This window comes from Manis pentadactyla, chromosome 16, assembly GCF_030020395.1.
Source record: "Manis pentadactyla isolate mManPen7 chromosome 16, mManPen7.hap1, whole genome shotgun sequence".
Taxonomy (NCBI): Eukaryota; Metazoa; Chordata; class Mammalia; order Pholidota; family Manidae; genus Manis; species Manis pentadactyla.
In genome coordinates, this window is record NC_080034.1 from 40,558,701 (window position 1) to 40,677,590 (window position 118,890).

General features: G+C 46.1%; 10 protein-coding genes across 20 annotated transcripts; 7 read left to right on the forward strand and 3 right to left on the reverse strand.

Annotated features, from left to right (window-relative positions):
- The first annotated feature begins 43,800 nt into the window (after positions 1-43,800).
- Positions 43,801-45,483, forward strand: SMIM40 (small integral membrane protein 40). The gene is made up of 2 exons (XM_036927645.2): positions 43,801-44,082; positions 45,311-45,483. Exon 1 carries the CDS (start codon positions 43,801-43,803, stop codon positions 44,041-44,043), a length of 243 nt encoding a protein of 80 aa, XP_036783540.1. The 3' UTR covers positions 44,044-44,082; positions 45,311-45,483.
- Positions 45,484-46,007: 524 nt separating this feature from the next.
- Positions 46,008-50,603, forward strand: DAXX (death domain associated protein). Of its 4 annotated transcripts, none has more exons than XM_036927644.2 (8): positions 46,008-46,156; positions 47,264-47,519; positions 47,652-48,483; positions 48,602-48,816; positions 48,971-49,169; positions 49,325-49,802; positions 49,953-50,175; positions 50,369-50,603. In XM_036927644.2, the coding sequence occupies exons 2-8, from the start codon at positions 47,313-47,315 to the stop codon at positions 50,426-50,428; spliced, it is 2,214 nt and encodes a 737-aa protein (XP_036783539.1). In that variant the 5' UTR covers positions 46,008-46,156; positions 47,264-47,312; the 3' UTR covers positions 50,429-50,603. The 4 variants fall into 4 exon arrangements, with proteins under 4 accessions (XP_036783539.1, XP_036783537.1, XP_036783535.1 ...); XM_036927642.2 differs by having other exon boundaries at positions 46,018-46,156; positions 47,261-47,519; XM_036927640.2 differs by lacking the exon at positions 46,008-46,156 and adding an exon at positions 46,237-46,374 and having other exon boundaries at positions 47,261-47,519.
- A 619-nt stretch (positions 50,604-51,222) lies between these two features.
- ZBTB22 (zinc finger and BTB domain containing 22) lies at positions 51,223-54,577 on the forward strand. Its single transcript, XM_036927680.2, has 2 exons — positions 51,223-51,342; positions 52,025-54,577. Exon 2 carries the CDS (start codon positions 52,091-52,093, stop codon positions 53,984-53,986), a length of 1,896 nt encoding a protein of 631 aa, XP_036783575.1. The 5' UTR covers positions 51,223-51,342; positions 52,025-52,090; the 3' UTR covers positions 53,987-54,577.
- A 256-nt stretch (positions 54,578-54,833) lies between these two features.
- TAPBP (TAP binding protein) lies at positions 54,834-64,085 on the forward strand. Its single transcript, XM_036927681.2, has 8 exons — positions 54,834-54,980; positions 55,119-55,289; positions 55,519-55,779; positions 60,881-61,276; positions 61,646-61,987; positions 62,070-62,159; positions 62,290-62,327; positions 63,024-64,085. The coding sequence occupies exons 1-8, from the start codon at positions 54,944-54,946 to the stop codon at positions 63,033-63,035; spliced, it is 1,347 nt and encodes a 448-aa protein (XP_036783576.1). The 5' UTR covers positions 54,834-54,943; the 3' UTR covers positions 63,036-64,085.
- Positions 64,086-64,798: 713 nt separating this feature from the next.
- RGL2 (ral guanine nucleotide dissociation stimulator like 2) lies at positions 64,799-71,923 on the forward strand. Of its 5 annotated transcripts, none has more exons than XM_036927677.2 (18): positions 64,799-64,936; positions 65,146-65,342; positions 66,615-66,698; positions 66,961-67,139; positions 67,266-67,316; positions 67,402-67,699; positions 67,971-68,222; positions 68,303-68,406; positions 68,499-68,583; positions 68,663-68,731; positions 68,913-68,987; positions 69,535-69,567; positions 69,675-69,796; positions 69,892-69,987; positions 70,070-70,181; positions 70,290-70,580; positions 71,002-71,116; positions 71,241-71,923. In XM_036927677.2, exons 2-18 carry the CDS (start codon positions 65,187-65,189, stop codon positions 71,450-71,452), a joined length of 2,334 nt encoding a protein of 777 aa, XP_036783572.2. In that variant the 5' UTR covers positions 64,799-64,936; positions 65,146-65,186; the 3' UTR covers positions 71,453-71,923. The 5 variants fall into 5 exon arrangements, with proteins under 5 accessions (XP_036783572.2, XP_036783573.2, XP_036783574.2 ...); XM_036927678.2 differs by having other exon boundaries at positions 69,696-69,796; XM_036927679.2 differs by lacking the exon at positions 64,799-64,936 and having other exon boundaries at positions 65,143-65,277.
- Positions 71,924-78,741: 6,818 nt separating this feature from the next.
- Positions 78,742-80,016, reverse strand: PFDN6 (prefoldin subunit 6). Its single transcript, XM_036927692.2, has 4 exons — positions 79,693-80,016; positions 79,387-79,457; positions 79,183-79,307; positions 78,742-78,945 (listed from the first exon to the last, which is right to left on the reverse strand). The coding sequence occupies exons 1-4, from the start codon at positions 79,754-79,756 to the stop codon at positions 78,816-78,818; spliced, it is 390 nt and encodes a 129-aa protein (XP_036783587.1). The 5' UTR covers positions 79,757-80,016; the 3' UTR covers positions 78,742-78,815.
- A 320-nt stretch (positions 80,017-80,336) lies between these two features.
- Positions 80,337-88,325, forward strand: WDR46 (WD repeat domain 46). The gene is made up of 15 exons (XM_036927687.2): positions 80,337-80,495; positions 80,610-80,822; positions 80,902-80,982; positions 81,118-81,230; positions 81,346-81,433; positions 81,574-81,635; positions 81,891-81,995; positions 82,079-82,229; positions 82,346-82,481; positions 82,668-82,767; positions 86,908-87,221; positions 87,365-87,459; positions 87,621-87,716; positions 87,868-87,981; positions 88,086-88,325. The coding sequence occupies exons 1-15, from the start codon at positions 80,406-80,408 to the stop codon at positions 88,179-88,181; spliced, it is 1,854 nt and encodes a 617-aa protein (XP_036783582.2). The 5' UTR covers positions 80,337-80,405; the 3' UTR covers positions 88,182-88,325.
- Positions 88,326-88,602: 277 nt separating this feature from the next.
- Positions 88,603-90,773, reverse strand: B3GALT4 (beta-1,3-galactosyltransferase 4). Its single transcript, XM_057494213.1, has 2 exons — positions 90,163-90,773; positions 88,603-90,053 (listed from the first exon to the last, which is right to left on the reverse strand). Exons 1-2 carry the CDS (start codon positions 90,222-90,224, stop codon positions 88,886-88,888), a joined length of 1,230 nt encoding a protein of 409 aa, XP_057350196.1. The 5' UTR covers positions 90,225-90,773; the 3' UTR covers positions 88,603-88,885.
- A 140-nt stretch (positions 90,774-90,913) lies between these two features.
- Positions 90,914-95,870, reverse strand: RPS18 (ribosomal protein S18). The gene is made up of 6 exons (XM_036927690.2): positions 95,769-95,870; positions 95,198-95,296; positions 91,540-91,626; positions 91,362-91,463; positions 91,157-91,248; positions 90,914-91,028 (listed from the first exon to the last, which is right to left on the reverse strand). Exons 1-6 carry the CDS (start codon positions 95,769-95,771, stop codon positions 90,953-90,955), a joined length of 459 nt encoding a protein of 152 aa, XP_036783585.1. The 5' UTR covers positions 95,772-95,870; the 3' UTR covers positions 90,914-90,952.
- Positions 95,871-95,956: 86 nt separating this feature from the next.
- VPS52 (VPS52 subunit of GARP complex) lies at positions 95,957-110,596 on the forward strand. 4 transcript variants are annotated; one of them, XM_036927684.2, is made up of 21 exons: positions 95,957-96,302; positions 97,116-97,200; positions 97,350-97,402; positions 97,600-97,675; positions 97,864-97,931; positions 98,242-98,417; positions 98,779-98,929; positions 99,222-99,322; positions 99,434-99,566; positions 99,710-99,767; positions 100,089-100,222; positions 100,678-100,833; positions 101,265-101,383; positions 101,655-101,778; positions 102,056-102,151; positions 102,258-102,365; positions 102,590-102,655; positions 108,830-108,916; positions 109,260-109,371; positions 109,567-109,685; positions 109,893-110,596. In XM_036927684.2, the coding sequence occupies exons 1-21, from the start codon at positions 96,213-96,215 to the stop codon at positions 110,037-110,039; spliced, it is 2,259 nt and encodes a 752-aa protein (XP_036783579.1). In that variant the 5' UTR covers positions 95,957-96,212; the 3' UTR covers positions 110,040-110,596. The 4 variants fall into 4 exon arrangements, with proteins under 4 accessions (XP_036783579.1, XP_057350195.1, XP_036783580.1 ...); XM_057494212.1 differs by lacking the exon at positions 109,893-110,596 and having other exon boundaries at positions 109,260-109,410; XM_036927685.2 differs by lacking the exon at positions 108,830-108,916 and having other exon boundaries at positions 95,958-96,302.
- Positions 110,597-118,890: the final 8,294 nt, after the last annotated feature.

Sequence of the window (118,890 nt, forward strand, 5' to 3'; positions counted from 1 at the left end):
GATCTGGACGGCTTGTCGGGGGAACTTAAGGCGGGCGGACTCGAGAACTGTCAGCAACTTCCTCTTTCCTAAATGGGTGGCTTGGTGCAGGTTGGAAAGAAGGAACAGTCCTAGTTTTGCCAGCAGTATTAGTTTTCCCTCTGGGTCTCGATGCCACCCATGTTGATCAGGCTCTGAGCAGTGGTGTTTTGGATCCACTGGAGATCTTCTGGGGTGTAATTAGGTCACGGGGGCAGGTGCAGAAGCGAGTGCCAAAGCTGGTGAAGCTATTGCCACCTTTTTGGCAGCCTCATCTGCTCACCGGTTTCCTTAAGCTTCCGAGGTTTGGGCAGACTGGTGTCCAGGGATGTGAACCACTGCAACTGCCCGGGGCTTTTGCACGGCCACCAGCAACCTCTGTACCTCTGGAAGATTGCGTAGTTCTTTTTATTCTGCTATAACAAAGCCCCTCTCCTGGTAGATGGCGCCATGCACATGGACAGTGCCGAAAGCATAGCGGCTATCGGTGTAGACAGTCACCAATTTCTCTTCAGCTGTTCTAGCGCCTCCACCAGCACTATTAGTTTGGCCTTTTGGGCTGAGGTTCCCAGGGGAAGCGAGGCACTCCAAATGACATTCCCGTCTTGGTCTACCACCACTGCACCTGCCCTTCGCATCCCATCCATGATGAAGCTGCTTCCGTCAGTGAACCATACCAACTCACTGTTGGGGAGGGCGGCGTCTTGGAGGTCGGGGCGCACCTGGATGATTTCTGCCAGGATTTCTTGGTCATGCAGGGGGGCCTCTAGATCTGGGGTTGGCAGAAGGGTGACTGGATTTAGAGCAGCAGGTTCAGCAAAGATGATCCGGGGTGCATCTAACAGGAGTCCTTGGTAATGGGTCAGGCGGGTTTTGGTCATCCACTTACCAGGGGGGTGTTTCAGGACTCCCTTGATAGCATGAGGAGTTACCACCTTTAGATGCTGCCCGAAAGTGAGTTTGTCTGCGTCTTTTACCATTAGGGCTACTGTCGCGATGATCCTTAGACATGGGGGCCATCCTGCTGCAACTGAGTCGAGTCTTTTGGATAAATAGGCAACCAGATGCTTCCATGGCCCCAGACGCTGCATTAGCACTCCTTTTGCTATACCCTTCCTCTCATCGACAAAGAGGGTGAAGGATTTTAGGGGGTCTGGAAATGCCAGGGCTGGCGCCTTTAAGAGGGTGGTCTTGAGTTCGTCAAAGGCCTTTTGTTGTTTTGGCCCCCAGGCCCAGGGGACCTTATCCTTGATTGCTTCATACAGGGGCCTCGCTATCTCAGCATACCCCAAAATACATAGTCGGCAGTAGCCTGCCATCCCTAGAAACTCGCGGACCTCTCAGGCTGAGGTCGGGACTGGAAGCCTAAGAATAGTCTCTTTTATGGCCTTTGTTAGCCATCTGGTTCCTTTGTTTAATTCATATCCTAGGTAAGTGACTGTTTGCCTGCATATTTGAGCCTTCTTTGCACTGGCTCAATAGCCCAATTGCCCTAGTTCCTGGAGGAGGTCTCCAGTGGCCTGTCGGCATTTAGCCTTGGTGAGGGCTGCCAGAAGCAAGTCATCTACGTATTGCAGGAGTGTAACTGAATCATGGCTCTGGCGAAACGAGTCCAGGTCCTGATTTAAGGCTTCATTAAACAGGGTTGGAGAGTTTTTGAAGCCTTGTGGTAGTCTAGCCCAGGTCAACTGTCTGGGGGTTCCCATGTTGTCATCATGCCATTCAAAGGCAACAATGTTTTGGCTGCTGGGTGCCAGGGTTATGCTAAAAAAAGCATCCTTTATGTCTAGGGTGGTGTACCAAACATGTGAAGGGGGCAAGTGACTTAGTAAGGTGTAAGGGTTGGGGACCGTGGGGTGGATGTCTTCGGTCCTCTTATTTACTTCCCTCAAGTCCTGGACTGGCCTGTAATCTTTTTCCCCTGGTTTCTTAATGGGAAGAAGCGGGGTGTTCCAGGCGGAGGGGCAGGATTTCAGTATCCCACCTTCTAAGAGGCGGTTAATGTGTGAAGAAATCCCTTTTTGCACCTCAGTGGACATGGGGTACTGGCAGACCCGGATAGGCTGGGCCGAGGCTTTGACTTTGACCACTACTGGTGTTTAGTGGGCTGCCAGACCCACACCCGCTATTTCTGCCCATGCCTGAGGGTACATTCTAAGCCAGTAATCCATCTCATGGGGCCACTCTGTAGGGGGAGAGGTGCTTTTCAGGGCAAACAGGCGATGCTAATCCACGAGGGACAGGGTCAGGACATGAAGGGGCTGTCCTTGACTGTCCATCACTTTGATGCTGTCCGGCTCAAAGTGGATACAGGCCTGGACCTTGGTTAGGAGATCACGCCCCAATAAGGGGGCCAGGCATTCAGGGATAACCAGGAAGGAGTGGGTCACTTGATTGTGGCCCAAGTCCACCTGGTCCTTACTGGTCCATCGATAAGTCTTGGACCCAGTTGCCCCCTGCACCAGGCTGGTTTTCTGAGACAGGGGCTCTGTAGGCTTGTTTAAAACTGAGTACTGGGCTCCTGTGTCTACCATGAATCCCATTGGTTTCCCCTGTACATACACAGTTACCCAAGACTCGGGGAGGGGACCCGAGTCCTGTCTCCCCTAGTCACTGTCCATTCTTGCCAGCAAAACCTGAGCATCCTGTCCAGTCTGGCCCTGGCGCTTGGAGCATTCCCTCTTCCAATGTCCATATTCTTTGCAGATCATGCATTGGCCCCTATCTAGCCTGGGCCGTGGTTTCTGAGGTCGGGCCAGGCTGGTTGGACCTGGTCCTGCCCGGGATGTGCCTTGCACCCCTGCCAGCAGGATTTTGGCCATCTCCTTCTGCTGCCTTCTGTTTTCTCCACTCAGATGCTCTCTGTCTTCTTTCCTAATTCTTTTCTGTAACTCCTGATTTTCTTTTCTGATCCGATCCTCTCTTTCTTCTGGGGTCTCTCGAGTGTTGAAAACCCTCTCTGCCACTTTCATCAGATCCCGAATGGTCATTTTCCCCAATCCTTCCTGCTTATATAATTTTTTCCTAATATCTGGGGCAGCTTGGTTTATAAAGGACATAATTACAGCTGACTGATTCTCTCCTGCCAGGGGGTCTACAGGGGTGTACTGTCTATAAGCCTCAGAGGCATTCTAAAAACAAGACCGGGCTTTCACTTTCCCCTTGCATTACAGCTTTTACCTTAGCCAAATTGGTGGGGCAGCATGCCACCGCTCGGAGACTTGCCATAAGAGTTTGGCGGTAGACTCGGAGACGCTCCCTACCTTCCGCATTCCCAAAGTCCCAATTCTGGTCTATTCAGGGGGAAGCGCTCGTTGATCAGGTTCGGCAAGGTTGTCGGTCATCCGTTGTTGCTGGGGACATTCTTTCTGGCCTCAGTGAGGATTCACTCGCGCTCTTCAGTAGTGAACAAGGTCTTAAGGAGCTGCTGACAATCGTCCCAGGTGGGGTTATGTGTATGCATGACAGACTCAAGTAGGTCAGTTAGATCCCTTGGGTCTTCAGAAAAAGGGGGGTTCTGAGCCTTCCAGTTATACAGATCACTACTTGAAAAGGGCCAATACTGGTAAGATCGCTCCCCATCTGGGCCAGTACCTCCCAGGGCCCATACGGGGAGAACGGACACCCTGGCTGAGGTGAAGGAGGATGGTTCCTCTTCTGGGGTCTCTTCCCAGTGCCTGCAGGGCCTTAGTCCCCTCGCTGGTCCCTGGGTTGGGGCTGGGGGCGCTGATGGGGAGGTGGACGAGTGAGGGGGCTTGGGAGGGGTGGCCGCCTCAGGTTGGAGCAGTGCCACAGGTGCGTATGGAGGGGGGGTTTCTTCAAGATCTAGGTCTATCAGGGAGGGGTACAGGTCCGACCCTTCCTGTAAGACAGGTTTCTTGGACGGGTCCCCTGGGAGTTCCGAGCGGGCCATAAGAGTGGGCGCAGTCAGGTGGGGGGGGACGAGAGATGGCCAGTATCCAGGGGAGGTCCTCTGGCTTCTTGGGAACAAATGGTTTTAGCCAGGAGGGAGGACTTTTCACCAAAGCCTGCCACATCAAAATATAGGGATATTGGTCCAGGTGGCCCTGTAATCCGGGCCGGTTGATCACATCTCGGACTTTCTTAATAATGTCCAGGGAAAAGGTCCCCTGGGGTGGCCACCCCACCTTAAAAGTAGGCCATTCTGCAGAGCAGAGGGTATCAGAGCCTTGGCACGGATCTCAGGGAAGTGGTTCAGGAGCAGGGTCTTAGGCGTTACTTGAGCCTGTCCCATTATTATTACAAAAAGAAGCCAGAAAAAGACAAGGGACACAAAGACAGCAAACATACAAATTCAAACCGAGTTTTCTAATACCCACTGGCCGGTCAGCCACACCACATCCACAGGCAACGTCTCAATCACACAACACTCAGGATCCTTACCTAGCTGTCCAAACGGCATCCACTGCGGACATCGTTCTGGCACCCTTTCATCGGGGACATCTCCCACGACTTTCAATAATGGAGCCTCCAGGGTCATAACCTGCTCCTTCCTTTTCACGAGAATTCTCAATTGGGACCGGGCAGAGACCTGTTTCAGTCTCTCCGGTCGAGGACCTGTTTCAGTCCTCCCCTCCTGGAGGTGGCCAAACCTCCTTCCGCAGCTTCTGAGCAAACCTTGGTATCGGGGGGTTGTCTGTCTCCCTGAGGAGGGGTCTTCAGATCCTGGATGAGCCCCCAAAATGTTAGGGTCCAGAGTTGACCACCTCTCAAAAAGACAGAAGACACTCACAATAATGCAAGTCACACAGGGAGGTTTATTTCCAGCTAGCTGGGGTCCAAGTGTCTGCCCGACGCAGTGGGTTTCAACAAGGACCCAGAGCACTCAAAGCTAAGGGTTTATATAGCATTTTCAAAGCACTTAACTCACAGTAATTTTCCACAGTTACATATTATTTTTGCAAGTCACACATCCTGGGGGTTAAGCAAGAGCAAGATAAGACCACTCCTCAGTTAGACAGAGTGGTTTTGCAAGATAAGCTGACCAGGGTCACAACTGCCCACAACCCAGTGTCCATGATTAACTTGTTCTTCAAAACCTGTTTATCAAGCCTAACCCAGTTCCTCCTCCCCCAAGTCACGCACTCAGAAAATGGCTTCTCGGCCCTTAAGATGGCCATTCTCATGCTAATCCATTCTTACATAAGCAGTGAGCGAAGGACTCAAGCAGGGGAGTCTGGGTGAGGAGTCCTTTCAGCTTAAGAGAAGATAAGTTAGAAGACATGGCCAGCACATATTCCCTTAAAAATCTATCTTTTGTTTCCATAGTGGGCAAGTCTGTTGCCCTTCCCAGATATGGTAGCTTAGCAATGGTGTAAATGCTAATACACTCATAAATCTTTAGCAAAGCATCACATATCACCTGAGGACCAGAATGGCTCCCTCTATGTAACATGTTCATCAGCTCTCTCATAATAGGCTGGCCAATCATTTCTCTCCCATCTGGTAAAGTCCACCTCCCTTTCTCATCTCAAGATGCTCTCACCTCCTGTAGCTTCTTAATCTCCTTCTCAGAAAACTTTGGGATCAATGAGATTTTTGTGATATTTGGAGTGAGGTTCAAAAATCTAATTTCATCTTCAGATTTCATCTTTAGCAGCTATATCAGCAATCCTGTTACCCATTGCTTCATAAGAACTTCCTTTCTGGTGACCATTCACATGCATTATAGAAATCTCAGCTGGAAGTACAAGATTTTCCAGAACCTCCTTAATTAATTCCCCATGAATTAATTCCTTTCCTTTACTGTGTATGAGGCCTCTTTCTGTCCAAATTTTTCCAAAGGTATGGACTACCCCAAGTCTGTTATTCTATGAGGCCTATGTAACTATGGCTCAATTCTGATTGGCCTTCAGCTTCCCCTGCACATAAGCAGCTAGTCGGATTGAGACAGGTGTCTGTGGTTAAGATCAGGTCATCTTTTTCAAGTAGAATCTATTAGCCAGCACCCAGCCCACTGATTAAGTATGACCTGAACATGGTGAGGAGTACTGACCGTGAGGGTTCCTCCAAGTTAATTTCCTGCTCTCTTCCACCAGTAAGGTCGTGGCTGCGATGGCCTGAATGCATGCAGTCCATCCTCAAGAGACAGGGTCCAATAATTTAGACATAAAGGCCACTGGTTGTTTCTTTCCTCCCCAGGCTTGGGTCAAATTCCCTACAGGGAACCTTGTTCAACAGTAACAAACTAGTGAAACGGCTTCTATAATGATGGGAGTGCCAGGACTGGGGTGGTGACTAAGGATTGCTTTCAATTCCTCTAGAATTTACAGTTCCCCTGGGGTCCATTGGAGAGGGTCTGGCTCTCCCTCTAACAATTTGAAATACAAGCTTCTAGCCTCTCTTCTAACAAACACTTTTTGAGCTTCTCTCAGTAATTCCTCTATAGGTTTCTCATTCCAACAATCTAAATTCTGTAATTTCTTAGCAATATCTGGTCAACTTTTGGTCACAAAATTGACTTTTAAAAGATCCTGTCCTACCTGAGCTTCTGGGTCAAGTCCTGAATACTTTCTCATCTGGTCCCTGAGTCTCTGTGAAAATGCAGTAGGGGATTCTTCCTTTTCCCATTAGAATTCAAACACCTTAGAAACATTTTGAGATCTTGGGGCCGATTCCCTAATTCCCTTTATAATTAGCCCTCAGAGACCTGCATTTTAATTCTATCTCCTATATTATTATTATCCCATCTAGGATCTACATTTGGGGACTTTTGTTCCGCTGACTGGACACCCTGGCCTGGTGGGTGTTTTTGTTCCCAAACGGACACAGCAGCTCTCCTGATCACTCCCCTCACCACCAGGGAATAGGATATTCATGATGGACACCAGTTCAACCTAAGTATATATATTAGGTCCCAGGAATTGATCTAGTGGGTCCACTTGGCCAAGGGGATCTTCTAACAATGCTTAAAACTTCTCACTTCAGTACCCGTGAGGGGAGCATTAACAAATTTCCCCTTGTCCTAGTGGGACCTCTCTCAATGGAAAATGTAAGATAAATTCCAATAAATTTCGACCGAAGTAAGCAGGTGAAGAGAGGCAACAAAGGGCCAGGTAGTTTATTTGAATGCCACCCCCGGGTGATGTTCCATGGTCTGAAACACAGGCCAGGGAAGTCACACCCAGCAGGGCAGGCATCAAGTTTTTAAAGAAGGCAGGGGCAGGGAGAGCAAAGGTGTACAGTGGCACGAGGATTGGCTCCTCTAGGGTACGTGGGGGTCTCTCATTGGCCTTTAGCCAGGTACTGGAAAGTTACCACTAATCCTTTAGCTTGGGGGAAGGACTCTGGTTGGGAGGGTTATCCAATCAGGCTCTGGAATGTTGTCAGACCGGAACCTGTTGGTCTCTTTGCCTCCTTTGGTGAGGCCTGAGCTTGTACATCAGGCTCACCCCTTCCCCTGATGCCTGCAGCCTAACAGAAACATCTTGGGATTCCTGGTGGACTGCCCAGAAGGCAAGGGGAAACTCTAAGTCCTTCTTACATTAAGTCCAGGGAGAGGAAATCCTGGGGCAAAATACCTCTAAAAACTGAAATCAGTCAAAGGGAGAAATAAAGTTTAAAATCTATTCATTGCTCACAAGCTTCAGTCTGGGGCCATTTCTCTCTTTCAGGCTCTAGCATCAGCCAAAATCTGCCCCTCCCCCTCACCTCTCAGGTACAGATAAGCCCTCCATTGCCCAGGTAATCACCCATTGATATGGAGATAAACTTCTCTCCACCCCTGAGGAATGATGCAAATGCACTAAAGCCATACTTCTTTCCACCACTGAACACCCGTTGATATGCAGATGTACCAAAGCCAGGTGAGATATTCTGGAAATGTTCCAATTTTACCCACACTGAGGGAGACAAGAAAGTGGGTCTCAATGTTAAATAGATATGAGTAGGGTGGAAAGAGAAAAAGGCCAGGAAAGTCCACTAAAAAGACCCAGAGTTATTTAATTAAAGCTCAAAAAGACAGGAGCAACTTGGCTTGGAATGTTTGAATATTCCTCAGATAAAGGAGGTTACCTCAGCATAGCCTGTCTTTATTATGTTAATCATACAGGCCCAGCTTCTTTTCTTCTTTAACTTTACCTATATGCTATTTTTCTTTTGTCTCTGACCCTAATCAAGTAGTCTGCAACCCAGGCAATCAATTCAGCATGCAGGCGCAGCCGTAAACAACATAGCAAAAGACAGGAAGGATTTCATCCCAAAGATTGCATTTTAATACCCAGGTCAAGAAGCAAGATTCTCAACTTACTCATTAGCAAACAGACAATAACTCTGCTCCCCTTGGAAGAAGGGCAGCCAGTCCTGATATGCACCTAAATCAGGACGCTGCTATCCTGGGAGGGGACTAAAGCAGTCAATTTCTTGTGTTAAGCTAATTTTGCAGAATTACCGAGATGATTGATAAGAAATATAATGTCTCATCAAAGAACTTGAGACCACCTAACAAGTCTACACCTCCAGGTGCCGGGCACACTCTTAAAGAATCCTTAAAAAGGGAACCCCCAACCTCTGGGGTGCACCTCTCTCCGAGGCCGCTGGCACCCTCAAAGTGCACAACCTTTTAACTTCAAACTTTCTCTTTCCAACCTCCCAGGGTGGCCCTCCCTGCCGAGGCCGCCTGCACTTCCTCTGTCCAGGAGTAACTCCAAACAAAACTCTCACTCCACCTCACCGCCGTGTCCCCGCCCCTCAACTCTCTGCTGCACCTTCAGTGAGGAAAGGGACCGAGGAAAGAGGAAAACACACCACGCTCTCCCAACACCAGGGCTTGTCCTGGGAGGTCTCCTGTATTTCCTCCTCCCTAGCTTTCCCTTCCCTGGTGTTGAGGGGAAATAGGGGAAGCGCCCTTGGTAACCAACAGATTCCTCAGATGAACTGGAGGCTTTATTACTATCAAAAAAAAATAATTTAAACCTGGCAAAGCCAGTTTTCATCTGATCTAACTTTAATCTAGACAAAACAGCAAAATTTGATTATCTTCTGTTTGTCCTTAACCCGGTACAGGAGGTGTCCCCTCAGTACCGTAACCTTCACCCCAGCAGGCTATCTGGGGGGAATTCCAAGGGAGATCATCTGGTTCCCTTTCTCTGCTTCTCTAGGCCTAGAATTTGTATTTCCCATCCTTTAAGAGGTCCCTGCATCTGAGTTCCCCGTGTACTCAACCCCCCATAATGGACGTTTCTTGCACACACCCCAAGATGACACGTCTCAGCCACACACACTCGACCTCTGAAAAATGCCCAACCACCAAGGCAGTACTTATAGCCCAATTTTCCCACCTTGGCTCGTGCACGAGGTTGCCTGTTGCCGTGGTGCCTGTGTTTTCTTCCCTGTGTCGGTCACACTGTCTCTGCACAACAGTCTCAGGTCTCCCCTCGGCTTCCGTGCAAAGGTTTGACGCCCAGACACAGCGGGCCGCCCAAAGCTGGGCAGGATGTGTCTTCCCACTCCGCTTGGGCCCCCACCTCACACAGGTAAGAGGATCCCAGACAAGCCCCCAAATTGTGAGAAACACACTCACTGGTCCAAATTCAATAAGTGGACACGGAGACAAAGAGAACAGTGGAGCGAGGCTTTAATGACGGTCTTGCAAGATCAGGTGTCTGGTGGGCAGGCACACCTGGGGAGTTTGGCGCCAATAATTGATCTCCTAGTACGTGAGTCCCTCCCCTGGTTTCTCATTGGCTGAGTACTACAGGGTTCACATTGTTTCCCGGACGTTGCCTAAGCCAGTTATATTTCCTTTACATTTGTCTTAATTTTATTGGTAGGTTTAAAAACTGAAACAGGTATAGCCAGGCCCTTATCAATTCTCCCACCCCCACTCTCAGCCCGAGCAGCTTCCACCACGTGGCTCTTTGTTACTACTTTACTGTTAAAATGTTTAAACATCCTAGGGGGAATAAATCACATTTAGGTTTTATTTTATACTTGTCCTAACATGTCCAAAGTGATTTGTCACCACAAATCTTTTTACATGTCCAAAAGTCAACTCACTGCAAACTTTAGATAAGAAGTTTCTTCAGATTTCATGTGCCAAGGAACCTCTGAAATTTCAGCTGCAATTTTTTATATATATATTTTTTCTATTTTGGTATCACTAATCTACAATTACAGAAAGAACATTATGTTTAATAGGTTCCCCCCTTCACCAAGTCCCCCCCACATACCCCTTCACAGTCACTGTCCATCAGTGTAGTAAGATGCTGTAAAATCACTATTTGTCTTCTCTGTGTTGTGCAGCCCTCCCGTGCCGCCCACACACTATACATGCTAATCATAAGGCCCCCTTTCTTTTTTCCCACCCTTATCCCTCCCTTCCAACCCGTCCTCCCCAGTCCCTATCCCTTTGGTAACTGTTAGTCCATTCTTGGGTTCTGTGCTTCTGCTGCTGTTTTGTTCCTTCAGTTTTCTTTTGTTCTTATACTCCATATATGAGTGAAATCATTTGGTACTTGTCATTCTACACCTGGCTTATTTCACTGAGCATAATACCCTCTAGCTCCATGCATGTTGTTGTAAATGGTAGGATCTGTTTTTTTCTTATAGCTGAGTAATATTCCATTGTGTATATGTACTTCTTTATCAATTCATCTAATGAAGGACATTTAGGTTGCTTCCATATCTTGGCTATTGTAAATAGTGCAGCGATACACATAGGGGTGCATCTGTCTTTTTCAAACTGGAGTGCTGCATTCTTGGGGTAAATTCCTAGAAGTGGAATTCCTGGGTCAAATGGTATTTCTATTTTTAGTTTTTTGAGGAACCTCCATACTGCTTTCCACAATGGTTGAACTAATTTACATTCCCACCAGCAGTGTAGGAGGGTTCCCCTTTCTCCACAACCTCGCCAACATTTGTTGTTGTTTGTCTTTTGGATGGTAGCCATCCTTACTGGTGTGAGGTGATATCTCATTGTGGTTTTAATTTGCATTTCTCTAATGATTAGCAATATGGAGCATCTTTTCAAGTGTCTGTTGGCCATCTGAATTTCTTCTTTGGAGAACTGTCTGTTCAGTTCCTCTGCCCATTTTTTAATTGGATTATTTGCTTTTTGTTTGTTGAGGTGTGTGAGCTCTTTATATATTTTGGATGTCAACCCTTTATCGGATCTGTCATTTATGAATATATTCTTCCATACTGTAGGATACCTTTTTGTTCTATTGACGGTGTCCTTTGCTGTACAGAAGCTTTTCAGCTTGATATAGTCCCATTTGTTCATTTTTGCTTTTGTTTCCCTTGCCTGGGGAGATATGTTCAAGAAGAGGTCACTCATGTTTATGTCTAAGAGATTTTTGCCTATGTTTTTTTCTAAGAGTTTTATGGTTTCATGACTTACATTCAAGTCTTTGATCCATTTCAAATTTACTTTTCTGTATGAGGTAGGACAGTGATCCAGTTTCATTCTCTTACATGTAGCTGTCCAGTTTTGCCAGCACCATCTGTTGAAGAGATTGTCATTTCCCCATTGTATGTCCATGGCCCCTTTATAGAATATTAGTTGACCATATATGTTTGGGTTAATGTTTGGAGTCTCTATTCTGTTCCATTGGTCTGTGGCTCTGTTCTTGTGCCAGTACCAAATTGTCTTGATTACTATGGCTTTGTAGTAGAACTTGAAGTAGGGGAGTGAAATCACCCCCACTTTATTCTTCCTTCTCAGGATTGCTTTAGGTATTCAGGGTCTTTGGTGTTCCCATATGAATTTTTGAACTATTTGTTCCAGTTCATTGAAGAATGTTGTTGGTAGTTTGATAGGGATTGAATCGAATCTGTATATTGCTTTGGGCAGGATGGCCATTTTGACAATATAAATTCTTCTTAGCCAGGAGCATGGAATGAGTTTCCATTTGTTAGTGACTGCTTTAATTTCTCTTAAGAGTATCTTATAGTTTTCAGGGCATAGGTCTTTCACTTCCTTGGTTAGGTTTATTCCTAGGTATTTTATTTTTTTTGATGCTATTGTGAATGGAATTGTCTTCCTGATTTCTCTTTCTATTAGTTCATTGTTAGTGTATAGGAAAGCCACAGATCTCTGTGTGTTAATTTTGTATCCTGCAACTTCGCTGAATTCCGATATTAGCTCTAGTAGTTTTGGAGTGGAGTCTTTAGGGTTTTTTATGTACAATATCATGTCATCTGCAAATAGTGACAGTTTGACTTCTTTACCAATCTGAATTCCTTGTATTTCTTTGTTTTGTCTAATTGCTGTGGGTAGGACCTCCAGTACTATGTTGAATAACAGTGGGGAGAGTGGGCATCCCTGTCTTGTTCCCGATCTCAGAGGAAAAGCTTTCAGCTTCTCGCTGTTCAGTATGATGTTGGCTGCGGGTTTATCATATATGGCCTTTATTATGTTGAGGTACTTGCCTTCTATACCCATTTTGTTGAGAGTTTTATCATGAATGGATGTTGAATTTTGTCAAATGCTTTTTCAGCATCTATGGAGATGATGATGTGGTTTTTGTCTTTCTTTTTGTTGATGTGGTGGATGATGTTGATGGATTTTCGAATGTTGTACCATCCTTGCATCCCTGGGATGAATCCCACTTGGTCATGGTGTATGGTCCTTTTGATGTATTTTTGAATTTGGTTTGCTAATATTTTGTTGAGTATTTTTGCATCTACATTCATCAGGGATATTGGTCTGTAGTTTTCTGTTTTGGTGGGGTCTTTGCCTGGTTTTGGTATTAGGGTAATGCTGGCTTCATAGAATGAGTTTGGGAGTATTCCCTCCTCTTCTATTTTTTGGAAAACTTTAAGGAGAATGGGTATTATGTCTTCTCTGTATGTCTGATGAAATTCCGAGGTAAATCCATCTGGCCCGGGGGTTTTGTTCTTGGGTAGTTTTTTGATTACTGCTTCAATTTCGTTGCTGGTAATTGGTCTGTTCAGATTTTCTGTTTCTTTGTGGGTCAGTCTTGGAAGGTTGTATTTTTCTAGGAAGTTGTCCATTTCTCCTAGGTTTTCCAGCTTGTTAGCATATAGGTTTTCATAGTATTCTCTAATAATTCTTTGTATTTCTGTGGGGTCCGTTATGATTTTTCCTTTCTTGTTTCTGATTCTGTTGATGTGTGTTGACTCTCTTTTCCTCTTAATAAGTCTGGCTAGAGGCTTATCTGTTTTGTTTATTTTCTCGAAGAACCAGCTCTTGGTTTCATTGATTTTTGATATTGTTTTATTCTTCTCAATTTTATTTAGTTCTTCTCTGATCTTTATTATGTCCCTCCTTCTGCTGACCTTAGGCCTCATTTGTTCTTCTTTTTCCAAGTTCTATAATTGTGACATTAGACCATTCGTTTGGGATTGTTCTTCCTTCTTTAAATATGCCTGCATTGCTTTATACTTTCCTCTTAAGACTGCTTTGGCTGCATCCCACAGAAGTTGGGGCTTTGTGTTGTTGTTGTCGTTTGTTTCCATATATTGCTGGATCTCCATTTTAATTTGGTCATTGATCTATTGATTATTTAGGAGCATGTTGTTAAGCCTCCATGTGTTTGTGAGCCTTTTTGCTTTCTTTGTACAATTTATTTCTAGTTTTATGCCTTTGTGGTCTGAAAAGTTGGTTGGTAGATTTTCAATCTTTTGGAATTTACTGAGGCTCTTTTTGTGGCCTAGTATGTGGTCTATTCTGGAGAATGTTCCATGTGCACTTGAGAAGAATGTGTATCCTGTTGCTTTTGGATGTAGAGTTCTGTAGATGTGTATTAGGTCCATCTGTTCTAGTGTGTTGTTCAGTGCCTCTGTGCCCTTACTTATTTTCTGTCTGGTGGATCTGTCCTTTGGAGTGAGTGGTGTGTTGATGTCTCCCACAATGAATGCATTGCATTCTATTTCCTCCTTTAATTCTGTTAGTATTTGTTTCACATGTGTTGGTGCTCCTGTATTGGGTGCATATATATTTATAATGGTTATATCCTCTTGTTGGACTGAGCCCTTTATCATTATGTAATGTCCTTCTTTATCTTTTGTTACTTTCTTTATTTTGAAGTCCATTTTGTCTGATACTAGTATTGCAACACCTGCTTTTTTCTCTCTGTTGTTTGCAAGAAATATCTTTTTCCATCCCTTGACTTTAAGTCTGTGCATGTCTTTGGGTTTGAGGTGAGTCTCTTGTAAGCAACATGTGGATGGGTCTTGCTTTTTTATCCATTCTATTACTCTGTGTCTTTTGATTGGTGCATTCAATTCATTTACATTTAGGGTGATTATTGAAAGGTGTGTACTTATTGCCATTGCAGGCTTTAAGTTTGTGGTTACCAAAGGTTCAAGGTTAGCTTCTTTACTATCTTACTGTCTAACTTAACCTGCTTATTGAGCTATTATAAACATAGTCTGATGATTCTTTATTTCTCTCCCTTCTTATTCCTCCTCCTCCCTTCTTCATATGTTGGGTGTTTTGTTCTGTGCTCTTTTTAGGAGTGCTCCCATCTAGAGCCATCCCTGTGAGGTGCCCTGTAGAGGTGGTTTGTGGGAGGCAAATTCCCTCAACTTTTGCTTGTCTGGGAATTGTTTAATCCCTCCCTCTTATTTAAATGATAATTGTGCTGGATACAGTATTCTTGGTTCGAGGCCCTTCTGTTTCGTTGCATTAAGTATATCATGCCATTCTCTTCTGGCCTGTAGGGTTTCTGTTGAGAAGTCTGATGATAGCCTGATGGGTTTTCCTTTGTAGGTGACCTTTTTTTTCTCTCTGGCTACCTTTAATACTTTGTCCTTGTCTTTGATCTTTGCCATTTTAATTATTATGTGTCTTGGTGTTGCCCTCGTTGGATCCCTTGTCATGGGAGTTCTGTGTATCTCTGTGGTCTGAGAGGCCATTTCCTCCCCCAGTTTGGGGAAGTTTTCAGCAATTATTTCTTCAAAGACACTTTCTATCTCTTTTTCTCTCTCTTCTTCTTCTCGTACCCCTATAATGCGGATATTGTTCCTTTTGGATTGGTCACACAGTTCTCTTAAAATTCTTTCATTCCTGGAGATCCTTTTATCTCTCTCTGCATCAGCTTCTCTGTGTTCCTGTTCTCTGTTTTCTAGTCCATTAATGGTCTCTTGCATCTCGTCTATTCTGTTTTGAAGTCCTTCCAGAGATTGTTTTATTTCTGTATTCTCCCTCCTTAGTTCTTGCATATTTCTCTGCACGTCCATCAGCATGGTTATGACTTTTGTTTTGAATTCTTTTTCAGGAAGATTGGTTAAATCTATCTCTCCAGGTTCCTTCTCAGGGGAAGATGTAGAAGATGTCAAAGCTGTCTGGGTTAGTCTTGTCTGGATCAGATTTTTTTGCCTTTTCATGTTGATAGGTGCAGTGGGGTGCTATTGACTGTCAGCTGGGAGAGTCAAGACTCCTTCTACTTGGCTCCTGGCCTTTCTTTACTGGGACAACTGCGACCCCTAGTGGCTTGTGTTGGGCAATTGCGTGTAGATTGGGTCTCTGTATATTGCCTGGCTGGTATAGAGGAAGCTCCCTTGCTGTGGGTGTGACCAGCCTCAGGCTGCCGCTCTGCTATGGCGGGGCCCCAAAGGGGTAATGGATGGAGGGCTGTTTGGCTGTTTACCTCTGTGAGGGGTCTCAGAGGTGTTGCCCAGGGGGATTGTGTGCCCGGAGTTCCCTGGAATTTCCAGCTGCTGGACTGTGACCCGGGATGCTTCTGTCCAGCTGTGGCATCCCTGTCCCTTTAAGACTTTCAAAAAGCACTCGCTTTTCTTTGTCACAGGGGCGCCGGCTTTGGGACCCACTCACAGGTCTTACTGTCCTGCTTCCCTAGTTTCCAGCACCCCACACATGCACTGTGTGTCAGCACTCTGGTGTGGATGGCTAGGGCTGGGTGTTTAGCAGTCCTGGGCTCCCTCTCCCTCCCCGCTCTGACTCCTCTCCTCCCACTGGGAGCAGGGGTGAGGGGCCTCGGGTCCCGCCGGGTTGAAGCTTGTATCTTACCCCTTTCACCAGGCGCTGAGTTCTCGCAGGTGTGGATGTGGTCCGGTTGTTGTCCTGTGTCTTCTGGTCTCTCTTTTAGGGACAGTTGTATTTGTTGTATTTTCTAAAATATATGTTTTTGGGAGGAGATTCCAACTGTCCTACTCATGCCACCATCTTGGCTCCGCCCTCATTCAGCTGCAATTTTTTAAACAAACTGTGCAATGTTTCAGGGTGACGGACTAAGAAAGCATCATTTCCCTAAGAGGTAAAAACAAGATAAAGTCTCAGCCCTCATTGCTGTTAAGTGTTTTTCATCTACCAGACAGATGCAAATGTGTGCCAGTAGATCTCTTCCCACCTGAACTTCCTAAGTTCTGAAGGCAGTAAAAAGTGACAAATGCCTGTTCCTCACTGCAGAGCTGACAACACCTAAATGACAATTTTACATAATAAAAGATGTTTACTGAGGCTTACAGATTACATGGTCTCCTACTTCAAAGGCAGCTGGCAAATAATGGATCCAAAGATAAGCAAATTAAGGCCAATAAACAATTTCCCTAAGGAGAATACTAGCACTCCTGGGACTCTGGTACTTCCTGAGACACCCAGAAAATAGCAACTGAAAAAAGACAATGGCAGCTGAACAAGAAAACAGACTGTGTCAACCTGGATTCACTCTACCCCCACTGAAACAGCTTCCATGGGCCCTGCCTAGAGAAACGAGGGTGCATTCTGGCAGTAATCACTCACTGTCCAGCCCAAGGGGGGTCGGCACTCCCCAGTTAAAGGAATTGACCTTATGAAAAACAGAAACTACAAAATCTCATCTGTAAGGGCCTTAAACCCTATGACATTACAGACAATTTTAACTCTACAAGCTCTCTTAGGGAGTTAAACACCCAAAAGTGAGTGAGAAGCAGTCTTCAATCAGTAGAACCAGCTCCTCTCCCTCTTTCTGCCTCTGCCTCTGAATGAATCAAATGTGACCTTGAGAAAGTTCTCTCATCTCATTATTTATCCCCTTTTCCCCACCAGGAACAAGATTAGGTCAAACCCACCAATTCTTTTTTTCTTTTTCTTTTGGAAAAGAAAATGAGTTTCTTAGGTTGGTTATGTCTACATTGTCATGCAAATATCTCCTGGCCACTGCCCAGCTATAGCGAACCCTTTAATATGGTGACCATATTCAAACAGGAAACTATGCACTTTTACTCTGCACAGTAAACATTCTTCCTGGAGAGGTCAGCAAACCCAGGTGCTTCCTGAACCAGGCTCCTTTAGAAGTCCCCAATTTCAAATTTGGAAATACTTAGAAAATTAACATGTCATGCAAGTTACAAGAATATACACTTTTTTTTCATTAAGGGAAATCAAACAACCTATTTGGCGCACTGATGTTGAGGGAGTGTTGTGTATTTTCCTCAGTTCTTGTCCCTGGTGCAACAAAGAAATGAACAGCAGAGAAACAGTAGTGAAGCAGAGTATAAGTTTTATTTCAAGTTACTTAAAGAGAGAAAAAGTGCAGCAGGCAACCTCAGCAAGGAGAGGTGCCTTGAAAGGTTGGAGAAAGTTTAAGATTAAAAGGTTACACAGGATTAAAGATAGAGGCATGAGAGGAGAGACAGAGGCTTCCTCCTAAAACTGGATACAATTAGAAAATATAGTTGGCGCAACTAATCCTGAGAGAGCAACAGGAAAGAGGATGGCGTCAGACTGCACACACCTGGAGAAAAGGGCAGACCTCACCAAATGGGGTAACGTACCAGAGCTGTGGCTCCATGGGACCCGAGCCCCTCCCCCACCCCAGCTCACCGGTGGGAGGAAGAGAAACAGAGCAGGGAGGGAGTGGAAGGCTTGGGACTGCTGAATACCTAGCTCCAGAGATCTGCTCTGGGAGCACAAACCTACATTTCATGGTGCTTTCATGAGACTCGCATGACTATCGGGTTGGAAAGTTAATACAGGCAGACTTCCTGGGGAGACTGGGATGCCAGCCGCTTGTGGAAAGCAGGGATCCATACCCAGCTGCTCTGGGGCAAAAACTTATATCTGTGTGCTTGGCCCACTGGCTCAGGAAGTGGAGACAGGCACAGCACCCGGGAGGCGGGGAACAACTCTTTCCTCCCCCCAGGCACCAGTACGGCTCCCCTGCAACCCCTGACATTGTTTCAGGGGCTGAGCAGCTCCAGAGACTACAGCTTCTGGACACTAGAGGGCGCCATATACAACCATGAAACACCAAAGGAACCTTGTCCAGAGTAAAATTATTAATACAACTCCCAAGAAAGATTTAAATGATATGGACCTCGTGATTCTTCCTGAAAGGGAGTTCAAAATAAAAATCATCAACATTCTAATGGAGGTACGGAAAGACATCCAAGAACTCAGGAATGAATTCAGCATGATGGAGGGTATTAAAAGCAGGTTGGATACGGTGGAGTAGACAATAAATGAAATAGAAACTAGAGAAGAGGAATACAAAGAAGCTGAGGCACAGAGAGAAAAAAGGATCTCTAAGAATGAAAGAATATTGAGAGAACTGTGTGACCAATCCAAGCAGAACAATATTTGCATTATAGGGATAGCAGAAGAAGACAGAGAGAAAAGGATAGAAAGTGTCTTTGAGGAGGTAGTTGCTGAAAACTTCCCCAGTCTGGGGAAGGAGATAGTCTCTCAGGCCATGGAGATCCACAGATCTCTCAACACAAGGGACCCAAAGAAGACAACACCAAGACACATAGTAATTAAAATGGGAAAGATCAAGGATAAGGACAGACTGCTAAAAGCAGCCAGAGAGAAATAAGATCACATACAAAGGAAAGCCCATCAGGCTAACATCAGACTTCTCAGCAGAAACCTTACAGGCCAGAAGGGAGTGGCATGATGTATTTAATGCCATGAAGCAGAAGGACCTGGAACCAAGATTACTTTATCTGGCAAGATTATCATTTAAATTTGAAGGAGGGATTAAACAATTTCCAGATAAGCAAAAGCTGAGAGAATTTACCTACCACAAACCATCTCTACAGTCTATTCTGGAGGGACTACTATAGATGGAAGTGTTCCTAAGGTTGAATAGCTGTCACCAGAGGTAATAAAACCACAGTAAAGAAAGTAGAACAGCTAATTATGAAGCAAATACAAAATTAAATTAACTATCCTCAAAGTCAATCAAGGGATAGACAAAAAGTACAGAATTTGATACCTAATTATAAAGAATGAAGGAAGAAGAAAAAGGAGGAGAAGCAGAAAAGAACCTTTAGATTGTGTTTGTAACAGCATACTAAGTGAGTTAAGGTAGACTCTTAGATAGTAAGGAAAGTAACCTGGAACCTTTGGTAACCACGAATCTAAAGCCTGAAATGGCAATAAGTACATACCTATCAATAATCACCCTAAATGTAAATGGACTGAATGCACCAATCAAAAGACATAGAGTCACTGAATGGATAAAAAAACAAGACCCATCTATATGCTGCTTACAAGAGACACACCTCAAACCCAAAGACATGCACAGACTAAAAGTCAAGGGATGGAAAAAGATATTTCATGCAAACACCAGGGAGAAAAAAGCAGGTGTTGCAGTACTAGTATCAGACAAAATAGACTTCAAAACAAAGAAAGTAACAAGAGATAAAGGACATTACATAATGATAAAGGGCTCAGTCCAACAAGAGGATATAACCATTATAAATATATATGCACCCAACACAGGAGCACCAGCATATGTGAAACAAATACTAACAGAACTAAAGGAGGAAATAGAATACAATGCGTTAATTTTAGGAGACTTCAACACACCATTCACTCCAAAGGACAGATCCACCAGACAGAAAATAATTAAGGGCACAGAGGCACTGAACAACACAATAGAACACATGGACCTAATAAACATCTATAGAACTCTACACCCAAAAGGAACAGGATACACAGTCTTCTCAAGTGCACATGGAACATTCTCCAGAATAGACCAAATACTAGGCCACAAAAAGAGCCTCAGTAAATTAAAAAAGATTGAAATTCTACCAACCAACTTTTCAGACCACAAAGGTATAAAACTAGAAATCAATTGTACTAAGAAAGCAAAAAGGCTCACAAACACATGGAAGCTTAACAACACACTCCTAAATAGTCAGGGGTTCAATGACCAAATTAAAATGGAGATCCAGCAATATATGGAAATAAATGACAACAACAACACAAAGCCCCAACGTCTGTGGGATGTAGCGAAAGCAGTCTTAAGAGGAAAGTATAAAGCAATGCAGGCATATTTAAAGAAGGAAGAACAATCCCAAATAAATAGTCTAATATCGCAGTTATCGAAATTGGAAAAAGAAGAACAAATGAGGCCTAAGGTCAGCAGAAGGAGAGGCATAATAAAGATCAGAGAAGAAATAAATAAACTTGAGAAGAATAAAACAGTAGAAAAAATCAATGAAACCAAGAGCTGGTTCTTTGAGAAAATAAACAAAATAGATAAGCCTCTACCCACACTTATTAAGTGAAGAAGAGAATCAACACACATCAACAGACTCAGAAACAAGAAAGGAAACATCACAATGGACCCCACAGAAATACAAAGAATTATTAGAGACTACTATGAAAACGTATATGCTAAGAAGCTGGAAAACCTACAAGAAATGGACAACTTCCTAGAAAAATACAACCTTCCAAGACTGACCAAGGAAGAAACACAAAATTTAAACAAACCAATTACCAGCAAAGAAATTGAAGCAGTAATCAAAAAACTACCCAAAAACAAAACCCCTGGGTCAGATGAATTTACCTCAGAATTTTATCAGACATACAGAGAAGACATAATACCCATTCTCCTTAAAGTTTTCCAAAAAATAGAAGAGGAGGGAATACTCCCAAACTCTTTCTATGAAGTCAACATCACCCTAATGCCAAAACCAGGTAAAGACCCCACCAAAAAAGAAAATTAAAGACGAATATCCCTGATGAATGTAGATGCAAAAATACTCAACAAAATATTAGCAAATCGAATTCAAAAATACACCAAAAGAATCATACACCATGACCAAGTGGGATTCATCCCAGGGATGCAAGGATGGTACAACATTCGAAAATCCATCAACATCATCCACCACATAAACAAAAAGAAGGACAAAACCACATCATCATCTCCATAGATGCTGAAAAAGCATTCGAAAAAATTCAACATCCATTCATGATAAAAACTCTCAACAAAATGGGTATAGAGGGCAAGAAACTCAACATAATAAAGGCCATATATGATAAACCCACAGCCAACATCATACTGAACAGTGAGAAGCTGAAAGCTTTTCCTCTGAGATCAGGAACAAGACAGGGATGCCCACTCTCCCCACTGTTATTCAACATAGTACTGGAGGTCCTACCCACAGCAATTAGACAAAACAAAGAAATATAAGGAATCCAGATTGGTAAAGAAAAAGTCAAACTGTCACTATTTGCAGATGACATGATATTGTACATAAAAAACCCTAAAGACTCCACCCCAAAACTACTACAACTGATATCAGAATATAGCAAAGTTGCAGGATACAAAATTAACACACAGAAATCTGTGCCTTTCCTATACACTAACAATGAACTAATAGAAAGATAAATCAGGAAAACAATTCCATTCACAATTACATCAAAAAGAATAAAATACTTAGGAATAAACCTTACCAAGGAAGTGAAAGACCTATACCCTGAAAACTATAAGACACTCTTAAGAGAAATTAAAGAGGACACTAACAAATGGAAAGTCATCCCATGCTCTTGGCTAGGAAGAATTAATATAGTCAAAATGGCCATCCTGCCCAAAGCAATATACAGATTCGATGCAATCCCTATCAAATTACCAACAACATTCTTCAATGAACTGGAACAAATAGTTCAAAAATTCATATGGAAACACCAAAGACCCCAAATAGCCAAAGCAATCCTGAGAAGGAAGAATTAAGTTGGGGGGATCTCGCTCCCCAACTTCAAGCTCTAGTACAAAGCCACAGTAATCAGGACAGTTTGGTACTGGCAGAAGAACAGAGCCACAGACCAGTGGAACAGAATAGAGAGTCCAGATATTAACCCAAATATTTATGGTCAATTAATATACGATAAAGGAGCCATGAACATATAGTGGGGAAATGACAGTCTCTTCAACAGAAGGTGCTGGCAAAACTGGACAGCTACATGTAAGAGAATGAAACTGGATCACGGTCTAACTCCATACACAAAAGTAAATTCGAAATGGATCAAAGACCTGAATGTAAGTCATGAAACCATAAAACTCTTAGAAAAAACATAGGCAAAACTCTGCTGGACATAAACATGAGCGACTTCTTCATGAACATATCTCCCTGGGCAAGGGAAACAAAATAAAAAATGAACAAGTGGGACTATATCAAGCTGAAAAGCTTCTGTACAGCAAAGGACACCATCAATAGAACAAGAAGGTACCCTACAGTATGGGAGAATGTATTCATAAATGACAGATCCGATAAAGGGTTGACATCCAAAATATATAAAGAGCTCACGCATCTCAACAAACAAAAACCAAATAATCCAATTAAAAAATGGGCAGAGGAGCTGAATAGACAGTTCTCCAAAGAAGAAATTCAGATGGCCAACAGACACATGAAAAGATGCTCCACATCGCTTGTCATCAGAGAAATGAAAATTAAAACCACAATGAGATATCACCTCACACCAGTAAGGATGGCCACCATCCAAAAGACAAACACAACAAATGTTGGCGAGGTTGCGGAGAAAGGAGAACCCTCCTACACTGCTGGTGGGAATGTAAACTAGTTCAACCATTGTGGAAAGCATTATGGAGGTTCCTCAAGAAGCTCAAAATAGAAATACCATTTGACCCAGGAATTCCACTTCTAGGAATTTACCCTAAGAATGCAGCACTCCAGTTTGAAAAGGACAGGTGCACCTCTATGTTTATCGCAGCACTATTTACAATAGCCAAGAAATGGAAGCAACCTAAATGTCCATCAGTAGATGAATGGATAAAGAAGAAGTGGTACATATACACAATGGAATATTACTCAGCTATAAGAAAAAAACAGATCCTACCATTTGCAACAACATGCATGGAGCTAGAGGGTATTATGCTCAGTGAAATAAGCCAGGCAGAGAAAGACAAGTACCAAATGATTTCACTCATATGTGGAGTATAAGAACAAAGGAAAACTGAAGGAACAAAACAGCAGCAGAAGCACAGAACCCAAGAATGGACTAATGGTTACCAATGGGAAAGGGACTGGGCAGGAGGGGTGGGAAGGGAGGGATAAGGGCAGAGAAAAAGAAAGGGGGCCTTATGATTAGCATGTATAATGTGGGTGGGGGCATAGAGAGGGCTGTACAACACAGAGAAGACAAGTAGTGAGTCTACAGCATCTTACTACGCTGATGGACAGTGACTGTAATGGGGTTTGTGGGCGGTGACTTGGTGAAGGGGGGAGTCTAGTAACCATAATGTTCTTCATGTAATTGTAGATTAATGATAATAAAATGAATAAAAATAAAATAAAATAAAATATTTAAAATGAAATTTTAAAAAGTTTACACACTTACAACCCAGGCAAGGGAAACAAAAGCAAAAATGAACAAGTCGGACTATACCAAGCTGAAAAGCTTCTGTACAGCAAAGGACACCATCAATAGAACAAAAAGGCATCCTGCAGTATGGGAGAATATATTCATAAACGACAGATCAGATAAAGGGTTGGCATCCAAAATATATAAAGAGCTCACGCACCTCCACAAACAAAAAGCAAATAATCCATTTAAAAAATGGGCAGAGGAGCTGAACAGACAGTTCTCCCAGGAAGAAATTCAGATGACCAACAAACACATGAAAAGATGCTTCACATCACTAATCAGAGAAATGCAAATTAAAACCACAATGAAATATCACCTCACACCAGTAAGGATCACCACCATCCAAAAGACAAACAACAACAAATGTTGGCGAGGTTATGGAGAAAGGGGAACCCTCCTACACTGCTGGTGGGAATGCAAATTAGTTAACCATTGTGGAAAGCAGTATGGAGGTTCCCCAAAAAGCTCCAAATAGAAATACCATTTGACCCAGGAATTCCACTTCTAGGAATTTACCCTAAAAATACAGCAGCCCAGTTTGAAAAAGACAGATACACCCCTAAATTTATCACAGCACTATTTACAGTAGCCAAGAAATGGAAACAACCTAAGTGTCCATCAGTAGATGAATGGATAAAGAAGATGTGGTACATATACACAATGGAATATTATTCTGCCATAAGAAGAAAACAAATCCTACCATTTGCAACAACATGGATGGAGCTAGAGGGTATTATGCTCAGTGAAATAAGCCAGGCAAAGAAAGAAAAATACCAAATGATTTCACTCATTTGTGGAGTATAGGAACAAAGAAAAAACTGAAGGAACAAAACAGCAGCTGACTCATAGAACCCAAGAATGGACTAACAGTTACCAAAGGGAAATGGATTGGGGAGGATGGGTGGGAAGGGAGGGATAAGAGGGGGAAAAAAGAAAGGGGGCATTAGAATTAGCATGTGTAATTTAGGGGGAGGCACCGGGAGGGCTGTGCAACACAGAGAAGACAAGTAGTGATTCTACAGCATCTTCCTATGCTGATGGACAGTGACTGTAATGGGAGTTGTGGGGGGGACTTGGTGAAGTGGGGAGCCTAGGAAACATAATGTTGCTCATGTAATTGTACATTAATGATACCCCAAAAACAAAAAATCGGAGGGCTTGGAAATTAACTCCTGACCCACAACCAAGCAGACAACACTAACTTTCAAAGCCAGTTGAAGGATGAGAGCTTCACTTTTGTTACATTTTATGGCCCAAGCCCTTGTGAACAGGCAAATGTGGAAGCTGGTTTTTTTCAGTTTTACTTGTAGGTCCACTGTTACATCTCTGATGAACAATTGCACAAAGCTACATCAATAGGCTCCTAGAAAAGGAAGGCTTTATAACTGCTTTTTGAGATACAGGAAAACAGCACAACTAAAACCTCAGTCCTCTTCATGAACTGATGACAAACCCATCATAACTAACGAAGTTATTTTAATGGGTCCAATATAATGCTGTTTATCTCCTATTATGCTCTCATGTTGATTAAAAGTCTTCTATGAGTAGAAAGGTTAAAAAAAAAGGTTACACACTTAGAAAGTGTGGGTGACCTCAGAGAGAGGGGTGCCCTGAAAGGTTGGGGGTTCCCCCTTTTAAGAATTTTTCAGGAATGTGATCATGGGCTGAGGGTGCAGACTTGTTAAGGGGTCCCTGAATATTTAAAATTAACTTAATACAAGAAATTTACTGCTCTGATTTCTCCCTGAGATAACTGGCGTCTTGGTCTGAGAGCCTATCAAACAAGACCACCTGCCCAGCCCCCAAAGTGGGCTGAGTTATTGTCTGCTAAAGAGTAAATCAAGAATCTTACTCCTTAACTTCCTGCCTTTTACTACGTTGTTTATTGCTGGTTCTGCATGCTAAATTCCTCCTATCTCCTACCATCTAACATCACCAGGCACAGTGTGGCTGAACAGTAAGTTTATCTGTGTGTGTGTGTGTGTGTGTGTGTGTGAGAGAGAGAGAGAGAGAGAGAGAGAGAGAGACACACACACACACACACACACACACACACACACACAATTGTTAAATGAATGAGATGAATACATTTCCAAAGTCTAATGAGCCATGCACCACCCCCAAAACTTCCGGATCAAAAAGCCAGTGTTGGGGCGGCTACTCACTAAAGGCTGCTGCTGCTGTGAGGAGGCGAGGTCTGCGTGGGAACAGGCAGCCGGGTCCCTGGCAAGGGTGGCCCCCTGCTGGCGGTGGGCGGAGTCTGCGGCAGGAGACGGTGGGCGTCTGGCTGCGCAGGGCCTCGGCGGCGTCAGCCTGTGGAGGTGCTGGCCCCGGCGGCAGGGGGCAGGCGTGAGCTGGGTGTTCGCGGGGGGCGGCGGCGCGGCGGCGGCTGGAGGCGGCCACAGCGCAGGGCCGGGGGCTGATGGCATCAGCTGGGGACAAGGAGGCGCCGGTTGCAGGCCGACACCGCTTTCTTCCGACGCTGCGCTCCCACCCGCCGCTTCACCCCCCCACCAACACGGCCCCTGCCTGCCGCCTCCCGCCCCGGGGCCTCCGTCCCCCACTGCCCAAGCCGCCTGCCGCCTCTGCCCGCCCGCGCCGCCTCTCCGCTCCAGCGGAGCAAAGCCCAGGCCCACGGACGCCGTCGGTGCGGAGCCGCCCCCCGCGGACGCCGGCCCGCAGGCTCGCCCAGACGCGCCTGCGGCTACCTACCCGGAGCTGCTGCTGCGCGGACTGGCCGTCGTGGGAAAGAGGGCGCCAGTTCCCGGTGAGGGGCTCCCTGGAGGCCGCAGACGGCTGATGAAGGAGGGCGGTGCTGGTGAGCGCCGGCGGCGGCGGTTCGAAGGGGTGGGCAGCGTCGGTGGGACACCTCAAAGCCGTATCTGCTGCTTAGCAACACTGCCTATGGCTCTGACAGCTGCACCGTCCAGACGCCGTCACCTTCCCTGGTCTCACTCCTGCAGGCCTCCCACGTGCCGTCGAAACTGCTCTCACTACTCTCCCTGTATTTTCCTCTATGGCAAATCAAAGGACTGATTCTCAACTGATGTAATGTAGTAGTAGGTGGGGGCAGGAGGCATGATTCTAATTTATCTGAAACCAAGGTAAGATGATTATCACAGATGTAATGAGTTGGCTTATCAATGTGGCAAATTACATTAATCAAACTTCTCAACTTAAGACAGTCTTGCATTCCTGGGTGTCTGTGTGTGTTGATAATATATGAGAAATATATAATATATGTATATGTATTTAACTGATTGCTGGATTTTGTTAGCTAATATTTAATTTTGCAACTAATTTCATGACTGAGAACCATCAGTAATATTCATTTCCTGTACTTTATCTAATATCGACTTTACTAGTCTCATAAAGTGATTTGAGGAACGTGTCCTCCTTTTCTGTGTAAGATTGAAATGTTCTGTCCTTAAATAAAATGTTTGGTAGAATGAGAGATGCCCTCTCAAAAAAAAAAAATGTTTGGTAGAATTTGTCTATAAAGCATCTAGGTCTATGATTGATATTTTTTAACTATAGAGTTTATTCCTTTACTGATAGAACAATTTAGATTTTCTGCTCCTTTTTGAGTTATGCTTGATAATTTCTTCTTGGCACTTACCCATTTCATCTAAATTTTCTAGTTTATTAACATGCAACTATTGTTGTATTTAAAATCTCTGCTGCATTTATAGTCAGGGATCTGCTTTATTACTAATATATTTATGCTTTCTTCCTTTTCTCCTTATTAACATTGCCAGTTTGATTTATTTTATTAGTATCCGAAAGAACAAGTTCTTTTCTATTATATGATTGTTATATGATCTGTAAATTTCTTCCATCACCTTTATTATTTTCTTGTTGAGTTTTATTCTGTTTTTTTAACTTCTTAATTTGGATGGCTAGCTCATTGAGCTTTTCTTTTCTTTTGTAAGCATTTAATACTGTAAATTTCCTCCAAAATAAAGTTTGTGCCATTACACAAGTTTTTATATGTGTTATATTTGTTATTAAATAATTATCTCAATAGATGCAGAAAAATTATTTAATATTAACACCCAGTCGTGATTTTCTTTTTAAATGTTGGCAAATTAGGAGTAAAAGGGATCTTTCTTAGCTTGATTTGTTATTTTTTGAAAGTACCTAAAACACAGCAAACTGGAGTTAAAATGTGAAACGCTGGAATGCTCTTAAGACTAGGAACAAGGTGAGGATGCAATTAACGTCTTTGACAGGATAGTAAAAATTGGGGGATTGAGGGATTGGAAAGGGAAAAACAAAAATGTCATTATTTGGGCATGATATGATTGTCTATATAGACATATAAAAAATGAATCAATGGGTACATTATTATTATTTTTAATTAAAGCATCATTGATATACAATCTTATGAAAGTTTCACATGAACAAAATTGTGGCTTCAAACATTCACCATATTATCAAGTTCTCACCTCCCATTGCAGTCAGTCTGTCAGCACAGTAAGATGCCACAGTCATTACTTGTCTTCTCCGTGCTGTACTGCCTTCTCCGTGACCTACCTATATTGTGAGTGCTAATTATAGTGCCCCTTAATCCCCTTCTCCCTCCCTCCCCACCTAACCTCCTAACCCCTTTTCCTTTGGTAACTGCTAGTCCCTTCTTGGAGTCTGTGAGTGTGCTTGTTCTTTTGTTCCTTCAGCTTTGCTTCATTGTTATACTCCACAGATGAGGGAAATCATTTGGTACTTGTCTTTCTCCACCTGGCTTATTTCAGGGAGCATAATACCCTCTAGCTCCATCCATGTTGTTGCAATGGTAGGATTTGTTTTCTTTTTATGGCTGAATAATATTCCATTGTGTATATACCACATCTTCTTTATCCATTCATCTACTGATGGACACTTAGGTTGCTTCCATATCTTGGCTGTTGTAAATAGTGCTGTGATAAACATATGTCTTTTTGAATCAGGGTTCTTGTTTTCTTAGGGTAAATTCCTAAGGGTGGAATTACTGGGTCAAATGGTATTCCTATTTTTAGTTTTTTGGGGAACCTCCAATTGCTTTCTACAGTGACTAAACTAATTTACATTCCCATCTGCAGTGTAGGAGGGTTCCCTTTTCTCCACATCCTCTCAGCATTTGTTGTTTCTTGTCTGTTGGATGTTGGCCATCCTAACTGGTGTGAGGTGATATCTCATTAACAGGTACACCATTAAAATCAATAGTAAATTTTAAACTATGTGCTAAATGCAATATTTCTCCTCAACTCAATCTATATTTTAATATGATTCCAAAAAAAATTCCAAAAATCACAGCTGTGTTCTTTCTTGCTGCTGCTGGTTCTTTACCTTCTTCCCCACCCCCATCCCAGCGTCCTCCTCTGTCTCCCATCCTTTGCCTCCCGCTCCTTCTCCTCTGCCTTCCTGTTCAATGAAACCTGACAATCTTACTCTAAAGTTTATAAGGATAAGCAAAGGGTCAGAAATAGCCATAACTCTCTTTAAGAACAAGGTAGGGAGACCTACCTGCTAAATATAATAATTAAGCTATAATTTTCAAAGCTCTAATAGCAAACAGTAGTATTGGCGCAGAATACATCATTTAAAAAGATGTTTTTAAAGAACATAATTTTAAGTAAAAAGCCCAAATAAAAGTCAAATGTGAGCCTTGCTAAGATGAAGAGAATTGCCCACAGAAGCCCAGCTCATACTGCTGACCCACAGAATTGCAAGCTAATTGAATGTTGTTGTTTTAAGATGCTAAATTTTGGGGTAGTTTGATACCCAGCAATAAGGTTACTGATGCAGTCTGTTAAGAAGTTATCAGTGCTGGATGGATTCTGCTTCATAATTTGCATTGCTTAACTTCAACCATCTCTTTGCTTTAGATTTTTTTTGTGTGTCCTTATGATTATTTTAAAAAATCCAAATAACAGGACAAGTATTTTTTTGTTTTCTAAGCTATCTTTTTCTTGGCATAGTCTCTTTGACCCCAACCTTGTGAGGCAGAGATTATTCTTACCTATTTTACAGATAGTTAATTGAGTCGAAGAAATTTAAAATATTTGTTCAAAGGCATTCAGCTAACAAGAGTCAGAGCTGGAATGTGAACCCAGGCAGTCTGGCGCCAGAGCTGATGCTATTAAACACCATCTACTCTGTTCCTGCCACACTGACAAGTATTCCCTGGGATATGTGTAAACCAGTATGAGAAGCATGAGTTTAAAATAATGCATCTGTATATTGTTACCTCCAGCCATTAATTTCTGAAAATTATTTCTAAAATATAGGCAGTGCTCCCTAATATATAAAAAGCTCTTTCAAATTAATAAGACTGACAACCAACAGAAAATGGGCAAGACATGAACTATTTACAGGAAAGAAAAGTCAAATGGTTTTTCAATCATCTGATTGAAATTGAAACATGCTCAACTTTACTCATAACTGATGAAATGCAAATTAAAATATCAATGACTATTTTTCACTCATCAGAAAAAGATTAAAAAGTTTGATAATGTACTCAGTTAAGGGGAAAGAAATTTGGACCATTACACAAAGGTACAACCTGTACAGACAACCATTTTACAATATCTATCAAAATGAAACATTTACATGTTACATATTCTCTGACTTAGGAATTCTACTTCAAAGAACATACATATATACTGGACATTTTTGAGAATCAAAGGAAGCATTATTGCAAATAAGGACTAACCCAGACATCTGCACATGAAGTTCACCCTAGCCATGAATAATACATGAACATATTGAGAATGTATTATTGCAGCATCATGTGTATTGGTAAAATATTGGAAATAACTCAATTATTCATCAATAGATGATTAGTTAAATTAAAGTACTATTTATTTCTACAACAGAATGCAAAATAGTGCCTAAAAAGAAGGAGGCAACTCTCTAAGTACTGATTTCAAGATGTTAAGTACAAAGAAGCAGGGCAGAGAACAGTGAGTAATACAGAGGATACTACTACTTACATATTTTTAAATACATGCTTGTTTATGAAGACACTATCTCTGGAAGCATAGCAAATTCAGGTTTGAGGGGGCTCTGAAACTGTACAATTCTGGTGCCTATTTTATGAAAAAAAGGAAAGAAAGTATAAATACAAAATTAGGTAGCTGGGTAAGCAAGGGATTCTGATGCAGAAGCATCACTGGTTTCACAGTAAATTACTTCTATCTGGAAAAATGCAGGAGGAATCAGTAAGAGAGCTTGGCTCCTGAGAGGTGAACAGGGTGACTAAAGGACAGGGAAAACAGGAGATGTATTTTCATCCCTGTGGGATTTTGTACATATACGCTATTCTTTTATAAGTTATTTGCAGTGTCAAATCAATGCGATACTAAACAGCTAGGACAAACCGGACTGTAATTTCTCAAGAGAAAGATACAGTCCTTTTGTAAGGACTCTCATCAGTTCCAAGAGAAAAGAGGAAAAGTACCTTTTGTTTGATGTTTGAGCCAAGTATAACGAGGACAACCGTTGCTTTTTAAATGCGAGTAGCTTCTTCCTGACCTAAAAAAATCAAAAAATGGATCTTAAAATTGGCCCAAAGTTTTTATTTCTCAGACACTGGTGTTCTTATAGCTCTTCCTTGTTGATATTTTTATAGCATCCTGTTCTTCTTTCATAAGTACTCTATCTTCTCTTATCTGTGAAGAAATTTATTATAGCATGTGTGAAGTTTTCCTCTTCTCTTTGTCTCTGTTTCCTCCATGTTCATTTTCACTTTTGATTTTTACTTTCCATTCTTGGTCAAAGTATTTTTCAAATATCTGGTAATCCTTAACTGAACAGTCATATTTAAGGGAGAGTCACCAACAAGCTGGTAGGCCATTCTGGTACCCTGGTGGGAACTAGAACTCCCACTAAAGGATAATTGAGAGAGAAGCCAGATTTTTAAAAAATTTGAGTAACACTCAAATATCAATATCTGTAAGTATTTTTTGTGTGTGAGGGGGTCAGTTTCCTTGGAGATTCAGATTTCTAGGGGGGTTAATGTGGATGGCCAGCCCTCTAGGAATAAGCTGGGAAAGGGAGGCTGAAGGTTCACTGCCTGGAATGTAGATCTTCGCTAAAGGCCCCTTTGTTCAGTAAGGAGCCTCATCTCTGCTCTTAGTTAGGCCTGGTATCCCCCAGACTAGAATCCATCTGGTGTGGCCTTTCCCAGTCTTCTCCCAACGTGATGAGTTGGCCTTGGGGGATGGGTGCCTGGTTATCAACTATATGGGGAACTAACTGCAGGTATCTTAGCTTCTTCAAAAGCTTTCACTTCATCCTCATATTGTACCTCTGCTTTCAAAGGGAGCCGAGTCCTCAATCTCTGCCTCAGGAGCCAGCTCGTTTCTTGTTGCCCACAGCTGGCCCTCTCTCCTGGAGGTTTTACTTGCTCAGGCCTGGGGGGGTCAGTTATCACTCTTCTTTGAGCTCTGTCAGCTTTCTAATTTCCAAGACACAGACATCTCCTGTCTGATCTCGTCTCTTCTCTTGTTCTCTGTTCCGGTAGGCCTGTGCCTTCTCTATTCTTTTACTGCCATTTTAGGGAGGTTTGGGGCATTAGGAGAGATAAGCTCGAATGACTGATTCTCAGGATTTAACCAGAAAAGCTTAAAATGGGCTATTTTCAAAGAAATGAATTTACATTTCAAATCTACAAAGCTAGACTTTGTCTTGGATCAAGATATCCCTTTTTATGGGAAGGACTACTTTTGTAAACCTTTTATTGAGCATTAGTTCTTTCCTTAATCCACTTAAAAAATATTTCCCAGGGTCCTGTGTATTGCACACACTGAACAAGGCTGTGTTGGTTCCACCCTCATAGAATTTAGATCCTGGTTTTGAGAAAGACACAGATAAAGAAGAAAAAGCCAACACGTAAATATTATAAACTGTAGTAAATACTATAATCAAAACAATAACAGAGATAAAGAATAGCTCTACTGCCTTCTTTTTCACACCCAAATAAGTGTTGTTAGTATTGGCGGCTCCCATCCCCCTCTCTTACTCATTTTTCACAGCCCTCTGCAGTTGGGTTTCTCTCTTACTGTCCCTAAATTCCCCAAAGACTTCCATATAACTAAATCCTATGGACTTTCCAGACCTCCTCTTACTTGGTTGCCCATCAGCAGGTGACAAATAGATTTCCATTTTCTGGGGATACTTTCCCTTGGCCTCCCATGACCCAACACTTTTCTCATATCTCCCCACCTTTCCAATCACTTTTGATCTCCACTGCCTTCTTTATCCCGGCATTAAATACTGGAGCTCCCCAAAACTTGGTTTTGGACCTTCTTCTCTTCTCCCTTTAGAATCTTAGGAGAGCTCAGCCTTAAGAACTGGAAATTTTAGCATTCACCTTTCTATCTGGCCTTCATCAACAACTTATGTTATTTTTTTAAATTTTGGTACCATTAATATACAGTTACATGAGCAACATTGTAGTTATTAGATTCCCCCCATTATCAAGTCCCCACCACAGACACCATTACAGTCACTGTCCATCAGCGTAGTGAGATTTTATAGAGTCATTACTTGTCTTCTCTGTGTTGTACAGCCCTCCCCGTGCCTCCCCCCCTACATTATGTGTGCTAATCATAATGTCCCTTTTTCCCCCTTATCCCTCCCTTCCCACTCATCCTCCCCAGTCCCTTTCCCTTTGGTAACTGTTAGTCATTCTTGGGTTCTGTGAGTCTGCTGCTGTTTTGTTCCTTCAGTTTTTGCTTTGTTCTTATACTCCACAGTTGAGTGAAATCATTTGGTACTTGTCTTTCTCTGCCTGGCTTATTTCACTGAGCATAATACCCTCTAGCTCCATCCATGTTACTGTAAATGGTAGGATTTGTTTTCTTCTTATGGCTGAATTACATTCCATTGTGTATATGTACCACATCTTCTTTATCCATTCATCTACTGATGGACACTTAGGTTGCTTCCATTTCTTGGCTATTGTAAATAGTGCTGTGATAAACATAGGGGTGCATCTGTCTTTTTCACACTGGGCTCCAGCATTCTCAGGGTAAATTCCTAGGAGTGGAATGGTATTTCTATTTTTAGGTTTTGGGGAACCTCCATACTGCTTTCCACAATGGTTGAACTAATTTACATTCCCACCAGCAGTGTAGAAGGGTTCCCCTTTCTCCACATCCTTGCCAACATTTGTTGTTGTTTGTCATTTGGATGTTGGCCATCCTAACTGGTGTGAGGTGATATCTCATTGTGGTTTTAATTTGCATTTCTCTGATGATTAGTGATGTGGAACACCTTTTCATGTGCCTGTTGGCCATCTGAATTTCTTCTTTTGAGAACTGTCTGTCCAGATCCTCTGCCCATTTTTTAATTGGATTATTTGCTTTTTGTTTGTTGAGGTGCGTGAGCTCTTTATATATTTTGGATGTCAACAGTTTATCGGATCTGTCACTTATGAATATATTTTCCCATACTGTAGGATGCCTTTTTGTTCTACTGATGGTGTCCTTTGCTGTACAGAAGCTTTTCAGCTTGATATAGTCACACTTGTTCATTTTTGCTTTTGTTTCCTTTGCCCGGGGAGATATGTTCATGAAGAAGTTGCTCATGTTTATGTCCAAGAGAGTTTTGCCTATGTTTTTTTCTAAGAGTTTTATGGTTTCATGACTTACATTCAGGTCCTGGATCCATTTTGAATTTACTTTTGTGTATGGGGTTAGACAATGATCCAGTTTCATTCTCTTACATGCAGCTGTCCAGTTTTGCCAACACCAGCTGTTGAAGAAGCTGTCATTTCCCCACTGTATGTCCATGGCTCCTTCATCCTTTATTAATTGACCATATATGCTTGGGTTAATATCTGGACTCTCTATTCTGTCCACTGGTCTGTGGCTCTGTTCTTGTGCCAGTACCAAATTGTCTTGATTACTGTGACTTTGTAGTAGAGCTTGAAGTTGGGAAGCGAGATCCCCCCTGCTTTATTCTCCCTTCTCAGGATTGCTGTGGCTATTCAGGGTCTTTACTGGTTCATATGGATTTCTGAACTATTTGTTCCAGTTTGTTGAAGAATGCTGTCAGTATTTTGATAGGGATTGCATTGAATCTATAGATTGCTTTAGGCAGGATGGCCATTTTGACAGTATTAATTCTTCCTAGCCAAAAGCATGGGATGAATTTACATTTATTAGTGTCCTCTTTAATTTCTCTTAAGAGTGTCTCATAGTTTTCAGGGTATAGGTCTTTCACTTCCTTGATTAGGTTTATTACTAGGTATATTATTCTTTTTGATGTAATTGCAGATGGAATTGTTTCCTGATTTCTCTTTCTGCTAGCTCATCATTAATGTATAGGAATGCAACAGATATTTGTGTATTAATTTTGTATCCTGTAACTTTGCTGAATTCAGATATTAGTTCTAGTAGTTTTGGAGTGGATTCTTTAGGGTTTTTATCTTATGCTGTTTTTGCATACAGCCTTGACTCCCTGGCTACTTTATCCATTCCCAGAACTCTTGCAAAGCTCTAACTACACCTGCTATGCCATTGCACTCTTGTGGCTGAACGTACCTAGAGGGGACTAAAACCACACAACCATGCTGGCAGCTCTCACTTTGAATTTATGGTAAGCCTCAAGTAGACCTTGGTGCTGGCTGACAACCATACTACACTTCACTAGTCCAGTGGTCTTCTCCCTGGAGGATGCAGACCCCAAAGAGTACACAAAGACCTTCCATGGCTAGTTAGGAAGGTACCCATTTTCTCATCCTTTATTTCTGTATGCCCTTTTTCCTAAAACTAATTTGCCTGAGAACTGTTCTGCAGATTACCATTTCTCTCCTCCTCTTTTACCATCGTTCATATGTCCTTCTCCCATGGTGGGGAAATATAAAAACATCTGGGCTGCCAAAAAAAAGTACAGTTTAAAGTATTTGAAGTATTGCTTTTCAAAGTAAATGACTCTAAGGATTGAGTAGTGAATTCTTTAGCAAGTCAGGTGGTTTCCTGCTCTATGCTTTCAACAAAATTAAAAGAATCTAACTGACTTTCAGCTTGAACATCATTAAAAACAATGCCAATTAATAAATAATTTTAATAATTGCTAATTATGTGATTTTTGACCTATAATTCAGAAGAGTCAAATTGAGTATCATTGCTATAATAAAGTATTTCCATTCTTCTTTACTTATTTATATGAACAAGGACTGTCACCTTTACTTTGAGGAAAAAGAAAAAATACAAAGAGAATTGATACTGAATGCTGTCTCATTCTAGCAACATGAATCAATGACATATGAACTAATTTAAAACCCATTAAAAGATGCATTTTGGACAAAAATTTATATTTAATAATTATCAAAATTTATAATATACTTATGTGATTTTGATCAATCTGTGCTACTGCTAATAGCTCAATCCAGAGGTAAAGTTTAAATATTTAGAGTATTACAGTTAAAAGAAATTGAAAAGAACCAATTTTTAAAGCATATTTTGTTGCAGAAAAATATAAAGATCAGTATGAGACTTCCATATATAAAATATATTAAATTAGGATAAAATTATGTACAAAAGTGAATGACATAAGAATTCAAGGAGATAAATAAATAATGTAAAATGTGCAGCTGTTAAAGAAGAGTTTATTTTTTTTTTTTTTGAGAGGGCATCTCTCATATTTATTGATCAAATGGCTGTTAACAACAATAAAATTCTGTATAGGGGACTCAATGCTCAATGCACAATCATTAATCCACCCCAAGTCTAATTCTCGTCAGTCTCCAATCTTCTGAAGCATAACGAACAAGTTCTTACATGGTGAACAAATTCTTACATAGTGAATAAGTTCTTACATGGTGAACAGTACAAGGGCAGTCATCACAGAAACTTTTGGTTTTGATCACGCATTATGAACTATAAACAATCAGGTCAAATATGAATATTCGTTTGATTTTTATACTTGATTTATATGTGAATCCCACATTTCTCCCTTATTATTATTATTATTATTATTTTTAATAAAATGCTGAAGTGGTAGGTAGATGCAAGATAAAGGTAGAAGACATAGTTTAGTGTTGTAAGAGAGCAAATGTAGATGATCAGGTGTGTGCCTGTAGACTATGTGTTAATCCAAGCTAGACAAGGGCAATAAAACATCCACGTATGCAGAAGATTTCTCTCAGAACAGGGGGTGGTGAGGTTCTAAGCCTCACCTCTGTTGATCCCCAATTTCTCACCTGATGGCCCCCCTGCAACTGTGCCTGTCTTAGGTTGTTCCTCCCTTGAGGAATCTTACCCGTCTCTGGCTAACCAGTCATCTTCCAGGGCCATACAGGGAAATGTAAAGTTGGTAAGTGAGAGAGAGGCAATATTGTTTGAAAAGGTTAGCTTTTTACTTCTTTGCAGATTTATGCCCTGTGGATTTATGCCCAGTATTTGTCTTGAGGTATCTTTACCACTTGGAAGAATTATGATACTCAGTAAATTCGATATGAGGCACGAATTCTATTTAAGGGTTGTAATTAGGAAGGAAGAAGAAAAGCTATAGGAGCAGCAGATGGAAGAAAACATGGGAAGATTGATTATTTCTTTGACATATCTTCTTGTAGAGTAACTTAAGCATGTGTAGGTTTTAAACTACTAATTAAATTGCACACACACTTTAACATAATAGGAATACAGTTACATAACCAAAGCAGACCTATAATTACCAGCCATCTCCAGTGAAACCAAGAAAACCAGTTAGGCACCCTAGGCATTTGTGAAAACTTATCTATGATATGGTATTTATGTTTTTAAAAAGGATGATGTTGAATATCAAGTAACTATGGCATTTGGATTATATTGGATATACTTAACATGTCAATATTTATAAAACATCAAAATTCTTACACTATTTTTCCTTATTTAAATCTAAAAGGAAAAAATTAGATAAAAGGAAAAAATATAGAAAAGGTCAGAGGTCACATTTTCCAGAATGTTTTTAGGAAACATGCAAGCAAAAAATTTTTTGAAGACTGATGGACTAGTCCTAGTACTGTTTTTATACACTGGCAAGAGTGGACTCTGCCTTGACCTCCATATTTTGGAGGGCCTCACATATTATAACACAAAAAGAGTACATTTGGAAAGGACATATGAGTATCTCTTTTATTAAGGATCTGACATTAAGTTCTGGCGCAGTGTATTAGTTATCTATTGTTGTATAAGAAATTAGCCCAAAACTTAGTGGCTCAAAGCAACACACATTATTGTCTCATGGTTTTTGTGGGTCAGAAATCTGGGAGAAGCTTAGCTGGATCCTCTGCTTCAGGGTCTCTCACAGTATCTGCAATCAAGTTGTTGCTAGTGATCTCATCTGAAGGCTTGACTAGAGAAGGATATGTTTCTAAGCTGACTCCCACAGATGTTGGCAGGATTCAGTTCCTTAAAGGTTGTTGGACTGAGGGTGTCAGTTTCTTGTTGGCTCTTGTCCAGATACCACTCTCAGTTTCTTGACATGTGGACCTCTCTTTCACATGAGAGCCTGTTTTATTAAAGAGTGCTGGCAATATGAAAGTAGTGTCTTTTATAACTTAATCTCAGAAGTGATAGCCCATTACTTTTGCCATATTCTATTCATTACAAACAGGTCACTAGGTCCAGTCCATCCTCAAAGGTTGGGGATCCCACAAGGGTATGAATATCAGGAGGTGGAGATCACTGAGAGCCATTGTAGAATGCTATCTACTATACACAGCATGACCATAAGTCTAAACATCTGCTATGATAATTAACACTATTCTAGTCCCAAGGAAATGTGTCTCCATACCTCTTATCTTCTATCGTTGGAATAAAAGGTGATGGTGAGCAAATGCTGTGCAGATTTATGGGTAATGCTGTTGTTGACTTTAGATATGGACCCGTGTTTTGGGATGCAGGGAGAATTTGTCAGTAGTAGTGATTAGGTAAGGGAAAAGATATATTAATTAATTTGTCAAATCTCTCTCAGTCAGTGTGAAAGCAGTGCTTTCTTACATAATGATGTTATCATTTCACAGTAGGGCCACAGTTGTACACGGTGACTGAGGAGCATTTTCCTGTACTAAACAATTCATATTACTCTTAAATGTGTGTGTGTGTATACACACACATATATATACACATATATATATAAAAGCATGACATAACAAGCATGACACATGAATTTACACTGGCAACTAAATGGACATCTAATGCTTTAGTCACATGTAGTTTTATTTTTATAAAACTATTTAATAGGATTTAATTAAAAGTTTAAAAAGTTTAATTTTAAATCTTTCTATAAATCATTTTAAGTACCCATTCAGTATAATTTGCATTTTATTTGAATTTTAATTGATGATTTAAGCATTCAGAAAATAACGTTTGAAAGCATGAGAATAATTTTAATTTCATGTTAACTTTGTTTTACATCTCTATGAAAGTATATTCAAATTATGTAAAATTTGAATACAGTTGCATTTAACTTTTACATTATTTAGCCCAATACCATCAATAGAATACAGACTATGTGAAAATCTTAGTAACAACATAATTAGTGACTTTGCTAAAATGAAGATAAGAAAAATAAATTTTCTGATATACATGTTATTAATTTTCAAATAACTCATGTCTTTATTACTCATCAAACCATACCTGATCTACCAAAAGAATATTCTAAATATATGTGATAATAATTAAACGTAGTCATTTTCATAGTCTCCCAATGATGTTTCTTTATACATTCTTCGATTTTATTGTTATGAAGATAGACATGTGAAGGCACAAATAAAGAACAAGCGTTAACAGTTTATTAGCTTGAAAAATTTTAGGCCTGTAATATATAAGCCCCAATTTTTACTCTTGCTTTGGGGCCCTACAAATGTCTACATCTTTTCTCTCCTCAATTCAATCCCTTCATGCCTCGTTGATGATGTTATGTCCTACTTTACTGAAAAACAGGAGCAACAGAAGTGAAATTCCTTCTCTACCTCTTACCACTCTGTCTTCCCACTTATCTACATTTCTGCCCTCAGTCTCTGTCTTCACTCAGGCACCACAAATATAAGTGTCTGTCTAAGGCCACCTCCTCTACTTGTGCACTCAATCACAGTTTCTCTTAATGACATTGTTCCTACAATTGCCACTTCACTCTCTTGTTCCATTTCCTCTTTACTTTGTTATTCCTGTAAGCACACAAAAATACCAGAATATATCCATTTAAAAATCCTTCCTTTTGATGTTCCATCTCCTACATTTTGTTGCATTTCTCTCCTTCCCTTTTTGGCAACAATCTGTGAAAGAGGTGGATGTACTCCTGTTCTCCTCTTCCTCACCTACCATTCTCCCTTGAGCTCTTTCCACTTCTTCCATCAAAAGGTAGGCTTATAAGGTCTATATTTCCTCCCTGTGAATTTGAACAGGTTTGTGACACTCTGGTAACCAATAGAATGTAGCGAAGTCATGATGTATGATTTCTGAGGCTAGGTCGGAAAAGGTGATATAGCTTCTGCCCAATATTTTTCACTGCAATATTTGCCTTTGGAGCCATGAGCATCTTGTAAGAATTCTAACTACGCCAAGGGTGCCACAGTGTGGAGAAGCCCAGGCTATATGGAGAGGACACGTGTAAGTGTTCTGGCTAACAGCCCCAAAAGAGATCCAGCTGACAGCCAGCATCAGTTGCCAGAAGACACCTCCAGATGATTCCAACTCCCAGTGGTTAAGTCACCCCAGCCTATAAGTCTTCTCATCTGAGGACCTAGACCCCAGTGGGCAAAGACAAGCTATTCTTAGTTTCTGAATTCCTGACACAGTATTCAATGAGCATGATAAAATGGCTGTTTTGCACCATTAAGTTTTGGGGTGGTATATTAGACAGCAATAGTAACTGGGACAGTGTGTATGTGTGTGTACATATATACATTCATATATTTCCTAGGTTGGTTTGCTGAGACAACCTAGAAACAGTGGCATCCCAGTAGCAATGAGAATATCTGGCACCCAGAACATGGTTTCCAAATACCATACTCTGTGAAGAGAAGTGAGAAGAAATAGTTGATTGTTGATTCCTGACCTGAGGAAGGAAAAGTCTAAATTGAGCCTGGATTACCTCTGGTACAAGATGTTAAAGAAGTGCTCAAATAATGTTTAGAACATTTCAAAAGCACACAGACCTAGCTTGAAGAGCTTTCTCATTTGCCAAATTTGGAATAATGTGTGCATCGAAATAATAATGATAGTAACTGATTATAATTCATTAAATAAAATAGAAACCCATGAGTCCAGACAATATAAGTAAATATAGTAGTAATGGATTATAGTTCATTGAGTAAAATAGGAATCCATGAGTCCATATGATATAAATAAATGAATAAATGGGAGGAGGGAATACTTTTTTTATAGTTGATTGTTATAGTATATATTTTATAGTAGACTAAAAGCTGAAGAAGAAATGGTGGAATTAAAGGTCACCAGTTAATAAACATCATCATGATGGTAATTCTGATGGGGGTGGGTCATCAATGGATGCTAAGGCAGATTGATGATGTACCGGATATTTAGGAATTACAAAGGAACTACTGATGACTTTATGGTGGAGAAACGTGCCATACTAGGTTGGCAGTACCAGGGGTAAGATGGGTTCACCTCCTGCACCTCCTGATATGAGGCACTGAGAAGGTACAACACCATTTTTCTCTTGAACACATGCATGTGAGGACATGCACTTAGTTTGAAGGACATCTTACAGAAATGAAAAGAGTACAGAAATCTGTACTCTTTAAAACTGATTCATAAAAGACAGGGAAAGACAGCAGAATTGTCCAGATTGAAAGAGAATGCAGGTATGTGACAACAAGTGCAATATGTGATCCTGGACCAAAAAGGACAGAAAAAGGTCAGCTGGTGAAATTTGAATGGCATCTATAAATTGAATAGTGGGGTGAAATTTGAATGGCATCTATAAATTGAATAGTGGTGCTGATTCCCTGTTTAGGATGATGTATTAGTATATGAGCTACAGCTGGTGTAACAAAGTACCACAAACTGGGTGGCTTAAACAATAGAAATTTATTTTCCTTCAAGTTCCGAAGGCTAGAAGTCCAAAGTCAAGGTGTCAGCAGGGCTGGTTCTTTCTGAGCATTGTGAGGGAATCTGTCCTTGCCTCTCCCCTAGCTTCTGGTGGTTTGCTGGCAGTCTTTGGTGTTCAATATGTTCAGTCATATTGGATTAGGAGTCTACCCCACTGCAGCATAACCTCATCTTACTTTAACGAATTGCATTTTCAGTGACCTTATTTCAAAATAAGGTAATATTCTGAGGTACTGGGGGTTAGGACTTCAGTATGTGAATTTTAGGGGAACATAATTCAACCCATAACAGATGGTTACATGGGAGTTGAGAGAGAGGGAGCAAATATAGCCAAATATTGACAAATGGGGAATCAGAGTGAGAATGATACCACAGAACTTGATACTGTTCTTAAATGTTTTCTGTAAGTTTGAAATTAATTCAAAATTAAAAAAAATTTCAATAAGGTGCTGGGTTTATGTACTACACAAGGTCTTGGTGCTGAACCTACCATAGGAGAGAAACTGTGAGGTGTGTAGCCTTATTGAAAACTAGCCTGAGACTTAAGTAAGGGCATCAGCAATTAATACATTATATTTACATAGTGTTTCATAATTTACAAAAAAAATACATTACTTCATTTGTCCCTCATAATAATTTTGTGAGGCAAGATGTTTCCTCAATTTTATAAAAAACTAAAGAAAGTTGAGGTGACTTGGCCATGGTCATACTCACACAGCTGTTAAAAAATCAGCTGAGGCATATCAAATTTTATAAGTTTATTTGAGCAAAAATGACTCCAGTGGGGCAGCACCAAACTGGAAGTGCTCAAGAGCACTCTGCAGACAGGAGTCGGGGGAAAGACTATATACATATATATATACATATATAAAGTACAGAAACAAAGAAAGGAAATTACTTGATTGGCTGTAGCTCAAAGCCTAGTTGGCCGTTTGTGATTGGTTGTTCTCAGCCTTTGGCTTTCCTAACCTTGAGGCACTTACAGGCTTAGATTTTGGTTTGTTTATGGAGGCCTCCACAGCAGTAGAGTCACCTTGGTCTAATGGCCCGCTTGTTTAGTTTAGCACACAAGAGATTAGTATGAACCCTGACCCAGGTTTTATTTCTAATGTGACTCTCTTGTGGAAACAGCAAATGATAATGAGTTGACTCTAAACAAAACTGTGACATTGTTTGTACCCCTCTGGGCACGACCTATCCCCCAGGGCATTCCTATTAAGGTCAAAATGAAGGTTAGGTAAGAGACCCTAAAGGCTCCAGGTATGAGTTCTCCTACCCCACTCTACTTCTTCCCATAGCCACCACCTCTCCCTGCCACTGCCTCACTTATCCCGGGGGTCCCAGGTCTCTACATGCCCTTCACTTTCCCTCATGGACCGTCAAACCTGGGGAACAGGGTCAAAAAAAGGCCTTCACCTCTTGGCCCAGTGACAACTTCCTGGATGACATTCCCAACTGGCAGCTCTCTAATCAGGACTCCTCAGTCTCCCAACAGTTAAGTGCCAGGAACACACTGTTACCCCGGTGACCAGTCACAGTCTTTCTCTTTTTAGAAACTTCAGCTTAAGCCCCTGCAGTCCAGTTATAATTATTCTCTGGCCCCACAGGGCCCAGAGATTAGGAAGAGAGCACTATAGGTTTCAGCTCCCAGATTGGCAGGCAGCCGGCAGATCTGGGAGAGAACAATGCCAACACGGACCCCAAAGGGCCTTTGTTGGTCCCCACCCACCTGGGTTGGTTGAGTCCCTCCTCTGCACTCGGACCACCCACTGTAAAGCCACAATGGGCTTTAGATCCTTAACTAACGGTGGCTCACAGTCCACTTTCTCACCCTTTATATGTAGGGGTCCAAGACCTTGAGCCTTGAGCCTAGAGACCCAGAATGACTCAAGCACTTCCAGCTTTCACATCTCCATGTTGGGCCTTCAGTTGCCAAATAACAGAATTACAGACTAGTGGAGGACAAACTTCAGGAATGCTTTCATTCAGACCAGTCACATTGCACTGGATGATTACATGATTGTTTCAAAGGTGCAGAAGCTCTTTTCTCCTCTCTCTCTCTTACGTGGGGGAATTAGGGTCAAGTCGGACAGGTGCAGATCTTGCCCCGTCCGCACTCCTTAATCCTGGCCTTGCTGAGTAAGGGCTTCCATCCCAGCCTCCCTGATCCAGTCAGCTGCCACACTGTGGGTTACTATGGCAGAGAAGGGGGCCGAAGTGGACCAGGAGGATGTATTTCTGGCATTTGCCCGGGGTCCCTCTCCTCCCAGGGGCCCGCTGCGTAGGGCTTTGGACAAGGCCTTCTTTGTCTTCCTGGCCCTTATCCTGACACTACTGATGCTGGAAGCTGTTTATAAGCTGCTGTGGCTGCTGCCATGGGCAAGGCTTGGGAACTGGCTTCTGAGAACACCTCAGAAAGAGGAGGAGCTGGAATTGTGACAACCTTTCCTATAAACATCCTCTTTCCCTGCCAAGGAGGTGAGTGGGGAGACAGGAGGGAAATGGGACTGGTGGGGACTGTGGAGCAGACACTCGGTTGGATAGCTTAGAGCAGCCATCTTAAAATTTTTGCAACTATACTCTGGGAAATAATTTTGAAAGAGTTTGTATTTCTCACATATTTTAGAGTAAGCATCTAAAAATTTTCATCATAAATTAAGATTTTTCCAAGGATGAATTTCTGGCTATCAAAAATATTCACATTTTAAAATAAAACAAATCAATCATACTTTTGAGTGTCCAGGGGAGTTAAAACTTCAGAGTGACTTGATACCAACCATTATCCCTTTAATATAAAAATAAATTCTTAAGGATTGAGAATCATTCTTTTTCTTCTTGAACTCCTATTAACATTCCACTTACCCACAATTTCATGCTTTTATATTTAAAAGTCGTGAATTGACCAATCTAGCATACTTTCCTGAATACATATATTGAGATGAAAAAAATATTTTTTTATTGTGACCCTAGGACTCCAGTTAAATTTCTTTTTTCTTCTGGGTTATCATTACAATTATTATGAGAATAGAACTGGTCAAATAGCATAATGATTGTACACGTTTATTTAATTGTCAAAAATTAAAGGACATTTTAAAATAAAATAGATGAGGTATTGTTTATGGTACCTGGATGAAAAATAGGCTACATGTCTCTTTTATTTAAGACAAAGTAAGATTATCCCCAGGAGATTTCATAGTTGGAAACTACACTTTTTTTTTTTTTTTAAGAGAAAGTGTTGTAAAAGGGAAAGGAAAGAAGTAGAACCTCTGCTTCCTCTACTCAGGAACTCCGATTTTGGGAAAGTTGGGATCTGAGTATCTGGAAATTAAATCCCTTATATTCCTAAATTCGAGTACCCTTTGGAAAGTGTTTATATTCCCCAATTTGAAGACTGTAGGCTTACACTACCGAGAGAAGTAGTGCGGAACGGTTCGAGATTCTGGGACTCTTGAGAGCTTGTGGATACAAGGACCTCTGTGGTCCTCGAAAGTGGCAAGATGCTCACCATTTTCGGAATGCGCAAGCATCCAGGAAGAGGGAACCTCAGCAATTGGAATCTTGTTAACCTTTCCGGCTTTCCCGGAAGCTCGGCTTTGGACCCATCCTTGACTCCACGAGTCCTTCCAACCTCCCTGAAACGGCGAGGTGAGGGTGCCGGCGAGGCGGGCGTCAAAGTCCGTTTCTTCTCTCTTCATTCTTTCCTCAGCGCTCCTAGAGGAAGAGGCGACAAGACCCGAGGTATTTTACTAGCCTCATTTGGTCTCACAGCGGTAATTTACACAGATTCTCCTCAAAGCTTCCGCCCCCAAACGCCAGACCTCAGCCCCTGGAGCTTCTAGACAAAGCACGGCCTTCTGGTCATCGCCTGCTCCTCGTCCAGAGGAGCACGGAGAACCGCCTAGGTCCCACCTGCTTGCTTGGTTAATAATTCTGTGCAAGAGCTTGAAAAGCAAATCAACAACAACAGCAATAATAATAACAATACATTTGTATAGTGTGTTGTGCTCATTTGTATGCAATTTTATTATTTCACTTTGGGGTGATGGAGGAGGACCCTGGATGCAGAAGCAGCTGCTGGACAGAGGCAAGGGAGCTCGCAGCCCGCAGATGGAAAGGGGCAGGCGCGTTCGATTAAGCTGTGGAAACCGGTACCTGGCAGGTAGAAAAGCAGCACCGGAAGGCTTGTCAATAGCCCAGCGGAAGGAAAGGTTTTACTTCCCTCGTAGGAGACAGCCGCCCTTCCGTGCACCCCCGCGCAGCCCTGGAGGGCCTAATTCCTTAGCTGACCTGTACCGTTCACCCCGACCCCCCTACTTGGGAGGGTGGCTCAGTCCTCCCTGCACGCGACTCGCCGGCAGTTGGGCCGGATGCAAGAAGTTTCTGATTGGCGGAGTCGCAGGAGCACCGGGTGAAAAGGGCTCCACGAGCTGCGCGCCCGACTCCGGGCGTAGGCAAGGCCGTACGGCAAAAATGGTGGCCCCTGGGTACCTGGGGACTCACTGAGGGGGCAGATCCGCCCCCTACAGGTCAGGGGCACCGAGCCTCAGACAAGGTGGGTGGCACTGGGGCCGCTCGGGGGGCGGGTCTACTATAACGGCCACAGGCTGACAGGGTGCCGTACGACAAGATGGCCGCGCTTGGTCGTCTGTAGGCGGAAACTGCGGCTTCCGGTCCGGAGTAGGGCCTGCGGTGGGAGGGGTAAGGAAGGCGGAGGGACCCATGCGATTCTGAGATCAGCGGCGAGGGTCTCCATGAGAGACCGTTTCTGAGGTGGGGGTCGGACAGTGCTGGGAGCTAAGGTGGGGGCGGGGATGTCGAGGGAGTGGTATTGGGGAGTCCCGGGCGCTGAGTCTGCGGGGCTAGCTGTGGTACCCTGAAGGGGAGTGGGGCGGCCGGGGGCTGAGCGGGGGAGGGGGACTTGGCGGGAAGCTCATCAAGGGGAAGGGGCCGGACTCAGGGTTGGGATCCGAGAGGAATCGGAGAGCCCAGTGCGGGGCTCACGATCGGTTACGGGTCACAGAAACAGAATGGGGAAAATTGGGGTGGGGTGGGGGTGAGACGGAGGAGACTTGGGGCGAAATATCAACAACCAAATGCCCGGGTTTGAGGAGACCCACCAGAGGGTGGAATATAGCGATAATCTAAGAAGAAAGGAGAATAGATTGTTGGGAGGGAACCTCCTTCGCCTCAGAGAGTCAAGGAGTTGGGGTGTTCCTTCAGGATGGTGGGAGGGTGTGGATTTGACGTGTTTGAGAGTGAGAGGGGGAAAACAGGTGAGGTGGTGCTGACGGGGGTATGGTATCTGTGTGAGGGGATGTCAAGGAAATATGGAGTGCAGTGTGGGAGGTGTTCCACTGGTTGGGAGGAAGAATCAACGTCCAACTGTAAGACATAGTGGAGAAAGGCAACTGAAAGACCGGATATTGAATTGAGGGGTGGAGCAGGGAGTGGGGACTTAAGGTTTTCAGGTGGTTTGGGGCTCCCGTAGTAAAGGGCCCAGAAAGCAAATGGTACTAACGGTTGCTGAAGGTAGGCAGCCAGGACACTGTTGGGCAGGGCTGGGTGTTAGCAAAACCCAAGAAGACTGGAAAATGTGTGAGGTGAAGGGATGGGCCTATGCTGGAGGGGCTCTTTCTGAGGCCCCATCCCCTTCCAGCAGGAATTCTGAAATCCCCAACACTTCCTCTCTCCGGGGGATTTGATCCCCCATGGCCACCGCTAACAGCATCATTGTGCTGGATGATGATGACGAAGATGAACCAGCTGCTCAGCCAGGGCCCTCCCACCCACCCCCCAGTCTGGCCTCACCCCGGGCAGAAGCCCCTGGGTCCTCCCAGCCCCATGGGGCTGGAGGAAGCAGTAGTTCGGGCGGCAAGAAATGCTACAAGTTGGAGAATGAGAAGCTGTTTGAAGAGGTGAGCTGTAGGGGAGAAGATTCTTGTACCCTAGGGAGGGGGATGGTTGACTGGCTCTCCTGTCCTTTCTTCCCCACTAACCCCTCCTCACCTTTCTCTCAACCCCCTCCCATCTTCCCTCGAACCTTCCAGTTCCTTGAACTGTGTAAGACGCAGACGGCAGACCACCCTGAGGTGGTCCCATTCCTCTCTAACCGGCAGCAGCGTGCCCACTCTCTGTTTCTGGCCTCGGCGGAGTTCTGCAACATCCTCTCTCGGGTCCTTTCTAGGGCCCAGAACCGGCCAGCTAAGCTCTATGTCTACATTAATGAGCTGTGCACTGTTCTCAAGGCCCATTCAGCCAAGAAGAAGCTGAAACTGGCCCCTGCTGCCGCCACCTCTAGTGAATCCTCTGGAAATAACTTTCCCATAGACCCCTCCTCAGACCCCACAAATGCTGAGACCACTGCTTCTGAGGCCCCACGGACCCGTGGTTCTCGGCGGCAGATCCAGCGCTTGGAGCAGCTGCTAGCACTCTATGTGGCAGAGATCCGGCGGCTGCAGGAAAAGGAGTTGGAGCTCTCAGAATTGGATGACCCAGACTCCACATACCTGCAGGAGGCAAGGTTGAAGCGTAAGCTGATCCACCTCTTTGGGCGGTTGTGTGAGTTGAAAGACTGCTCTTCACTGACAGGCCGTGTCATAGAGCAGCGCATCCCCTACCGTGGCACCCGCTACCCAGAGGTTAACAGGTGCATTGAGCGGCTCATCAACAAGCCAGGGCCTGACACCTTCCCTGACTATGGAGATGTGCTGCGGGCTGTAGAGAAAGCAGCTGCTCGGCACAGCCTTGGCCTCCCCCGACAGCAGCTCCAGCTCATGGCTCAGGATGCCTTCCGAGATGTGGGCATCAGGTTACAGGAGCGGCGCCACCTTGACCTCATCTACAACTTTGGCTGTCACCTCACAGACGACTATAGGCCAGGTAGGGATTAGTGAAATGCTATAACCCTTACATGTCTGGTGTGCTGTGGAGGGGGCATCTCTGTAGTCCCTTCTAATAGGGTTTGAAGAGTACTCTGACTTTATATCTTTCCACATAGGCATTGACCCTGCTCTATCAGATCCTGCCCTAGCCCGGCGCCTGAGGGAAAACCGGAACTTGGCTATGAGCCGGCTGGATGAGGTCATCTCCAAATACGCAATGATGCAGGACAAGAGTGAGGAAGGGGAGAGACAGAAGAGAAGAACCCGGCTCCCCCAAGCCACCTCTTCCCACTCTGTAGACCCCCACAAAGCCTCCTTGGAGTCTGGTGAGGTATGAAAGGGTACACCCTTCATAGAGAATTTGTCCTTCCCCTGCACTGGCCAGCAGGGAGTCCATGGTTATTGGTGGGGGAGTGTGCAGAAGGAACACAGGAACCAGACCTTCTGGGGCAAGAGATTCCTTAGAGAAACTCTTTGCCCCCCAGGGCCCTAGTGGAATGGCATCCCAGGAGTGCCCAACCACCTCCAAGGCTGAGACAGATGATGAAGAAGATGAGGAAAGTGAGGAGGAGGAGGAAGAGGAAGAAGAGGAAGGGGAGGAGGCCACAGATTCTGAAGAGGAGGAGGACCTGGAACAGATGCAGGAAGGTCAGGGGGACGATGAAGAGGAGGAGGAGGAAATAGGTATGTCAAGGAAACAGTCTCATGTGTCGGTTCCCTCTACTGTCAGACTTGAGCAACCTGTTTGAGACTCTTCCCTTCCTCCTCTTGTTCTTGGTGTCCTCTCAGCAGGATTCTTTCCTCTAGTGCTCATGCTACCCTTCCCCTCTCTTTTCCAGGTGAAGATGGAGACAATAGCCCCATGTCCCCACCACATATCTCCACTGAAAAGAACCTGGAACCTAGCAGAGGGATGAGCAGGTCTTTGGGGGAGCAGCAAAATAAAGGACTCAGAGTGTCACCATCTTCACTGTCAGAAGAGCCCTTGGCCCCCTCCAGCATAGATGCTGAAGGCAGTGGAGAACACCTCGGGGAGTTGCCCCTGGAGGAGGAGAGCCCTATGTCCCAGCTCTTTGAGCTAGAAATTGAAGCCTTGCCCATGGATACCACCCCTTCTCCCGAGGAGAGGGACATTTCCTCTTCCAGGAAGCAGTCAGAGGACCCTCTCACCACTGTCGTAGAGAACGGAGCAGCTGTGGTCACCTCCACTTCATTCAATGGAGGTGTTTCTCCTCACACCTGGGATGATTCTAGTCCTCCTTGCAAGAAATCTCGGAAGGAGAAGCAGCAAGCAAGAGCAGGGCCGTTAGGAAACAGGTAACAACAATGAGAAGGTGGGAAGCCCAGGAGAGATTCAGGGGGCTTTCTGAGGAGTACTGAGGAACTGAGTCTGCTGGGAGAGATTGGCACACCTCTCCAGCCTCAGGCTCGCCATACACCTCTACACATTTACATTTCTGTCCCTAGCTGTGTGGAAAGGCAAAGGTCAGTGCATGAGGAGAATGGGAAGAAGATACATACCCTGCCTAGACCACCTTCCCCCTTGGCTTCCATGGCCCCAGTTGCTGATTCTTCAACAAGGGTGGATTCTCCAAGCCATGGCCTTGTGACCAGCTCCCTCTGTAGCCCATCTCCAGCCCAGTTGTCCCAAATCCCCCAGTTACAACCCTCCCGGACTGGTACTTACAAGGTAAGAGGGGGAGGCAGTTTTTTCTGACGTCATTCTTTCACTGTTCACTTTCTGGCACTCTGTCTGGATCTTGCACCCACCACATCCTCTCTCTCTCTTTTGCTTCACCCCAATTTTTAATCTCTGATAAATCTTTCCCTCTGCTTCTCCTATATTCCAGATCTCTCTGACATTGTCTCTCATCCCCCTGCAGATGAGTGTGGCCACACAGTGCGATCCAGAGGAAATCATCGTGCTCTCGGACTCTGATTAACTGCCTCCCCCCGACTCCCTGCCTCCTGAATATTTTGGAATAGTGTTTGGAGGATGTTGGGAAGCAGATGACTGAGGAAGGGTTGGACTGATCTAATCCCCTTTTGGTGGTATTCCTTTTAAAAAAACAAAACTTAAGTTTTACACAAAAACATTAATAAAGTTTTCTTATTGTATCCCCGGCTTTTCCTTGTCTTTTCTGCTGTCAGTGGTTGGCACCAGCTGTCGTCTGGCTCAGGGTTAGCCCTGCCCTGGTTAGCCCTGGATCTGTCCTTTTTAGCCTGCCCTTAGCTAGGCTGTTTGAGAGTTTGCACGCCCTCAGGCCTTCCGCTTGCCCTATGCCCTGCACCAAAAAAATTGGTGCTTCAGACTCCTTCCTTACACGCGCTTTACTTGCTCACAGCGAGTTGGAGTGAAAAAGCCAATCAGGTGGGCTGACTCAAGGTTATTTGGCCAATCCAGGCCCGTAGAAAGGGGGCGGGGCTTCAGGGACTGTCAGATGCTGGGAGACGCTGGCGATGACACCCAGCAAACCCGCTAACGGCCACAGCTCAAAGGCGGAGCCTAGGCAGCGAAGGCCAAGACCCTTGCCAATGAGAGGCAGCAGGCTTACAGAATTAAAGGGGAATGAATGCTTTGGCAGAGCCAAGTCCTGATTCCTCAGCAACAGAAGAGACCTGGTACCTTTAAAGAGGATTGAGGCTACTGTTCCTTAAAGGAGAAATGGCCGAGTCGGCCTAGTTTTGCCCAGCAGCACGGGCGGGGTGCCCGCCTGTACCTTTAAAGCCGGAGGGGCGGAAGGCGGAGCGGAGGCGGAGGGCGGAGGGAGTCGGCGCAAGATGGCGGCGGGAGGGGCCGAGGCTGCGGCTCTGGCCGCCGAGTGAGGGGCGGGGGGGCCCGGGGGCGCGCGGCCCGGTAAGCGAGGACGCGCGGGGTTGGGGGGCCCCTTCCGGGTGGGAGAGGAGGTTGAAGTAGCGCTTGGGGCGGAGCAGAGGGGGGCGGGATCCTGCGTGGGTGGGGGTAGACAAGGGGCGGGGCCGAAAGGGCCACGGGGGCGGATCTTGAAGGGGCGTGGTCTGAAGGCCACGGGGAGGGGACTTGAAAGGGCGGGGCTAGAGATAAGTGGGAGCAAAGGGGTCCTGGCCCACGAGAGATTGGTGGGGGTGGGGGTACAGCCTAAAGGGAAATGGAGAGAGGGTTGGTTTTCAGTACAAGAGAAGACCTGTTCTACCCAAAAAAGGGTGCCAGACACCAAAAAGGTAAATTTTGGAAGGTCAGGCTCTCAGGAAAATGGGAAATTACAAGGTGAGGAACCCTACACCCCAAGAGCACTTTATTTCTCTAACCTTCAAGGAAAGCACCGGATTTGCAGTCAGGGCACCTGTGTTTGCTGACGCTGTCACTTACTGGCTGTGTGACCTTGGACAATCTCTTAATCTTCCTGAGCCTCAGTTTCCTCATCTGTCAGATGGGATTGAGAGGAATTGCTAACTCAGTATTGCGAGGAGTTACTCAGATAATGCATGTGAACGTTTTTAAACTGTAATTAGCTGTGTTGTTATGAGATGTTACCATTCTTCTCTCTTTTTTTTCCCAGAGACCCCCCCGGCCGCCCTCCTTCCCTTGTTCCTGTGGCTGGGGGGGTACCCCCTCCCTCCACACCATGGAGCCATCTCCTTTATCTCCTGGCGGGGCAGCACTCCCCCTGCCTCTATCGCTGGCCCCGCCCCCACTGCCCCTGCCTGCAGCTGCAGTGGTACACGTGTCCTTCCCTGAGGTGACCAGTGCCCTCCTGGAGTCCCTCAACCAGCAGCGGCTACAGGGCCAGCTCTGTGATGTATCCATCCGAGTGCAGGGCCGGGAATTCAGGGCTCATCGTGCTGTCCTGGCTGCCTCCTCCCCTTACTTCCACGACCAGGTCCTACTCAAGGGCATGACCTCCATCTCGCTGCCCAGCGTCATGGATCCAGGAGCCTTCGAGACTGTCCTGGCTTCAGCTTACACTGGCCGCCTCAGCATGGCTGCTGCTGACATTGTCAACTTCCTTACAGTGGGGTCTGTGCTCCAAATGTGGCACATCGTGGACAAGTGCACTGAACTTCTCCGTGAAGGCCGGGCTTCAGCCACCACCACCATCACCACTGCTGCAGCCACCTCGGTCACTGTCCCTGGTGCTGGGGTTCCATCAGGGAGTGGGAGCACCATGGCCCCTGCTACCATGGGCTCTGTGCGCTCCCATGCCTCCAGCCGGGCCAGTGAGAATCAGTCCCCTAGCAGCAGTAACTACTTCAGCCCCCGAGAGTCCACTGATTTCTCATCTTCCTCCCAAGAGGCGTTTGCAGCCTCTGCAGTGGGCAGTGGGGAACGTCGAGGAAGTGGCCCTGTATTCCCAACCCCTGTGGTCTGTAGTGGGGGAGCTACCTCTGGGAAGCTGCTGCTGGAGGCAGATGAGCTGTGTGATGATGGTGGGGACGGGAGGGGTTCAGTGGTCCCTGGGGCTGGGCTCCGTCGGCCCACCTATGCACCCCCCAGCATCATGCCACAGAAACACTGGGTATATGTTAAGCGGGGTGGAAGCTGCCCTGCACCAGCACCCCTGGTTCCCCAAGACCCAGATCTGGAAGAGGAGGAGGAGGAGGAAGACCTGGTGTTGACCTGTGAGGATGATGAAGATGAAGAGCTGAGAGGTGGCTCCAGGGTTCCAGCAGGGGGAGGACCTGAGGCTACCCTTAGCATAAGTGATGTCCGGACTCTGACTGAGCCTCGGGACAAGGGAGAGGAGCAGGTCAATTTCTGTGAGTCCTCCAATGACTTTGGTACATATGAGGGTGGGGGTTCTGGGGCAGGGCTTGATGATTCAGGGGGACCCACCCCTTCCTCCTATGCTCCCTCCCACCCTCCACGGCCCCTACCTCCCTTGGACATGCAGGGCAACCAGATCCTAGTCTTCCCATCCTCCTCCTCCTCACAGGCTCCAGTTCAGCCGCCAGGGATCCAAGCTGAACACGGGGCTGTGACCCTGGGGCCTACATCAGCAGGGGGCCCGGGCATGCCCTGTGGCACTGGTGGAACCCCTGGAGGGGCAGGGGGTGGGGATGGGAATAAGATCTTTCTGTGCCACTGCGGAAAGGCCTTCTCCCACAAGAGCATGCGCGATCGGCATGTAAACATGCACCTCAACCTGCGGCCCTTTGACTGCCCTGTGTGCAACAAAAAGTTCAAGATGAAGCACCACCTGACCGAGCACATGAAGACGCACACAGGTCTCAAGCCCTACGAGTGCGGTGTCTGCGCCAAGAAGTTCATGTGGCGAGACAGCTTCATGCGTCACCGGGGACACTGCGAGCGTCGGCACCGCCTGGGCGGGGGTGGGGCAGGACCCGGACCCGGGGGATCCACGGGGCCAAACTTGCCACCCAAGAGGGAGTCCCCCGGGCTGGGCGGGGGAAGCGGCGATGAGGCTTGTGGTAACACGCCCCCGTCCAACCGGCGGGTCTTGTCCCCATCCAGCGTCCACAAGGTGGAGATAGGCTTCAGTGGGGGCGGAGGAGCAAACTGAAGGGACCGGCTACCCCCTGTAGCTTTCAGGAAAGAGGGAGTAGGGAGCACTTGCCAGGGGCGCTGTGGTCCCCAGCTGATCTCCCACCACACTTACTGTCTTCCATATCTCTATGGACTTGTATATATTCTGGAGGGGGAACCACGTTGCACCATCTGCCACCCCATTCCACTCCTCAAACCCCTTTCCCACCAACTATCCCCCGGAACTAGGCCCTTTCTTCCCCTCGGACAGGTACACTGAAGCCCCGGCTTCAGAGCAGGGCACAGGTTGTAGGGGGGAGAGAGAGAGGGGGCCTGTTGAACGTCTTGGAGTCGCAGGGTCAAGGGTTAGGTGGTTGTAGTCTGTACCTTAAGTCTGTGTTTGTGTTGTTGTGGGGACCAGGCCTTTGAGCCCCACCCTTATTCTAAGTGTACCCCAACCCTTGAAGGGTATGCTGTTTATTTTTACCCTAGCCCTTGCCCCCCACCCCCAACTGTACTGTCACTGCGGAGGGAGTGGAGAGGAATGAGTAAGTCGAAGGGGTACAAGGTTTTTATTTTAAATCTTATTTTTTTTAAACGGTGATTAAAGTATTTATTGGTCATTTCACTTGGCTTCCTAACAACCCCTATGTGTTTGCTGGGGCCGGGCACAACTTGGGGAAGGCGGAGTGTTGGTGTTCGGGAAGGTGGATTCTGGCGGGGAGAAGACAGGAGGAGCCTAGAGTTGGGGAGCTCTCTGGGACTCGGTAGTGCTGGGTGATACCGGAGTGCGGGGCGGGGCTGAGGTCCCCCGGCCAGAACTGGAGAGGTTGTTCCTGGATGCCCTGTCCGGTCAGTGGGAGAAGCACCTGCCTCCCACATGCCCTCACCTAACCAGAGCGGGGATTTCCTTGGCCCCTCCTGCTGGCTTTTCAAGGAAAGTGAAAGTGAAAGGGGGAAGAGAAGGCTTCGGGGCTGAGGAAATAACGGCGCCATGAAGCCCCAGTCCTTGCTTCTCGCTATGACTTTGGGTGAGGAACTCGTAGCCTAGGAAAAGGGGAGAAGGGGGTGGGGGTGACCCCACCATGCGCTCAACAACGCTGGGAGGGGATGGAGGTCGGGTCATCTGACATCTGGACCGCCCCCTCACTCGCATCCCTTTCCCCTAGGCCTGTCGGCCACCGTCTCAGCGGGCCCCACAGTGATAGAGTGCTGGTTGGTGGAGGATGTGGGCCAGGGCCGCCTGGCCAAGAGACCCGCTGCACTGCTGCTGCGCCAGGGCCCGGGGAGCCCACCTCCTCGGCCGGACTTAGATCCCGAACTCTACCTCAAAGTGCATGGTGAGTCATCCCGGACTCGCCCCCAACTCTGTCGCCTCCATCGAAACCCCCTTTTCTTTAGGTCGCGCAGTGACCTCGGGCCTGTTTACCCCAGTGTAAAATAAACCCGGATTACCTCTAAAACTCTCACTACCGGATAGTGTGTGAGTTTGAAATTCCCTGGACTCTGCCTTCCATGCCCCTTTCCTGGCTGTGATTACAGCTGCAGCTCCCTTCTCCGCGCTCACAGATGGTGCGGGATCCCTCCAGGCGGCCTTCAGGCGGTATCCCCCTGACGTCTCTGCGCCACACTGCGAGATGAGCCACTACGTCCCGCTCCCCGCCTCCGCGAATTGGGCCAGCGGCCTGACCCCGGAGCAGAGCTGCCCACGGGCCCTGGACGGGACTTGGTTCATGGTCAGCATGTCCAGCCCAGTCCTCAGCCTCTCCAGCCTCCTGCAGATACAGCCGAAGCCTCAGCCCGAGCCTGCTTTCATCACCATGGCAACAGGTAGCTGGGCAGGGGAAGTGGACACGTATGGGTAGATTGTTAAGGGTCCAGATCAGCCTCTGACTCACCACCTGGACTTGAGCCAGTCATTTCCCCAGTCTGGCTCAGTTTCCCTATTTGTAAAGCGAGGCAGTAGGGCTGGAATTAGTCTATCTCTAGCACTTCTTCTAGCCCCCCCAAAAACAAAAACAAAAAAACCCCACCTTTGCTGGTTGGGAGCGGGGCTTCATGGTGTTGTGAAGGGCGGAACTATGGAGGGAGGCAGAGTTTCCCGACACCAGACCTTAAAAGTTTTTGGGAGGTGGGTTGGAAGATGCTCAGAAGCCAGAACTTTTCTCAGCCCTCCTGCCAGATCTCTGATCTAGGCACCTTTGAGGTTCACCATGTTTCAAAAAAAAAAAGTTTTTGAACCCCCACACCGCGCCCACAAGGCTCTCGCGCTCAAGGTCACTGATTTCCCCTGACAGCCCCTTCCCTATGACGCAGGAGGATGCGCTGACTGTGGTCACCAAATGGTGGGCTCGAGTAGGTGGGAGGGACACTGCGGGATGCCTGATAGTTTCCTACTGCAAGAACCCCGTTTATTACCTCCTGTTACGCGCGTTACACGGGGTAGACACTGCTGGGCTCAGGCGAGGTGAACGAGTGGGTGAGTAGAGCAAGAATGGAGATTTAGGAGCTCTCCCTTCTTGAGTAGGATATGAGTAAAGTCCTTACTACCCTCATTCGTATACGATTTTATTATGTAAACAGCACAGTCTGACCCCAGCCGAGCCCTGCGCCCTTCTTTCCCCAGTACCTCCTCCCTGCCACCCTCCTCACTGAGAGTATCACCCACAGGACCAGGAAAACAGACCCAGCCCTGCTTTTCCATTCTTAGTCCCCATACCCCAGCCTAAGCAGGGGCAGAGGCAAACTGCTCCTTCTGAGGTCAGTAGCTCTCTCCAGGGGGAAAGAGTATTTCCCAGGGCTGCTGGCTTCACTGAGGTGGGGTGAGAATATCCTTTTCCCTCTGAGTCTGTTTTTCTAACTATGGAATGTGGATGATCTTTCCCATCTGCCTTTCTGTTGTTGTGACTATCGAGGGAGACACTTTGTTAATTTATTCACTGATGCAATAAATATTTATTAGCACCAAGAATAAATTAGGGCCCTCCAGTTCTCAGTCCAGGCTGCAAATAAGAATACTCTTGGAAATTTCTAAAATATACTGAACCTGGGTCCCACTCCTGGCAAATTAAATAAGAATCTCTGTAGTGGCCCTGGGCACTTTCAAGGGTCACAAAGGTGACGAGACATAGATTCTGCTCTGAAGAAGATTCTTGTCAGATGTGTCTTGGATAAGTGTAATGTAGATTAGACAGCAACTTGGGCCATTAAAGAAGTGCAGATAGGGAGCCACAGGAACACCCAGGTGGGAAAATTATCTGTGTCTCACAGACCACTGGGGTAAAAACTGGTTGCTGTTCTCAGTCTTCTTGCTAAGCGCTTCTGCTTGATTAGGGATTTAAGAAAATGAAAATTATTGTTTTAATGTAAAATTTAAAATGGAATATTTCTAGTGTCACACAGATCATTGATAATTTTGTTAATAAACATTTATACATTATTTCTTACCAAATACCTTAAAATGTTCATTGACAAATGTACTTTCTTAACATATGTTGTGTGTGTGGCATTTAATTCTCATCATCTTTTAAAACATTGTTTTGGAAAATTTCAAAGATGTACAAAAGGAGAGCAAATAGTAAAATTACTCCCCATATACCCATCACCCATTTGTATAGTTATTACATTTTACCAAACTGTTTCACCAATTCTTCCCCAACCTGCTCTTTTTTTTGAAGTGTCTTAAAGTGTATCCCAGGCATCATATTATTTTACTCATAAATACTTCAGTAAGCATCTTTATTAAAAAAGAACTTAAAAATCCCACACCATTACCATACCTAACAAAATAAACAATAATTCCTTAATATTTAATTTTTAAAAAGTTTCCTGATTGTCTCACTGATGTTATTTTAGAGCTGTTTGCTTGAATCAGGATCGAAAACAAGTCTACATATAGTATTTGGTTGTTGTATCTGTTTGGGCTGCCATAACAAAATATCATGGACTGGGTGGCTCAAACAATACATTTAATTTTCTCAAAATTCTGGACCTTGGAAGTTCAAGATCATGATCAGGGGGCTAGCAGGGTTTGTGTCTGATAAGAGCTCTCCCCTTGTGGTTGCAGATGGGGCTACCTGTGGCTGTGTCCTTACATGGCGGACAGAGAGAGCTCTGATGTCTCTTCCTCTTATAAGGGCATCCAGGTCTATTAGATTAGGGCCCTACCTTTATGACCTTATTTAACTTTTATCACCTCCTTACAGGCCCTTATCTCCTAATATAGTCACATTGGGGATTAAGGCTTTAATGTATGAATGGGATGGGGGAACACAGACATTCAGTCCCTACCAGTTTTGACTCTTAAGTCTCTTTTATTCTATCATTGCATCTGCTACCCCCTTAAAATGGTAGTGAATGTGTCATTTGTTCTGTAGAATTTCCTACATTCTGTATTTGGCCAGCTGTTTCTCCATTGGGCCATTTCTCTTGACCCTTTTTTCCTCCATATTTCCTATAAATTGGTAGGTAGATTTAGAGGCTTCATTAGATTTTGGTTTAAATTTTTCCAGTAATACTTTATAATAGTTGTTACCATGCACTTTTTTTTTAACAGAAAATCAAAAACCTATATAATTCAAGCTGCAAAAATAGGTAGAAATTTTCCTACTGTTCTGGCCCTGTTGTATTCACATTTGTATCTTATAGAGTCCAGTTTATGGAATGCAGGTCTAAAATTGCTTCAATAACCTATATTAAAGAGCACTGTTGCCTTAGGGTTAAACTGTAAAACCTTTAGCTTTATTAATCCTGTGGATTGTTTTTAACCATTCAAAAGTATGTTTCTGGATTTTCACAAACTAAGTGAAATTGCCTACATTTTTTACTCTATTGAACAAAAACAATCCCACGGGGTTGAGAGAAGTTGAATCACAAGAGAAGAGAAAACTGATTACTAGTACCTGGAGGATCCGGGTATTTCTGGGAGGAAGTAGCAGTGGAACTGACCTTGAAGGCCATGGAGTATTTAGATTTAGGAGAAAATGGGGAGGGAGATTACAATCTGAAGGAACACAACAAAGTAAAGATAACGCCCAATGATCAGAGTTCCTACTCATCTCAAGAAAGGGATTCTATGTGGCTTGTTCTTATGCTGCAAGAAAGGTCTGGAAAGGAGGGTTGGGGGCTGGTTTACCAAGTACCTTGAAGGCTGGGCTTTATAGGTGATAGTAAACCATAAAAAGTTTTTTTGCGTGTATGCCATTTTTCCTGAAAGCCTGTTATTTTACTTGATTCTTATGAAAGGTAGGCAAGGGTCACATTAGCCTAATGAGGAAAGTATAGATTAAAAGACTTTCCCAAGATATCTAGCAAGTCCATGATGATGAAGATGGTGGAAGTGGTGATAATGAAATAGTAACGCCTAACATTTATTGAACATTTTCTATATGTCAGGTCTTGTTCTAAGCGTTTATAGGTATGATTCCATTTATTCCTCTCAACAACCATAGGAACTAGGTACTGCTATTTCCCACATGTCAGAGAGGAAGAAATCTGAGACACACTTGGGCAATTAGGATACTTGCCCTACTTGTAAGAAGCAGGGCTAGGAGCTGAAACCAGGCCCTCTAGTTCCAGCCTGTGCCCTTAGTTGCTGGCTTCCTAGGTAGCCAGGACTTTTAAACAGGTAAGTGACCAAATCAGACTTGCAGACAGCCACCTGTTTGGCAACAGTGTGGAGGATGAAGTGAAGGAGAGATAGACTGAGGAAAGAGAGATCAGAGAGGAGGCTCTTGTAATTGTCCAAATGTGACGAGACTTGAGTTGGAAACTGGTAGAAGATCTGTTTTGGAACATAGACCCAGGGCCTGGTGAGGATAGCACATAGCACATTATATTTATTTGACAATTTGCTTGTCTATCTCCCTTATTAGACCAAGAAATTTGAGGGCAGAGACTGACTGTCTCATTCACCACTCTGTCCTCTACCTTGAACATCATAGGTACTCAATAAATGTAAGCTGAATGAATGAGAGGAAGAAGTCTTAGTGACTTGACTCCAAGTGTTTGCCTTTAATGTCTGGGGGGCTGGTGGTGTTCATTCATCAAGGCAGGGAAGACAGGCACTGGAGCAGGGAGGGGAGTATTGCAGAGGTGCTATTGAGATGGTGTATGTTAAATTTGTGGGGCAGACAGGTGCTTAGGTATAATCACAGCAAATACTTTTGTAGACTTTGTATTCTGCACACTGTTCTAAGTACCTTTCATATATAGGTGTCTTTGTTATCCACAATCAGGAACTGAATAAATCTGGGCAGCAAGAAGTATTAAATTATTTAACTGTTACTGCAGTAGATAGGTACTATTTTCATCATTATTATCCATATGTAGGAGATTAGGAGGCTGAGCCAAAGAAAAGTGAAGTAACTGGCCCAAGGTCATATAAATAACGTTAGAGGAGGGTTTAATTAGAGCAGCCAGGCTCCAGACACTTAACCGGCATACACTGCTTCAGTGGAACATAGCAATCTGTGTTCAGGTCTGGGGAAGAGCTAGAACCTTCCAGAGTCAGTAAATACTCTGTATAGCACTAAAGGACTGACAGTCATGAGTCATCACTCTCTTTGCCAGAAAACAAAAAAAGACCTGCGTCTTCAAAGGTTGTGCATGGAGGTTGGACTGGTTCAGGTTGTCTCAGATCCTGCTGTCCCCAGAGCTCAAATGGTGGTGTTCAGACCAGCCTTCAAGGCTATACCCATTCACTGCCCCATTCACCTCTAGACCTCTCTCACTCTCAGCCACAACTGGGACTCACCCATATCCAGAGAAAAGAGGATTTGCAGGGAGGGCTGGGAAATGGTTTCAGAAAAGGTGTCCTCCAAGGAGTGGTTAAATTGGAGTTGAGTCCTCCCTGTAACTCCATTTCTCTATTTTTTTGTCTCTTTCTCTCCCTCATGCCCCTCCCAATCCTTCTTTTCCCCATCTTCCCTAGTTGTTTTGACTGTCCTCACCCACACCCACACTCCTCGAATTCAACTAGGACAAGATGCTCTACTGGACTTGAGCTTTGCCTACATGCCTCCCACCTCCAAGGCCACATCTCTGGCCCCAGGTCCCCCTCCCTTTGGGCTGGAGTGGCGACGCCAGTACCTGGGTAAGGGGCACCTGCTCCTGGCTGCAACTCCTGGGCTGAGTGGGCAAATGCCAACTGCCCGAGAGGGGGCAGTGGCATTTGCTGCTTGGGATGATGATGAACCGTGGGGTCCGTGGACCGGAAATGGGACCCTCTGGCTGCCTGCAGTGAAGCCTTTCCAAGAGGGCGTCTATCTGGCCACTATACACCTGCCATACCTGCAAGGGCAGGCCACTGTGAAACTTGCTGTGCACAGTGAGTGGAGGGACAGGGCTCCCCACCAGTACAGGGTGGACACTGAGATTATGGGGATACCATAGTGAAGAGGGTGCTGGGTAAGTGGGGGGAGAGATTGGGATCCTCAGGAGTCAGAAAGATAATAGGTGGAGGGTCCCTGCGAATCGGGGGGCTTTGGGATAAGGGCTCCTAAATCTGAGGGGATGGGGTCCCTGAGATTGGAGGCTTTGGCATGGGGATTCCTGGGAAACACCAATAGGGAGACAGTGGGTTTCCCACTGAGAAAAAACCCAAAACTCTGTTTTGGGGAATCAAAGGGCAAACTAAGGGTCTCTGAGGACAATATAGATTGATTCTCCCCATGCTCCTTTCCTACTCTCTCTCCAGAGTCCCCCAAAGTGTCCTTGATGCCAGCACCCCTTGTATGGGCCGCCCCTGGGGAGGCACCCCCAGAGTTACTGTGCCTGGTGTCCCACTTCTACCCCTCCGAGGGCTTGGAGGTGGAGTGGGAGCTCTGGGGTGGCCCTGAGGGCAGCTTTCAGAAGGCCGAGGGGCAGAGGTGGCTCTCCTCCTTGCGTCACCACTCTGATGGCTCTGTCAGCATCTCAGGGCACCTGCAGCCACTCCCTGTCACCGCCAAGCAGCATGGGGCGCGCTACGCCTGTCGTGTCCACCACCCCAGCCTGCCCGCCTCAGGGCGCAGTGCCAAACTCACCCTAGAGGTGGCAGGTAAAAGCCAGGACAGAGAAGGGGGGGTTGGGGCGCCTGGGAAGATACCATGGGGCCCACCCTCAGTCCCTCCACTTGCCAGGTCTTTCTGGACCCTCTCTGGAGGATGGTGTTGGCATCTTCCTGTCTGCCTTTTTCCTCCTTGGGTTCATCAAGATGTTGGGCTGGGTCGGTGAGTGTGAGCCCTACCCAGACTGTGACCCTCCCCTGGTCAACATTCCCCACCTACTCCCGGAAATCTGACACCCATCCTTCAGCCCTACCACTCCCCCATCCCATCCCTCTTCAATCTCTCTCCACAGTTGCCTACCAGTCCACTTCCAAGGATTCAAAGGAGAAGGTAACAGGTTCCACCTTCCCTTATCTTTCCCTTCTCATTTTATCCCCTCCCCGCAACTCATCACTGGAGGGAGGCTGCTGGCCTTGTGGCAGAATCCCAGCTTGGAATTCATACAGACCTAGGTTAACTGCTGACGCCCTGAACATGCTACTTAAACAATGCCTCAGTTTCCTTGGGTGTAAGGATAAAAAAAATTTCTTAGGCTGCTCTGTCATGAGTTTAAATAATCTAGTAGCCACACTAAAAAGGTAAAGAGAAATAGATAAAGTTAACTTTAATAATGTACCTGATTTAATCTAATATCCATTATCATTTCTCCATGTAATCAACATAAGAAATTAATCCTTTTTTCTGTCCTCAGTCTTCAAAAACAGGTGTATATTTTAAACTGTCAGCTCATCTCAATTCAGACTAGCCACATTTCAAATGCTCAATAGACATATGTGGATGGTGGCTACCATATTGGACAGTAGAGCCTCAGAGGGCTATTGGGAGGATTAAAGGTGATAGTCCATCTCCTTTGGGAGATGCAGGAGGAAAAGCACCTGGTATAGTGTCTACTAGGGAGAGAGCACACAGAAAATATTGCCCTGTTCTTCTGCCCATGATGGTTTTCACTTATCTCTGGGTCAACCATGAGCACTGTACCCCATTTTTTAAAACCCAGAATTTCTTACCTTTTTACTTCTCTTCCAGAAAACACAGTGAGGACACCCACCACCATCATGGGGAAGCCACTGTCATCTCAGAGCTACTGTAGTAGCTTCCCCAAACACCACTGTCATCATCCGCTCCTGTTCCCTCCAATCTCTCTCCACTGAGTGATTGGAATGTTTTTTTAAAACACACAAATCTATTGCTTTCACCTTCTCAGAGCTGTAGGGTAGTGGTTCTCAAAAATTTTGGTCTCAGGACCTCTTAAAAATTGTCAGGGACTCTAGAGAACTTTTGCTTATGTGGGTTATGAACTGTACATACTTATTATACTCTTACTTAAAACTGAGAAAAATTTAAACGACAAGCATACACAAAACATAGATCCCATTAGCTGTGATGACAATGTCAATACAATTCATGAAGCTTCTGGAAAACGCCACTATACATTTTTTAGAGAATGAGCGTGAAAAAGGCAAACATGTTAGTATTGTTATGAAAATAGTCTGAACTTTGCATACCCCCCTGAAATAGTCTCAGGTCCTCTGGGACAGAGACCACAATTGGAGAACCAGTGCTGCAGAGGCCTAATCCATTCTCCCTCGCTCCAACCACTGCTTCTCTCTCCAACCTCGCCTGGTGCCCTCCGGCCCTCTGGTCAATGCTCAGCGCGGCTACTCCTTTCCTCCAGTGGCCTCCCACCCTCCCCGGGTACCAGAGCTCTGTTACCTCTGCCTAATCCACCCACGGCCTTCCTGGGCTCCAGACCAGGTCAGCCCCGCCGTTCCTCCCCTCAGACCGCCGCGAGCCCATCTTGCGCGGTTCACCACTGTTGTATTTACGTGATTGTGCGAGTAGTTAAACGCGTCTCCTCTCCGCACCGTCTGCCCACTGCCGTAGCCCCTCCGCCGGCACAGGACCGGGCGCCCACTGTAGGGCGCTCAATATAAGAAATGAGAGTATTTAGAAACCGGTGTTGGACCAAATAACTGTTGGAAGGATGCGGCTGCTCGGCTTAGGGACCGCCGAGGGACAGAACGGTCAGCCAGACCCATGCGGGGAGCGGATCTAATCGTGTGGGAATAAAGTGTTTCAGTGCTTCCAGCAGGGTGTCTCATTTTACCCCAGGGCTCCCCTTGCCAAGCACGACTTCCAGTCACCTCTGGTACCTTCCAATTACTCCGACCTTTCAAACGTCATGGCGGCAGCCGATACCCCCTCGAAACAGTTTGGGACCCGGTGCCACTAATGGCGGGCAGGATGCCCTCAAGCAGCGGGTTCCCCGGGGACAACAGAAGAGAGCGGGAATCCAGGATTCGAGCGCCGGAAACCCGGGAGAGCCGAATTGGGAACCGGATGTGGCGGCTTCCTGCTCCGCCCCCTGCTCTGACAGGGTGGGAACAGAGGGCGCCTCCGAAAACCCGGAGCGGATTTCAGGTGTCCACACTTGTGGGTGGGAGTGGGGAGCATAACTCCGCGGGGTGGAGTGACTGGGTTCCTCCCAGCCTAAAACGCTTCCCGCGGGAGTTTTAGCCTTGTGGTATGGGGAATGGCCAGTTCTGCTCCTGTCCTCCCCCGGTGGCAGGAGACTGGAATTTTATCCCAGCTCAGGACAGGGCGACATAGGATCCGAGATCCCCAAGTAGGGGGGCGTTGCGAGGAACAACGGAGCTGGGGACCCGGGTTTCTGGGTTCCGGCCCCTGGGCGTCCAGCGCTCCCCGAGTCCGCGGCCCTGGCTCCTGTCCTCACTTCCTTCCCTTTTTGGCTCCAGCTCTCGGAGAGCGAGGACGTGGGGGAGAGCGGAAAGGGCGGAAGGGCCCGAGAGTCTTGCGGGGGAGTACGGGGGGTGCGGAAAAGCCGGGGAGGGGACTCAGTCCGGGAACTCGGTCGGGGGCCGGAGGACGACAGGAACAGCGGCCCGGGACCCGCGCTGGCCCCCACCCCTTCCGAGCAGGTCAGAGCCAGAGCACCCTATGACCCTGCCCATTCCCGTACTCTTGACCCCCTCATCTAAATGCACCAGGGCCTCCAGTATTCCACCCCTGTGTTGCTTCCTCTGCCTCCCTGCAGGACTCCCATCGGGTTACCCAGACACCCACCGCGTCCCTCGCCTCCCAGCGCCCACCTGACTCTCCACCCGCGCCCCCTCCTGTCTCTCCCCAGGCGCCCCCATGGCTCGACCCCGCTGATTCCTTCACTCGGCCATGCTCCCGCGGCCCCTGCGGCTTCTTTGGGACACGAGCCCCCCCGGGGGAGTCGTGCTGAGCAGCTTCCGGAGCCGAGACCCCGAAGAGGGTGGGGGTCCAGGTGGCCAGGGCGTGGGCGGGGGGCAAGAGGAAGAGGAGGAGGAGGAAGAAGAGGTGAGATGCGGGTGGTGGGAAGTAGGGGGGTATATGCTTAGGAGACTCCATTTTTCTTTCCGTGTCTGTGTCCCTTCTCTTCCTGCCTCGTTATTTCCGCGCCTCTTGCTGGGTATCTCCCTGGCTCCCCGCTGTGGGGAGTCCCGGCGTTTCTGTGGTCCTCTGTGGCAGTGTGACTCAGGACCGGCCCGCAGGAGCCTGCCCCGTTACTGCCAGGAGCGTCTGGCTATCTGCCTTGCGGGTCCTAGCCATCCTCGCTTATGCCTGAATGTGCCTGCCTCTCTGGGCAAAGTTTAGGTCCCTGTCTCCCTCCTTGTTTTTGTTTGGCGGGGAGGGGTTTGTTTCCACAGTAACCGGCTCCTCTGACTCTGGGATTGGGGAGGGAACCCTGCGTTTTCGTGACCCCTCCCGCCAGCCCTCCTGGCACTGGGTGGAGGCGGGAAACCAAGGTTCTTGGACCTCCGAGGGACAGCCCCGGGGGAACTGGAGGGTGGTCACCTGCTTTCCTCTGGGACTAATAGTGGTGGCCAGGAGTAGGATTTGAGGCCTCGGGAGGGGTGAGAAGTTGAATTTGGGGGCCCGAGGCCCTGTACTTCTGGGTCCAGAGGCTGGGTGAGTGCAGGGTGACTGGCAGGGCTGGTTTTTCGAGATCGGTGGGGGGAGGGGCCGGGACCACGTGACTCCTAGAGTCTAATCCCCCCACCTCCCACCATGCCCACTTTCCCTTCTCCTTCCTTGTTCTGGGATCTGAGCCGCCACCTTGACGGGGGTCTTCAGGATTGAAGGACTAGGGGAAAGGGGGCTAAGGGGAAGGACTAACTCTGGGTTTGGCCAGTTCCTGCGGGGGAGGGCGGAGCATGCGGCTGGACCTGTGACTGAGGTTTCAGCTTCTCAAGGTCTCTGCCTCTGGCTTTCTGCCTCTCTGGCTTTCCCTTTACCCTTTGCACCTTGCCTCTCTGCTGTGCTGGGGGTTCAGCTCTGGGGGGAAAGGGCAACGGAGGTCTCCAGGATCAGGGTTCCTGCATACCACCTATACCCCCAGTGCCACCCCCTCGGCTCCACCGGACCCTGAGGCGGCTTGGGGGGGGCTGTCTGGGCCCCAGTTGGGGAGACCTGGGGTCACCAGCCCCCCCCACCCCTCGCACTCGCTGGTACTGTCCCCTGCCGCCACAGGTGAGGGGTATAGAGGGAGGAGTAGGGCCTGGGAGTGAGGGCTGGGGGCAGTGGGCAGTGGTGTGGGACTTTTTGATCACCTCTTCCTTGCTCCTCCAGGCCCCTGTGTCTGTCTGGGATGAGGAGGAGGATGGTGCCACCTTTACTGTCACAAGCCGTCAGTATCGGCCTCTTGATCCCTTGGTGAGATTAAAACTTTGACTTCTCACCTCTGACCTATCACCTCCCAGTTCCCCTTCCTCTGGCTAACTTTCTGGCCAGAGTGCTGGGTTGGGGATCTGAAGAGTAGAGATCTAGGCTCCACTGTATGACTTAGACTAAATCTTTTATCCTTTCTCCATCTTAATACAGTGAGCCCGGATAATCTCCTAGTTCTGGGATTTTCCCCAAGGATCTAGGGCCAGAACTGAAGAAAGGGTTCGTGACTGGCCCTCTGTCTCCCTAGGCTCCAACACCTCCCCCACGTTGCTCCCGAAGGCTCCGAGCTGGCACTCTGGAGGCCCTGGTCAGACACCTTCTGGATTCCCGGACATCAGGGGCTGACATGACCTTCACATCAGCCTTTCTGGCCACCCACCGGGCTTTCACCTCCACACCTGCTCTGCTAGGGCTTGTGACTGACAGGTCAGGGTTGTAACAGACCAAGGGTCATGGAGGTGTCAGGATTTTCTGAAGTCCAAATACCCCACCAAAATAGTGAAATTGGAGGCTTGGTAAAAATGGATGGATAGAATCTCTTCCTCTCCCCAGGCTGGAGGCCCTAGAGTCTCATCCTACTGATGAACTAGAGAGGACTAAAGGGTAGGTGACCTTGATTCTTAACCTCATAGTCCCCTCTGCCTGAGCTGCAGCTTGACCTCTGACTCGGGCGATTCCCTTCTCCCAGGGTTGCCATCTCTGTACTGTCAACCTGGCTGGCCTCTCACCCTGAGGATTTTGGCTCTGAGGTTAAGGGTCAGCTTGACCGGCTTGAGAGCTTCTTGCTTCGGAAAGGGTATGCAACAGGGGAGGGTGTTGGGGGGGGCAGCGCTGACCTCATCCGCAACCTCCGGTCCCGGGTGGACCCCCAGGCCCCCGACCTTCCTAAGCCCCTGGCCCTCCCCGGCGATCCCCCTGCTGACCCCACGGATGTCCTGGTGTTCCTCGCTGACCACTTGGCCGAACAGCTGACCCTGCTAGATGCGGTGAGACCCTGACCTCTGACCCCTTTGTCTCTTTCCCCCTTACTAACCTCTCCCTGACTCCATATCCTTTCCTTGTTTCCAACCCTTCCAGATCCAGCTCCTAGCCTCCTCTGTCCACACAGTTTTGACCTTGCCCCACTTGCCCTCAGTTGTTACCCTTCAAACCCTGTGCCCCTCTGGTTCCTTGGCCACCTGAGATCCTCACACCCCTCATATTGGAAGGCTGACCTTGTTTGACTATGAACTTTAACCTCTGACCTCTGCCCCACAGGAGCTGTTTCTCAATCTGGTCCCCTCTCAGTGTCTGGGGGGCCTATGGGGTCACAGAGACCGGCCAGGACATTCCCATCTCTGCCCATCTGTCCGAGCTACTGTCACACAGTTCAACAAAGTGGCAAGGGCAGTGGTCAGCTCTGTTCTGGGGGCCACCTCAAGTGGAGAGGGGCCTGGAGAGGTGGCTATACGGCCACTCCGTCCCCCTCAGAGGGCCCGGCTCCTGGAGAAATGGATCCGCGTGGCAGAGGTAAGAGAGAAGATAGGCCCTGTTTGGTACTGTGGTGTGAAGAGAGGTCCTGCAGCTTGGCCACTCTCTCAACCCCACAGGAGTGCCGTCTGCTCAGAAACTTCTCTTCAGTTTATGCTGTTGTGTCAGCCCTGCAGTCCAGCCCTATCCACAGGCTTCGGGCAGCCTGGGGAGAAGCAGCCAGGTGGGGAGGTTGGGGCACTAAACTGGGGGTGAGGGCTGGGAAGCAGGGCACAAGCCAGGCCCATCCTCAAGACTGCTGCCCTCTGCCCCCAGGGACAGCCTCAAAGTCTTCTCCAGCCTCTGTCAGATTATCTCTGAGGAGGATAATTATTCTCAGAGCCGGGAGCTACTCCTGCAGGTGAGGCCCTGTTCCCTGGTGTTCCCAGCCATCCCTGCTCCCCCTGCCCACCCCATAGCTCATATTCTGTCACAACCAGGAGGTGAAGCTACAGCCCTCTCTGGAGCCAAATTCCAAGAAGGCCCTGAGGTCTGGCTCCCGGGGTGGGGTGAGTGATTGGTGGGGTGGTTGTGTAGTAAGGAGAGTGTGGGGAGCAGTCTGAGGGATGGCAAGGGGAGGCACAGTGGAGAATTCAATTTGTCCTCTGAGGCAGTGGGATAGGAAAGTGTGAGGGATGGAGAGCCCTCAGATCAGTGGCAGGGGTGTCTGACTCTGACCTCTGACCTCAGGGTGTGGTCCCCTACCTTGGCACCTTCTTGAAAGACCTTGTGATGCTGGATGCAGCCTCCAAGGATGAGCTGGAGGTCAGTGGTGCATGTGTCAGTGTGTGCATTGTGATGATGGAACACGAGCCTCAGGGTCAGACAGATCTCTCTCCCAGAGAGGGCACCAGGACTCGGAGTGCTGGGGTTCTGGATCTGTTACTTTGGCAAGTTGGTTAATTTCTTTGTGCCTTAGCGATCTGTAAGTGGGAGACTGCCAACGGTGTGTATATCAGTCCGTTAATGATGAGGGCTAAATGGATTCATATTGAGTCAGGGCTTAGAACAGGCCTGAAATTCAGGCATATGTAGAGTTTGTTACTTAAGAGTACTGGGATGGTGGGCCAGTTCCTTGTCTGCTGTGAGCCTTATTTCCAAATGTGTAAAGGGGATACCTTTTCTACTTATGATACTCAACTGGAAAGGTAAGGTACAGCGCTTAGGGTAGACGGGCGTGAGGGGGCGGTGGGGGCGGGGTCAGAGACCAAGCGCAGTGTGTGGGAGTCAGGTGTGGGTGTGCGTGTGTTTCGGAGAAGGAATGCTCTCCGTGACAGGCTTGGGACTTCACCCCATCACCTTATCCTTGCAGAATGGATACATCAACTTTGACAAGCGGAGGAAGGTGAGTGGAGTACACTGGCCAGATGCTAGATACCCCAGAAAGGGGAGCGGGAGGGCAAAGCCTGGGGTCTGTGTTTTGGCTCCTGCAGTCTGTGGGCTCCTTCCTAGGAGTTTGCTGTCCTTTCCAAGCTACGGCGGCTCCAGAACAAATGTCGTGGCTATGTCCTCCAACCTGACTCTGATATCCAGCGGTGGCTGCAGGGGCTCCGGCCACTGACAGAGGTCCAGAGGTGACCGGCTGGGTGAGGTGGGACTCCAGGGCTTCGTCTGGGTGTGTGGGTTGGTGTGTCATATCCTGGCCTCTCCCCATTTCCCGCCTCTCTAGCCATCGTGTATCATGTGAGGTGGAGCCACCTGGTACCAGTGACCCTCCTGCTCCACGGGTGCTTCGGCCAACACTGGTCATCTCACAGTGGACAGAGTGAGGGAGTCAGTGGTTGGGGGTTAGTCTCCTGGGGAATTGCTCTTCTTCCTCTGATCTTCCCAATCTCCTGCCACTCCAGGGTTCTGAGTTCTGTTGGGGGTCCCACTCCCCTTGTCTCCTGGGACCAGCCCAGTGTTGGGGGAGAGGAGGTGCCTGGAACCCCTGCTCCTCTGCTGACCCGGCTGGCCCAGGTGAGCTCTGCTCCTGACCTCCAATCTCATCATTGACCCTGACTTTGTGAATGTTTCTTCCTTGCCCTCCTTCCCTTCATGCCAGTCCCCCATGCTTTGTGTCCCCAGCACATGAAGTGGCCATCTGTCTCATCTCTGGACTCCGCCCTGGAGAGCACTCCATCCCTGCACAGTCCGGCTGACCCCAGTCACCTCTCTCCCCCAGCCTCCTCCCCTAGACCTTCTCGAGGTCACCGCCGCTCAGCCTCCTGTGGCTCCCCACTCAGTGGGGGTGCAGAAGGGGCCTCTAAGGGGACTGGATATGGGGGTGGGGGGTCTGGACCAGGGACTTCTGATTGCCGAATCATCCGAGTCCAGATGGAGCTGGGGGAAGATGGCAGCATCTACAAGAGCATCTTGGTGAGGAAGCTGTGGGCTGGGAGTTAGGGGTGAAAGATGGTGCCTCATGGGATTATAGATATCTTAGGTTTGAATAGTCAGATGGGAGGATGATTCTAGTTTTAATTTTGACCTTTGGTTTAGCAGCCATGTTTTATTTTGAAGGCTACTTTCATTAGCTGCAGCACCTTGAATTTTTGATGGCCATATTAGATTTTCAGAACCAATAGCAGTTTCCCCCACAGGGAAGCAGCCCTATTTCACTGGGCACCATGTGGGCTGGCCTGTGGAGTACAGGGGGCCATTGTGTTGGGTTTCCTTGTTCACTCTAAAGTACTGGACATGGGTAACCTTTTTTGGTTGGCATCAGTGGCTAGGGTTGAAAGGATGGGAAGAGAGGTCATCACAGCCAATTTATTTCTCTTTGGCCCCATCCTGCCAGGTGACAAGCCAGGACAAGGCTCCAAGTGTCATCAGTCGTGTCCTTAAGAAAAACAATCGTGATTCTGCAGTGGCTTCAGAGTATGAGCTTGTGCAGCTGCTACCAGGGGAGCGAGGTCAGAAGCCACAAGGGAAGGCAGACTCGGAAGGAGAGTGGTGACCACCAGTGGGAATGTTGCCACATCCAAGTGGTTATGGGGGGAAATGACTGTGTTTGACACCCCCCCTCTCAACCTGCAGAGCTGACCATCCCACCCTCAGCTAATGTCTTCTATGCTATGGATGGAGCATCACATGATTTCCAGCTGCGACAGCGGCGGAGGGCCTCTACTGCTACACCAGGCCTCACCAGTGGCCTCCCTGCCTCAGGAACTCCCCCGAGTGAGGGAGGAGGGGGTTCCTTCCCCAGGATCAAGGCTACAGGGAGGAAGATTGCCCGGGCACTGTTCTGAGGGGGAGTTCTAATGGCTCACAACTCATGGTGTCCATACCAGATGTGGGTTGCCATCCTGAATGGTGGCAGTTATGTCACAATGGGAAGAAATCCAGAAGGTGGTCAACCACCCTGGGGCAGTGAAGTGTCACTGGTTTACCAGACATCTGAGAGATCCAGCCCTATTGGAACTGGTAATCTTGGTAACCAAGTTGCATTACCTGTGTATAGATCTCCCATTTTCCATGAATGCAACCATGGCTAGTGCTGGAAAAAGGGATCCGTTTCTGATTCCTGGCTGTATCCTAGCATGCCAACAGTCATGGAAAGGCCTACTAGTAGAGGGAGAGGAAAAGCCTAGAGGCTCTGAGCCCCAGGGGAAGGGGATGGCAAGAAGTAGGTTCTACTGGTAGTACCTCTTCCTACTTTGGGGGTTTCTGTCACTGTGACAACACTAAGATAATAAACCAAAACACTACCTGAATTCTAATCCTGTCTTTGCAGTGCATATAAATTGGCTGCTGGGAGTGGGGCAGAGAGTTGGCTGGAGAGATGTCATGGAACAAGAAGGGGCCCAATGTGTTCTATCCCCATAAAGGGCTGAAAGGGTGCTGGTGAAGATGGTTTCCTCAGCATGGTTCATTCCTCTCCAGCAACCTACCCCTGGTCCCTTTATTTGTTCTTAAAATTTTCTCCTCACTTGTCACACTCATGTCAAATACTAGTCACCTAATTAGAGTGATCACTTTGAAGAACCTCCCTGGCTACAAATTTGTAAGAAACAGTTTTAGAGTAAAGAAACGGAAGAACGACTTTGTGGACAATGTACAAACTTGGGAGGACTGAACATCACAAAGCACTGTGTTGGAATTTTATATCAGTCTCAGGTACATTCAAATACTAGGACAAGAAAGACTAAAATGAACTCAGATGCGAGGCGGAGCCAAGATGGTGGTGTAAGTAGAGCAGTGGAAATCTCCCAAAATCATATATATTTTTGAAAATATGATAAATACAACTCTCCCTAAAAGAGAGACCAGAAGACACAGGACAACAGCCAGGCTACATCCACACCTGCGAGAACCCAGCGCCTCAAGAAGGGGGTAAGATACAAGCCCCAGCCCGGCGGGACTCGAGCGCCCCTCACCCCAGCTCCCGGCGGGAGGAGAGGAGTCGGAGCGGGAAGAGAGAGGGAGCCCAGGACTGCTAAACACCCAGCCCCAGCCATCCGCAGCAGAGCGCAGACACAGTGTGTGTGTGGGGTGCTGGAAACTAGGGAAACAGGACAGTAAGACCTGTGAGCGGGTCCCTGTGGCTGAAGCCCCAGGAACAAAGAAAAGCGAGTGCTTTTTGAAAGTCTTAAAGGGACAGGGACACCACAGCTGGACAGGAGCATTCTGGGACACTTAGCCCAGGAGCTGGGAATCTGGGGGAACTCTGGGCACCCTAACCCCCTGCGTAGCAGGGCGGCTAGGAGGCCCCTCACAGAGATAAACAGCCTCCCGGCCGTTTCCCCTATGACATGGCTCCGCCATATCGGAGCAGCAGTCCGAGGCAGGCCACACCCACAGCAACTGCCAAGCTAAACTACATAGCAGCTGGGCAAGAATCAGAGGCCCAGTCTGCGTGCAGCTGCCCAGCACAAGATGCTAGAGGTCACTGTTCTCCCAGGAGAGAAAGGCCACAAACCAACAAGAAGGGACGTTCTCCCAGCCGTCACTCGTGCCAGCTCTGCAAACTATCCCTATCGCCATCAAAAGGCAGATTTTGAGGCAAAGATCACAGAGACAACACCTGAGAAGGAGATAGACCTAACCAGTCTCCCTGAAAAAGGATTCAAAATAAAAATCATAAACATGCTGACAGAGCTGCAGAGAAATATGCGAGAGCTAAGGGATGAAGTCCGGAGGGAGATTACAGATGTCCAGAGGGACATTACAGAAGTGAAACAAACTCTGGAAGGATTTATAAGCAGAATGGATAAGATGCAAGAGGCCATTGACGGAATAGAAACCAGAGAACAGGAATGCATAGAAGCTGATGCAGAGAGAGATAAAAGGATCTCCAGGAATGAAACAATATTAAGAGAACTGTATGACCAATCCAAAAGGAACAATATCCGCATTATAGGGGTACCAGAAGAAGAAGACAGAGAAAAAGGGATAGAAAGTGTCTTTGAAGAAATAATTGCTGAGAACTTCCCCAAACTGGGAGAGGAAATAGTTGCTCAGACTATGGAAGTACACAGAACTTCCAACAGAAAGGACCCAAAGAGGACAACACCAAGACACATAATAATTAAAATGACAAAGATTAAGGACAAGGACAGAGTATTAAAGGCAGCGAGAGACAAAAAAAGGTCACCTACAAAGGAAAACCCATCAGGGTATCAGACTTCTCAACAGAAACCTTACACGCTAGAAGAGAATGGCATCATATATTTAGTTCAATGAAACAGAAGGGCCTTGAACCAAGGATACTGTATCCAGCATGATTATCATTTAAATATGAAGGAGGGATTAAACAATTCCCAGACAAGCAAAAATTGAGGGAATTTGCCTCCCACAAACCACCTCTACAGGGTATTTTAGAGGGACTACTCTAGAAGGGAGCACTCCTAAAAAGAGCACAGAACAAAACACCCAACATATGAAGAATGGAGGAGGAGGAATAAAAAGGGGGAGAAATAATCATCAGGTTGCGTTTATAATAGCTCAATAAGTGAGTTAAGTCAGACAGTAAGGTAGTAAAGAAGCTAACCTTGAACCTTTGGTAACCACGAATCTAAAGCCTGCAATGGCAATAAGTACATATCTTTCAATAATCACCCTAAATGTAAATGGACTGAATGCACTAATCAAAAGACACAGAGTAATAGAATGGATAAAAAAGCAAGACCTATCTATATGCTGCTTACAAGAGACTCACCTCAAACCCAAAGACATGCACAGATTAAAAGGCAAGGGATGGAAAGATATTTCATGCAAACAATAGGGAGAAAAAAGCAGGTGTTGCAATACTAGTATCAGACAAAATAGACTTCAAAACAAAGGAATTAACAAGACATAAATAAGGACACTACATAATGATAAAGGGCTCAGTCCAACAAGAGGATATAACCATTATAAATATATGTGCACCCAATACAGGAGCACCGATATATGTGAAACAAATACTAACAGAATTAAAGGAGGAAATAGAATGCAATGCATTCACTTTGGGAGACTTTAACACACCACTCACTCCAAAGGACAGATCCACCAGACAGAAAATAAGTAAGGGCACAGAGGCACTGAACAACATACTAGAACAGATGGACCTAATAGACATCTACAGAACTCTACATCCAAAAGCAACAGGATACACATTCTTCTCAAGTGCACATGGAACATTCTCCAGAATAGACCACATACTAAACCACAAAAAGAGCCTCAGTAAATTCCAAAAGATTGAAATCCTACCAACCAACTTTTCAGACCACAAAGGTATAAAACTAGAAATAAATTGTACAAAGAAAGCAAAAAGGCTCACAAACACATGGAGGCCTAACAACATGCTCCTAAATACTCAATGGATCAATGACCAAATCAAAATGGAGATCCAGCAATATATGGAAACAAATGACAACAACAACACAAAGCCCCAACTTCTGTGGGACGCCGCGAAAGCAGTCTTAAGAGGAAAGTATATAGCAATCCAGGCATATTTAAAGAAGGAAGAACAATCCCAAATGAGTGGTTTAATGTCAAAATTGTCGAAATTGGAAAAAGAAGAACAAATGAGGCCTAAGGTCAGCAGAAGGAGGGACATAATAAAGATCAGAGAAGAAAGAAATAAAATCGAGAAGAATAAAACAATAGAAAAAATCAATGAAACCAAGAGCTGTTTATTCGAGAAAATAAACAAAATAGATAAACCTCTAGCCAGACTTACCAAGAGTAAAAGAGAGTCAACACACATCAACAAAATCAGAAACGAGAAAGGAAAAATCATGATGGACACCACAGAAATACAAAGAATTATTAGAGAATACTATGAAAACCTATATGCTAACAAGCTGGGAAACCTAGGAGAAATGGAAAACTTCCTAGAAAAATACAACCTTCCAAGACTGACCCAGAAAGAAACAGAAAATCTAAACAGACCAATTACCAGCAACGAAATTGAAGCAGTAATCAAAAAACTACCCAAGAACAAACCCCCCGGGCCAGATGGATTTACTTCAGAATTTTATCAGACATACAGAGAAGACATAATACCCATTCTCCTTAAAGTTTTCCAAAAAATAGAAGAGGAGGGAATACTCCCAAACTCTTTCTATGAAGTCAACATCACCCTAATACCAAAACCAGGCAAAGACCCCACCAAAAAAGAAAACTACAGACCAATATCCCTGATGAACGTAGATACAAAAATACTCAACAAAATATTAGCAAACCGAATTCAAAAATACATCAAAAGGATCATACACCATGACCAAGAGGGATTCATCCCAAGGATGCAATGATGGTACAACATTCGAAAATCCATCAACATCATCCACCACATCAACAAAAAGAAGGACAAAAACCACATGATCATCTCCATAGATGCTGAAAAAGCATTCGACAAAATTCAACATCCATTCATGATAAAAACTCTCAACAAAATGGGCATAGAGGGCAAGTACTTCAACATAATAAAGGCCATATATGATAAACCCACAGCTAACATCATACTGAACAGCGAGAGGGTGAAAGCTTTTCCTCTAATATCGGGAACAAGACAAGGATGCCCACTCTCTCCACTGTTATTCAACATAGTACTGGAGGTCCTAGCCATGGCAATTAGATAAAACAAATACAAGGAATCCATATTGGTAAAGAAGAAGTCAAACTGTCACTATTTGCAGATGACATGATACTGTACATAAAAAACCCTAAAGACTCTACTGCAAAACTACTAGAACTAATATCGGAATTCAGCAAAGTTGCAGGATACAAAATTAACACACAGAAATCTGTGGCTTTCCTATACACCAACAATGAACTAATAGAGAAATCAGGAAGACAATTCCATTCACAATAGCATCAAAAAGAATAAAATAACTAGGAATAAACTTAACCAAGGAAGTGAAAGACCTATACCCTGAAAACTACAAGACACTCTTAAGAGAAATTAAAGAGGACACTAACAAATGGAAACTCATCCCATGCTCCTGGCTAGGAAGAATTAATATCGTCAAAATGGCCATCCTGCCCAAAACAATATACAGATTCGACGCAATCCCTGTCAAATTACCAACAGCATTCTTCAATGAACTGGAACAAATAGTTCAAAAATTCATATGGAACCGTCAAAGACCCCGAATAGCCAACACAATCCTGAGAAGGAAGAATAAAGTGGGGGGGATCTCGCTCCCCAACTTCAAGCTCTACTACAAAGCCACAGTAATCAAGACAATTTGGTATTGGCACAAGAACAGAGCCACAGACCAGTGGAACAGAATAGAGACTCCAAACATTAACCCAAACATATATGGCCAATTAATATACGATAAAGGAGCCATGGACATACAATGGGGAAATGACAGTCTCTTCAACAGATGGTGCTGGCAAAACTGGACAGCTACATGTAAGAGAATGAAACTGGATCACTGTCTAACCCCATACACAAAAGTAAATTCGAAATGGATCAAAGACCTGAATGTAAGTCATGAAACCATAAAATTCTTAGAGAAAAGCATAGGCATAAATCTCATGGACATAAACATGAGTGACGTCTTCATGAACATATCTCCCCGGGAAGGGAAACAAAAGCAAAAATGAACAAGTGGGGCTATATCAAGCTAAAAAGCTTCTGTACAGCAAAGGACACCATTAATATAACAAAAAGGTATCCTACAGTATGGGAAAATATATTCATAAATGATAGATCCGATAGAGGGCTGATGTCCAAAATATATAAAGAGCTCACACACCTCAACAAACAAAAAGCAAATAATCCAATTAAAAAATGGGCAGAGGAGCTGAATAGACAGTTCTCCAAAGAAGAAATTCAGATGGCCAACAGACACATGAAAAGATGTTCCACATCGCTTGTCGTCAGAGAAATGCAAATTAAAACCACAATGAGTTATCACCTCACACCAGTAAGGATCGCCATCATTGAAAAGACTATCGACAACAAATGTTGGCGACGTTGTGGAGAAAGGGGAACCCTCCTACACTGCTGGTGGGAATGTAAATTAGTTCAACCATTGTGGAAAGCAGTATGGAGGTTCCTCAAAATGCTCAAAATAGACTTACCATTTGACCCAGGAATTCCACTTCTAGGAATTTACCCTAAGAATGCAGCACTCCAGTTTGAAAAGGACAGGTGCACCCCTATGTTTATTGCAGCACTATTTACAATAGCCAAGAAATGGAAGCAACCTAAATGTCCATCAGTAGATGAATGGATAAAGATGATGTAGTACATATACACAATGGAATATTACTCAGCCATAAGAAAAAAACAGATCCTACCATTTGCAACAACATGGATGGAGCTAGAGGGTATTATGCTCAGTGAAATAAGCCAGGCGGAGAAAGACAAGTACCAAATGATCTCACTCATATGTGGGTATAAGAACAAAGGAAAACTGAAGGGAGAAAATAGCAGCAGAATCACAGAACCCAAGAGTGGACTAACAGTTACCAAAGGGAAAGGGACTGGGGAGGATGGGTGGGAAGGGAGAGACAAGGGCAGGGAAATAAAGGGTAAAAAAAAAAAATTATAGGGATAAAGGAAAATAGTACCAGCCGTGCTAAAGGATGTATTAATTATCTTATCTGTGGTCATTATTTCACAATCTTTGTGTAAGTATATATATATAATTCATATGTATATCTCTATATGTTGTACACATTAAACATGTATATTTTATTTGCCAATGAAAAAATATCACCAAAAAAGAAAAAGAACTCAGATGCCAAGAAGGTGACAAGAAATCATAGCAAGGACAGTCCCACACTGTTTCCTGCAGTCTCAGATTAGAGAATTGTGAGTTCAATTAAACTGACCTAACAATTACTGCCTTGTAAATGCCCTTTTTATGTTTCCTAAATAAGCTTGCAGACCATGATAGGGGAGAGTTAGGGATGTATATATAGGCAAGAAGTAGGTTTGAGTCATTTCAGATTTTAGTTTCAAGAAAGTAGGAAGGATTACCCTGGCAAAGAGATATTCCAGTTTCAAGAATCTGGACCTAAGGGAGTAATGTAGGTAGGAGGGATCAGGGGAAAGGATGGACATAATTATGACAGAAGTGGCTAATCAGAAAACAGCCAGGTGTTTTTATATTTTATTAGCTACAGTATAGACCCTAGAGCTGCCTCAATCCCCTCCCCCCAACCACGGGGTCAGGCCTTCCCAGGAGCCCCCGCCTTTGCCGCCTGGGCCCGCTGGAACTCCTGCTGCAGCTGAGCAAGGGTCTCCCTCTGTTGCTCTGACTGCCGCTCGAGGTCCCGGAGCTGGGATTCATACCGCTTACTGAGGAGGGTCAAGAGAGGCAAACAGACAAGGAGAAATTACTGAGACTTACTATTAAATGGGTGCTGAAAGAAACTGATGGAAAATGAGGTCTAGGGGAGGGAGGAGAATGGGGAAAAGGGAAGGGGTTGGAAGAACTTGCTAACTAGGGGTTCCTTTGGAGAGCTCCTCTCCAGGGTTAACACCTCTACTCTAGTGGTGTCAGTAGCATCACAGGGTCGTGGAACAAAAACTCACATTTCAGCTGTGATATAGTCCAACCTCTTCCCTACTGTGGCCCGAGCCTCTCCCAGCTCCTGTTTGACCAGCACAGGACCCAAGAGTTTAAACACTACGTTGGACCCATCCAGGAGGGCCAATTCCTGATGAAGCAGTGAGACACAGATGATCGGAATCACCGCCAGTACAGGTCCCTCCTCGCCCCACAAATCCGTCTCTCACCTCCTTCACGATATTATTTTCTGTTAGTTGTGCTTCAAGCTTCTGCCGCCCTGACATGGATTTACTCAGATCTAGTAGGTGGGGGAGAAAAGACAAATGTGCCACCGGACCCCCACAGTCCTGGTCAGAAGATAATGGGGCGAAGGAAGTAGACAAGGACTGGGCCGCTCGGTGGAAGGGCAAGAGTACTGAGGTGGGGAAGGCACTGCACAGGGGGCCCGGGAGGGGCAGAAAACATTACCTTGATATGGTTTGGGGCTCTGAGTGATTGAAGGGACTGGGACCACACAGACCCTGGTCTCTTACCTTTCTGTAGCTGTTGATATTTCTCCACCTCTCCCTGTAGCTTCTTCTGGATCAGCTCAGCCATGGCGAGGACGAAAGCAGGCTTGGGAGCGGGAGAGCGGCGCTGGGTCTCACACTCTGGATGTTACCAGAGCTCCCTTTTCTGGCCTGCGGAAATGACAGCACTCTTGAGAAGCTGCTTCTCGGGGCACCGCAGCCTCACTCCGTCAGGAATATCGGCTCTACCCCGACCCTGGGGTGCGTGGCAAAACGCGACCCGAAGCCACTCAACTCAATGAGACTGCCCTATTCACGTTCTCTCTTCAGTGTTAACAAACCCGGAAGTAAACAATGAATTCTGGGAAAAGACGGTGCCGGAAGGTGTCTTTACACGCTCCGGGAACTGTAATTCTGACATGCTTAATGAAAGGTGTTTTGCTAAAAAGACCGGACTCGGAAGATTTTGGCAAGATAGAGAAACGAAACTGGAAAAAAAACCTTCACCGTTACTTGGGTTCCGGTCCCAGACTGCCTTTCTTTAATTACAGGGGCGAAAGCTGCCCTTCGGGAGGGCGAGGCTAAGGCCTGCCCCGCCTCTCACTGGAGAGCGCGCCCTCATTCAAGATGGCGCGCAGAGGGCTTCAGACCTGGTATGGCGCTGATTGGGTGAGGGCCGAAGGACTTCCGGTAGCTTGTCGTCTGACTTGGGACTGCTAAGGAGAGTCTGCACGTGGATGGTCGCTCGCGTCTGCGAGATGGAGACAGCCCCCAAGCTGGGCAGGGACCTCCCACCCGAGAAGAACAAACTTCAGGTTAAGAGGAAGGTAGAGACCTCCCCGGGATGGAAGGGACATTTTTAGCTGCGTGGTCGGGTGGGCGGGGCGCGGGCAGCGCGGTTTCAGGGTTCTTGATCGGAGTATCAAGGTTCTTGCCGGTAGAAACCACGGCGATACTGGGAGCAAGAGACCACTCCGACCGCCGCCGGAGCCTCTCCTGGGCCCCCTCGTAACGAGAAGAGGAATAGCAAGCTCCGCCCCCAGAGGACAAAGAACACTCACAACCCAAAGAAGTCTCGGCTCTCTAAGAAGCCCCAGGCCCTGAATAAATCCCGAGAACGGAGAAATCCAGAGCCTCAGCGGAACTTGTCTGGGGTAAGCCTGGAACCTGATAGGGTGGCGGGCAGGTCGCCTTGTGCTTTGAGGATGCTAATTGCTTCGTCCTTTCCCCCAGCCCCAAGACCCATTTCCAGGCCCCGCCCCCACCCGTGTGGAGGTGGCTCACAAGTTTTGTCGCATTGACAGATCCAAAAAGGTGAGGACCAGCCGCAGGGTAGGTTGGGAGGGGGTGTCTGGGTGGGTTGGTTGGAGGTGAGGTCAGGTGGCTCTCCTGTGATCCCATATATTCTCTGGTTCTTCTCCCACTGCTCCTTCACCAACCACGTTACAGCTGCCGCATTCCAAGTCCAAAACCCAAAAACGACTTGAGGTGGCTGAAGCTGAGGAAGAAGTAGTAAGTGTCAAAGCTGCTGGTTCTGAGCTACTGCTTGCTGAAGAACCTGGGTGAGTGGGCTGTAATGTGGGCCTCCGTAGTCCCTGTTTTTTGGGACTCTTTCATTTTTATGCTAGTACACCCACTTAATATTAGGAAGCCTTACTGCAACACCAAAACTTGCAGGTTTCTGGAAGGGGAGGATGGGGAAAACACGGCAAAGATACTCCAGGCTGACATCGTGGAGGCTGTGGACATTGCAAGCGCAGCCAAGGTGAGCCTGAGGTTGGCAAAGGGGCCAGTGGTGGATTAGTGGTGCAGCACAAGATGGAAATGAGGACTAGAAGAAGCAGTTGCTGAAGGGAGCCAATGCTTTCTTTATTTCTTTCTTTTTTAAACTCTTCCCTTTCCCAGCACTTTAACTTGAACTTGAGGCAGTTTGGACCCTACAGACTGAATTACTCTCGCACTGGGAGGTGAGGTTGAATTCCAGTGACTCTTGAACTAGGATGTAGTTGGTCTCCTTAACCACTCCAGCTATGCCTATCTCAGCCCTGCCAGTGTGTGTTTGGTTGTTGATGTGGAGAGGGTCCTGTGATCTGCTTGCATATGAGGTTGAGCACGTATAGCAACAGCTCTCCTCCCACCTGGAGAGGAGGGGTTGGTGTGGGGCAGACCTCAAATGGTCTTAGACCTTAGATTGACACCTTGTCTTCCCACACTTTCAACAGACACCTGGCTTTTGGAGGGCGCCGGGGTCATGTGGCTGCCCTTGACTGGGTGACAAAGAAGCTCATGTGTGAGATCAACGTCATGGAGGCAGTGCGGGACATCCGGTTAGTGGGGGTAAGACAGCCCATCCCTGATCGAATGACAGCCCGTGACCTCCTTTCCCATTGAACCACTTCTTTCCTCCCAGGTTTCTGCACTCGGAGGCACTGCTTGCTGTTGCTCAGAACCGCTGGCTTCACATCTACGATAACCAGGGCATTGAGCTCCACTGCATTCGCCGCTGTGATCGCATCACGCGACTTGAGTTCCTACCTTTCCACTTCCTCCTGGCCACAGCTGTGAGTGGGTGTGGAACACAGGGACCAGACAGCAGCCTTTGAGAAGACCTCCCCTCCCTTGGGACCCCAGTAGAGGGAGGACGGGGGTAATCAGAGCTCATCTCTTTATCTCATAGTCAGAGACAGGGTTCCTGACCTACCTGGACGTGTCAGTGGGAAAGATTGTGGCAGCTCTGAATGCTCGGGCTGGACGGCTGGATGTCATGACTCAGAACCCTTACAATGCTGTCATCCATCTTGGACACAGCAATGGTCAGTCTGGCTGAGCTTTGACTCTGACCATCCTGACCTGCTTTTCTTCTATATTTGTACTTCATGAGTCCCTTAAAGTTACCCCTTTTACCTCCCTCTTGTTACCTCTTGGCCTAGAGTCCTGTTCTCCCAGTTTTAATCACCTCAGTGCCCTTTTAGTAATTTCACCTCTTCTCTTACGTCCAGGTACTGTGTCCTTATGGAGTCCAGCCATGAAGGAGCCACTGGCAAAGATTCTCTGTCATCGTGGTGGTGTCCGGGCTGTGGCAGTGGATTCTACAGGCATGTAAGTCACTCATTTGGGTATGAGGTTCTGGGAGGTCGCAGCTGGGTAGAACAGTATAGAAGGCAGTGTGCCTTTAGAAGCACAGACTGTGCACCAGGCTGCCTGGGTTTAAATCCTGGTGTTACCACTGACCAGCTATGTAAGAGTGGGGACATTGCATAACCTCTGTGTGCCACACACTTTCTTCACCCTGAGAGTGCAGATATGAGTGTGTAGCTCAAGGGTCAGAAAACTTTTTCGGTAACGAGTTGGGTAGTAAATATTTTAGATGTTGCCAGCCAAGAGGCAAAATTGAGTGTATTATGTAGATACTTAAATAACAAGAGAGAAAACAAAGTATCATGAAATTTTAAGCAGTGAAATACAAAATACAGTTGAGTGTTAATATTTTTATAATACAGGTCTAATGGGAAGAATTGGATTCTTTTTGAGGATAACATTTTGCTTAATTGAGGTTCAAAGGCAGTATTCTAAATCACCAAACTCAATTGCAAGTGTTTATCTGTTAATGCTGATCTGTAGAGAGATTTCTTGCATTTTATCTTTGAAAACATCTTTTCACAGGGATAGATGATGAGATCGGTGGTGCTTGAAAAGCTATCAAGTTATAACTATGTCACTGCGATCTGTAGCAGGGCCAGGCAGCAATGCACAGACAAGATGCCCTCTGTGGTGTCTGTCTTGATCACTTTACTGTGCTAATGTAGCACAGAAACAGCCATAAAATAAGTACGTGAACAAGTGTGGCATTCCAATTAAACTTTATTTGTGGACACTGAAATTTGAATTTCATACAGTTTTCACATATTTTCTCAAAATACTCTTTTGACTTTTTTCCAATCACTTAAAACTTTAAAAACTATCTTTGGCTTGTGAGCTGTACAGGTGGTGAGCTGGATTTGTTTGGCTCATGGGCTGTAGTTTGCCAAGCCCTGGGCTCAGCTCACGAATCTGTTGTAGATGTCAAAGCAAGCTAAGGCGTATGGAGTTCTGCAGGGTGCCTGGTGAATAGAGAACACAGTTTCACCATTGGCTTCATTACAGAAGGATAATGGTTCTTCTCGGGTCTGGCTGGTGATGTGACAGGTAGGGGTGGTGGTGGGTCTCTTTGAGTTTCTGCTTTTCCTGGGAAAGTGTTTGTGTTTCCACAGCTGTGTTGTCTGATGTGTATGTATGTTTGGACCCACACATTTCCTCTAATTCCTTTAATCTGTCAAGCTGTCACTGGGCTCCTGCTGTGGGTTGGGCCATGCACTGAGGTTCTGGGGGTAGAAGGATAAACCAGCTGCTGAGCCTGCCCTGGCAGCCATTCCACACTTTGATTATAGAGCAGGTGGCCATGGTTTATGGGAATGACTGATCAGGTCATTCCCATAAACACATATGGGAAATGTGTCCAGCATTTCGTTTCTGCTCTGTTGTCTTCTGTCACCGTAGACTCAATGTGTGTCTAACTCATAGGTCACCCCACTCTCGAAGTTCCTCCTTGCCTGCTCCCTTTCTGCCCCATTTTCCTGTCATCCAGAATTTGACACCTCTAGCTGCCACGCAGCCCCATGTTCTTCAGCCCTTAGGAGGAGCAGGAACCCAAAGACTGTTTGTTGAGTGCTTTCTGAGCGCCCAGCCTCTGCTGCTGGTTTGGTGGATCATATCATTAGCGTCAGTGAGGCCCTGTGAAGTGCCGACTGCTTCTCCCCTCCCAGGTCTGTCTCCATCCTTGCTGTCTCCTGTGGGCACATGTGCTTGCAGTCACTTTCCAGCTTCCAGTTCTTCCTCCTGGCATGTCCTGGGTGCTGTTGTCAGAATAGTCTTTCCCACAAGCTGTGTTCTTCCATTTACACTGCTGCTCAGGAATCTTCGACATTAAGTATTAACTACAAACTTTTATTTATTTATTTAGTATTTATTTATTTATTTTAAAAATTTTGGTATCATTAATCTACAATTACATGAAGCACATTATGTTTACTAGGCTCCCCCCTTCACCAAGTCCCCCCCACATACCCCTTCACAGTCACTGTCCATCTGCGTAGTAAGATGCTGTAAAATCATTACTTGTCTTCTCTGTGTTGCACAGCCCTCCCCGTGCCCCCCATGCACTATACATGCTAATCATAATGCCCTCTTTCTTTTCCCCACCTTTATCCCTCCCTTCCCACCCATCCTCCCCAGTCCCTTTCCCTTTGGTAACTGTTAGTCCATTCTTGGGTTCTGTGATTCTGCTGCTGTTTTGTTCCTTCAGTTTTCCTTTGTTCTTATACTCCACATATGAGTGAAATCATTTGGTACTTGTCTTTCTCCACTTGGCTTATTTCACTGAGCATAATACCCTCTAGCTCCATCCATGTTGTTAGGAATGGTAGGATCTGTTTTTTTCTTACGGCTGAGTAATATTCCATTGTGTATATGTACCACAACTTCTTTATCCATTCATCTACTGATGGACATTTAGGTCAAACTTTTATTTTTAAATCATTTTAAAGAAAATCAGGAAAAGGAAAAGTAGCCACAACTTACGAAATGCTTCCTGATGCTCAGGCCTCATTGGCCCCCATAGTCGTATCTCTGTGGACAAGTGGTTTGGTCCTCCCCTCTTTACTCCATACCTGAGCCAGCCTGGCTCTAGGAGAGCATGGAAGCCTGTCACCCAGGGATTTCTGCCTTCCCCAGGCTGCCTGGGCCAGCTGCTCCTGTGCCCAGGACTCAAGTCAGGCAGTTCCCTGAGGTCCACATCTTGGTGCCGAATGGCTGTGGTCCTTAGGCCCACCCTTGCCTTATATCTGGTTCTCCTCAGGAATGCCTCAGACAAGCCACAGGGGCTCCAGAGATGAGGGTTGCTGTCTTCCTCAGGAAGTTTTCTGGAAGCTTGCGTTAGGATTGGATTGGATTCTCAAAGCTGAACTGTTCTTGCAAGTTTAGTAGCATGGTAGTGTGGCCTGGATGCCCATCTGGCCAGGGGCTGGTGTTTGTACAGGTGATCCCAAAGGCAGATGGTGTGGGGAGAGGAGCCAGCATGTGCCCCTGAGTTGTTGGTTCACTGAAGGGGGTGACCCTGTGTCCAAGGAGCCCCCAGTAATTCCTGGTTTTCCCTCATCACCTTTCCTCCTGGTGGAGGTGGGGCCCTGATGTCTTGTCAGGAGAAGGATCCAGCTGGGCATCTATTTGGTCCCATAACAGAGCAGTTCTCTGCTCATAGGAACTCTTCAGTTCTCCTTTTCCTGGGTTTACAGCCAAGGCTAAAAAGTGAGTCCTTGCGCCCTTGGCAAACATACACCCCTGGCCTGGCTGGTCCCCCTTCAGCCCCCTCTCTGAGGAACAGCCTGAATATAGAAACCTCAATGTCTGAAAATAAACAACATCTACAATGTATGATTCCTTGAGAGGATTTGGTCACTAACCTTGCCCTCCCTTCTTCAAGGGAAAGGAGGAAGGGCAGGGCCCTCCAGTGCATTACTTTGTTACTTCCTAAGGTCTCAGGTCCACACAGTCTTCAGCTGTGGTTTGTCATTGTTGGGGAGCAGTGTTGGGGACTGTGCGTCCTCAGTCTGACCTTAAAGAGCCCCTGTGATTTGTCCTCTCCTGGTCCTCCAGACTGTATTTCCTACCAATCCTGAAAGCAAACCTCTGCCTTTGACTCACTGTCTTTGCACTGTGATGTTACTTCATTTGTACCTGTTGTATCTCTGTTGTGCTTTCCTGGGAATTACCTAGAATGGCTCAAATCCCACTTTTCCCATGAAATTCTCCCTGACCACTGCCATTGATCCTCTTTGCTGAGCCACTGTGCTGTCTGTGCAGTTGAATGTCACATTTAGCTTCAGGTTGTGTGCACTCCCCCTTTGATGTGCGTCTTGACTAGCTAAGAGGACAAACACTAGAGAAACAGGCCTGACTTGAGTTCTAGCTCTACCACTCATCCTGATTTCCATTCTCTGATCTTCATATCCTCATCTGTGAAAGGGAAATAGAAATTGTAGTCATGTAGTGCTTACCCAAGAGGCTGCCTGTAGAGGGTTTGGTGTGATGGTAGTGGTTAGTGTCATTATTAGTTTCTTTTTCCGCAACTTGATGCCTGAACTTGGCCATAGGCCTGCTCAGTAAGCCCACACTACAGACTGATCGATCCCCCTTCTTCCCCAGGCACATGGCCACCTCTGGCCTGGATCACCAGCTGAAGGTTTTTGACTTGCGAGGGACGTTCCAGCCTCTGAGTGCTCGGACCTTGCCCCAGGGAGCAGGGCACCTGGCCTTCTCCCAGAGGGGACTGCTGGCTGCGGGAGTGGGTGACGTGGTCAACATATGGAGAGGGCAGGGCAAGGCCAGCCCACCCTCCCTGGAGCAACCATACCTCACGCACCGACTCTCAGGCCATGTGCATGGCCTTCAGTTCTGCCCTTTTGAAGATGTGTTGGGGATAGGACACAATGGGGGCATCACCAGCATGCTGGTCCCTGGTGAGTGGGCCAGGGGATTAGGCTCAAAGTGAATGAGCTCTGGATGGAAATTGAGTGGGCCTGAGACAGCCAGGAACAGAGGGGCTTGCTTGGGCTGGAGCTGCTAGACTGGGTTCTTATTTGTGGGTTCATGCTCCTTCCAGGGGCTGCTGAGCCCAACTTTGATGGCCTGGAGAGCAACCCATATAGGAGCCGGAAGCAGCGTCAGGAGTGGGAGGTGAAGGCCCTGCTGGAGAAGGTGAGGTTTGGTCTGCATACAGTTTGTGCCTAGGAGTGGGGAAAGCTCCCCGTGCTGGGGGGTCTTGGGAAGAGTGTAATTCAACACCCTCTTTGGCTTCTGTCCCTCTTTGGATTACCTCCTGTGAGTCCTTACCCATTCCTGTAATGTGACACCTCCAGGTGCCTGCAGAGCTCATTTGTCTGGATCCCCGAGCCCTGGCAGAGGTTGATGTCATCTCTTTGGAGCAGAAAAAGAAGGAGCAGATAGAGAGGCTGGTATGAAGCAGGCCCCTGAGTGCCCAGGCTCTCCCCATCCCCTCATCCTTTCCACCCAAGTCTCCAAAAGTGTGGCCCAGCAGATGGATGCTGCTGCCAGTTCCCTGCCTCTGAGACTGTTTAAGATTTCGCTCCTGCCCCCCTCCCTCAGGGCTATGACCCCGAGGCCAAGTCTCCCTTCCAACCAAAGCCAAAGCAGAAGGGCCGCAGCTCAACAGCAAGCCTAGTGAAGAGGAAGAGGAAGGTCATGGATGAGGAACACCGGGTAATGAGCACTGGGGGTGGGCTGGGCCTCCCACAGGCTGCTTTCTCCTGCTTGTGCCTTTGGCCTTGCCAGCCTGCTTCTCACTTCCCCATCTCCCCACCTAGAACAAAGTCCGGCAGAGTCTGGAGCAGCAGCCACAGAAGCAAAAGGCCAAGCCCGTGGGGGTCTGGCCATCTGCCCTGGACAGATTTGTGCACTGAGCCAGGCTCCAGGGTGGCCTGTGGACAACAATCTCTCCCCAAGATTGCCTGTGGGGAAATAACCCTGTTCCCTGGAATGAGGGGCACTGTGCCCCTTCCCCAGCTGGGGGTGGGTTGGTATTAAAGAGCAAGGTGTTTTGGGGGGATGTGTTGTCTGGGTCTTCCTTGGGATGTGTTCTCCTCCCCTTGCCCAGCATGGGTCTACTCTAGGATCTGAGGGGTCATGGTGTCCTGCTTTTACCCCAGCCCCAAATCTAATCACAGTGACCTTAGCCTTGCTGTTTGGGGACTTTCCTCGCAGAGGCTGTCCTCTCTCCCATGTCCCTGGAGATGTCCTTCCTATCCAGCGGGGTCTGGCAGCCTGCAGGCTCCCTAGGTTTGTGTCTGGGACCCCCGGTGAGGACCGCACTGCAGTCAAAGAGGTAGAGAGACAAGTTTATTGAGAGGCTTAAGCCTCCTTTCTGTCATGGCTGGAGAACAACCCCAGCATTGTTTTGTTCTTCCTGAAAACCATCTTAGGGGCTTGCAGGCCAGGCTTTTAGGTTTCTTCTATATCCTCAGTCTTCAGTGACAGACTGAGCATCTGGTATGGGGAAACTGATCAGCTGCAGCCAGCTAGGACTCCTGCTTTGGGCCTGGGAAAAGATTGTTGGTACTGGCTGGGCTCTTAGCACCTCACTCCTCTCCTGGGACCCTAGGTTTTCTCAGCTGTGAAGCCAAGCTATTATCCGACACCGCAGGATGCCCAGGACTCCTTGGAGCCAGGAGCAGAAGGGTGCAGTCATTTCCCCATCAGAGCCACCCACCAGCTTCCAGGCTTCCTGCATCTTCCAGGGGTCCAACCTGTGGGATGTCAGCAGGAATTTCCCATAGCAGCACCGGTCCAGGGGGTAGTGGGTGGCACCCGCCAGCTTGACACAGTGGGTTGGGGTGAGGCCTCCTCGTCGGGCACTTACTCCCACAAAGACATCCTCCAGTGGCAGTGGGGGTGCCTGGCTAGCCACTTTCAGAATGAGCTGCACAGCAGAAGCTGACAGCACATACCCTGTGCCAGAGGCATAGGGTGGGAAGGGGCCCCAAGTGGGGGGCCACTGCTCCTCTGATACCTGGTGCTTGCCCCCTGGCGTTCGAGAGGGGTGCACCCGCCAGTGCACACGGCCCAGGTACAAAAGAGGCACTTGCTGGCTCCCTGAGGTGGGGCCGCCTTCCCACTCTTCATCCCTAACCTCAGCCACTCTCTGGGGCTGCAGCCCTCTCTCCCATTGTTCCCAGCGACCCCCTCGCCGGACCAGCTCTGATACCAGCTCAGGAACGTTGACAAACACATCGTCATCGGTCTTGAGGATGTAGCGGGCCATGGGGCAGTGTCTGTCGACCCAGTTAAGCCCACTGAGGGTTTTGAGGGTCAGGTTGCGGTAGGAGTCCAGGAAGGCCGCCTGCAAGATGTCCCCCTGGGTCGCTGACTCCTGTGCTAGGTCTTTCTCATGAGAACCCTGGGTGGGAACCGTGCTTGGCTCTCCCAGCAGAAAGAGAGTCTGCACCCTGAGCCCTCGGGCCTTGCGCAGCCCTCCCCACGAGGCCCGAATGGCATTTCTTTGGATCAGGTTGTCCGGGGCCGTGCACACCAGGATGAGCAGGAACGGAGGGGCTCCAGGACCACCGCATGCCTCCTCGTTGGGGATCAAGAGGTGGGGCAGGGCCAGGGGCGGCCCCATCAAGGCCCGGGCTGGGAGCAGGGAGGCTAGCGATAGGCTCAGCAGCTCCTCCCCGATACCCGAGGGCCCGAAGAGAGTCCACACTATCACCAGCAGCAAGGCGGCAAGGAGAAGGCGCCGGAAGAGGCTGAGGTGCATGATGCGGTGTAGAGAGGGCCTAGAGGGAGAGGCGCAGAGCGGTTAGAGCCGAGAGCCCGGCTCTCCGTGGCCTGGGCTGCTACCGGCGACGGAGAGCGGGGCGGCGGCTGGAGCTGCGGAGCTGTTACCTTGTCTTCCGGGCCCGGCCTCCGCAAGGCTCGGATCCATGGCTGGGGGATTGCTGCTGCATCGGCCGCTACTCCTCTGCCGGCGGCCTGGGCCCCACTCGCTTATCGGGGAGGTGACGCGCTGGGCGTCCACCGCTTGTCGCCGGAAGCGACGGCGGCGGCAGGGTGGGCGGAACGACAGGCAGGAGGAGGGTGGTGGGCGCTTTGCCGGGACTAGGCCGTAGAGCGCCAACGCAGGGCAGCGGCATCCTAACACACGCGGTTCACCCCCCAGCCGCAGGGCCCAGCGTTTGCGGCTCAGCGGAACCGGGGCCCTTACAGGATTTTATCTGTAGTAGCACCCCACAACTCCACCATCTTCGGACCAGACACAGGCCCCCATCTTGTAGGAACCTAGGGTGGGCAAGACTGGCCAATTACCTGAGCAACTGGCTAGGCTCAGCTACCTAAGCATGCCACGCCACTCCGCACACCAAACACAGGCGACTTGAGGGTGTTCAAACTGGCTTGGACTCCCCCCAAAGGCCAGGATGTGTTGGTTTTGTCTGCTACGCAGCACACTGGAGGGCTGGGCACCACGAGGTAAAGGATTGCCTCAGGAAGGGTGGGAAGTGGCAGCATCATTGTTTAAACCAAGACCAGCGGGCATTTTTTTTAAGCAACTGGGTGGGGACATCAGCTAGAAGGGAAAAATCACCCCCTAATAGTGTCCCCAGAAGAATGGGGGAGAACCACAAAGAAGGAAGCCAAAGGTGTATAAAGTATTTATTAACAGATAAGGCCTACAAATTTATTTCTTTTTGGACACACCCACGGTGCGCCCACGGCGGCCTGTGGTCTTGGTGTGCTGGCCTCGGACACGAAGTCTGCAGTGAGAAAAGAGAAGGGTCACAGGTCATATACAATACAAACATTTGGGAAAAGAAGACAGAACCCAAGACATCTCTGGGAGTGTAGGGGCAGGCAGGGAGACAGACCTCCCACACCCACTCACCCCCAGAAGTGGCGCAGCCCTCTGTGGGCCCGAATCTTCTTCAGTCGCTCCAGATCTTCACGGAGTTTGTTGTCCAGACCATTGGCCAGAACCTGGATTTTGAAGAGAGGGTGAGAGCCATTTATTTTACCCCCTAACTTCCTATGGCAATTCTAATGGATGCCACATCCTCCTCTTTTCTCATCTTTTTCATCTCAATACACACCTGGCTGTATTTCCCATCCTTCACATCCTTCTGTCTGTTCAAGAACCAGTCTGGGATTTTGTACTGGCGTGGATTCTGCATAATGGTGATCACACGTTCCACCTGCCAAACAGGACAAGGGTCAGATCCAGATAGCCCCCTCCACAGCACTGCCCCCTGGCCTCATCTGTATCCTTACCTCATCTTCAGTAAGCTCTCCTGCCCTCTTAGTGAGGTCAATGTCTGCTTTCCTCAACACCACATGAGCGTATCGTCGCCCCACACCCTGAGAAGAGATTTTAGAACTGGGTTAAGTCTGATTTCTTTGGTTTCTTACAGCCCCACTATTCAAAAAGCACAACAAAGTTAAGGCCTGTAACCACCTAGTGCTGTATACTTTCCCCTATCACCCTTGCCTCACCCACTTTGCCAGAAAAGAAAACCAACCATTAGAGAAAAAGTTTTGTTCACAGGCAGGGCTGGACCACAAACAGGGAGCTTAGGATAGATAACCCCTTGAAAGCACATCTTTTTTCTTGCCCAAAATATGTAGTTACCAATAAATGCTGGTCATCAGACACTGCAGCAGCAGTACCTTCTGCTCTCTGTCCATACTGACCTGCTGGCTCTCAAAGATGGTGGTGTAGCATCAAAGCAACAAGACTTGTCTTTTGAGGTAACAGGGTTTGAGCAAGGGGTAGCACTGTCAATAAATCAACCCTGCTCTGGGTCTCTAAGAACTGTAATTCTTTGGGCACACCTCACCCCCACCATCAGTTTTCCAAGATCACAAATTTGATTTTGTCAGGACCTGGAGATGACCAGGCCCTAGGGAGCCAACTACACAAATCAAACTCAAAGTAATACTTAACACTGGTGGCTTAACACCAACACTGGTACTCCTTGCCACCTGAACTCACAAACCAAGCACATCTGGATAGTGAAGGACTGTGTGCTGTGCTGAATAGCAGCACCCCCCTCCCCGGTGTATGTCCATCCAGAATCTCAGAATATGACTGTATTTGGAAATAGGGTCACTGCAAATTTAATTAGTTAAAATGAGGTCATGTCGGACTAGGGCAGGCTTTCAATCCAATGACTGGTATCCTTACAAAAGGAGAAAACATACAGACACACAGGGAAGAAGGTCATGTGGTAATAAAGGCCAGAGACTGGAGCAATGCACTTACAAGATTAGGAAAACCAAGGACTGCTGTCGACCACCAGAACACAGGAAGAGCTAATGATTCCCAGAGCCTTCGGTGCGAGCATGGCCCTACTGACACCTTGGTTTTGGACGTTTGGCCTCCAGAACTAGGGGAGTAAGTTTCTGTTATTTTAGGCCAGTAAGTCTGCAGTAATTTGTTACAACAGTCCCAGGAAACAGATGGTACTTCCTCTGTAAGAAAGTGACCCAGGAAATCAAACTATCAGGGGGTTGATGAAGAAGACATTAGGGTCAGAGTCTCTCAAATTTAACTATTTACAGATGAAATTGTATATCTGAGATTGACTTTAAACTACGAGTGGATAGGGAAGATTACAGACAAAAAGATTTCTCATTTTTAGCTAGATGATACATCCACAGGGGTTAATAATTTTCTTACCTCTACTTCTGAATGTTTAAACTTATTCCATAAGTAAGTTTTTAAAAATTTGCTCTCCAGCTAACATTTTTGAAAGCTGTTATCTGACTGTAGATACTGGCTTGCCGCCTATATCCCATTTTCTCTGCCCAAACCACCCATTTTCTCAATCCACAAGAGCACATGAAGTCCAGCCAGCCTTAAAGAATACCCATAGCAAAAGTTTACAGAACAATTAGGAAGGGTTCCCAGTGCAGAAAAACCTTGCAGAATCTGTATGGCCTTTCAGTAAATACCCCTTTCTGCTTCTATCAACTTTCATTCTGTACCCTTCCCTGGCCAAATAACCCTAACCACTTTAGCCACATCTTTTGAGGAACTCTTCCCCATCCAAGAGCCTCCCTCTTCCAACCCCAACTCTATTCCATTTTCCAAGTATTAACCCCTGTTCTGGAACCTTATTAAAATATCACAAACTTGAGTTCTCTCACCAGGGAAGAGCTAGGTGCCTTTGTTGGCTCTCCACACTATTAGCAAAACCTTCAGTACTCATCCATCTCCAAGAATAACCTTTCCCAGTGATAAGCAGGGCATCAGAATCCCTAGAGTTCTTTCTTATCACCAAGTACTCAATGGACTTTGGTTAAATTGCTTTAGGTTGACTACAAAGGTTATGACACATACTTCCTTAAGTACTCAGTACAAAACCAGTTACTGACAAAAAGGCATAGAGTTTAACAGAAGCAGCACATTAACCAAGATCTTTTATATCAACATTTATAAAATGAGCATACTTTGGCTTTATAGCACTTTGCAGATACTGCTTCACAAACTGAAGGCTTGCTGACAGCTGTGTCTAACAAGTCTATGAGCACCATTTTTCCAACAGCTTTTATTTCATGTCTGTCACATTAATTCTTGAAATGTTTCCAATTTTTTAATCACTACATTTATTATGGTAACCTGTGACAACTAACTGAAGCCCAGATGACAGCCAGACTTTTCTTTAGCCATTAAGTATTTTTAAATTAAGGCATGCATTTTAAAAGACAGAATGCTACTGCACACTTAGAAGACTACATACAGTACAGTTCAAACATAGATAAGTTTTAATGTGCACTGGGAAAACAAGAAATTCACCTGACTCACTTTATTAAGAACCCATAGTATATCTGAGCTATGCCTGTGCTTGCTATCTCACTTAGCCTCACAGCAATCCTTCAAAAAGGTACCGTATTTTACACTGCCTTACTAATTTCACAGTGGAACACAAAAAGCATTCTCTTTAAATCCGCTTAAGAACAAATGAAAGCTGTGCTTCCTGCAATGCAGAATTGAAAGTTAAGGGAATTTGATGAATCTTTTACATCAAAGCTCAGATTTAGTTTTAAATTAACAACTGATCTATAAAATATTTATCGTAGTTCCATTTAAATGCTTTGAAACCAGGCAATACTATCCCTGGTAACACCTATTCTCTACCTCTGCTTGAGCACCTATAATGTAGCAGAAGATGGGAATTGTGAGCAAGACAAGATTATTCCTGCTCCTACAAAAGACTTTCAGCCATCTTCACAAGTAATTATACGTATTTACCAAAAGAAGACAAGACAGAAACATAAGGCAGAGAAAAAAATCCCCATCTGGAAGGCCAGTTCACTAGGTCAGTGAATAGAGATATCCAAGTCTGCATTCTCCTTAACTAATAACTACGAAGTCGAGTACTCAGTCCTACTTCCAGTGGAAAGGGGTGAACTTCACCTCTGCATCTGAGTAAAGGTCCAGGTCACAACAAAGACACCCCCTCCCACCTCCAGGTCTTTTGACATTTCATGTTGGCATTTCTCTACCCATCCTTCATGATGTACAATTTATCGTATTTCCAGGGTTTCTAAGTTTCATATGAAGCATTTGTTATGAATTAACAGGGAAGGGGGCAAAAACCAAATCTAGAATGGAACTCTAGATGACGAAGGGCTGATGGTCCCAGAAAATGTTTAGCCAGTTCAGGAAGACAATCAAACCCACTCACTCCTCACCCCTCTAGGTGAGATATTTTTCTTGACCGGACTAATTCTTTGGTTTTCACTACTTTCCTTTTGGGGGTAAACGTAGTGAGGGGTTAAGGTATTAGTCACTCCTTAACTACTCTTTTTTACCCAGCAGCTGAGGTGTTCTGGTTGGGATTTACGTTTCCTCAACCTTGCCTCACAGCCTAACTCTTAACAAGCTAAGTTTCATTTATGTTCTAAACTCCTTCCCCTACTTTACCTTAATGGCAGTGATGGCAAAGGCTATTTTCCGCCGCCCGTCAATATTGGTGTTGAGTACTCGCAAAATGTGCTGAAACTTCTCAGGGATCACTAGAGACTGACAGATATTGGGGGAGAAATCAGACATCGTGAACCATCAAACCGCAATCTCAAACAGAAACGTTAAACTTGTCACACAGTGAGCAACGACCCCCTTCAGGTTTTCACAACATAGCAAATTCCTCAGTCCTGACGACAGCAGGAACATGAAGTGATCAGGCCCGGGAAAATGCAACCTCAGGGTGTAGGCAAATATCCTGCCCGTTCCCAAAAGCACAATGAGTGGCGGAGGCCGGAGGTCCCCATACACACCCAAGCCCTTTACTACTTTCGAGCGCCCGGGTAGTGACTCTTCCTCTAGCCCACGCCCAATAATTAGATGTCTCTAGCAGTTTCTTCCCAGGGGCGCGATCCAAGACGCCACAGAGATGTGCAGGCCCCCAGAACAGGGAGTTTTCAGCCCCCTGACAGCAGATCTTCCCCGCCCATGTTGCGATGTCTCCGGATCCCCGCACGGATGCCAGTCTCACCATGGCGGCAGCAGCACAGGCGGCGTGTAGGCCTCCTGTGGAAAAGAGGGCGGAAGTAACGCAACAATCCTATATACCAACCAGGCGGAAGAGGCGGAGCGATCTTGGCGAAATGCTTCCGGAAAGTGCTTGTGCTGAAGCCGTCTCAACTTTTGAGTCTGAATTTGTTTCCACAACTTCCGGTGAGGTCTCACTTTACAGTTCTAAAATTCCTGGGTGGGAAAGCCGCGAAGGTTCCGGGGTGAGATTGTGTTTTAGACGTCTAATTACCATTAGCAGTCGGGTGAAGTGGTTAGAGCTCAAAGAAGAAGGCTGGATTCAAACAATTTAACTCAAATATCTGGGAACTATTTCGCGCTGTGCAAGACACTCGAGGACTTGTCCGTTCACTGCCGGGATCGGACTCGTGGCCGCTGACAGCTGCCGGAAGTGAGGCTGCGGGGGATGGCCGCTGCTGCGACCATGGCGGCAGCTGCCCGGGAGCTAGCGTTGCGGGCCGGGGCCTCAGATATGGAGGAGGAGGAGGGCCCGCTGGTGAGAACGTGGGGCAGTTTCTCTTTCAGAGTTTTGTCTGTTCGGCCTCGCGTCAGAAAGGCCTGGGCCGGGTTTGGGCACTAGGTGGGGGCGGGGCTGCCGCTGATGCTGCTGCTCCCTGTTTGTCTCTCCGTCTCCCTCTTGGGGATAGGACCTGGGCCTCAGCGGGACCCAGAATGGCCGAGACTCAGGTTCGCGAGGCACACTTTAACTTCCAGATTTGGGGCAGACTAGAGAAGCAGTGTAGTGTAGAGGTTAAGAGCATGGCCTCTGAAGCCAATTGCCTAGGTTCTAATTCCAGCTCTGCCAGTTAACCAGCTCCTCTGTGCCATCACTTTCCACACCTGTAAGGTGAAGAAAGTAATAAGGTCTACCATATAGATTGTTGGTTATGATTAGGTGAATGAGTCTATAAAGGATGGCATCTGGCACGCAGGTAAACACTATGTGTTAGCTGACATTTCTACAAAGCTTGGAGCTCCCAGAGGGATTGTGATACAACGCGTAAAATAACAGAAGTCTGCGGATCCTAATTTCAGCTTTAAGTTGTGCTCTGTCATCTACAACCCCTATCTTTTTTCCTCATTGAGACACCTCTACTCTTTGTGGGCTGCCTGTTTTCTTGTCATATTCCCTCACTATCAGCCATCACAGATTGGGTACAATGTGAGACTCGGGATTTTTTGAGTCAGTATCTATGGCTTCCCAGTTAACCCTTATCCCTCTCCCCCCATTGAAGGACTGAGGATTATTCCATTGTATTTTGTATTCTCCTCTCCCTGTGTCCTTTCCCTTTAACTTGTACCTCTCTAGGGGGGTGGTCCTGGTCTTCAGGAGCCATTGCAACTTGGAGAGTTGGACATCACCTCTGATGAATTCATCCTGGATGAAGTGGATGGTAAGTGATGGCATGGAATGGATGCAGAATACTTATAATCTGAGAGGTATGGGGGCTCAAACTAATAAGGCAGGGATTGGTGTGCAGGTGTTCAATGTGGGGAGAGGGAGCTGTGGAGCTGGACCCTTACGATAAACTTCTATTTCCAGTTCACATTCAGGCAAATCTGGAGGATGAGTTAGTAAAGGAAGCTCTTAAAACGGTGAGGCTTTCCACTGTACTAATCTGCCCCTCCACCTATCCTCCCCTCAAAGAAAAATAAAAAGGAAACAGTGTCTTGCTTTTATAATACGACCCTGGTGTCTTACCCTCTTATCTAAAACAAGTCTTTTGTTCCTTCTATTTGAGTGTTCCTTCACTGTGACTTCCTCCTGATTTGTCCCATTTATGTTCTCTCAGGGTGTGGATCTCCGTCACTATTCAAAACAGGTTGAGCTGGAACTGCAGCAGATTGAGCAGAAATCCATTCGGGATTGTATCCTCTAACAGGAAAGGGGTGGTGGTATGAAAATGGGGATTTTGTGCATTGTGGTGCAGACGGCCCAGTTAGGGCTGGTGTCTTCTCTCTGAGGTTTCTGTCACCTCAGGGAGAAATTGGACAGGTCCTACAGGTCTGAGGATCTCCATCTTCCTGGTGAGGCCCCTTGACTTTCTGTGGGTCAGATATCCAAGAAAGTGAAAACATAGCATCTCTGCACAACCAGATCACAGCCTGTGATGCTGTTCTTGAGGTTAGTAACCATGACCTGTGACCCCTAGAACCCTGAACCAGATCATGGTCTCTGGTGCCATTCTAGGTCATCAGCCTCAGGTGGGAACAGTTAGAGTCACTTTCAGTGTGACTGCAGCAGCCTTTTTTTTTTTTTTTTGAGCTCCTGCCATAACATATGTTATTTGCCAGTGACATTTGGGGTACCTTTTCCTTCAACACCCTCTATGGTCATGGGCTGATAGATCAGGGACTTCCCCAATAAACTTAGGTGGCCTGTTTGTCCTCTCCCAACCCTTTGGCACTCCAGCAACATCTTCTCTCCCCACCAGCGCATGGAGCAGATGTTGGGAGCTTTTCAGAGTGACCTCAGCTCCATCAGCTCTGAGATCCGGACACTGCAAGAACAGTCAGGAGCCATGAACATTCGACTTCGAAACCGCCAAGCAGTTCGGGGGAAACTTGGGGAACTTGTCGATGGTCTGGTAGTGCCCTCTGCTCTGGTCACGTGAGTCACTAGTTTGAAGGGTCACAATGTCTCTACTAGGTTAATGGGGTAACCTGTCCTATTACCACATGGGTCTCCTGACTCCAGGTCATGAAGTGCTTTCCAGAAACTGATGGGTGGGTTGACAGCTCTTTATGCTTCAAATATCAAAGATTAGGAATCATCCAGGGTCATGTGTGTAGTGATGGGGTCCAAGGCTTATGTGGTAGGGGCTCAGGAATAGAAAATTTTATACATATATTCTGACTATGTGATACAGCGTAAGAAGGGAGAGGAGACAGGCTGGATGTAAGGGATATTTTTTGAAGTCTAAGGATGTCTGGGTTCCTTCCTCACGCATCCTACCCCTTTCTCTGCCTAGGGCAATTCTGGAGGCACCAGTGACAGAGCCTGGGTTCCTGGAACAGCTTCAGGAGCTGGATGCCAAGGCAGCTGCAGTCCGAGAACAGGAGGCTAGGGGCACAGCAGCCTGTGCGGATGTCAGGGGCGTGCTTGACCGACTCCGGGTCAAGGTGGGGGATGGGGAGGTCACCCCAGAGACTACCAAAACCAGCCTTCCTGACACCTTCACCCTGGATTTCCCCGGCAGAGCTCATTATAGCCTGTCCCCCAGTACTTCACCCTGCCTTTACCTGGCAGGACTCATCCTCACATCTTTGGGTCCCCTTGAAAATCTTAAGAAATACTGAAGAGGTATTCTCCACCCTTCTTCCTCTTATATTTAACATTTGTCACTTCATCCATTACCTCCCAAACAGTAAGAAGTTTGCAGCCTCATGTACTGTGTTTGGCCCCCCTGTCTAGGCAGTGACAAAGATCCGAGAATTCATCCTTCAAAAGATTTATTCCTTCAGAAAACCAATGACCAACTATCAGATACCCCAGACAGCCTTGCTGAAGTACAGGTCAGCACCAAAAGGAAGGGCTTGGGATGGCCTTGGAGCTTTCGAGCAGTTTGGGGTGGTGTCTGCTTTCTGGGACAGGCAGGGAGACTGCCTTGTCCCTGGCCCCTCTAGGTTCTTCTATCAGTTCCTACTGGGCAATGAGCGAGCCACGGCAAAGGAGATCAGGGATGAATATGTGGAGACACTGAGCAAGATCTACCTGTCTTACTACCGCTCCTATTTGGGGCGGCTCATGAAGTTGCAGGTGAGGCCAAGAAGAGAGAGGTGTACCTGTGCACATGGGCCGGGAGGAGGGGCCACCTTGGGGCCAGAGGAGACAGCATCAGAAGAAACTTGTTTATCATGTGGGAAGAGATGGTTACCAGTTCTCTTTCCTCTTTTCTGTAGTATGAGGAAGTCGCTGAGAAGGATGATCTAATGGGTGTGGAAGATACAGCAAAGAAAGATATCCTAACGCCGAGGATCTCTCACACTGTACTTTGAGAGGCAGGAGGCTCCTGGCTCTTCCTTTTTCTGTGGATGAGAATGTGATAAAGTCTGTGGCTTCCCTCCCAAGAAAAAGGCACACACCATTTTGACATAGAGTTTTATGTATGATGTCAGGAGTATAGAGGCTCCCTGAAGCCTATTGGTAGATGTTAGGTGGCATGGGGCCCTGGTACTGGGAAAGAGGGACATCCAGGCTGTGTGTACCCAGAGGTACTGAGTCTTTGATCTTCAATCACAGTTGTTGTTTTACTGTTTTTCCTTGACTCTGATCCTTCACGATTCTTCTCAAAGCCTTCCCTCCGCAGCAGAAACACCATTTTCACCCTGGGGACCCGTGGCTCTGTCATCTCCCCCACTGAACTGGAGGCCCCCATCCTTGTGCCCCACACTGCCCAGCGGGGAGAGCAGAGGGTAGGACTGAGGAGCTTCAGGCATGAGGGGATGCTGAGAATGGGGCAGGGAAGGGGGCCAGAGCTCAGGCAAAGCTTCCAGCCCTGCAGTCCCCTGTATCAGTTCTCTTAGACTTGGGAGTGGCTATTGCCAGTCAGTCTAGTGCCCTGTGTTGGGAAGAGGGTTGGGATCATTGACTTAAGGGCCTGCAGCAGGAGAGACTGGCTGAAGCATGTCTGAGGCATGTGTGGAGGTGGATGGCACAGTAGCCACAGCAGGTGGTGGCTGGCTCTTGTGCCCCTTACCTCCCCCACCTCCTCAGTACCCATTCAGGATGCTCTTCACAGCTGGGACTTAGGTCAGACGGGAAAGGTCTCCTGAGTTCATTGCTTAGATTTGCTGATTTTTCTAGCCATGTCCATGGGGAGTCAGTGTTGGGGTCTATCCCTCAGTCTTCTTTACCCCTCCCATCCTAGTATCCATTTGAGGCCCTCTTCCGCAGCCAGCACTACGCCCTCCTAGACAATTCCTGCCGTGAATATCTTTTCATCTGTGAGTTCTTTGTTGTGTCTGGCCCGGCTGCGCACGACCTCTTCCATGCTGTCATGGGCCGTACGCTCAGCATGACTCTGGTAAGATCCCTACTTCCTGTGCTCTCAGACCCGTCCTCAGTGGTCTGCCATCGTGGGGTCATACCTCTGGTGGTACTGAAACCAGGACCCCATCTTCTAAAATGTATAAGCCTTGTACTCATAGTATGACTCCCCACAAAACTCTCAAGGCTTCAGGTCCTTGAGGCTATCCCTGCTTCTGATGCACCTGAAAACTAAGGGGTCCCTAAATTTTTGTTCAACACTGAATTCTGCTATTGTAGGCTTGTGATCATAGATCCTGGTGAGCAAGGCTGCAGGATCACCTGATTGCGGATAGGAAAGTGGGGGGCGTTTCCTTTTTAGATTCACTCCCCTCCCTCCCTCTCAGTGCTGCATCCCCAAAGGAGCCACTAGGACCAGCAAAGTAACAAACATTCTCTTCCAATTCTCTGCCTGTTCCTGAATCACAGAAACACCTGGAGTCCTACCTCATTGACTGCTATGATGCCATTGCTGTTTTTCTGTGCATCCACATCGTCCTCCGATTCCGAAACATTGCAGCAAAGAGGGATGTTCCTGCCCTAGACAGGTCACTGAGTTGTGGTTCTTGATGCCCCATTGGCCTTGAATTGTTGGTCTCACACAATCCTGCATTCTGACCCTTGGCTCCTGCTGACCTGCTACCACTCTCCCTTGTTCCTAGTCATCTACCTGGAGATGGTACTGTTGCTTTCTGACTCAACTGTCACACCTAGTTGTACCTCCACCAGCTGTCTACCATTAATCGGTTCCCCCCTGAGAAGCCCTACCCACCCACACATTCCTTGCCAACTGATGTCTGACTCTGATTAAGCCCACAGGTACTGGGAGCAGGTGCTTGCCTTGCTGTGGCCACGGTTTGAGCTGATCCTGGAGATGAATGTCCAGAGTGTTCGAAGCACGGACCCTCAGCGCCTCGGGGGGCTGGATACTCGGCCCCACTATGTGAGAGAGGGCAAGGGTAACAGGGGTTCCTGAAAGGCAGGGCTCTTAAGCTTTACTTGGGGGTTGGTCACGTTCACAGTTGTGTCATGGGCCTGGCTGGCTGTTCAGCTGCCCTGGGCGAGGATGTCAAACTCTTAAGTGGGGTGGGCACTGTCGGAAGGAGGGACTGGAGCTGGGGGTTGCGCAGAGGCTGCTTGACCAGCTGCAGGGGGAGTTGGGAGATTGTTGGTTGGGCCAGGGGGTTGCTGTGATTGTCTTCCCGCTTCCTTTCTCCCAGATCACACGCCGATATGCAGAGTTCTCCTCTGCTCTTGTCAGCATCAATCAGACGGTTCCTAATGAGAGGACTATGCAGCTGCTTGGGCAGCTGCAGGTGAGGGCGAGCAGGGCATGCCCAGCACAGGCTGCTGCAGTGGGCTGGGGGAGAGGAGCTGGCGGCCCATGCGTCTTGTGTCACCTCCTCCTATTGGCCTCTTCAGGTGGAAGTGGAGAATTTTGTCCTCCGAGTGGCAGCTGAGTTCTCCTCGAGGAAGGAGCAGCTTGTGTTTCTAATCAACAACTATGACATGATGCTGGGTGTACTGATGGTAACAGATGTCCCTTCTCCCTTTTTCCCTACCCTGAGGGCTCGGGTGTCCCCACTGCTCTGCTAACTCCGTGTGGACAGAGATTATGTTGGTTTTGCTTGGTGTTTTAGGCTTGGAGTCTGGCCCAGTGTCTGGCTAAGTATATTAAATGTGAAAGGAAGGGGATATCCTGAAGCTAAGGGCTGCTTCTCTGAAGCTTGAGATTTTTCTTTGTTTTCCCTTAGGAGCGGGCTGCAGATGACAGCAAAGAGGTTGAGAGTTTTCAGCAGCTGCTTAATGCTCGGACACAGGTGGGAGTGTGGGGAAGAAGAAGGGGACAGTTTGATGTGCTGTTTTCAGTACAGTGTAGTGCGTGCACGTGTGTGTAGGGAGTGGCAGTTAATGGACTTCAGGTACACAGAATTGGAATTATTGTAACTCTTGGTTCACAACATGCTGTCATTAATTGGTTGATTTTATTTTCTTGTATTTTTTTTAATGATACAATCACCCACAAGCCCACCATATACTGTGGAAATAACTAACATCAAACTATAAATTCCTCCTCACCCCATCTCCTTGCCTCTTGTGCAGTTACCTGTTGACCTAGATGTTTTGTGTATCATGCTCTGCTTTTAAAAAAGGTAGCTATAGGTATGCCAAAACAATAATTATTTAGTTTTGTTTTGGGAGGACATAAAAACAGAATCACAGGGTTTTTTCATGCCTAGTTCTTCCAATATTTCTGTATTATTACATATGGCTGTAGCTTATTCTTTTGCACTGCTGTGTAATGTTAACATTGTGAATATAACACATTCTCTTGCAAGTGGACATTTGGATTATTTTTAGCTCTTTGCAGGAAACTATGGGAATTTTTTTGTGAACAGTTATGTCTTTTAGTGCACATGGATGTAGATGAGTTTTATCAAAAGTTTCTCTTGAAGTAGGAGTAGGCTTGCTGCTTCTAGGGTTTGCCAGTTTTCAACTTCATGAGACAGTGCCAAATTGTTTTCCTAAGTGGTTGTCAGTTTATTCTGTATTGGCAATATATAAGAATTCTCATCAAGCAGTATTTTCTCCAATATATGGTATTATCAGATGAATTTTGCCATTCTGATAGGTATCTACTTGGGGTCTTGATTTGCATTTTCTGATTACTAAACAGTATTGAGCATCATTTCAAATGTTAAGTAGACATACAAATTTTTCTTTTCTGTAAAACGTCTGTCATAGCATCTGACCATTTAAAAATTGAGTTGTGTTTTTCTTTTTGAATTTATAAGAGTTCTTTATTTATCCTACTAACTACAAAACTAATCTTTTTGTTGATTACATAAGTTTGCAGGTATCTTTCAGAGTTTTATCTTTTTACTTTTTTATGTTGTCTTATAATGGACAAGTGATTATAATATGATTGAATTTATTAATCTTTTCTTTATTTTTCTGTCTTTAAAAATTTTCTTATTACTCCAAAGTCAGAAAAATATTCTACTACATTTTTTTATCAATATTGTAGAATTTCATTTTTTATTTTTAAATCTTAAATTTACCTAGGATTAATATTTGTGTATGATGTGAGGTAGAAATCTAATTTACTCTTTTTCTATTTGGGCAGTGATTGGCCCATTTATAGAAAATCCCTTTTTTTGCCCTACTTGATCTGCAGTGCTGTTCCTATCACATAGCATAACTCCACAGATATGTGTTCTGCTTCTGATCTATTCCATTGATCAGTTTGTCTACCCTGCAACAGAGTTAATTACTATGCTTTTTATAGGGCAAATCTCCTACTGTCTTTTTCATCAGTATCTTGAATACTGTTGGCCTTCTGATTTTTCATATACATTTTACAATCAGCTTATAAATTTTCACTTAAAAAGCCCACAAAGGATTTTGATTGGAATTGCATTGGTCAATTTGGATCAGTTGAGACTTGACAATTTATATTGAAATTTCCTATCCATGAACATGGGCTCCCTCTTGATTTTTAAAGGTATTCTTTAATGTCTTTTGATAACCTTTCATATAATTTCAGCACAAAGACATAGCAAATCTTCGGTTAGAATTATTCTTAAGTAGGTATTATATACGTAGATTTAGTCCTACTAGGAATAAATAAATCCTTTCTAATTCTTTACCTTTAATTTCTTACATCTTTGATCTCTTACCATTCTGGCTAGGACCTCTGTGACAATGTTGAACAGTTGGATAGAAGGGTAGTAGTGAGAAGCCCTGTCCTGTTTCTGATTTTAAAAGGAAAGCTCTCACCATTTCCCTGTAAGGAGTAATGTTGCTGTAGGTGTTTTTGTAGATGCCCTTTATCAGCTTGAGAAAGTTCCTGTCAATGGCTAGTATGCCAAGAGTTACTATTTTTTAAAATCATGAATGGGTATTGAATTTTCAATCAACAATAGGTGCTTTTTCTGCAACCATTAAGACAATCTATTACATGGTATATAACATTTGTAGAATTTAGAATGTTAAATCATTCTGGATTTGGTCTAAGTCATTTAGAATTTCTGCTGCTTTGTCATAGGTGAGATTGGCCAGTGGTTTTCTTTACTTGTACTGTCTTGTCTGCTCTTGGTACCTGTCATACTGTATTAAAAGGAGGTGGGAAGGAAATATTCCTTCTTTCTTTTTATGCTGAAAGAGTTTAAGATTGAAATGATCTCTTCCTTAAAAGTTTCACAGAATTTGCCAGCAAAGGCATCCAGAAAGATTTGAAACTAGGAAATTCCCCCTAGGTACTGCATCTATTGAATTCTGTAGGTTTGCATATGTAGCATTTTATTATCTTTCGGTTTTAAGAATTTTTGTATTTCAAGTATTTCCTCTTAAGTGAATGAGATTTTTGGAGGAGTGTTTTAAATTTCCAGAAGTTGTTTTCTTATTTATCTTTTTAAGTTAATGTCTAACTTGATTACACTGTAGATGGAGAATGTGGTTTTTTGGGTACCAATTCTCTGAATTTGCTTAGATTTGCTTGTGGCGTAGTATATGATCAGCTGTTGGAAATGTTACATGTGTGTTTGAGAAGAATGTGTGTTCTTTAATGGTCAGGTGTGGAGATTGAAGCTTTTTAATTCGAAGTTTAGAATCATTAGATCTTACTGGTGACTAGGAGCATTCGTCACTATATAATGAGCCACCTTAGCCCTAATAATGACCTAGAGCCTATTATGTCTGATATTAACATAGCTCCCCCAGCTTTATTTGGTTTATAATTGCCTCTTAATTTGTTTCCATTCTTTTACTTTCAGCCTTTTTATGTTTTCACATTTTTAGTATTCTGTAAATAGCATATAGCTGGAATTTTTAAAAAATGCAATTGGGTTATCTCTGCCTTTTAATTTATTATTTTAACCTATTATGCTTATTATGATTATGTTACATTTGGATTTTTTTCTGCCATCTTTAGTTTTCTGTGTCCTGTGTCTTTTGTGCTTCTTGACTTTGTTTTTCTTACATTTTTTTTCTAATTGTTGAGGTTTTGTACTCCCTTCTTTTAGAATTTGTCCCTTAAATTTTACCTTGCATATTTATTTAGCTTAATTGCTAAACTTAATATTTAACCTCTTTCTCAAACAATATGTGGACTTTAAAACATTAAAAATGTTTTAATGCTCCAATCACTGCCCCCCTTCTATCTTTCATGCTAATTATTGACCAGTATTTTGTTCCTGCCCTACTTTTAATTGTTTCCATTTTATAGTAATAAATAGTATTTATTTTGGATTTCCATGCATGTTTCCCAGTTTATTTGCTCACTGTTCTTTTTAAAACACAGATTATCTTTCTGGATTCATTTTCCTTCTTCCTGAAGTACATCTTTTAGAAATTTCTTTGTGAAAGTTTGTTGATAGTAAAACTCATTTGTGTTTTTATACAAATGTTTTTATTTCATCTTTGCTAGGAAAATATAATTTTCTTTCTTACTGTCAAATTCTGAGTTAACAGTTATTTTCTCTCAACATTTAGAAGATGATTTTTCAACTGTTACCTTAAATTGTTGCTGTGGAGGAGTCTGCTGTTGCTCTAATTATTGTTCCTTTGAAGGCAGACTGTTCTTTCTGACTGTTCTTAAAGATCTCTTTTCTTGGGATTCTGAAGTTTTATCACAATATATCTAAGATGTGGGTTTCTCTTTATCTTGTTGTGTTTGGTTTTTAGATATTTGAACTTATCTTTTTCATTAATTTCACATAAAATTCACACAAGGTTAAACTTGCCCATTTTGTTCTTTTTAGTAAAAAAACCTGTAATTAAAGGAGAAAGGAAACTTTTGTCCTCACCTGTACAGTTAGGGGACTAGAGGGAATGTTGGCTCTCCCTTCAGAAACGCAATTTTCTGGATGATGGACCCCCTCCGCCATCCCCATCCCCCGCTCCCAGTCCCACAACACAATGCACCTAAATCCAGGACCTCTGCTGCGAGTGGCTCAGGCACTGTGGGTTTGCCAGCGTGGGGAACCAGCTGTTACCAGTGCCTCTAGCCTTTTTGGTGGAAGATCTGGTGGGAGGATTGCTAGCTGAAGCTCAGTTTGCTGTGTCTCTCTGGCTAACTCCACTGCTGTCAGAACTTTCTCTTTTGCGTGAGAGAGACCTTAGAGAGAGTTTATCCAAGTCGAGACCAGTGCTGTCCAATAAAATTATAATACATGCCACAATCATGAGCCACTTCAGGTATTTAAATTTTTCTAGTAACTATACTTTAAGAAGTAAAAAGAAACAGGTAAAATGATTTTAGTAATATATTTTAACTACTGTATCCAAAATATATCATAATCAACAAAAAACTAATAATGATTTAAAAATATTTTCTATGGGAAGTCCCTGAAGCCTGGACTGTATTTTATGCATACAGCACATTTCAGTTCCTACTGGCCATGTCTCAAGTGATCAGTAGCTACTTGGGACTCATGGCTGCTGTGTTACAAAGCAGGTCATCCCTATTAGCTAAACTTAAACTTTGCAGTCCACTCCCTGTGCTCTCCCACTGTTACATTGTTAAGAGTGGGTTATTGCATTTAGACAACTATAATAGATTGAATTTGGTTATTTAATCTTTGTCCAAAATCACATCACAGGTAAAGAAAAATGCCTGAATTATAGAAAGATTCATTCTTGGGAATGTCTTCCTAGTCTCATACTAGTTACCTGACAGCCTTCAGTAGATAGAAGTGGACATTTCGTGGGAAGAATAGAAAGGTTGTATTTTTTAATGGAAGTAGTTTATTTTTAATGGAGTAAATGTTTCATTGTCACTTTATCAGATCTTACTGTCTGGCCTGGAATTTTTATTTTGTATTTTTTCCCTTTTTTCCCAGCTTTACTTCAAGTTCTTCCTTTTTTTTTTTATTTTAACTTTTTGTTATGGGAAGTTTCAAATGTACATGCCAGTATAGAGCATAGCATAGTGAACTCCACGTACCATCACAGATCTTCAGTCAATGACACTCACAGATAGTTTGTTTCATCTGTATCTATACCCATTGCTCACTCCTGTGCCTCCTGCCTCCCAGTTTTTTAAAAATTAACCTATGCATCATTATCACTTCATTTGTATCAGATGTGTTACCATATTTTTTAAAAATTACCACACTTAAAAGTTAGTATTCGAATTTTCCCGATTGTCATAAATGATTTTTATCATTCAAATTAGGATCCACATACAGCACATAGATATGTCTCTTTTTAATCTATAGATTTCCCTTCCATCTTTGCTCCCTCCTCCACAATATATTTGGGGAAGAAACTGAGTCATGTAGAATGACATACAGCCTAGATTTTGCTGATTGCAGCCCATGGTGTGGCTAAACTATTTCTCTTTTTCTCATAAATGTGTAATTACATGGAAAGGCTTGATCAGATTCCAATTACATTTTTTTTTACAAGGATATTTGAGAGGTAGTGGTGTGTACTTCCATCAGGGGCGCATAATGTCTTGGCTTTCTTTTTGGCTATAACCACCAATTATCACTATCTAGATCCATTAATTGTATTTCTACACCTCTCAGTGCCTTAGAATTTTCCATCTTCTTGTCTGTGCTGCATTCTGAGTAATTTCTTCAATTATAAAGTCTAGTTTATTGTATCATTCTTCACATATTTTTTTTAAATCTGTTGACTTTTAAAAATAATTTTTAAAAATGTAAATCATTCTTAGAAATTTCATTTTGCTTCAAGTCTGTTCCTTCCTAATCCTGGTGATCAGTCATCTTTATGTTTAACTTCTTCAAACATTTCATGCAGAACGTGCTACTGCATGTATGTATCTGACAGTACTAATGTTGGGAGTCTGGAAGTCTAAGTTTGTGCTTATTGTCTGTATTGTCTCTTATGGTAGTTTGCCTTCTTATGTATCTTATGATCTTTGAATTCATTGTTTGATCTTAATCAGGGGAAGTCAGTTACATGGGTCTAAATTGGGATTGAAGATATTTTCCTTCAGAGAGGATTTGCCTCTGTTTTCACTGTAGCTGAAGATGCCATCCACCTGGGGCTACATTGGCACCTCTTTGACAAAGCCTCCCACAAGAGACCCAGGCACAGCTTCCCCAGGCAAGGTTGGCTTTAGGCTGAGTTTCTAGATAGCAGTGTTGCCATGGCCATTTGTTTTCTGGTAGTCTCTCCCAGCTGTCTACCCCTCTGGCTCTGGTCCTGACTCCAGTTTCTTGTTGCTCTCCTCCTACCTCAAGTTTAGTTTTTTGTTTTTCTTTTTTGAGGGGGTGAGGGGCCTCCTTGGAGGTTTCCCCTACCTCTTGTAAGACCAGTAGTAGTATACGTTTCCAGAGTTTAGCTTTTCTATGAAAGTGTTCCAAGGACCTGTTGGTCATGATTCCAGAAGTAGGAAAGGTCTCTTGACACCAGGACACTCCACCCTATGTATATGTGTATGTGTTTCTGCAGGAATTCATTGAAGAGTTGCTGTCTCCCCCTTTTGGAGGTCTGGTGGCATTTGTAAAGGAGGCTGAGGCTTTGATTGAGCGTGGACAAGCTGAGAGACTCCGAGGGGAAGAAGGTATGAGGATGCTGTGGTACTGGTGGTGTCAGTGCTAAGGTGAGTGGAAGTGAAAAATGAAGGGACACAGATTCATGGGGAGGTGGTGAAGCAGGAGAGGTTGGATGGTGAGGATGACTGTGCCTTGGAGAGGACTTGGTGGGTGTGAAGATCATTTCGTCCCTCTCTTGACACTCTCTTTCCTTCTGCTGTTAGCCCGGGTTATTCAGTTGATCCGAGGCTTTGGTAGTTCCTGGAAATCATCAGTGGAGTCTCTGAGTCAGGATGTAATGCGGAGTTTCACCAACTTCAGAAATGGAACCAGTATCATCCAGGTGACTTGGAGATCCCAGTCCCCACTCTTTCCCCACTCCCATCACTGATTCCTCCCCCCCTTCTCCCTGGGCTCAGCATCATCCAGTGACCCTTGATCTTCAATTACCAGCTGTACCCAAAGTTCTGGATGAGCTTTACCCTGATTCCTCATCATCAGCCTTAGCGCTACCCCACAGTCTAATCCCTCCGTGACTCTCTCTGACCAGGGAGCTCTGACCCAGCTGATCCAGCTCTATCATCGCTTCCACCGGGTGCTGTCTCAGCCCCAGCTCCGAGCCCTCCCTGCCCGGGCTGAGCTCATCAACATTCACCACCTGATGGTGGAGCTCAAGAAGCACAAACCCAACTTCTGACGTGTGGGACCCTTGGATCCACCCCCCTTTCCATGGACTCTTGTACCCCAGCCCATACTCTCCTTCACCTGGGGTTCCCCTTCCAGCTCTCCTCTCGCCTCCCAGTCCTCGACCTGCCTCACCCGGCCTTCATTCTCAGGATCCTGCCTCATCAGAATAAGCTGGGTCCTCTTGTCTTTCTGAATCTCCCAGTATCTTCAGGTTTCCCAGGACCATTTCATCCAAACTTCCAAAATGATCTTTATCATTTTCCCAGTTTTGCCACCCTTCTCCCAGGCTCTTTTCCTGCCCCAGTAAAACTTTCAATGCCTCATTCTCCGGTTTACTCAACTCTTATCACCATGTCCTGAGCCATGAAGCCTCAGCTCTTGGAGTTGATAGCAAAGGGAGACTGCCTCCAAGTCACTGATTTTTTTTTTTCCACTGAAAGTGACTGGTTTTCTGTAGCTTTTTGAGCTAAGATCTCAGCAACTTGAACACTAACCAGTTCCCCTTCTGGGTTGAGAATTACTCCAAGATCAGTCTGCAGAAAACAATAAATATTTAATATGACATAACAGTCTTGTCCCATTTCCTTTTTCCTCCTGTGAAGCCCTCAAGTGGCCCCATCTCTGCTCCAGGGTCACCTGATCTCTATGTCCTGGGCTTATCCCTTCTGATGGGTGTCCAGAAAGCAGGAGCACAGATAGTAACCTCTAACCTGTAGCTACTTCAGGCCAAAGAAGTGACTGCATTGGTTTTAGGGAGGAGACTATTTCATGAGTAACCCACCCTGGTGGAGGAAGGTGGCCATTCTGGTTAAGATGGTGGATGCATCAACGGCTGGGAACATGTCTGTGCAGCCTCAGGCACTGTCCCAAGGGCTACCTTGGCTCCCCAACACCAGCTTTCCTTGCGTTCCAAAGCTGCATGATGACCCTGGGACTGCCTCTCCTCAGGCATCACCAGCCCCCTACTCCTGCCCTGGAGGGCTGTAGCACCTACACTATTGGGGCAGGGGTAGGCCAGGTTCAGTGTGTCCTCCTCATTCGTTTGTTTGATTTGGTGCCTTCCTGCTGTCCTGCCTGTACACTTCATTTGAATGAACTCAAGACTCATCTGGACAGACATGAGAGCGCCTTTAATTCCTAAGGGGGAAGGCACCGGTAGACAGGGGAAATGGTAGTTTAGGGATGTCTCTGTTTTCTTCACCCTTAAGACTTAAAGATTCCCTCCCAGGTCCTGGCGAGTGGTGGAAGGAGAGCGTTTTATAGGGCCCTCACGCTGCGCACCCAACCTGCTGAGGCCAGGGGAAAGGGGACCCTTGGATCCACCCCCCTTTCCATGGACTCTTGTACCCCAGCCCATACTCTCCTTCACCTGGGGTTCCCCTTCCAGCTCTCCTCTCGCCTCCCAGTCCTCGACCTGCCTCACCCGGCCTTCATTCTCAAGATCCTGCCTCATCAGAATAAGCTGGGTCCTCTTGTCTTTCTGAATCTCCCAGTATCTTCAGAAAGGGGAAAGGGGAAAGGGGTCCTCGGGAGCCGCGTGTGGCTGGGGAGCTGGGTCGGTGACGGCCCGTTGCTGGCGGGGAGAGCTGGGCCGGCGTGTTCTGGGGCGGAGCCTGAGCGGTCCGGGCCACAGGCTCTCCCGATTGGCGGCGGCGGGGGAAAGCCTCCTTCTCCCGCTCCCGCCTTTTCTGGGTTCCACCCCATTTCCTAGAGCTTCGCTCTGATTGGCTTTGGAAGCCGTATCAGCGCCTTGGCGTCGCTGCTGTAACGCATCTGGTTTTAGGGAGGAGCACCAGGAGGTGAAAGTGCAGGGGCGGTGCTGTGACGTTGAGGGGGCTGAGGGCGGCTCCTGATTGGTCCAGATGCCCCATGGACGGAACCAGGGCAGTGTCCTTACCTAACCTCACCCGCGGCGGTGGGCACCTTCCCTCTCCTCTCGGCGTCCTTCCAGTTTTACCTTGCCTGACTTTTCGCCCCCGGCATTTTCTGAGGCCTGCCGGTGCTAAGCGATGGTGTGCTGGGCTCCACCTTGCATTCCTGCTGCTCGTTCCTTGTTCACATACAGTCTCCCAACCAACCCCGTCCCACACACTTCTAGGTATCCCCACAGCCTTGGGGGATCCGAACGTTCTCATGTTTGATCTGACTGCAGCCTCGGCGTCAAGACAGGAGAAGGGCCCAGGGCTTAGGACTTGGGACTGGCAAGGCGCAGGCTGCTTTTGACGAAGACAGCTAGTTCCCAGAGGAAGGGTCTCCGGACACCCCGCGAGAGAGACTGCCTCAGAGACTGAAGCCTTCGTCGAAAGTCAGCTAATACACCGATGGGGGAAGGACTGTGCAGGCTGGCATCTTGATTTTTCCCAGTTTTGACCTTCATTTCTCCTATACATCCCGTCAAATGTTCAAATAATCCATCAAATATTTTAGACACGAACAATGAACGCGGTCTTTTGCAGACTTCACTGAGGGACAGTGCTGGAGATGATGAGGCTCTCTATCCTGGAACCCGGACTTATTTAAGTTCTATAGGAGCACAGAGTTTTCAGGGTCATCGAACTCCCCGAGGATCCGTAGGAACTCTGACCCAACCGTCTTAGGACGGGATGAAAAGGAGACAAGAGCAAGAACGGGTGCTGCGATGCCCGTGTTTAACCTCCAGGAGGCAGCATCGATCAAGACATGGAGTTCTGGGTTCGCAATCTCAGCTGCTTTGCTTTGCTCCTGAGGCTGTGAGGCTTCTCTCATACCCCCTTCACGCTGAAGCAACCAAGAGGCGTTTCCTTCAGCCAAAACCCCTCACAACTGTGGCTTAGATGGGACCTTATGATCCACAGGCTGAAATTCATAACTTCTGGCGAACATCACCTCCCCTCACATTTCTCCCTCATTTCTTTCCTTTTGCTGATGACAGACACACTGGCCTCACAGACCCAGAAGCATCTGGGATCACTGGTGAGGACAGAGCTCTGTCCAATACCCTCCTCCTAATCTCTAAGACAGTTGTCTATATCGGGTACAAGGGTAGCTGTTCTTACCTAGTACCATAGAGAAAGGATTTGGTGGTGTCCTTATGGGTTGTAACAGTGTCCCAATGCTGTTCAGGGATCTCTGTCCTTTAAAAAAAAAAATCATCTCTATTTCTCCACCTCTTTGCCCTTAGGTTGCCCTGAGCTATTTCTTAACTGGGCTCTCTGGGAAACATGTATTTAATGTTCCACAGCTCTGTTTCTGTATAAATTGGGGGTGCCTACCCCAGCATCAATTTCAGAGCTACTGAATGTGGACATGTACCCTAAGGATGAAAGAAATAAGCAACGTCCTCTTTTCTTCCCAACCTATCATTATGGAAACCAGCTCTCCACTTAAGAACGGTGGGTTTTCTCATTTTAGGAAATCAAGCATTAGAAGAAGCAGGTAAAGTGACTGGGTACCAACATAGACTTGGGGGGAAAATTCAAGGAAAGGAGAAAGACAAAACCTTGAGGGGAAGAAGAGAGATCAACTCTTCATCCTGGGAATATGGATACCGCAGTTCATGTTGCATTTTAGAATTACAGAGTGTTTTCAGGTATAGTATTCATTAAATCAAGACATATTTATTGATCCCCTTTCCTGTGTTCTGAGACAGGCACTGTGAATTCAGCAGAAAATAAATCAAAGTCCTTGATCTCATAGAGCAGATATATCATCTCACTGCCCTGTGAGGAGGTTCTTTCTGTTTTTGTATGCTTCAATAAGTAATGAGCCCAACATCACACAGTGCCTCTGGCTTGGACCTTCTGTGCCCATATTCACCTCTGGTTCCATGACTCCTGGCTTGTAGTCATGGAGCTGAGGAAGCAGCTGGCTACTGAGAAACAATACATTAAGAAGTAAGAGTAAATTATTGGAAGGTATTTGCAGAACTAAAAGAAAAGCTAAACAGGCAGGCTTTGGAGAGGATAGAAGCAAGGACAGTTCCAGGAGGATCTAGGTAGTAGGGACCAAGGGCCAGAGGGGCAGGGAGCAACATGTTCTGACCTGACTCCCTTTCTATTCTGAGAAATCGCTGGTTTTTGTGCAAGGCTCTTAGCCAGGATCACAAAAGACTGTGAATGAAAGAAGAAATAACAAATAAATAAACAAACAAATCCCAAAGGATCTGTGAATGAGGATAAGCGAAAATTATATTTAATTTTTACTAACCTTGAAAGGAAATTTAGCATTTCCTCCAATGATAAATGTAGGCAACAAATAGCAGATTTAGCAGTACCTGCAACGGTCACCAGTGGAAATCAGACATTTTCATGTCAGCTGCTAATCGTTGCAGAAATTTCAAAATGTCATGTGTGTCCATTGTTGCTTTGTAGTTAAAGTAGTTGTTAGGCCTACCACTAAATATTATTATCACATGATTGTTTTTTATTTATGATAACTGTACTTTGATACAACCATTTTCTTTTGTACCTATGTATCTTATTTTATACAGCTGAAAACAATTCTGAGACTCCATGGATTTCACCAGACTGCCAAAGGGGTCCAAAGCATAAAAAGGCTAAGAACCCCTAGACATCTGATGAGATGGTGTAGTTTCCTGTTTTGTGTTATTTTACAACCCTTGCAATTGAGAAGGTTTTCTTCATGTTTAAACTAAATGCCCGCTTGTGTAATTTCTGCCCATATTTTCTTGTCTCTTTAATTATTACTCAATTATTCATTCATCCATCAAATATTTAGGAAACACCTCTCTTGTACAAAACTATGTTGCACAAAACTATGCTACTATGTGTAAAATAATGCTCACTCACCATGGGTTCCGGTGGGGGCTCCCAGTCTGGTAAAGGAGCCAGACTGTTTACTCACGTGGCCCACACAGGCTGCAGGGGCAGAGGGAGGGTTGCCCCAGTGCAGGCAGTAAGGTGTGTTGCCTATAGAGGATTTTAAAATAATACTAAAACCTACTTTTTTTTTGTTACCATTCACCCTCTATTCCACAATGCTAGTGACAAAATAACTCCTCAACCCTGCTTGGTATGCCACTGCACACAAGGCAGTTTAACCATATCCACTTTACACACACACACACACACACACACACACACACACCTTTTGAGACTCCCCTTTCCCCTCTCAACTCCTCCATCCCAGGTCTCATCTCTCCCTGTGTAGGGTGGGATCTGGAGAGCTGCTGGACCAGCACCCTCCAGGGTGAGTTTCCAAGCCCTGTAAGCCCCAATCCCACCCTCCCTGAGTGACAGTAATCTAACTGCCACATATGAGTCCTTACTCCATCCATTCCATTCCCGCTTTGTTGAATGTCTTCATTGAACATTTCCTTTTCTATTTTATTGGTGCCATCTTTGTATTATTTCTCCTATTTGCTGTGTTTGAAATCCATATGCTGACCTTTTTCTAGTGTCTCAAGATGATCTCAGATCATTGGTTTCCATCTCCTGTTCAAACATATGGATTTAATTATATGTGCCCCTCTAAACACTGTTTAGTTGTATCTAACACGTTTTGATATGTTTTATCTTCCCATTATTATTCAGTTCAAACAATTTTCTAATTTCTATTGTGATATTTTCCTTACTCCAATGATTATTTAGAAGCATATTGCTCGAGATCTAAGCATTTTGATATTTTCTTATTGTGTTACTGATTTCTGCCTTTCAGAGAACATATACTGAATTGTTTCAATTCTTTGGCTTTTTCTGAAGCTTTTTCTCTGATATAGCATGGGATAATTTTGATAAATAAAATTTGCTATACAAAAATATGTGGATTCTTTTGCTGTTGGGGGAAGAGTTCTATATTTGTCAACTAGGTCAAGTTGTTAATTGTGTTTTTCAGATGTTCTGTATCCTTACTGATTTTTCTTTGTATTTTTTTCTTTTCTACCAGTTATTGAAAAAATGTGTCAAAGTCTTCTGCTATAAATGGGGATTTTCTATTTTTTCATTTAATTTTATCAAATTCTGTTTTGTGTATTTAATATATTTTGAATACATATTACATTGGTTTTGGGAAAGGGAGTCATGAGTATATGTAACTTCAGTATCATATTGTTTCTCAAATGGAATTAGGATCAGGGTTCAACTTTAAGTTCAGCATCTGGATCAGAATCAGAGGAGGTTGACACTGTCTTGGGGGGATGGGGTCTGGTGGGAGAAACCCAAGATGCAGCTACAGAGATGACCACCGAATGCTCAGTGTCTTGGACTCATCCGGGTGGCTGAGAAGCCTCAGTATAGATCACATGCAGGAAAGGAAGGGGCAGCAGCTCCTTGAAAGGAACCTGGATAGGCCAGGTCTGGAGCGAGTGGACAGGAGACAGGAGGTCCCCACGTCTGCACAGGGAAGATCCAAGAAGACGTTGTCCTACCATTTCTGTCCCAGGATACTCTGTGGGGCCCCACTATGAGAACAGGGCATAGGATCACTCCTTGGCCTCTGGTTGGCTTCATCAATAGTCCAGTGTAAGTTCTGCAAACATAGCATTCTTTAGGCACTGTCGCCAGTTCTTCATATGGCCCTGTGCTTGAGCAATTGTCTTTGACAGTAGGTGATTCTGTTCTTCATCTCCAGATGTACCCTCCCATCCCTGTTTTTATCATGTGATAGTTGAAATTAAACTCCCTAGCCCATCTACTCTATTGCATTGCTGTTTCCACGACGCTCTGTATTTTCTGGCTCTGACCCAGCGCTCCATTTGCCCCGTCCCTAAGCTACCCTCATGCCCTCTAATGAACTGCAAATCTCCTCATCCCCTTTACTTCTCGGAGTGCTCCCTTCACTTCCTGGCTTTAACTGAAATATAACTCTCCCTTGAGGGCACTACCTCCTCTGCAGGCCTCTGAAATGGGAGCTGTTTGTTTTCTTATTAGGCGAGGGTGCTTTTCTTGCTCCACATTGCTGCCTCCAGACTCCTCCTCCTCCAACCCCCACTTTGTGCTTTAAAATAACCCCCTGCCTCTGAGGCTCAGCCACTGAGCTCAGCTGCCCTCTTCCTTCCTCTTTTCTATCATCTGTCACCTGCTAGACCTCTTCACCTCACTCAGTTGGATGCTGGCACCTGGCAGAATGTCTATTTCTTCCCTTCTAATTGTCTGCGTGGAGAACCCATTCCCCACCTGCGACTCCATTCCCAGGAACTTCTGTGCTCCAGATCAGCCACTCATTCTCGTTTTCACACCTTGGACCTTGTCAGCTAAAGCAGCCCTCCTCGAGAGTCACTCGTTCAAGCAGCCGGCCCAGCCCCCATCACCTAACCTTCCCTCCTTTTGTCTGTCTACTCCTTTCACCATCTATCAGCCTTCTGGGACCTCCAGGTCAAGGATGCCTCCCTTCCTCCATCGGTCAGCTCCTCCTTATCCAGCTTTTGACATAATAAGTCAAAAGAAATACATATTTGGTCATACCAAATATATATTTCCTAGGTACATTTGGTTCTCATTCGCAGTTTCTGAAAACACTGGAGTCTTAAAGGTGAAATGACTGTTTTGTCCTGTTAATGAAGACTTTTGGACCCGCCCAAGGGCAGGGCCGGAGGCCGAATCAGCCAATGGCCAGTGATTCAGTCAGTCCGGACTAGGCAATGAAGCCCTCGCAAAACCCCCTGAGAAGAGCTTACCATTCTTTGCTGTCTTGGATCCTGCTTCTCAGTTGGAGAGAGCTTCTAAGCCTGGGGAACCAGAACGCCTCCACGGGACACGGAGCCAGGCCCCAGGCCCCACAGGGATAGAAGCTCCTTTATTTGGGACCTTGCCCTCTGCATCTCTTCATCTGGCTGTTAACTTGTATCCTTTATGATATCCTATTAAACTAGTAAAGGTACGTGTTTTCCTGAGTTCTGTGAGCCACTCTAGCAAATTAATGGAACCTAAGGGGGAGGTCAAGGGAACCTCCAATCTGTAGCTGGTAGGTCAGAAGTACAGGGAACCACGTCTGGAGTGGGGGGTGGCGGGCAGTCTTGTAGGAGGGAGCCCTTAACCAGCGTAATCTGGTGCTGTCTCCACATACTTACACACACTGGAATCCAGTCCAGGGACTGGAATGGAGTTACACTACTGTCACTGCATAATATTGTATGATATTATGTATAATATAATTGTAATAATATTAATAAAATATTATATAATATTATACACTGCATTACACTGTATAATATTGTTATTGTTTTATATATGTATAGGAAAACACACCTGTGCACAGCTTCAACTGCATGAACCTTCATTTCAACGGCTGTCTTGACAATATCCTGAACTCCCTTGCCCCTCTGTATTTTCATCCCCTGCACTTACCTGGCAAAACCCCACCCCTAGATGAACCCAGTGACATTTCCCTCAGGGTCACTCGCAACCAAGAGATGGTTACCACTCCTCACTCGTGGCCATCCACCCTACGGTGGACCCAGCCACATCAGGCTGGCCATTGGCTACTTTAAAATCCCTGGTCTTAAACCTACAAGACCCCTCTCTCTGTCTCTCACCTCACTCTCAGCTGATGATCTTTCTCTTATGTCACCAAAAACTGAAGCCATCAGAGGTAAACTCCCTCAACCACCTGTTCCCAACTCCATACTGCTCCTGTGCCCCCCTCCGCTCGTTCCTCATGTCAGAAGAGAGCGATGGTTCTCCAACTCGGTATGTGTCAGAATTGCCTGGAGGGCATGTTAAAACATGTTTCTGATTCAGTAGTTCAGGATGGGGGACCAGAATTTTCATTTGTCACTAGCTCCCACGTGCTGCTTGACACTGCTGGCCTGGGGACTCCACTTTGAGAGCCACTGGAGCAGAGGAGCTGCCCTTTTGCCCAAGGCAAGTCTCTCTGATCATGTTCTGCATCCCATTTCCTTGATTATTGCCTCCCCCCCAATATTC

Bases quoted from the DNA above. Each gene is read 5' to 3' on its own strand.
- ZBTB22 (XM_036927680.2), top strand. From the start codon at position 52,091: ATGGAGCCATCTCCTTTATCTCCTGGCGGGGCAGCACTCCCCCTGCCT.
- RGL2 (XM_036927677.2), top strand. From the start codon at position 65,187: ATGCTCCCGCGGCCCCTGCGGCTTCTTTGGGACACGAGCCCCCCCGGG. The intron at 69,797-69,891 runs GTGACCGGCTGG...CCGCCTCTCTAG, and splicing joins CCACTGACAGAGGTCCAGAG to CCATCGTGTATCATGTGAGG. The intron at 70,182-70,289 runs GTGAGCTCTGCT...TTGTGTCCCCAG, and splicing joins TGCTGACCCGGCTGGCCCAG to CACATGAAGTGGCCATCTGT.
- PFDN6 (XM_036927692.2), bottom strand. From the start codon at position 79,756: ATGGCTGAGCTGATCCAGAAGAAGCTACAGGGAGAGGTGGAGAAATAT. The intron at 79,458-79,692 runs GTAAGAGACCAG...CCCACCTACTAG, and splicing joins ATATCAACAGCTACAGAAAG to ATCTGAGTAAATCCATGTCA. The intron at 79,308-79,386 runs GTGAGAGACGGA...CTGCTTCATCAG, and splicing joins AAAATAATATCGTGAAGGAG to GAATTGGCCCTCCTGGATGG.
- TAPBP (XM_036927681.2), top strand. From the start codon at position 54,944: ATGAAGCCCCAGTCCTTGCTTCTCGCTATGACTTTGG. The intron at 61,277-61,645 runs GTGAGTGGAGGG...CTCTCTCTCCAG, and splicing joins TGTGAAACTTGCTGTGCACA to AGTCCCCCAAAGTGTCCTTG. The intron at 62,160-62,289 runs GTGAGTGTGAGC...CTCTCTCCACAG, and splicing joins CAAGATGTTGGGCTGGGTCG to TTGCCTACCAGTCCACTTCC.
- DAXX (XM_036927644.2), top strand. From the start codon at position 47,313: ATGGCCACCGCTAACAGCATCATTGTGCTGGATGATGATGACGAAGAT. The intron at 47,520-47,651 runs GTGAGCTGTAGG...CGAACCTTCCAG, and splicing joins ATGAGAAGCTGTTTGAAGAG to TTCCTTGAACTGTGTAAGAC. The intron at 48,817-48,970 runs GTATGAAAGGGT...TTTGCCCCCCAG, and splicing joins CCTCCTTGGAGTCTGGTGAG to GGCCCTAGTGGAATGGCATC.
- B3GALT4 (XM_057494213.1), bottom strand. From the start codon at position 90,224: ATGCAGCAGCAATCCCCCAGCCATGGATCCGAGCCTTGCGGAGGCCGG. The intron at 90,054-90,162 runs GTAACAGCTCCG...CTCTCCCTCTAG, and splicing joins GGCCGGGCCCGGAAGACAAG to GCCCTCTCTACACCGCATCA.
- RPS18 (XM_036927690.2), bottom strand. The intron at 91,249-91,361 runs GTGTGTATTGAG...TTCAAAATCCAG, and splicing joins AGGATGGGAAATACAGCCAG to GTTCTGGCCAATGGTCTGGA. The intron at 91,029-91,156 runs GTGAGTGGGTGT...TTCTCACTGCAG, and splicing joins GGGCTGCGCCACTTCTGGGG to ACTTCGTGTCCGAGGCCAGC.
- WDR46 (XM_036927687.2), top strand. From the start codon at position 80,406: ATGGTCGCTCGCGTCTGCGAGATGGAGACAGCCCCCAAGCTGGGCAGG. The intron at 87,222-87,364 runs GTGAGTGGGCCA...TGCTCCTTCCAG, and splicing joins CACCAGCATGCTGGTCCCTG to GGGCTGCTGAGCCCAACTTT. The intron at 87,982-88,085 runs GTAATGAGCACT...CTCCCCACCTAG, and splicing joins TCATGGATGAGGAACACCGG to AACAAAGTCCGGCAGAGTCT.
- SMIM40 (XM_036927645.2), top strand. From the start codon at position 43,801: ATGGCAGAGAAGGGGGCCGAAGTGGACCAGGAGGATGTATTTCTGGCA.
- VPS52 (XM_036927684.2), top strand. From the start codon at position 96,213: ATGGCCGCTGCTGCGACCATGGCGGCAGCTGCCCGGGAGCTAGCGTTG. The intron at 98,418-98,778 runs GTGAGTCACTAG...TTCTCTGCCTAG, and splicing joins GTGCCCTCTGCTCTGGTCAC to GGCAATTCTGGAGGCACCAG. The intron at 109,372-109,566 runs GTATGAGGATGC...TTCTGCTGTTAG, and splicing joins GAGACTCCGAGGGGAAGAAG to CCCGGGTTATTCAGTTGATC.